Source organism: Brachyistius frenatus, unplaced genomic scaffold (genome assembly GCF_029030835.1).
Source record: "Brachyistius frenatus isolate BFR_SWC_R1_liver_20210118 unplaced genomic scaffold, ASM2903083v1 Contig_126, whole genome shotgun sequence".
Taxonomy (NCBI): domain Eukaryota; kingdom Metazoa; phylum Chordata; class Actinopteri; family Embiotocidae; genus Brachyistius; species Brachyistius frenatus.
Genome location: NW_027210725.1, coordinates 820,001 through 962,500, shown reverse-complemented (window position 1 = coordinate 962,500; position 142,500 = coordinate 820,001). Strand labels below are relative to the sequence as shown.

General features: G+C 42.8%; 8 protein-coding genes and 1 long non-coding RNA gene across 12 annotated transcripts in view; 3 read left to right on the top strand and 6 right to left on the bottom strand.

Annotated features, from left to right (window-relative positions):
- The window catches only part of LOC138630023 (semaphorin-3D), a 54,964-nt gene extending 45,477 nt beyond the window's left edge, over nt 1–9,487 (bottom strand). Inside the window, exon 1 of the mRNA XM_069714107.1 lies at nt 9,357–9,487. The gene's annotated coding sequence lies outside the window, so the exon portion shown is untranslated. The remainder of the gene's footprint in view (nt 1–9,356) is intronic.
- Nucleotides 9,488–10,221: 734 nt separating this feature from the next.
- On the bottom strand, nt 10,222–19,052 carry ssuh2.1 (ssu-2 homolog, tandem duplicate 1). Of its 2 annotated transcripts, XM_069714125.1 has the most exons (12): nt 19,003–19,052; nt 15,552–15,647; nt 15,377–15,461; nt 15,133–15,262; nt 14,722–14,782; nt 14,117–14,241; nt 13,969–14,031; nt 13,671–13,750; nt 13,162–13,254; nt 12,967–13,072; nt 12,420–12,527; nt 10,222–12,136 (listed from the first exon to the last, which is right to left on the bottom strand). In XM_069714125.1, the coding sequence occupies exons 1-12, from the start codon at nt 19,025–19,027 to the stop codon at nt 12,002–12,004; spliced, it is 1,107 nt and encodes a 368-aa protein (XP_069570226.1). In that variant the 5' UTR covers nt 19,028–19,052; the 3' UTR covers nt 10,222–12,001. The 2 variants fall into 2 exon arrangements, with proteins under 2 accessions (XP_069570226.1, XP_069570225.1); XM_069714124.1 differs by lacking the exon at nt 19,003–19,052 and having other exon boundaries at nt 15,552–15,947.
- A 1,033-nt stretch (nt 19,053–20,085) lies between these two features.
- dynlrb1 (dynein, light chain, roadblock-type 1) lies at nt 20,086–21,859 on the top strand. The gene is made up of 4 exons (XM_069714145.1): nt 20,086–20,179; nt 20,528–20,603; nt 21,038–21,205; nt 21,388–21,859. The coding sequence occupies exons 1-4, from the start codon at nt 20,177–20,179 to the stop codon at nt 21,429–21,431; spliced, it is 291 nt and encodes a 96-aa protein (XP_069570246.1). The 5' UTR covers nt 20,086–20,176; the 3' UTR covers nt 21,432–21,859.
- A 963-nt stretch (nt 21,860–22,822) lies between these two features.
- map1lc3a (microtubule-associated protein 1 light chain 3 alpha) lies at nt 22,823–29,482 on the top strand. The gene is made up of 4 exons (XM_069714137.1): nt 22,823–23,000; nt 27,450–27,505; nt 27,965–28,071; nt 29,302–29,482. Exons 1-4 carry the CDS (start codon nt 22,961–22,963, stop codon nt 29,462–29,464), a joined length of 366 nt encoding a protein of 121 aa, XP_069570238.1. The 5' UTR covers nt 22,823–22,960; the 3' UTR covers nt 29,465–29,482.
- A 2,395-nt stretch (nt 29,483–31,877) lies between these two features.
- On the bottom strand, nt 31,878–37,037 carry eif6 (eukaryotic translation initiation factor 6). Its single transcript, XM_069714133.1, has 7 exons — nt 36,943–37,037; nt 36,280–36,421; nt 35,547–35,632; nt 34,410–34,585; nt 34,156–34,332; nt 33,891–34,075; nt 31,878–32,371 (listed from the first exon to the last, which is right to left on the bottom strand). The coding sequence occupies exons 2-7, from the start codon at nt 36,384–36,386 to the stop codon at nt 32,362–32,364; spliced, it is 741 nt and encodes a 246-aa protein (XP_069570234.1). The 5' UTR covers nt 36,387–36,421; nt 36,943–37,037; the 3' UTR covers nt 31,878–32,361.
- A 1,950-nt stretch (nt 37,038–38,987) lies between these two features.
- On the top strand, nt 38,988–42,487 carry LOC138630037 (uncharacterized). 2 transcript variants are annotated; one of them, XR_011311607.1, is made up of 5 exons: nt 38,988–39,124; nt 39,885–39,966; nt 41,379–41,526; nt 41,962–42,081; nt 42,255–42,487. It is a non-coding gene; the product is annotated as an uncharacterized lncRNA (long non-coding RNA). The 2 variants fall into 2 exon arrangements; XR_011311606.1 differs by lacking the exon at nt 41,379–41,526.
- A 7,553-nt stretch (nt 42,488–50,040) lies between these two features.
- Nucleotides 50,041–91,220, bottom strand: mmp24 (matrix metallopeptidase 24). The gene is made up of 10 exons (XM_069714117.1): nt 90,910–91,220; nt 72,852–73,000; nt 72,604–72,720; nt 68,462–68,561; nt 68,129–68,333; nt 62,820–62,981; nt 60,822–61,027; nt 57,382–57,520; nt 52,788–53,054; nt 50,041–50,908 (listed from the first exon to the last, which is right to left on the bottom strand). Exons 1-10 carry the CDS (start codon nt 91,057–91,059, stop codon nt 50,544–50,546), a joined length of 1,860 nt encoding a protein of 619 aa, XP_069570218.1. The 5' UTR covers nt 91,060–91,220; the 3' UTR covers nt 50,041–50,543.
- Nucleotides 91,221–99,460: 8,240 nt separating this feature from the next.
- On the bottom strand, nt 99,461–112,657 carry fam83c (family with sequence similarity 83 member C). 2 transcript variants are annotated; one of them, XM_069714143.1, is made up of 5 exons: nt 111,538–112,657; nt 107,857–108,024; nt 107,068–107,192; nt 103,051–103,281; nt 99,461–102,474 (listed from the first exon to the last, which is right to left on the bottom strand). In XM_069714143.1, exons 1-5 carry the CDS (start codon nt 112,051–112,053, stop codon nt 101,667–101,669), a joined length of 1,848 nt encoding a protein of 615 aa, XP_069570244.1. In that variant the 5' UTR covers nt 112,054–112,657; the 3' UTR covers nt 99,461–101,666. The 2 variants fall into 2 exon arrangements, with proteins under 2 accessions (XP_069570244.1, XP_069570245.1); XM_069714144.1 differs by having other exon boundaries at nt 99,461–102,471.
- Nucleotides 112,658–124,311: 11,654 nt separating this feature from the next.
- Nucleotides 124,312–134,233, bottom strand: uqcc1 (ubiquinol-cytochrome c reductase complex assembly factor 1). The gene is made up of 9 exons (XM_069714130.1): nt 134,046–134,233; nt 131,309–131,413; nt 130,257–130,364; nt 128,140–128,212; nt 127,644–127,701; nt 127,331–127,439; nt 125,645–125,722; nt 125,080–125,193; nt 124,312–124,929 (listed from the first exon to the last, which is right to left on the bottom strand). Exons 1-9 carry the CDS (start codon nt 134,100–134,102, stop codon nt 124,795–124,797), a joined length of 837 nt encoding a protein of 278 aa, XP_069570231.1. The 5' UTR covers nt 134,103–134,233; the 3' UTR covers nt 124,312–124,794.
- Nucleotides 134,234–142,500: the final 8,267 nt, after the last annotated feature.

The following is a 142,500-nucleotide window of genomic DNA, read 5'->3' as shown; positions in this document are numbered from 1 at the left end:
ACTGATAAAATACTATTAAAATACTGATAAAATACTATTAAAATACTGATAAAATACTATTAAAAATTGATAAAATACTGATAAAATACTATTAAAATACTGATAAAATACTATTAAAAATTGATAAAATACTGATAAAATACTATTAAAATACTGACAAAATACTATTAAAATACTGATAAAATACAGATAAAATACTATTAAAATACTGATAAAATACTATTAAAATACTGATAAAATAATGATAAAATACTATTAAAATACTGATAAAATACTATTAAAATACTGATAAAATACTATTAAAATACTGATAAAATACTATTAAAAATTGATAAAATACTGATAAAATACTGATAAAATACTGATAAAATACTATTAAAATACTGATAAAATACTATTAAAATACTGATAAAATACTATTAAAATACTGATAAAATACTATTAAAAATTGATAAAATACTGATAAAATACTGATAAAATACTATTAAAATAATGATAAAATACTATTAAAATACTGATAAAATAATGATAAAATACTATTAAAATACTGATAAAATACTATTAAAATACTGATAAAATACTGATAAAATACTATTCAAAATTGATAAAATACTGATAAAATACTATTAAAATACTGATAAAATACTATTAAAAATTGATAAAATACTGATAAAATACTATTAAAATACTGACAAAATACTGACAAAATACTATTAAAATACTGATAAAATACAGATAAAATACTATTAAAATACTGATAAAATACTATTAAAATACTGATAAAATAATGATAAAATACTATTAAAATACTGATAAAATACTATTAAAATACTGATAAAATACTATTAAAATACTGATAAAATACTATTAAAAATTGATAAAATACTGATAAAATATTGATAAAATATTGATAAAATACTATTAAAATACTGATAAAATACTATTAAAATATTGATAAAATACTATTAAAATACTGATGAGATACTGATAAAATATTGATAAAATACTATTAAAATACTGATAAAATACAGATAAAATACTATTAAAATACTGATAAAATACAGATAAAATACTATTAAAATATTGATAAAATACTGATAAAATACTATTAAAATACTGATAAGATACTGATAAAATATTGATAAAATACTATTAAAATACTGATAAAATACTATTAAAATACTGATAAAATACTATTAAAATATTGATAAAATACCGATAAAATACTATTAAAATACTGATAAAATACTATTAAAATATTGATAAAATACTATTAAAATACTGATAAAATACTATTAAAATACTGATAAAATACTATTAAAATATTGATAAAATACCGATAAAATACTGATAAAATACTATTAAAATATTGATAAAATACTGATAAAATACTGATAAGTAATCAGTCGGACTTTTAAATCCTCCACTTGTGATCGTCTTCACTTTAAACTCCTTCAACCAACTTTCTGATTGACGTGGTCCGGCTGCGGCCAGGAAACGATCAGCTGATAAGGAGTGGCGGTGAACTCGACGTCAGATCCGATGAACTGAACGTTCACGTGACGCCGGAACGATTCAATCGAAAGTCTTAAAGTTTTCAACCGAGACGTCACGTTGAAAAGAGAACAGAAAATCAGAAACTACAGATCATAATGATCATCATATCACACGGGTGAAGATCTGACGTTGTATGTAGCGCCATCATGAGGTCGAAAGTTGAATTTGTGCAAAGTTCTTACGACTAAAATAACTTGTTTATTGCTTATTTTTTTTAGATTTTTTTAGATTTTATACACTTTATTAATCCCCGAGGGGAAATTTCTTCATATAAGCAAATGTTAGCGTGCTAACGAGCTACGATGGTGGACATGCTAACTAGCCAGCTGTTATATACAGTATGTATTTCATCTTCTGTCCTTCTCCTTTTCAGCCTGAAGCTCTTTTCTCCTGGAGAACATTTCACAGCTAATCTCCTCCAGTGTTGTCATGCAGGAGCCCCCGTCCCGTCCCGTCCCCCCGTCCCGTCCCCCCGGCTACAACCCGGCCGGTGACCTCTGGTTTGAGGCAGCAGTGACCCGTCGTCCTCTGGTGAGACAGCTGATCCAAAAACCCAGAAACGTTCAGCTGTCACGTCCTCGGAGACGGAAACTCTGGAGAGAGACTGACTGGGTGGTCCGGTCCTTTGTCCTCCTCCTCCTCTTCTTCTCCTCTCCCCCCCTCCTCTCCTCTCTTCTCTTCTCCTCTCCTCTCCTCTCCTCTCCTCTCCTCTCCTCTCCTCTCCTCTCCTCTCCCCTCCCCTCCTCCCCTCCCCTCCTCTCCCCCCTCTCCTCTCCCCCCTCCTCTCCTCTCCTCCTCCCCCCCTCTCCTCCTCTCCTCTCCTCTCCTCTCCTCTTCTCTCCTCTCCTCTCCTCTCCTCTCCTCTCCTCTCCTCTCCTCTCCTCTCCTCTCCTCTCCTCCTCCTCCTCTCCTCTCCCCTCCCCTCCCCTCCTCCCCCTCCCCTCCTCTCCCCCTCTCCTCTCCTCCTCTCCTCTCCTCTCCTCTCCTCTCCCCTCTCCTCTCCCCCCTCCTCTCCTCTCCTCCTCCCCCCTCTCCTCCTCTCCTCTCCTCTCCCCTCCCCTCCTCCCCTCTCCTCTCCTCTCCTCTCCTCTCCTCTCCTCTCCTCTCCTCTCCTCCTCCCCTCCCTCACCAACGTCCTGTCCTCGCCTACGTTCTGCCATCTTATCTTACATCCCATCATGAGCACCTATGTCCTCTCCTGAAGCTCTATGTCCCATCGTCAGCGTCCACGTCCCGATGTCCCAGTCAGAGCTTTTGTCCTCTTGTCTTCAACTACATCCTGTCGTCAGCGTCTATGTCCTGTAGTCGTCAAGAACGTCTCCGCTTACGTCCCGTCTTTATTGCCAACGTCCTGTCGTCGTTGCCTCCGTCCCCCCCCCCCTCCTCCCCTCTGTCCCACCGAAATAAACTTCATCCTGTCATCATCAACAACTTCCTGTCGTCTTCACCTCCACGGGCTGAACGCACGAACAACTAATAACACTAATAACTAATAACACTAATAACTAATAACACTAATAACTAATAACACTAATAACTAATAACACTAATAACTAATAACACTAATAATTAATAACACTAATAACTAATAACACTAATAACTAATAACACTAATAACTAATAACACTAATAACACTAATAATTAATAACACTAATAACTAATAACACTAATAACTAATAACACTAATAACTAATAACACTAATAATTAATAACACTAATAACTAATAACACTAATAATTAATAACACTAATAACTAATAACACTAATAACTAATAACACTAATAACTAATAACACTAATAATTAATAACACTAATAACTAATAACACTAATAACTAATAACACTAATAACTAATAACACTAATAATTAATAACACTAATAACTAATAACACTAATAATTAATAACACTAATAACTAATAACACTAATAACTAATAACACTAATAACTCTGTTTTTACATCCTGTGAGTCTGAGAACTTTGTCAGCCTTCAGTCCGTCAGCCCGACCCTGATGGACTCTCCCTCCGTGTGTGTGTGTGTGTGTGTGTGTGTGTGTGTGTGTGTGTGTGTGTGTGTGTGTGTGTGTGTGTGTGTGTGTGTGTGTGTGTGTGTGTGTGTGTGTGTGTGTGTGTGTGGTGAAGACGATGGTGCACCAGAGAGACAGCAGGATGAAGATGTTTTCCTGCGCTCTTCATCAGTGTGTCTTCATACTTTGTGCGGCTGTAAAGGAAAATGCCGTTTTAATTGCGGCTTTGTGTGTTTTATTTTTATATTTTGTGACGTTGACCCGGAGATCAGTCGGAATCAGGACGATGAAACTTTCAGAAAGCCTGAAAGCATCACCTGCTATCGTTCATGCAGCGACCGGACGGGGGACGGGAGGACGGGAGGACGGGAACGTCCCGCCGATTCAGACGTCTAGTTTATCATCTGTGGAGGCGGAGAGGTGACGGAGGAAAAGTTCTCCTCCTCCATCGGCTGCTTCTGGAGCATCACGGAGCTTCAGTGTAAATCTACCCGGAGGAGCTCCAACAGATCGAAGGACCGCGGAGAGTTCAAGAAGATGGTTGAAAAACAGCATCTGTGAACATTAGTTGAACTTTTATATAATATTAAAGATATTCTCAGCTGCACGGATGATGAAGGACTTTTACATGTGAAGGATATTTTAAAACCTGGTGTCTGGTGAGACGTTCCCGCCCGGGCCGGATGAACCCGGGAGACCCCGGAGAATCCAACTCGCCGAGCCGGACAGAAATCAATCGATCGTTTCGGCTCTTCTGGACTTTTCAGATGTTATCAGACCAGACGGATCAAATTCTGATTTCACGGAGGTTGTGATGCCTTTTGTTTCATTTCTCCACCATGTTGAAGCCCTAACAGTTGTGACAGAGTTGACCTCTGACCTTTGACCTCTGACGTGTCAGCAAGGTTTTTGTAATTACTTTCAGCGGCAGAAAAGTTCCAGCTGCAAATTTAAATAGTAAAAAAAAAAAAGGAGGTAAATTAAAGGATAATTCTGGTTATTTCATTTATGGGACACATTTCCTTTTGAGTTTGATGGAAAATATCTCGCGTGACGCTCTCCGCCTCTAAAGCGCATGGAAACGAACGATTTAGACCGAAAGGTTTTTGTGTAAATGGATTTAATAGAATTGGAGTCGAACAGAAGTCGCGGCCCGTTTAAAGGCTTCTGTGGAAAACAAAGTGAAACCCAGAAGAAATCCACGAGGCCTCGTCAGACCAGTATTTTAAGCATCTCCAACATTGAGGAGCCCCGAGGGGTCGAACCTGCACGGATTCATAATCCCATCTGGTCTGAATGAACCATCCAGGAGAGCTGAACAGAGCCGGGCCCCGGTACCGGCCCGGAAACAGATGGACGGACGGACGGAACATTTCAGAGTTTAATCACAAATTTACAAATCTTCTTTATTATATCCAGAACAACAGCTGCGCCAGATGTGGCCACTCCATCGTTTAACCAGCTGAATGTTTAAGGAGCTGCTGGGATGTCTGTAAATCTAACGTGATTGAAACCCAAGCAAAGCACCTGAGGGAATCATTCTGATTCCTGTTTTGTGATTAATCAAACAATAACGTAATAAAAAGACTGGACTGAAGTGGAACATGTCGATGTTCACTGATGACATGATTACATGTGTAACAGCTGCATGAGACTCCAACTAACAGGATTATACAGATGTTTCAGTTATTAAGTTCAGAATTATAACTGTTGTGATGATTGATGACAATGAAGGGAAATGAGATCAAAACAATGAGTTCAAAAACATGATCAACTCTTGGCACTAATGTCACATATTGATTTGAAGTTTATTATTTCAGAGTTGAATAGTTCAGATTTGGTGAGCAGAAAACTAAAGATTTGTACCGTAATGTTTAATTAAAAAATTTATGAATCAAAAACAATTCTAATTTAATTCAGATGCTGAAAACTAGTTCAGCGACAGACGGCCTGAATTCTTTGTAATATACTGGAAATAAAGGTTTCAGATTAACACAACCTAAAACGATTAAAAATGAATAAAGGGAAATTCAAACCTCAAATTCAGAAAAATTTTAACATTTATATGAAATAAAGTTTGTTTACATTTCAACATCAAGAATTCAGGAGTGTTTTCAGCTGCTGAAATAGTTTGTTTCTATACACAACCTGTCATATGTATGGATACACACACACACACACACACACACACACTCACACACACACACTCACTCACACACACACACACACACACACACACACACACACACACACACACACACACACACACACACACACACACACACACACACACACACACACACACACACACACACACACACACACACACACACACACACACACACACACACACACACACACACACACACTCACACACATTCAGTAGTAGTGATAATAACCTCATAAGCTTCATTTATTGAGTCTTTCAGTTGGTGTAAAACCTCAGAGGCTTCGGGGGAATTTCCAGGAACGTTCATCAGCTCTCCACCGTGTTTTCGTTTCGTTTCCCGACGCTCACGTAAAACTCGCCCGCTGAGGTCATAAAGAAACATCGTGAAAGAGGTCCACGCCCGTCGCTCGGACTCGCCGCACGCCGTCAGCGCCTCTGTTAAAAGTGATGGAAAGTCTCCGACCCGGTTCGGTCTCAGAGGGACCAGAAGTCTTAACTCACGCTAACGGCATCATATCAATGATGAGATGTTTATTCACAGCCAGTCAAAGGGGAAATAAAAGCTTCAGAGATTTGAATCTTGTTAACGTAGAACTCTGGCTGCAAATTAGAAAGTCTGTCTGGGCCAATCACAGCACACATGAACAAACACACACACACACACACACACACACACACACACACACACACACACACACACACACACACACACATGCAATATGTGGTACCGAAACGAGAAGCTTTGATTCACATCCAATCAGCAACCATCAGTGATGTCATCATCCATCAGTGATGTCATCGTTGGTTTGTGAACGTTATGAATCCTCCAGTTCAGATTCTGTCCGTCACCATCTTTGCTAGTTCGGAGCAGTTTGGAGCAGGAAGTGACCATATTTGGACGAGCTGGGGGAGGAGCCAGCGGTGGATCTGACCGATCTGATCGGAAAACTGACGATACTACGTCCCGCCCACCGATAGCTGTAACCTGACACAAGCCTGTCAATCAAACAGACACGCCCCCAAAAACAGGTCTTCTTGAATCTTCTTTTCTAATGAATGAGGGATTATTTTCAGATGGACCTCCAGAAAACTAAGAAGAAGGAGTGACTTTAGCTAACAACACCGAGATAACTGATGGACACATTTTATTCACTTTGGATTTGATGAGAGAAGTTGAATGGGAGTCTATGGAGCCGGAGGCTTTTTGGAGACGACCTCTAGTGGCACTCGCTGGTATTGCAGCTGAAGACACTTCTGGATCAGAACCATTTTACAGACCTGAAACTACGAACTCTTTTAGAAACAGTCTGTGTTGACATCAATCAAGAATGAAAAGCACTTTTCAGAAATACATTCAACATGTTGTGAAGCTCGATCGCAGCATCTCTTCACTTTTACAAGAACAACTTTTTATTTAATTTTCAAATACAGACTGAAGCGTCATTATTTTAGATTTTCTGTCTTTTGATGCAAAAAAAAATTGAATTTAGAAAGAGAACCTTAATAATATTAAGTATACGTTGCTTTAGTTTAGTTTAATGCCCTCTGATTAAATCGTCCATCTTTCTCCATAATTAGATTCCACTGCTGCTCGTTTTAAATGTTCCAGATTGACGCGTCCCCAAAAACAAAAAGCCAATCAGGAGGTGAAAACGAGGCGTCTCTTAAAGCGCTGCGTCTTTGAACTTCACTTCTCTGGCCGGCCGCCATCAGATAAGACTTTTATCGGAGGCCTTTTGTTGTTTCTAGCTTCGAAATGTGACTCAGAGCAGCTTTTAAAAACAAGAGCAGAGTCGGCTGTGTGCTCGACGTTCTCCATCAGCGGACCAGAACCTCCTTTAGTGTTCAGCCTCCTCACCGAGCCGTGATGAAGCCGCTGTAACGCCTCTCTGATCGGACCGACGGGCTCCACTCCGCTCTCAGCAGCTTCACAGGTACATTACGGAGGCTTCGATGGGCTCTTTGATTACTTTGTAGAGACATTTAAATCACTTTCAATCATTACTAGTTTTATTTTTTTCAATTAATTCATGAATTTGTTCGTTTACTTTATTTATTTAGAAATTAATTACAAATTTACTGCATTTTACGTTCGTAAACGGACGTTTTGAGGCCTCCAGTCTGAAATCTTAAGTATTTGCAACCAGAAGTGACCATATTTGGGCGAGCGGGGGAGGAGCGAGAGGAGGATTTAACCAAGAACCTGAGGACTCTAGGCCCCGCCCACCTACACCAGAAAACTGTTTTCTATTGGAGACAGTCTTTGTGGAGCCAGCCCCTAGTGGCCCTCGGTGGTATTACACGTAGAGGCACACACACACACACACACACACACACACACACACACACACACACACACACACACACACACACACACACACACACACACAGCCAAAAGTAACAGTGATGCTCGATTATCACCAACAACAGCAGCAGCATTTTAAGAGGCGACACAATGACACAAAGCAGCCAGGAAAACAACAATCTCAACACACACACACACACACACACACACACACACACACACACACACACACACACACACACACACACACACACACACAGGAAGCAGCGGTCCCACACACTGCTGACCTCCATAACAGGAAAAGCCAAGACAATAGAGGGAGGTTTACACACACACACACACACACAGATCTGTCAGTTTAGTCTTTAATTAACTGGACTGCAGGTATGAAGCTCCGCCTCCCTCTGCTGACCTGAACCAGGTATTTTCTCAATGAAGCAGTTTGAATTAAACTCAATCAATCAGTTACAGATGCAGCGGTACCAAATCATCCGATGGCTTTGGGATGAGTAATAAACGAGAAGATAACGCTCTTCAATGATGATGATGAAAAACTTCAGGACTTTTAAAAACCCTTTAAAACCTCCTGGAAGAAGTCCTGCTACCTGAACCCGACACCAGGAAGGTCCGTACTGACCATCGGAGGAGGTTCTCCTGGAAACTCCCGATGACCACAGAAACCTCGGCAGGAACCGTTGAATCAACTCCTGGAACTTCCTTAATGACCACAGGGACTTTTAAAACTCTCCTAATCACTACAAAAACTCCTCAAACAACCGCTGGAGCTTCTCAGAGACCAAAACCCAGACGTGGACACCCTGAACGCCCCCGACCATCACAGCTCCTCCCAGAACTCCTTCAGGGTCCCCTGAGTGACCAAAACCAGGACAAGGACACATGGAAACCTCTGATGAGTACAGAAACCTCCTCAATGACCAAAACTTTTACAAAAACAGGTTGAAACATCTTCAATGACACTGTGGAACCCGGGAACTTTCAAAACCCTCAAAACACCTTGAAGGACCCCTGAAGCCCCCTCAGAGACCACAACCCAGACCAGGACACCTGAAGTGTCCACACAGACCATCACCATCTAGAACAAGAACTCCTGGAAACGTCTGTCTGACCACCAAAACTCACCAGGACGAGTTTCTTAAACTATCTAGAACAAATTCAATTTAAGGAAACAAGAAGCCACAAACTTTTGATGCAGGAAAATGTAAAATCCCACGTGAACACAACCTGAGCGGCAGGTGGAGCATCCAGACACATTTCACAATAAAAGTCTTCACAACTCACCAAGCAGAATTTTCTATGGGGATGGGGGTCTCTCTGGGTTTGGACTTTATTTAACCTCAGCCGGGGAGAACCTGGAGAACCTGGAGAACCTGGACCAGCAGCTGCGTCGGGTCACCTGCAGCCTTCACACGCTCCACACAGACTGAGCGCGTGCGGGCTGGAGGCTGATGAGCCACTCCTTCACCCTGAACCCCCCCTCCCCCCCCACGCTCCTTCTGCTGCGTGCTGCATTCAAGGACTGTTCGGAAACTCTGACTTCCACATTTCACAGGTCGAACTTTTAGAGTAGTACGTCACTGTTGGAGATACAAAACTATTAGGAATCAATTTCTTCAGTCATTTAAACAACACAACTTTTTATTGTCAGGTCTCTTGGGAAGAAAAAACCTCTGTAGGAAGTTAATATTTATTGTTTGCAAAAGCTCAGTTAAGAATACAAACAAATAAATGCAATTTTTTTTTCCCCCTTTAAAACAAAGAGACGGGAAATGCTTTATTTTTCCCCCTCAACTACATTTTTGGCTCTTAACTTAAAATCATTGCTTTATTTCCCACAAAACACAGTGTCAGTAAACACCCCGTGCAACTTCATGAACCAGAGCGCCCTCTTCTGGAAATGATTAGGACATGCAGACAGACTTTTACCAGTTAGTTGTCAAATGTTGAAATCCTTTTGTGTTTTTTACACATTACAAATTTGGGGATTTGTTTTATAAGGGACTTTATGTTCAGTCCATGACCAGAAAGCTGACCCCACCTGGCAGCACAATCCAACACAACTAAACTTTTAATTAATCCAAATGAAATATATTGGAAAGTTTTAAATATATGATCTTAGTACAAAGACTCAACAGACACCACAGGATGATGATATAAATATATTTATTTGTGACGTTTTTCCTGAATACATCTATCAGTTTTTATGATGTCATATAAACAATAATACACTTTATATTATTACTTTAGCTGCAGGTTTATTAAGACACAGTAAACAGAGTCTATGAACCGGTGTAGAAAGTGTTTTTTCCTCCTTTTTACAAGTAAAAAAACACGAGTATACGAGTTATTTTTCTGTCTCACTTCTTATGTACTGAAATATATACATATTTCTTTTACATATAAAAGTGTTAAAATCACTGAGACACTGTCAGAAAAAACAAAAAGATGTGTAAACTGAGACACCTGCATCTGAATGGATTTATATTGATATAAAAAAACTCAAATTGACCCAAAAATACCAAGAAAATATCATTAAAAAGGAACATTTTACTTAACATTTTTAACTCAACTTTAAGGCTTTTTTTTGGTTATTTTAAATCACCGTTTTTTACATCCTTCAGTTTCTGTTTTTCAGCAGGGTTTCTCTAATGGTCAAATTAAAAGTAATAACAAAAGGAAAGAAGCAGAAGAGACAAACGAGAGACGATAAAACCACAAAAGAGGGAAAAACATCCGGAGTCAGTTCAGAGGAAAATAATTCTTGACTGTCAAACGCACCATAAAAATGTTTTTAAGGAATAAAAAAGTGAGGTAATGCTGAGTTGAGTCGATTTAAAGTCGAACTACAATAAATACCAGCCTCACTGGCACCACAAAGGTTTTCTCAATAAATCCTGAGTATTTTGAATATTTGATTTAAGGACGTCGACTTTGGAAATGACGTAGCTCGGAGCGACGGTGACCAGCTTATCTGTTGACGGCAAAAATGACAGTTGTTCTTAATATGAACCGGACGGTTGATCAAATATAAATGAATAAAGGATGCAGCACTGATGCAACCAGCTTTAACAGGAAATGTTTTGAAGCTGACAGGTGACAATAGATGTTAGTTTAACACATACTGTTGTTTACGTAATTAAATGGAGCCCAACAGACATTAAAGATCAAATAGAATTATTATTTCATATGCTACAATAAGTGCTTGATTTGTAATCACTGATTAAAGTTAAATTCATCATAATATATGTTAATTTAAAATGTATATTAAGGCAATATAGCAAACAAATTCTGGCATTTAATTGCTTAATCACAATTATGCAACAACGAATATTCACCTCAATCAGCTGATAAAGTTGGTTTGTATTTAAAAAAAAAACTAAACAATCAGAGATAAGATCAGAAGCTAGCTCTGTTTCCCCTGAACACATCTAGAAAGGTCCCGCGGTGAATAAGTTCTATCAGCTGATAGATTCATCGGTATTCAGGAATTAATGAGCACAAGAGTCCGAAACGCAATCAGTCATACTTTAGTGCATTAGCATCCTAATATCTGCTAATTAGTGCTAAGCATGGCTAAAAATGTTATCCTGTAAAAAGAAGTGAGTTTCAGTCCAACAACATCTGAAAGAGTGAACGGAGTTATTTTAGGTGTTGATTAAAACTCCCAGGAGGCATTTCACCAAGAAACAGGCGAGCACTTAGCTTCAAGTTCCATCTGGCTAGCTGCTAACGGTGGGCGAGAGCTCAACGTGAACGAGCTTCAGTTACAACAACTCCAGTTTGAGAGAAATATTTTATACAATTTTATGTCAATATTAAACTGTCAGTATTACTGACTTAAATATGGAAATTAACACACTTTTAAAACCGTTTTTCCCTCCTGCTGGGATTAAGATATGCTAATATGTCATTGACGTATGTGCCGCTTACAAAATAGTGCACGCGGAGGGATATTTGGGCGTAAACACTTTGTTCTCCGTCCCGTAGACAAAGAAACTGTAGTCTTTTCCGTTGTAGGAGTAATAAGCGTGAGTGAGGTGCACGAGCTCGATGGTCTGACGCTGTGGAGGGAAAAGGTCGACATGATTAACGTGATGTCGGCGTCATCCGCCAAGTCAAACCGAACTCCGGCAGTTTTTAGAAATACGAGTTGCAGCCAAAAAGTCGTGAACTCACGAAGTCTACGTAGAAAAAACTGGGTTTTGATAAGCTTTGTGTTACCATGGAAACACTGAGAAAGGACAACCGAACCAAGTAGTAAAACATATGGTATGATCTGATTACGTTACACAACGGTGGTTTGTTGTCTGCGTTGAACCGGTGAAGAAGTTCTCGTGTTCGTACCTGCTGCAGGATGCGGCTGGTGGAGGTGAAGCGATGGAGGTGCTCGTTGATCAGTTTTGTAGAAACGTCGCAGATCTCCTGGTCGGGGAAACCCTGGATGGGGTACACCTGGCAGGACGGGGGGGGGGGGGTAAAGGAAGTCAGAGTCCAGTTTCATGTTCACATTGAAGATGCTACAGACTGTTTATAAAGGTGGACGTAGCTTCCGGGTCAGATGCCTTCAGCTGCAATACCAGCGAGTGCCACTAGAGGTCGGCTCCAAAAAGCCTCCGGCTCCATAGACTCCCATTCAACTTCTCTCATCAAATCCAAAGTGAATAAAATGTGTCCATCAGTTATCTCGGTGTTGTTAGCTAAAGTCACTCCTTCTTATTAGTTTTCTGGAGGTCCATCTGAAAATAATCCCTCATTCATTAGAAAAGAAGATTCAAGAACACCTGGTTTTGGGGGCGTGTCTGTTTGATTGACAGGCCTGTGGTGCAGTCAGGTTACAGCTATCGGTGGGCGGGACGTAGTGAGTAAAATAAAAGTAAGTTGTTGATTTTACCAGCAGGTTCTCATCGATGAAGAACGGATCTCCTGACACCTGCTCGAAGTTCTTGTCGGGGAAGTCGGGTTGACGGTCGGGGATGAAATTACTGACGTTGTTCTTCCTAAACGGACACAAACAGACGGAAACAAATCGATGACGAGCAGAAGAAGACATCTGGACAGGAAGAGTGAGCGCGGCTTCGTTTTTTACCACGTGACCGTGAGCTGGATGAAATGCAGCAGGTTCTGGCTGCCGTGACAGACGGAGCAGGTCTTGTGTCCGTGACCCTGACAGTGCAAACACCTGGAGGAGTGACGGACAGGTGAGAGCAGCTCAATCACATCACAACGCAAGAACGAAGGACACAAGAGACAGGAAGTAGTCCGAAAATAAGAGCATGATTAAGGAGACGCTTTCATGGAGGGTACGAAGTGCATCCCTGACACGTCTTATGTCGGTAATTTTAACCAAAGATAGTTGCAGTTATGGATGAGAAGTTGGATGTTTTTAACACGCGAGACATTAAAGGCTTAATTAGGGATTTGTTGAACTAATTTGGGTATTTTTGACGCATCCAAACTGGAATACGATCGATCTGTACGCCGATGATACCGTCTTCTACTTCAGACAGAGAGACAGAGGAGGAGGAGCTTCAGACAGAAGAGGAGGAGCTTCAGAAAGAGAGACAGAGGAGGAGGAGCTTCAGACTGGACTCTCACCTCTTGCGACCTCGGCCGTGACAGGAGGTGCAGCTCTTGTTCCTGGAGCGACCGTGACCGTGACAGAACGGGCAGCGCTTCTGCACAACAAGAGGACGGGTTGAGTGACAGGTCGAGGTGGAAACGGACTTTTTAAAGCTTCTCAGACCTGCAGATTTCCTGTTTTGTCTCATTATTGTACAAATAAGTAAAGAAACAGGGAAGATAACCACACAAAAAAACACACAAATGTTTGATTGACGCTCTGAACTTTGTGTCTTAACCTGCAGAGTTAAAGGTCTCTAGACGGAGGTCTCACCTGTCCTCGGCCGAAGCAGCCGGAGCAGCGAGTTCTTCCACAGCCGTGACACTTGTGACACATCTGAAACACAAACACGCGTCACTGCGACGTGTCGGCGGCAGCGTGAGGAGGACGATGAGAAACGATGAGAAACGCTGAGTCGTACCTTTATGAAGGAGGAGTGCGGCACGCGGACCTTCCCCACCATGTCGGTGTATCTCTGCGGCAGCGGCATGGGGATGTCCCACGGAGGAGGACTCGCTCCGTACTGAGGACCGTCCACGGCCTGACCTGAGGGACACCAGCATGACATCATTAATGAGGAAGAAGGTCGGTGAGGATTAATCCACCTGACGGGGGTACGAGGACCGACCGATACCACCGACTGCTCTTCCTGAAAAAAAAAGCTTTCACCGGCCGTCGTCGGGTAGAATTTGAATTTATTTCTCGTGTTTTTGACGACACTTGCAGCAACCAAAAGGTAAATCTAATCTGTTTTTTGTCCAAATAAAACATCACAGTCTGGTGAACATTCAGCTCAAAGCAGCAAACAAATACACTAAAACTTTCTTTTACTCTACTCTGGTTTTTTTATTCATCAGATTGTAAATAATTTCAACATATTGATCAAATAAATGTAGAATTATCTTTTTAATGTGCACAGTTTTCTACATATTTGACTTGCCTCTTAGTAACAGAGTTCTTTAGTGGTGACAGAAGTGGATCTAACAGCTTGTTTTCATTTTTATTCGTGTAAAGAGCACATTTTACCGTTGTAGGGCTCCAGCTGCCAGGCGCTGGTTCTGGTCTCGGTGAAGGTCTCCAGTCGATACTGCAGCAGGAGGAAGAAGAGGAAGAGGAGGCAGACAGTCAGAAAACTGAACTTTCTACAACGACTATACATTTTCTATTCGTCGGGTAAACGAGGAGTTTGTTTGCTCTTTTTGTCCGCGGACCTCCAGAAAACTAAGAAGAAGGAGTGACTTTAGCTAACAACACCGAGATAACTGATGGACACATTTTATTCACTTTGGATTTGATGAGAGAAGTTGAATGGGAGTCTATGGAGCCGGAGGCTTTTTGGAGCCAGAAACTGCGTCCACTTTTATATACAGTTTATGATTATTAAATAAAAAGACATATCCATCCATCCACCCCTTCATAGTGAAGATGTGCTCCTACCCGGTACACCGTGATGGGTTTGAGCTCTTTGAAGGTGAGGTTCCTCGCAGGTTTGGAGCTGTACTTCCATTTTGATTCCACAAACTTGAGCAGGGCGTCTCTGGCCACGTCCTCAGACACCGAGGGGACCCTGCAGAAGCGAGCGCATGACGTTTTTTACCCCATAACACCCTCGTAAGGTTTGATATTTGTACAGAATCATCTGCAAGGTGCTTCACAGACGAGGTGACTTGTAGAAGATCACCTGACGTCGGGCACCGAGGTGTTCCTGTTGAGTTCAGGCTGAGGGTTGTAGGCCGGCGGAGGAGGGTACAGCGGGTTCTCATCCTCTGCACACGCACATAAACATTAACAAAGGACATGAAGGGAGGGGAAACGTGAAAAGAAAAACTCAGAGCAGAAGCAAGGAGAAAGCTCACCTCCACCTTTGTGACCCTGGTATCCATGTATGACATCCAGCCAGCCAGGAGGGGGCGCTGAGGGTCCCTCCTCTGGGATGTTGGGATCAAAGGCACCTGAAAAGACCAGAAGAAGATGAAGTGCTAACATCAGTTCATCAGATGAGTATGTTTTTAAATTCACCTGTTTTAAAGTCAAATTACTGCAAAAAAAAAGTTTTTAGGCGGAAAAGTTGAGTCATGTTAATTCAATTTTTTAATTGTGTCTTCTTCTGTGGTGGTTTAATACCATTTGATGGGAGAATGAGCTCCACCAGCTGTTTGTCTTGATGCATTTGTTATTCACACAAGAGTCGATGGAAAAACACATTAATTCACTTTTCTTGACCACAAATGAAAGATGAATGTTCTTCCTGTTTCTGCCTCCTTAATATGATGTTAAAACAACAATCTAGATTTCCTTAAATCTGTTTTCAATGTAAAAAAAAAAAAAAAAAAAAAAAAAAAGAGTCGAATCTTTGATAAAGATTTTGGTATTCTTTGTTTTTTTTTTCTTGCCTGTTGAATTGAATGTTAAATTGAACCTAATATCATGCAGACGGTGGGAGACAGATGTTGTGTCGGGAGGATTCACTCTTCAGGAGAAGCTGCCAGAAGTTGGACCAACACTCAGTGTTTGCAAACCTTTGTGATTCCCTCGGCCTCAGCTGAAAGGATCTATGGCCTTTCTGTAAATAAAACACGCCTAAGGAGGATTAACAGATCAACTGATCGCCGTGGTAACGTCAGTTTGTCTTTATTACACAACACGGCTGTAAAAGTACCGACAACCAACATTTAGTCACTTTGTTATTCTGCTGTTTATGTTTTTTATTATCTTTAACTCTTTCCAATGAGGTTTTATTTTGAAAGTTTTACTGTTTTTATCGTTAAGTTTATTAGCAAGTCTTTTACATTTCTCAGTTTTTAAGTTGATTCATAGTTTGCATGAACTTCTGAACACTTTAACTGGATTCTTTTTTGTCGTTAAGGTTTAATGTTTATCTTGATCTTGAGTTGTGGTGAAAGGTTATCTGATCCAGTTTATTAACACGGTGTCGGCCTAATGACTCCTGCATCGTACATTTGTACAATGTTATTATGCAAACTGCTAGTTAATATTAACTTTATGAGTCGGAAATTACTTTCCTACGGGCAAAGTTTTAAATGTAAAGAATATGTCTAATATCATTAAAGTCCAAATTTAAATGAGTTATAACTATTAAAATCAATCTCTTTAAATCTTCAAACAAGATTTGCATATGAGAATTAAAAAAATGCTGATTCATTTATTTGGATTGATTATCTGTATTGGTGATCATGGAGTCAATTGAAACAGTTTCATCTCAGATACTGTTTTTTTTTTAAATTATTTTATTGGTGTATAACTGTGATGTTAATTCATTTAACTCCCAAAATAGCACGAAATACCCTGTTTTTAGGACATAAATGAAGACAATAGTGCTGAACCCCCCGGAGGCTCCGTCCAGCTTCTGGATTTAAATGTGCGTCATGATGTTGCACAATTTTCTTTTTTTTTATTAACCGTGTTTTTTCTCTTTCGAGCTCCTGCTGGCCGGCAGATAAAAATACAAACAGAGTCGGTGACAGGCTGCATACAATACCTCCAACCAAGGGATAAAAATACCAGCGAGAAGGTGTTTCCCCACCGAGATCTGGGCCGAGATGGACGGAGTGGGAGAACCGCCAGAGGGAAGGAAGGAGGGGAGCCAGATAGAGAGTAATTAAGAGAGGCTAAAATAAAAAAGAGAGGCGGGGAGGAGGAACGTGGGAACAAAGCCGGCGTGATTACGAGGCTTTAACTGGACAATGCATCCAAAAAAACTCCTGAACTTCTTGTGCCCTTTTCTGACTCCGCGCCACAAACATCTTGTTTGAGTCGAACTGGACTGTTGACCGGACGGACCAAACTCTACTGCTGTATTCACAGTGAACATCAATTAACCAGCTTTATATTCTGATAAATGATCAATAAAGTCATCTTTCAAGCAAAAAGGTTTTGTTTTTCGGATTTTGGCCAGCGCCATCCAAAAACTAGAAGTGACCATATTTGGACGAGCTGGGGGAGGAGCCAGCGGTGGATCTGACCGATCTGATCGGAAACCTGACGATACTACGTCCCGCCCACCGATAGCTGTAACCTGACTGCACCACAGACCTGTCAATCAAACAGACACGCCCCCAAAAACAGGTCTTCTTGAATCTTCTTTTCTAATGAATGAGGGATTATTTTCAGATGGACCTCCAGAAAACTAAGAAGAAGGAGTGACTTTAGCTAACAACACCGAGATAACTGATGGACACATTTTATTCACTTTGGATTTGATGAGAGAAGTTGAATGGGAGTCTATGGAGCCGGAGGCTTTTTGGAGCCGACCCTAGTGGCACTCACTGGTATTGCATCTTAGGGCACTTCTGCATCGGCCTCATTTTTCAGACCTGTAAACTATAAATAATTTTATATTCAGTGTGTGGTCTGTCAAGTCTCATCATCCTTTGGCTCAGCTTTTAAACAATCCTTAAAACTAAATTCTTCCTCCTCCTTATCATCACCTGCAGAGCCGTTGTCATGGAAACCTTCCAATATCAAAGAAAATGCTGTTCTGCAGGAAAACCTGACGCCCAGGTGCTGCACCGTCATGTTACCGTGACAATAAACCAGTCAGACCGCCATTGGGTCAAAGTGAGGATTACAACATCGCCCTCTATAATTTTCATCAATCATTATTTTGGAAAATCATATCAATATTAATCATATATATCATAACAATCTTGTATAATACGAGGACCAACAACACTATCAACTTTTTGGACAAAAACATGAGAAAAACAATATATTGCCTATTTTTCTTTTTTGACATGTTGCTCAACAGAAAAAGTTTGAGGAATTGTTCAATTAAAAAAAAAGTATTATATACACAGTGAAATATAATCCAGATTTTATGGGCATTTAAGGATTATATTTCTGAGCTGTACCGCTTCTATCTTTAGTATTAATGGGCTACTTTTACTGTACTTACTATCTGTACTTCTACTTAAAATACAACTAAAGGACTGCAGTACTTTTACATTGTTGTACTGGTACTTTTAGTGAAACTTTTCAGTACTTTAAGTCTGTTAAAACCGCAGTCAGGTTCACGGATTGTCTGAACACAACAGAAGTCAATTCAGTTTTTTACAGATTTAACAAACCTTCAAACTTCAGTCTGTTTTCAACTTAACAGCAGTTAATTTAGGGTTAATTTCTTGTATCCCTGTTTGAACGTCTGTCCTGTTCAACTAACCGCACAGTGAAACGTCCCAGAGGTTCTTCAAAACTTCTGCTTCAGTTTAATCAGAAAAAAACACGCAGCACAAAAAGTTTAGCGTCTAAATAAAACTCAGTTGTCCGTTTTCTTTTGAACATACTCACCAAGATCTTCGTCTTTCTGTTCCATTTCTTCACTGCTTTGGTCGCTACACCAATACTGGAAAAACACTCATCTGAGTAGGAGTAATAATATACCATTTCCGGTTAGGATTTTAAAATTAAAAGTCTAAAGAATGGGCACAGTGGTGCTGTACACAAATTTTTTTTAAAAAAGAGGAAATCTGTATGCTATTATCTTATGTCATTATTGTATATATAATACAACCAATTAAGAATTGATTCTGTGTTTATGTATTGTTTTGTTGGGGTTTCTTTATCATTGCATTTGTTGTTTTTGTTCGAGTTTTTTCTTGTAACATGTTTTTAAAAAATCGGATTTCTTTTTTGCTTTTAAGTCTTTTATTTTTGTAGTTTTCTGTTTTTTTATTGCATTTTTTTGTAGTTCTTTCTTTTAGATTTTGTTTTTGAGTTTTTTGATATTTGTTTTGTTTGAGTTTAACTAAGACTGCAGTCAAACAAGAACAGGTAAATATGAAAAATTATTTAATAAAAAAACATTTAAAAAAAATCATTCGGCCTTCTGCGCTTCCTTTTATGTAATTTACAGTTTTTGTATTTGTTTTAAGTTGGAAGGAACATCTGGTCACTTCCGGTTTTACCTTACGTGTGTAAATGTGACTTGGCAGCTGCTGACCGCGCCCACATGGTCCATGAAAACACATGACGTAGCACAGTAATGTACACATACATCCTACACACATTCATACATGCAGACACACTGTCTGCAAACATAAATACATTAATTTTCTGTATATATGTTACTATAATGTTTGTACAAATACATTTATATTTCTATGTTTTGATTTTGTTTTGTTTTGTTTATCTTACAGGCTGTGTAATTTGCTGGAACTGATTTCCCTCGATGTGTATAAATTCAGTATTAAACACACAACTTAATCTTGTAACAGTAGTTATCGTAGTTTTTGTTATTATTATCGTTATTCTTATAATTATAATGGTTAATATCGTTATCATTACCATTTTAACAAGAAATTGTAAAAAAAGAAAAAGCCCGGATGTCCCATGTTTGGCCCTGGATCCTGAACGCACCATCCGCCCCGGAAGTTGTCTTCGTCTGTTTCCTGTCAACAAACCTGAACTGTTGAGTTTTTTGTCGCGTTGAGCTCGAGACCAGATTTCTCCTCACACATCTAAAATGGTAGGAGGAAGATCAGCCTGGCGTGTATTCAGTGGAACTGTTCTTATATCCGTCATTGACAACAGTCACTCTTATAAATGTTTACTTTTATATCGGGTTTATAAAATGCTAACTGTGCTAGCTGTCCTACGCTAGTCGGGCGTTGTCATGTTCGCCCAGAAGAATGACTCCGTTTCCCGCTGCTGCTCCAACAACAGCCCGGTTCACATGATGGCGGGTGTAATCTCGGGTGTAATCTCGGGTGTAATCTCGTGTAATCTCGGGTGTAATCTCGGGTGCTGTCTTCTTGTTGTCATGTTTCGGTGCCTGTAGCAGCTGAAGCTAACGATGCTAAGTGTTTGTTGTCAGGCTGAAGTGGAGGAAACTCTGAAGAGGATTCAGGGCCAGAAAGGAGTCCAGGGGATCTTCGTGGTCAATTCAGAAGGTAGGAAGCAAACACACCTTTAAAAACAGGGGTTTTGTTCCACATCTTCGGAGCAGAGCTGACAGAAAGATGAATCCTCATTTCTCTTTCGGCTGTTTTGTGCTGAACAACCGTCCCAGATGACCTCCTGAAGGTTCTGGTTCTCCAGAAGTTCCTGTCACACAGAACACACCAGGTCGTGAATAAAAGGTGGAAAAAATAACCCAAATAAAAATGTGTGTGTGTAAATTTATAAATGAATGAAGAACTGTGATGATGATTTTCTGCGGGGAGACGGTTCACCTGACAGATCTGCAGGATGCAGCTCATAAAATGTTGAAAACTCCTCTATTCATAAATAAAACACTCCGTTTCCTTTTAATCTGGACTTTAATTAAAATATATAAGCAGCTTCTGTTCTGATTCTGTAAAATGAACCCGTTTCCGTCCCTCAGGAATCCCCATCAAGACGACTCTGGACAACTCGAGCACGGTTCAGTACGCCGGTCTGATCCACCAGCTGGTGATGAAGGCCCGCAGCACCATCCGAGACATGGACCCCCAAAACGACCTCACCTTCCTGCGGGTGCGCTCCAAGAAGAACGAGATCATGATCGCTCCAGGTGCGAATAAAAACAACAACATATATTCACGTGATAATCGCATGAACTTCATGTAAACATGAAGCTGTGTTCAAAATAAAAGCAGCTCAGTGCTCATATTTCCTGAAAGACTTTAGACCGAGTTTGTATCTGCGGTTTCATTTTCTCGATCCCAAATACATCTTTGTCCTTTTTCTCCACAGATAAGGACTACTTCCTGATCGTCATCCAGAACCCGTCGGATTGAAGCCGAAGGAGCTGCAGCTCAACTCTTCACTCTGTGTTCATTTTTCATCATTAAAAACAGCCAAACTTTTTCTTTTTTTTGTCTCCCTGAATTAAAGATTATGTTTACCACAAGCTTTTCACGCTCGCGCTGTACAACGAAGTGAAGGCCGATGAGACGATGTGCGAAGCCGACAACCGTCAGCCACGTTTCTTTTTCCATGTTTTAGCATTGCAGACCGTCTCCTCTCGAGCCGTAAGGAGAGACGCCAGAAGACGTCTGTTCGGTTTAATTCAGCTCCACATGAAAAATTCTGGATGGTTATTTATTGTTTTGTTGGTGTAAAAGATGTTAAAGTTCAGCAGTCAACAACACTACAAACACGTCTCTGCTCGTCAACTCTGTTCAATATGTGTTACAAAATATGAAATTAAAAAAGGAAAAAGGGTTTTGTGTTGTCATTGGTTTACATAAGTTTTTTTGATAAGTAATGTATTTTCATGGAATCATGATCCAGCAGAGACGTAAAGGCTTCAAGGTATCCTCACAAGTCAAGTCCTTAAATATTATTCATTTTGTAAAACCTTTATCTGAAAAGTAAAAACTTTTTGGGTATAAAGTATTATATTTTAAGTAGTATTAAGTAGCATAAAATGGAAATACTCAAGAAATGTAACAGTACCTCAAAATTGTGCTCAAGTGCAGTACTTCAGTAAAAGTACTTCATTACTTTACACCATGCCCAGCTGTGGGTTTAAACCTTCTTTTATTTCCTGTCAGTAATACATATATAAAATAACACCAAGCTCATGTCTCACATTAAATACTGGTGCTCTGTAACAACATGTTTGGTGCAGGAGCTCAGGCTGTAATAACAGGCTGTAATAACAGGCTGTAACAGGCTGTAATAACAAGCTGTAATAACAGGCTGTAACAGGCTGTAATAACAGGCTGTAATAACAGGCTGTAATAACAGGCTGTAATAACAGGCTGTAATAACTGTAATAACAGGCTGTAATAACAGGCTGTAACAACAGGCTGTAATAACAGGCTGTAATAACAGGCTGTAATAACAGGCTGTAATAACAGGCTGTAATAACAGGCTGTAATAACAGGCTGTAACAGGCTGTAATAACAGGCTGTAATAACAGGCTGTAACAGGCTGTAATAACAGGCTGTAATAACAGGCTGTAATAACAGGCTGTAATAACAGGCTGTAATAACAGGCTGTAATAACAGGCTGTAATAACAGGCTGTAATAACAGGCTGTAATAACAGGCTGTAATAACAGGCTGTAACAGGCTGTAATAACAGGCTGTAACAGGCTGTAATAACAGGCTGTAATAACAGGCTGGTCAGAAACGGTGGACGGCCCCTTTAAATCCAGCCGATGACGTCAGCGCCTTGGTTTACTGGCTTTGTTTGTCCGGAGCTGTTTTGGCTTCAGACTGACCGGAGACACCGAGACCCCGCTGCCTTTCCCCCGAGAGACCGAGACTTCCGCACCGCGAGTTTCATCGGGCTAAGACTGTGTAATAACGCCGCCAGAGATGCCGTCCGACAGACCCTTCAAACAAAGGAGGACATTCGGTGAGAAAACCTCCCGGGAGCGAGAGCGGTTTAGCGGGCTTGAAGGAGCCGCCGAGCGGAGCAGCTGTGGCAGTTAGCCGGCCTGTTAGCCACCTAGCTCAGCTCGGTCTGTTGACGAGCAGCCACAGGGCGTCTGTTGCGTTACTGGGGACGTTACAAGACGTCCTTTGCGTTACTGGGGACGTTACAGGGCGTCTGTTGCGTTACTGGGGACGTTACAAGACGTCCTTTGCGTTACTGGGGACGTTACAGGGCGTCTGTTGCGTTACTGGGGACGTTACAAGACGTCCTTTGCGTTACTGGGGACGTTACAAGACGTCCTTTGCGTTACTGGGGACGTTACAGGGATTCCTTTGCTTTACTGGGGACGTTACAAGACGTCCTTTGCGTTACTGGGGACGTTACAAGACGTCCTTTGCGTTACTGGGGACGTTACAGGATGTCTGTTGCATTACTGGGGACGTTACAAGACGTCCTTTGCGTTAGTGGGGACGTTACAAGACGTCCTTTGCGTTACTGGGGATGTTACAAGACGTCCTTTGCGTTACTGGGGACGTTACGGGGCGTCCGTTGCTTTACTGGGGACGTTACAAGGCTTCCTTTGCGTTACTGGGGACGTTACAAGACGTCCTTTGCGTTACTGGGGACGTTACAAGTTACTGGGGACGTCCTCCTTTGCGTTACTGGGGACGTTACAAGACGTCCTTTGCGTTACTGGGGACGTTACAAGACGTCCTTTGCGTTACTGGGGACGTTACAAGACGTCCTTTGCGTTACTGGGGACGTTACAGGGCTTCCTTTGCGTTACTGGGGACGTTACAAGACGTCCTTTGCGTTACTGGGGACGTTACAGGATGTCTGTTGCATTACTGGGGACGTTACAAGACGTCCTTTGCGTTACTGGGGACGTTACAGGACGTCTGTTGCGTTACAGGGCGTCTGTTGTGTTACTGGGGACGTTACAGGGCGTCTGTTGCGTTACTGGGGACGTTACAAGACTTCCTTTGCGTTACTGGGGACGTTACAAGACGTCCTTTGCGTTACTGGGGACGTTACAGGACATCTGTTGCGTTACTGGGGACGTTACAAGACTTCCTTTGCGTTACTGGGGACGTTACAAGACGTCCTTTGCGTTACTGGGGACGTTACAGGACGTCTGTTGCGTTACTGGGGACGTTACAAGACGTCCTTTGCGTTACTGGGGACGTTACAGGACGTCTGTTGCGTTACTGGGGACGTTACAGGGCGTCTGTTGCGTTACTGGGGACGTTACAAGACTTCCTTTGCGTTACTGGGGACGTTACAAGACTTCCTTTGCGTTACTGGGGACGTTACAAGACGTCCTTTGCGTTACTGGGGACGTTACAGGAAGTCTGTTGCGTTACTGGGGACGTTACAAGACGTCCTTTGCGTTACTGGGGACGTTACAGGACGTCTTGTTACTGGGGACGTTACAGGACGTCTTGTTACTGGGGACGTTACAGGGCGTCTTGTTACTGGGGACGTTACAGGACGTCTTGTTACTGGGGACGTTACAGGACGTCTTGTTACTGGGGACGTTACAAGACGTCCTTTGCGTTACTGGGGACGTTACAGGACGTCTTGTTACTGGGGACGTTACAGGACGTCTTGTTACTGGGGACGTTACAGGGCGTCTTGTTACTGGGGACGTTACAGGACGTCTTGTTACTGGGGACGTTACAGGACGTCTTGTTACTGGGGACGTTACAGGGCGTCTTGTTACTGGGGACGTTACAGGGCGTCTTGTTACTGGGGACGTTACAGGACGTCTTGTTACTGGGGACGTTACAGGACGTCTTGTTACTGGGGACGTTACAGGACGTCTTGTTGTGTTATTGTGGTTGTTAAAAGTGTCAAGTTAAAATGTCTTTTTGGTGTAAATCAGTGGTGACTAATGTGCGGTCCCTCATATTAAATGCTGTTACAGGTTGCGTGTCCTCCGTGTCCCGCATGTCCTCCATGTCCTCTGTGTCCTGCAGCTCATCCTGTCTGCCGACGTTAAAAAGACCATCTGGGTCAGCAGCACTTTAGCCTGACAAACCTCGCAGCTATCAGCTAGCAGATAATCTACTGAGGACCAACAGTCTCCTGTTGGCTGAAAGAAAACAACATGTGCTGACATATTATCCCAGAACACGTGTTCAGTGATTTATGTTGTAATTTGATGCTAAAAGACGCCCCTCCACCTCCTCCTCCCTCCCTCCTCCTCCTCCTCCTCCTCCTCTCCCCACCTCCTCCCCCCCACCTCCCCCCATGTTGCATAATGCTGCCATTCGGAGAACCGAAGGGAAAAAACAACACAGCTGAGACGGAACAAATACTGAGTTCTTCTATTTTCATCATCACCTCATACAGTTAAATCAGGAGGACTCGTTCTGTCACATTAATATGCTGTTACATAACAACAACACTTTAAGAGCCGGATTACCTTAATACACCGAACATGTTCAAATACTAATCAAGCTAACCGTTATTAGAGCTGTTACGATCATTAAACTTTAGTGGATGATTAATTGTCTCATATAACTGCGATTAATGATTTAATCCTCTTTGTCTTTTCATTTTATGCCGTTATTACAGTCTAAACCTAATTACAGCTTAATGCCATTTCTGTTTGCCTTTGTAAACAGTGCACAGGGCAGAAATGACAAATAACTTCAACATATAAAGTCTCCTACTAAATAAATAAATGAAAACCGGTGGGAGCGATTAGCATTTGTGTTCGTCTCATCCTGTTTACATGCAAGTTCATGATTATGAAACAAACGTCTGCTCAAATAATCAGTCAAGCAATGATGCAATAATTGGGACATTTCTAACAGTCACACTACACTTGTTTAGTGTGATATATTTTAACTCGTCTAAATTAAAATATGAACTCAGGAAAATAGAGTCAGTTCTTAAAGTAGTTGTTGTTTTAGTTTAAAACAAATATTAAATGTAATACTAACAGCTTTCCAATTTGCAAAGTTGCCAAAAAAATCCAGGATGTGTTAAAGATTGGGGTTGTTATTTCACAGCTGAACACGAGGACTCGTTCTTCTCGGAGCTCTGAACCTCGCAGCGCTTTAAAAAGGCTTTCCCCTGAAATAGGGCAGTAGGTTGTTTATTTGGAGCCGGCAGCAGCGTGCGAGTTGTAAGATTAGACGCAGAGGTGGTAAAAATATTGAGATTAAAAGGCGAAGTTCACAAAGATGACATTCAAAGTTCTAGAATATTTAAATGGAGTCCAGAAACTTCGTATTTGTCTGCAGAGACATTGAAGGATCATAAAAACCGTTCAGCTGTTAGAAGGGAAGCTGGTTTTTATCACGCAGGTTTATTACATGAACTTAGAGGGGAAACTTCATTATCAATTCATCTGACTGTTATTCTTCTAATTAGTTCATTAATCGTTGAGTCTGGGTGCGTTGAGACGTCCTCTCTCGTCCTCTCTCGTCCTCTCTCGTCCTCTCATCCTTCTTCATCCTCCGTTGTCTTTTATCGCTCTGATGTCACACGTTTACCTCGTAAATTAAAAGCCGATGTGGACGAGGAGGAGACGGACGTCCACTCTTTGAATTATGATTTGTCCTCTGCGGCCGGTCCAAACCAAATGAATTTCCTTCAGCAGCAGGTCTTTAAAGAGTCTCTGGATTTCTGGACTCCGACTTCCCGCTGCCGAGGGTTTTTATTTTCCATCTGTATTTATAGTTTTTATATCCTGTGGATTTTCTGACACGAAAACATACCGAGGGCCTGAAATCATTGGGAGTCGCAGGACTTCTCCACCTGCAGGTTTTCATTTACACCCATTATTTAGTTCTCTGTGTTTTAAAGGGAGAAATGGGAAAATATGAGCCAACCCTCCTCTTCATGTTTGGTCTGCATGTGGCTCACATTGGACATCGGTTTGATTTCCTTTCGTTCAGATCGAGAGCTGCTGGATAAAATGAGTTTACATCATCTGTCACCATATTTTTTAGATAATAAAAGTTAATATCACTCGTTTACCTGAAAGGAAACGCAACATAAAACATTAACAGATTCTTTTTAGCTTCATGAATCTGACGCTGAACATTAAAACAACTTTCTCTCGCTGCGTTTATGTTCCTCACGGCTACATCAGGTGGTGTAAACGCTGCGTTCTCATTCGTTGAGGGAGAAACGGCAGCGTTTGATTTAATGCAGAATTATTTACGTTTAAAAACGATATCACGTTTAAAGACCTTCGTTCACACGACAAAAACACTCGTTTGACTTCATCTGAATCAATTCGTTTATAGAAGTTTTATTGAAATAAATAGACTGTAAATAGCAATAAATTAAATGTGAAGCTTTTGTCACATGATAGTAAACTGCACGTTTTTGGACTTTTGATCAAAGAATTATTGATTAATGAATAAAAACAATCTGCAGATGAACTGATTTACTGTCTTTTGTCTACAGCTGACCGGTGCAAAGAGGTCCAGCAGATCCGTGAGCAGCACCCCAACAAGATCCCAGTAAGCTGCAGCTCACACCTGATCACGCGTCCCTGAACGCACCGCAGGGAAGCCTGCGAACCGCCATTTCCACGTTAGCTTAGCATCAAAACAGGAGACGGGGAGCAGCCTCTTTTTTACTGTTGAATACACTCAGATGATCAGAAAAAGTTTATAGGAGTCAATAAAACACCAACGTGTCGTCTCAGCATTTTAGTTTTTGCTTTCATGTTGTAATTTAAAACTTTTAAAGGCAGTTCAGCCACGAAATCACATGAAATTCATCAGATTCAAAAAAATGAGACTTCCACTGCTGCTTATTTACTTGTTTAGTTATTCAGTAGTTTGTCTGTGTCGTTGGCATCTTCCATGTTTGTTCCCATAATATTTTCCTGTGCAGTAAAACAGACGTCAGAAGGTCGGATGCAGGTTTGAACTTTATTTCAACAACGTGTAACTTGTGCGTTTCTCTGTCTGCAGGTGATCATTGAGAGGTACAAGGGAGAGAAACAGCTGCCCGTGTTGGACAAGACCAAGTTCCTGGTACCGGACCACGTCAACATGAGCGAGCTGGTCAAGATCATCAGGTACACAAACAAACAAACAAACAAACAAACAAACAAACAAACACCAGCCGTGTGTGTGTTTGGAGTGTTTTACATCCCAGACCAGTCGGCTGAAGTGTGTGTGTGTTTGGCAGCTCGTTTCCAATCTTCAGAACCAGAGATGAGGAGGAGAAGCTCTCTTTACGTTCAGACTCAGATTAACGGGCCAGTAAATTAAGATTTCACCTTCCAGCACTGCAGGAATATAAAACACGTCATACATCTGCAGGCTGTTGGTTATTAATCTGCTTTAAAAGCTGAGGAGGCAGAAACATTGAATCAGCCGTAAAAGTTCATTTGCCGTTGATCCGTCGGGCCTCGGAGGATTTACAAACGGCTGCGGATCCATTTCAAATTAAATAAAAGAAGAAGCATCGACACTAAAGTGAAGGAGGAGGTAGAAAATGAGGAGAGACGAGATGTTTCTGTACGACGTTTCTCTGATTCAACATCCTCAGTTCAGTCATTCATTTAAACTAAATTAAAATGTGTCGACACATCAAATTAAACTCTTTAAGGTGAAGCAGGTTCAAGTTACGCAACAATGAAAAACAATGTGTTTAAATCATAGATATTTGACGCATTAAATAGAGCTGAAACAGTGATGAGCAACTATTTGCATAATCATTTTAAAAACACTCCGGTTCCAGTTTTAAAATGGTAAATTAAGAATTTTAAAAATGACCATCTTAAACTGAAAGAATACAACAATTTACAATGTAAATAATTTTAAAGAAATGATTAGATTACAATAAGTAACAGATGACGAGGAGCTTCAAAGACACAAACAGTTTAAAGATCAACACGTTAAAGACCTCAAAATAAAGTGTTCAGATATCAGAGCGTTAAATAAATCTAATCTGACATTAAAACACACAAAGGAACCGATTAAAGACGATCAAACACTCACCGGCCGTCATGGAGCTTCACGGCTGTGGTCACTCAGAGGGGGGGGGGGGGAGGGGGTTGATTGATTGACACATGTTGCAGCACCTGCCTGCTGCTCCTCCATTGGTCAGAACCCTCCTCTCTGCTCCCTCATTGGTCCTTTGTTTTTTTGTGGTTTGGGTTGAATTCCTGGTGGAGCTCACTGATTGGCTCCCAGACATGTCACTCACAGCTGAGATATTATTTATGTAAAAATGAGAGCTGTTCTTCCTCCCTGCAGATCCATAACTCCTCCTCTTCCTGCCCCCCCCTCCCCCCCTGCAGGCGCCGGCTGCAGCTGAACCCGACGCAGGCCTTCTTCCTGCTGGTGAACCAGCACAGCATGGTGTCCGTGTCCACGGCCATCTCTGAGATCTACGAGCAGGAGCGGGACGAAGACGGCTTCCTTTACATGGTGTACGCCTCGCAGGAGACCTTCGGCTGCTAGGGAGGGGGGACGGGGGACGGGGGACGGAGGAGGAGGGGGGAAGGGTGGGGGGCGGGACTTCTTCAGGTGCTGGGAGGGCGAGGGAGGGGTGGTGGGTGGGGCGGGGGGTAGATGGGGAACGCTCGAGGTGTCGACCGCGATCCTGTCCACGTAGCAGCACGACCCCCCACCCCGTCGTCATGGAGACTCCTCTTCACTTCAGTCAGTAAACACATCACTGGAGGACGTCCTTCTTCTTTTTTAGTCCCGCACAAGCTGACCGCTCTTATTTTGAAAGGGTGACACAAACCAATCAATGACTCTGTTTTGGAGGATCAATAGATTGATTGATTGGTTTCCATCACTAAACACTACATATGTACACGAGTCAGACAAACTTGAAAACCAGGCAGTCCTTGCCAGCCGGTCAGAGGTCAGAGGTCAGAGGTCAGAGGTCAGGCTGTCGTTTTTAAGCCACTCAAGAGTTTAAACCTCCGTAAACACGACTCGGACGCATTAAAAAAAGTTTTTTTTAATTCCACTCTAGTTTAGTTTTATGTTCGGTAGTTTGTTTGATTCGTACGTTTACCGTCGGCCTGAAGCAACCGGCTAGCCGACAATCAGGCTGGAGGGTACTGTGATCCTGGTCAGTTCGTTAGCATCCGCATTCATTTCACGTGCAATATTAAGCCCCGCCCCCCCGTCACCAGAGGAGTACGCTGTCGGGCGGCGCTCGTCATCACATCAACACCTCCCTTCTGTAAATATCCCGTAACGTACGAAGCGCTCAGACACACGGAAGACATTAGCATTAGCCACACTAGCTGCTTCATTCTGTCACAAGCCCCGCCCCTTTCCCCTCTCCCTCTGTAAGCACAACATTATCACTACGCACACGTGTAAAGTCAACCAATCAGGTGACGCAGATTTAAAGGCCGAGCTCGTAGATTTTAGGCTGTCGTGTTTGAAAGGAAGACGCGAGGAGGGATTTCGCTTCGTTGGCTTCTGACCCCTGCTGGTTGGGAGCGGTAGTGCAGGAGGAGGCGGAGTCACAGACATTTACAGGACGGGTATGTTTTTGATTTCCTTACATGTTTTTTTTCTTTCGCAGTGAAACGATCCGTTATATTAAACCACCATCGTACGTCTCGTCTGTGATTGGCCGCCTCCTCTCGCCTCGCGTCGCAGAGCTTGTACGAACATTTACGGTAGCATCAATAAAAAATTTATTTAATGTAGGAAATGAATGAGCTTCTTTTGCACACAAACTAATACGGATATATAAACGGAGTCGGCGTAGTTATTTTTAGGGATTTCTGTATGTGTATACGATGACGTTGTTTTTGTAAGCCCCCCCCCCCCCCCCAGGTTGTGATGCTACAGACCTGCATGTTCCGACTTTTTTTTTTAATATAAATGTATAATGATTTTATGATGATATTAATGCTCTTGTTTTCATTTAGAAATCTTTTTAGCTGTTTTCCCCAAAAACCAAAAAACTGAAAATAAGTGTGTTTGAAACAAAACAAACAACAACAAAAATAAAGTGTGTGCGTATAAACGATCATATAATCGAGCTGTACTACCAAGTGTGTTTTCTTTAGGCTGTTTGGAGGGATGTACATAGACGCATTGCTACGACCTAATTCAAAGCATTTGCCAATAAATAAAAGGAAAAAAAAGTTGCCTTTAAAATATTTGGTCTTTTCATGACTTCACTTTATGTTGATGTTTCCTGGTTGTTGAATTGACTCACATTGACCAGCAGGTGGCAGTAAAGACCAGCAGGATGAAGGTTTCAGGTCAGTTTATCTGCAGGTTTTTAAGTTAAAAAGAACTGACTTCAGGTTGAAAAAGTCCTTAAAAGATATTAAAGTCTTAATGTATAAACATCTAAACATGTTTTTCAGTCTCCTGTAAACAAAGTTTAAAATGTTTGTGTGAAATTAAGAGCAAAAACTGGCTGAAAGATTCTTGATTTTATATCAAATTCAAATATGCAATAAGACGTTTTCCTGTTTGTCCACGTTTATGATCATTTTTTATGATTAATTATTGATGTTAATAGAAATGATTGGTTGGTCAATGAAGTGTTAGATAACAGTCTCATTTGAGAAAAGTTGATGGATTAATTGAATAACTGTCGCGGCTCAAATCGATACGACCGACATGGAAAACATTAAATTGTTGCAGTGAAAACGCGGCTGGTTTTTATTAATATCTTAGTTTAATTTAATTAATTAGTTTGATTGTGAAACAGGTTTCAAATCAAAGTCTGTGTGGCATTAAAACGATGTTAAAGGGGAACGTACAGAAACCCAGATGACAGTTCTGGTCGTCGAGTAAGAAAAAGTTACGACATCTTTAAAGCTGTCGTACGTCTGATGAATTCACGTTAATCTAAGAAGAAGAAACCGAAGGAGCATCAAGCGGATAAAAAGAAGCCGATTGGTTTTATTTTACAAGACAGATGAGACGTTCAAGAACCCAACAAAAGTCCAGTTTGTCTCCCTTCACGCCGTCGGAGGAGAACTCGCCATCTGCATCGACACAAACAACACAGAAACCGTCTTCTACTTCCTGTCCATCCTCCATCTGATTGGTTATCGGATAAATAAAAAAAACAAAGCTTCCTGGCGACCAATCACACGCTCACTTTAAATTCAGAAAGTGTTGATATGAAGGATGGAGGCGGAGCTTCGATCTTAACACACAAACAAACCTGTTTAAACTTGAATTGCTCATAAATCTTCATCACAGCTGACGGGAGGCGTCACTCCGACCTGAAAACAGGCGTTCGGAAATGTGGAAAAATAAAACCGGAGACTCGGCTGCAGGCGAGAAGATGAGCGAAGGTCCGGCGGGTCGTTGGCTTCGTGCAGCAGAGCTCCTCGACGGGAGGAGGAGGAGGAAGGTTTCTACGCCATGCTGGTGGGAGAAAGAAGAGATGCGACAACATTTAACAAAACAGTCAGAGAAAAACGACTTTTTACTGTCAAGTACAAAATAAAAGTTCAACATCAAATGTACGTTTTTAAAACCTGAAACAAACGTTCGACTCGAGTAACGAAAAACAAAATGAGATGAAAACTTTGAAGACTTTTTGATTCTCAGAACGACGACATTATTTTTACATGTAAAACTTTTCGTGAAACAGGCCTGTTGCATTGTGGGAAATGTGCGTCTTTCAAAATAAAAGCGCAGCATCGGAAATCATTTACAGGTTTAAAACAAAAGGTTGTTTTATTTTATTTTACCCACGAACACATTTAACGCAGCAGCCTGTGTGTGTGTGTGTGTGTGTTTTAATGTGTGTGTGTGTGTGTGTGTGTGTTTTAATGTGTGTGTGTGTGTGTGTTTTAATGTGTGTGTGTGTGTGTGTGTGTGTGTGTGTGTGTGTGTGTTGTGTGTGTGTGTGTGTGTTTTAATGTGTGTGTGTGTGTGCGTGTGTGCGTGTGTGTGTGTGTGTGTGTGTGTGTGTGTGTTTTAATGTGCGTGTGTGTGTGTGTGTGTGTTTTAATGTGCGTGCGTGTGTGTGTGTGTGTGTGTGTGTGTTTTAATGTGCGTGTGTTTTAATGTGCGTGTGTGTGTGTGTTTTAATGTGCGTGCGTGTGTGTGTGTGTGTGTGTGTGTGTGTGTTTTAATGTGCGTGCGTGTGTGTGTGTGTGTGTGTGTGTTTTAATGTGCGTGCGTGTGTGTGTGTTTTAATGTGTGTGTGTGTGCGTGTGTGTGTGTGTGTGTGTGTGTTTTAATGTGTGTGTGTGTGTGTGTGTGTGTGTTTAATGTGCGTGTGTGTGTGTGTGTGTGTTTTAATGTGCGTGCGTGTGTGTGTGTGTGTGTGTGTGTGTGTGTTTTAATGTGCGTGTGTGTGTGTGTGTGTGTTTTAATGTGCGTGTGTGTGTGTGTGTGTGTGTGTGTGTGTGTTTTAATGTGCGTGCGTGTGTGTGTGTTTTAATGTGTGTGTGTGTGCGTGCGTGTGTGTGTGTGTGTGTGTGTGTGTGTGTGTTTGTAATGTGCGTGTGTGTGTGTGTGTGTGTGTTTTAATGTGCGTGCGTGTGTGTGTGTGTGTGTGTGTGTGTGTTTTAATGTGCGTGCGTGTGTGTGTGTTTTAATGTGTGTGTGTGTGTGCGTGTGTGTGTGTGTGTGTGTGTGTGTGTGTGTGTGTGTTTAATGTGCGTGTGTGTGTGTGTGTGTTTTAATGTGCGTGTGTGTGTGTGTGTGTGTGTGTGTTTTAATGTGCGTGCGTGTGTGTGTGTGTGTGTGTGTGTGTGTGTTTTAATGTGTGTGTGTGTGTGTGTGTTTTAATGTGTGTGTGTGTGTGTGTGTGTTTTAATGTGCGTGTGTGTGTGTGTGTGTGTGTGTGTGTGTGTGTGTGTGTGTGTGTGTGTGTGTGTGTGTTTTAATGTGCGTGTGTGTGTGTGTGTGTGTGTGTGTGTGTGTGTGTTACCTGTCAATCAGAGAGTCCCTCATGCTGGTGGCGATGGCGGACGGCTGCGACGTGTCGCTGAGTCTGAACACGCTCTCGATGACGGACAGCTCGGTGCTGGTCGTGTCCAGCCCGCAGAACGCGCACCAGTCGTTGACCACCATCCCCGCCGCGATGACCTCGCTGCCTCGGTTCACCGTGCCGGCCTGAAAACAGGAAGTGAGGTCACAAAACAGAGTCGAGAGCCGCGTCTCCAGCGTACGAACACGGCGCTGCGTTCACTGACCACCAGGGGGACCTGCAGCAGAGAGGACAGCTCGTCCTGGTCCTCGATGGACGTCTTCGGGTGCATCAGGCCGCCCTGGTTACTGAAGGCGCAGTACGAGCCGACGAGGACCTGCTCGGCGATCGTCTGCCGGAAAACCTCCACCTTCAGCGTGTCGGCGAGCACCTCCTCCGTCTCCTGGAGGGCAGAGGTCGGAGGTCAAGGGGAGTGATCGGAGAGGAAGAGGAGGAAGAGGAGGAGGTGTGGGGTCTCACCCGGTCGAGGTCGGGGTGGACCAGCGCCACGTAGTCGTTGCAGGCGATGACGTTGCCGAGCGCCGACAGACGCTCCTCGACTCTCTGGATCCGGACGGCGTCCGGCAGACAGTTCCTGATGTGCTGCAGCTCCTGGTCCGTCGTGTTGCTAGGCAACAGCAGGCCGTGACGGTTACCTGCTCACGGGCGAGACGGCGGTTAGTTCAAACACCGGGCGAGACGGTTAGTTCAAACACCGGGTGAGACGGTTAGTTCAAACACCGGGCGAGACGGCGGTTAGTTCAAACACCGGGCGAGACGGCGGTTAGTTCAAACACCGGGTGAGACGGTTAGTTCAAACACCGGGTGAGACGGCGGTTAGTTCAAACACCGGGTGAGACGGTTAGTTCAAACACCGGGTTAGTTCAAACACCGGGTGAGACGGCGGTTAGTTCAAACACCGGGCGAGACACCGGGCGAGACGGTTAGTTCAAACACCGGGCGAGACGGTTAGTTCAAACACCGGGTGAGACGGCGGTTAGTTCAAACACCGGGTGAGACGGTTAGTTCAAACACCGGGTGAGACGGCGGTTAGTTCAAACACCGGGTGTTCAAACACCGGGTGACGGGGTTTAGTTCAAACACCGGGTGAGACGGTTAGTTCAAACACCGGGCGAGACGGCAAACACCGGTTAAACACCGTTCAAACACCGGGTGAGACGGCGGTTTAAACACCGTTCAAACACCGGGTGAGACGGTTAGTTCAAACACCGGGTGAGACGGTTAGTTCAAACACCGGGTGAGACGGCGGGTCAAACACCGGGCGAGACGGCGGTTAGTTCAAACACCGGGTGAGACGGCGGTTAGTTCAAACACCGGGTGAGACGGTTAGTTCAAACACCGGGTGAGACGGTTAGTTCAAACACCGGGCGAGACGGCGGTTAGTTCAAACACCGGGTGAGACGGTTAGTTCAAACACCGGGTGAGACGGTTAGTTCAAACACCGGGTGAGACGGTTAGTTCAAACACCGGGCGAGACGGCGGTTAGTTCAAACACCGGGCGAGACGGTTAGTTCAAACACCGGGCGAGACGGCGGTTAGTTCAAACACCGGGTGAGACGGTGATGAAGGAAGGAAAGGAGGCGGAGCTTCACTGACCGACGCACATCCTCCCGATGATGCGGCAGCCTGCGATGGAGGCGTGGACCACCGGGATGGTTTCTGACAGCTCGCCCTCGAACACGCTGCACACACACACACACACAGAGAGACACACACACACACACACACACACACACACACACACACACACACACACACACACACACACACACACACACACACACAGAGAGAGACACACACACACACACACACACACACACACACACACACACACACACACACACACACACACACACACAGAGAGAGAGACACACACACACACACACACACACACACACACACACACACACACACAGTTTACAGAGGCTGGAAAAGATGGCCGACTTGTCACAACGTTGTCTGACATCATGAAATATTTAAGAAGCTGTTTTATTTCTGAAATTTCCCACAAAGTAAAACATGGAGTTCATGGTGAGTTCAGGTGCACGACAGTAGAGACGGACATCACAGATGTTTGTTGACAGACAGATGTCCTCATCTCCTGCTCTGAAACCATCCACAGGTGGACACCAGGAGACAGGTGTCCCTCTGACCACACTCATCTCAGTCACACGTCATACACTCTGATGACGTCATCCATCCGGACGGACTCCAGCAGCTCCTGCTAGCAACTGGATGCTAACTGGATGCTAACTCTGCCCCCCCCCCCAAACAACAGACTAAGCTCGCGCATGCTGAACTCCCTTCCACGTGACACGTGCCCGCTCACCTGTAGAAGTTCTCGGAGCCGCCGATCGCCACGAGGCAGTAGGTGTTGGTCAGTTTAGCGAAGCAGCCGATCTCGTTGTTCTTCTCGAAGGAGGCTCTGACGGCCATGACGGCGGAGGGAGGAGGTCCTGGTCCGGGAACAGCTTCAGAGAAACACGGAGGTCATTTTACAAACGAGTTCAGACCGACTGAGACCAAACTAACCAGCTGAGGAGCTCTCAGGTAGACTGAGACTCTAACTGAGACTCTCTGAGACTCTAACTGAGACTCTAACTGAGACTCTCTGAGACTCTCTGAGACTCTCTTAGACTCTCTTAGACTCTCTGAGACTCTCTGAGACTCTCTTAGACTCTCTTAGACTCTCTGAGACTCTAACTGAGACTCTCTGAGACTCTCTTAGACTCTCTTAGACTCTCTTAGACTCTCTGAGACTCTCTGAGACTCTCTTAGACTCTCTGAGACTCTCTGAGACTCTCTTAGACACTAACTGAGACTCTCTTAGACTCTCTGAGACTCTCCGGAGTCTCCGGAAGCTTCTGTTCCGCCTGTTTCCGTAAAAAACACGAACAATGACGCGTTTTTAAATCAACGGAAAACTTTCGGCTGTAAAGTCGAAGACGGACATCTCGTTAAAGTCCAAACGGTCCGTGAGAAGCTGGATTACCTGAAGAAGATTTGTGGCCTCGACGAGCAGCGCGGTGAGTCCTTTACAACCCACGTGTTGTCCTTCCGCTTCAGGCTTGACGTGGTGACGTAGCACGTACACTACGTCACGCAAAACAACATTGAACGTTTAATTCATGTTTTTTACCCCAAAATGTGAAGAATTTCTGTCGGTAGAAACTTTGGGCTTTTATTTCTGGAGATTTACCATCGTTTATAATTTTTGAATGTTATTTTCATAATTTAAACATGAAAAATTTGATAAATGACTTCAAACTAAACATGAATTAAATCCATCACTCCAAAATAAAAAAATAAATACAAACATTTGCATTGTGTGCAATTTTATGACCCCCCTCTTTGTTCTATGTAACTGGTTAAATTTCAATAAATTGTTTTTAAAAATACAAAAAACCGATGTTTGTGTCTCATCATTCACTGGTGGTACTTCAAGTATATTCGAGCTCATATTATTTCTGTATTGATACTTTTTATTTTGTAGTATTTTTACAGTACAGATTTGGTTTTTCTCATTCATGCAAAGTTTCTTCTTAAATCAAAGTATATCAAAGGGAAACTCATGTTTAAAGTTATTTAAAAATTGAATAAATGTATTACTGATCTAATAGCCCTTAAGGTTATAAAAAAAAAATCAATAATAATGCAATGAAAATGTTTGGCATAAGAAAAGATTTACAAAAAAAACCCTGAGCTGCTTAAATGTAAATATCGTATTATTTAATTTCACTTATAAAACCTTGATTATTGGATTAATACTTCTTTTTTTAACGTTTTAATTCTCTTTTATTGCCTTAATTTTTTATTTTTATTTTTATTTTTTTATTCCTGCATTTTCCAGCATAGTAATGATTTTTTATGTCAAAAACTTTTGATCAGTTCTACTGTAAATTGATTGATTGATTATTTGATGTAATTGTTCTTGTTTTTTCCTCCATCATTAATGTTTGTGCTGCCTCACATCCACTCATGATTTTACCTCAAATGCTCAGTGTGTGCGTGTGCGCGTGCACGTCCGCGTGCACGAGCCCTGAAAAAGGAAACCACTTTTTTTTCCTTCTTCCCTCCTCAACGACCTGCATAGCAACCACCGTCCTCCTCCTCTGTCCTCGTGTCGCACCGGGGTCGCAGCTCTCGGCCAATCACGGCGGCCTCCTGCCGTGACGTCTTGTTTGTTGACACTTCCATTAGCTCGCCACCTGTGTGACGTCGCTGCAGCAGGTTGGGGAGGGGGAGGAGAGCAGGGGAGGAGCAGACAGAGAGCAGCCTAGAAAAGCGAGAGGTATCACTCCTACCTTTATTTTTGTGCACTTCACGTTCAACATCTGCTTTTCCTGCAGAAATCCTCCCAGTGAACTTAAATTAGAACATTTTAGAGCAACATGATGTTTCACAAGTGTAGATTTTTGTCTTTTATATTGTGAATAATCAAATTGTTTCAGTGTTATTGCACCTCTAGACACTTATAATAGGCTTCACGTTTCAGGCTGGTACAGGTGATCACATGCTGCGTTCAAGTGTTGTGGTATTCACTGAACACGAGAAGAGTCCGTATGAACGGCGCCCTCTGCTGGTGTTCACGACGTCGGCGCTAAAGATTTTCTATCAGCCTGGAGTTCACGTTGTGACGTTGTTTACTGATGTTTACGGAAAGGTCAGAGGTCATGGAAGTTCATGTTTGGTTGGATGTTCAGCTAATATATTGTAATTTTAGTCACGCACAGTTTGTCTTTGTGCCTTAGATAACAGCCTGCGTCTGAGGAACATGTTGATCTTTTCCTTCTGTGTCTTTGTATTTCCTGCATTACGTTACCCCGCCGTTAGCCTCGGTGGCTTCTAGACGCCGTCCGTGTTGTTGTTGCCTAGCAACGGTAATTTTTACGACTCAACCACTTGAAGGCCAAAGCATGTGGTTCACACGACTTCCCGTGTTGTAACCACGTGCTCCATTTGAACAAAGCAGTCATCCAAATTCAGGGAATCGCGATGTGCTCCGTCTGCTCATTTCACGCGGAGTGATCCCTCCTGTCCGCCGGCAGGATCTCTGCAGCGCTCCGCTCCGCCGACGCGTCGCTCGGGAAACTGCCTGGAAACACCGCAAACTAATGGGAACCGGCGGCGACGGGACACGGACGAGTCTCGCGGGCTGCGAGGGGGTCGATTAGGTGGGATAACATTAATTTGTGTTCCCACAGCGGCTCACAGCTCCGCTCCTGTGTGTGTGTGTGTGTGTGTGTGTGTGTGTGTGTGTGTGTGTGTGTGTGTAGGCGGAGCTCTGAGTGCTGTCAACATGTCAGTCAACATGTCAGTCAACATGTCACAGATCATAAGAAGCTCTGAACACACCTGACAACATTATAACGGCGTAATCATCTTTAATGAGATTAAAATAGATAAAAGATGTGTTTGGAGAAGATTTATCTAAAAAAATATATATATATATACGTATAAAAGACTTTATATTTGTCATTTAGGATTAATCGGTCATTTTTTTGTCAGTAAAATGTAAAACCAAAAATAAAAAAAGCAGATTATAATCTTGAAATGCTTTTCACATGTCTGTGTGAACAGGAACCTTTTGTCTCAACATTCAACAATATTCAGCATATTGACAAATAAAAGTCTAAAATATTCATCTTTAAGAGGCTGAAAACATCATTTCTGTATGATTTGTTTGTATTATATTTTGTTCATGAGGAGGAACTCGCTGTCGCTGGAGTCGAATCAGAAACGCAGATCAACATTAATTAATGTGCTGCTGGGACATTATTTATCTTAATTATTTCCTGGTGGGTGAACGAGTTCATGTCAAAGTGTTTCTCTGCTGGAGGAGAGAAACACTGACTTTCTCACATCTTCCTGTCTTTGTTGTTGTTTTGTTGTTGTTTTGCGTCTTTGTTTTCTTGTGTGTGTTTGTGGTTGAAGTCCTGCAGCCAGCTGTATGTTGAGTTGTGCTCAGCAGGAATCGAACTACCAACCTGACGTAGCATCCGTCCACCAATAAAAGGTGATCATCGCTCGTCGGAGGTTTTGTGACTGGATGAGCAGAATTGTGTTGTTGTTGTTTTTTTAAGTGAAGAGCGCAGCGATGAAGAGGAGGAGTCAAAACAAAACAATATGTGAGGAAGGTCTATATTTAGTGTGTCTGGGATCTGCTGCTCAGACAGCTGGAGGGAGGCGAGGCTTCATGAATGGAACATGTGCATCTGCTGTCTCACATTCAGAACCGGGTCAATACTCTGAAATTAAAGGATTCATCAAATCATGTATCGATTAGTTATAAGTCATAAATAAGGACAACGTTCAGGTGGCCAGATTTGAGAAAAACCTCCTTCAATGAGACACTTTGTTCGTCTTTCAGGTCTTAAATTCATCAGCGTGAATCCTCCGGTGACTTCATCCTCTGAACTAATCAGAAACTACGTTTTTCTGATTCATCATCCATGCAAGCCTTCATTTAGTTTGACTATTTGTCAGGTTATAAATGTTAATATGACACTGAGCTGTTGGTAAACGTCACCAACAGTCAGTGAATTAAAACTACCTGCAGTGATGTACGAAACCTTTCACCGCTGCCTGTAGGGGGCGCTGGTGAGGTGACGGTAGACACCGTTTCTTTAGCAAAGATGAAACAAAAGATTAAAGACGAAAATGTAATGAAGATGCAGAAACAGGCGAAGTTCTCAAAACAATCTGAAATAAATTGAGAATCTTTAGAAACCAAAGAAAAAAGAGTTCAACCTTCAGATTCTCTAAAAACTCAACATGCAGCAGCATTTTCACTGTTTTATCCATAAAATCCCTCCAACTGTTTCTTATTTCATCTCGTCTGCGTCCTCGCTGCTCTCAGCTGTGGTCGTGTTTTGATGCTCGTCCAGCAGAACTTCCCTCTGATGTTATATTTGGGTCGGGACCAGAGCTCGAGCTCATAATCTACTTTTAACGTGAAAATGATCACAATTCACTGCTTCGCACTTCGGCCGGCCGCCGTCACATCTGCTGCCAGGAGGTTCATCCCTTTCTTTCCCTCCAGCAGCCTCGTTTGTAGATTCAGTAAATCAGTCGGGGGCGTGAAAATATTCAGCAGTAGAAATTGTAACAATAAATCAATTAATCAATTAGATGATTGTAGTTTTAATGTTTTTTCCTTTTTGACCTGATGGTGGCGACGTTGTCTTCCAACGTCTAAACCGAGAACACAAACTGTTTATAAAAGAGTTCGTAGCTTCAGGTCTGTAAAATGGTTCCGATCCAGAAGTGTCTTCAGCTGCAATACCAGCGAGTGCCACTAGAGGTCGGCTCCAAAAAGCCTCCGGCTCCATAGACTCCCATTCAACTTCTCTCATCAAATCCAAAGTGAATAAAATGTGTCCATCAGTTATCTCAGTGTTGTTAGCTAAAGTCACTCCTTCTTCTTAGTTTTCTGGAGGTCCATTTGAAAATGAATGAAGACGTTGACGTGAGGAGGTGAAATGAGACGGCGGCTGGACAAAGACGAGGAGACTTCGTTAGAGACGAAGAGGACCGGCGGCATCTCGGCTTCTCCTGATTATCAGCTCAGACATCTGTAATCCGTCCGGGACGCCGATCCAATCAAACGCAACACAATCAGTCGGGCGGACGCAGCTGATGAGATCATCTAAACACGATCGCTGCGAGATGTGAAAGCTTCCTGGCGCTCTGTAATGCATGCTGGGAAATTACACGACCAGGAGGGTTTATTTGTCTGCGTGTCCCGACAAATAAGAGTCCAGCAGCTCCGATTCAGATTATAACATTAAAATGTCACCTGATTAAATTATCTTTAATCAACGCAAATAGATTTAGTTTAAAACCATGTGACGCAAAAACACACAGAAACGCGCTCTTTAACGTATCAGTTATAGATTCAATGAAATCAAATGAATAAATCTGTATTATAAGAGCAACAACGACCTTCAATGACCTTCTGAAGACGCCGACAGATGACGGATGTGTTGGTGTGTACCTGTGTTGTTTCCAGGTGAGACTTCCTGTCGATGACGGATGATGGGAGGAAGTCAGAGCGCCGAGGAGGCCGAGAGACGAGAGGAAACCGAAACGCATCAGGAGTCGGACCACACCGACGTCTGGACGGCTGAAGGTAGACGCTCACGTTAACGTCCAGTAAACGAGTATACTGGACGTCTCATTCAGTTTAAACCTAAAGAAATTCACTTTTATTTGATTCAACACCAAATCACGACTTGATTCATCTTTGACTTTATCAGTCACTGATCTGAAAATGCACGTCAGAAACGTACCTTTCTCCCACAGCAGCAGCCGCAGAGCTGCCCCAGTGCATGATGGGAAACAGGAAGGTGGATGACATGCGTTTCATGATCTCGTGCACCAACTGGTACTGAACTGGTCTCTGAACTGGACTGAAGTCAGAACTCAGACTAAGAAGTGAGTTGTGGGTCGAAGGCTCCAGATTCCTGAAGGTGAAGATGTTTGTGTTCCTTCTTCTGCCAATAAAGTCCAAATGAAAGGAAAGACGTGTTTCTCTTCGTGTTTCGTGGGTTTAAAGTTTAGAGATTTGACTTGAAAAGACTAATAATACTAATTTCTCATTAAAAGCTCCTGTGAAACATTAAGATCTCTGATGAAGGTCGGACGGACTGAAGGTTAAAGAGGGTTTGAATGTTCGGTGTGTCTGACGGTATTCGACGTCACCGAGCAGCTGGCTGAACATCTTGCACATCAGCAGAGGAGGAACTTTCCACCCCTGAAGGAGCCGTTCAGCAAATCACCACGAGGCAGATTTATGATGCACATCTGGTGGATTCATGCAGCTCAGGATGCTGCAGACGCTCTCAAACCTGCAGAAATCCACCCACAACTACAGATAGAGATCAGTTTCAGCAATTTACACTTATTTTACACACGATGCTAAAAAAGCACGCGAACACATCAACTGCTGCAAAGTTTGTTTTTTAGCAGGAAGAACAATCACTTCCTTCCAGGAAATCACCATCTTGCAGTCACAATAATTACAGAAAAAAAAGCACAAATCTTTTTAACCAAATTTTACAGCAAAAAAAAGTTTGTGGTTTTTGAGAAAACCTTTTTATAAAAATCAAACAACTCGGATCAAAAAAAAATTCAGTGAAATCCTGGAATGGGAAAAAAAATATATATTTTTTTTTTAAAAATCCCTTTTTTGTGCAGGAGGTTTTCAGATGTTCAACACCGAGATTAAAAAGTAATAAAACAGCAGAAAGTTCAACAGAAAAACATCCAAGGTTTGATGAAAACACCCTTTATGCAGCGCGAGAAAGAAAAACGAGCAGCTAGCAGAAAAACGTTCTTTTAATAAACGATAGCTTGCTCACATCAGCTTTAATTTAAAATACTGAACTTCCCACCGACCGAAGTGAATCTGGCCGGCGTCCGCATGATGAAGAGGAAAACAAATAATCCACGAACATCTCAGACAATGAAGTTTTCACTTTTATTGACATTTCATCGTTAACAGAACATGTTGGTGTTATTGGTATATAATTGGTGTGGGACAGTAAAACCAAACCAAACATAGAATAATAAAAAAAAGAGATCTGTTTCCAGTCATTTTAAATAATAAAACTTTGTCTCCTTAGAAATAAAACTTCATTATTGATAAATCGTCTCAAGTAATTAACGTAAACATGCCTATCCGACGTAAGCATCGTCATAAAAATGGTCGAACGTTATGTGCAAAAAGATGATTATCTTAAATAAGAGAAATGAAAATAGAAAACTGTTCCAAAGCTTTTGTTGGTTTGTTCTATTTACATGAGCGGATCTCCGGCATGATAAAAACAAGACGGTGCTTCATTCTGCATGTAAAGAAGTGAGCAGATTTTTTTCATTTTGATTTTATAATCAACCCATTTAGTCAAAAAACCCAAAACCAAACAAAGAAAAAATAATAATCATACGGTATTTACAGAAAATTTATTTTTCTTTACAAGTAAAAACTGACAGAATCAAATCTCTCTTAAAGCTATTTCTGATAAAATCTCCCTACAAGAAGTCGTAGTTGTAGCTGTGATAAAATCCAAAGAACTTCAGTATATCTTCAAAAAGTCTGTCAGACTACATTTGATATGTTTTTATTCTCCTACATATTTTTTTTTTTAAGAAAAGAGAACGTTAGAAACTAAAGGCAACAACAGGCAAGTTAAAGGAAGACTCAGCCACGTCAGGCCACTCCCCAAACTTTTGAAGCCACTCCCCAAACTTTTGAAGCCACTCCCCAAACTTTTGAAGCCACTCCCCAAACTTTTGAAGCCACTCCCCAAACTTTTGAAGCCATTCCCCAAACTCGAGTCTTGGAAAGTTTGTTGTTTCGTTACGAAACTGTTTGTGGAGGTAAAAACGAGTTTAGAGACTCTTAAACGTGAAACAGGTGAAATTTCAAGACTTTTATGAAAGAAGTTACTTTTCACGTTGATGACATTCATGGAGGAGGAAGCAGCTCCTGAAACGTTAACGGCAGGTCTTTTATTTTACAGGCCCACAATTCTTTGTTTTTTTATTCAGACTTTTGAGTCAAGATGAAAATGAAAAATGCATCATGTCAGCACAATATAAATAGAAAGAATAGAAGTTTTAATAAAAGTAATTTGATTCATTTTCAAATAATAACATTTCGTATGCTGGACTGTTGACAACTTCCTGTTTCAGGATGTTTCTGATGTCGTCGTCCGTCTCCTCATCAGCTCATTTATTGATTTCCAGAGAAAAGAACAGCAAATGTTTTATAGACGGGAAACACGATTTAAACCAAAATAAATGTTCTTTTATAATTTGTTGCTCAGGGCCGGATTAACTCACTATATATATATATATATTCATTTACTTTTTTTTGTGTTTTTAAATGTCACCTAAAATTGGTGAAACAGTTTCATACATGTAATTCATGTGAAAGATCCTCTGATGACTTTTAAATCAAATTTAACAAAAGTTAAACTTCTCTTTTTTGCTTTTTGTTTTATCTTTCACATAATTCTTTTTAAATTAATTTAATAAACATAATCTGAAAACTGAAATTATCAGGAAACTAAGAGGCCTGTAAAATAGTGTTCCTGCCTCCTGGAGATGTTTGTTACGTATGAAGCTCCAGCTCCTGTTTGGGAGTGGCGATGTCCGATAACCAAGTCAACCTTTGAAGGCAACTCACTGTTGTCCGAAGCCACCAGAACATCATCAGACCGGACTGAGTGACGCCGAGCTCTCTTCCAAACGCCAGCAAACTGGACTCATTTCTTTTTTGTAATATATTTTTTCTGAGGTTGATGGGAACTCGTCTTCCGGTTCCTCGAGTTCCTCGAGTTCCTCCCGTGACGGACGCACAGTTAAAGTGATGAAGAGGAGGAACGTGACGAGACAAATCCAACGACGGCGGCGTGAACGAAGTTCGGCTCGGCGCCAGTTTGTTCCACGTCTGCTCACCATATCCAAGAAAAAGAGGCAAATTTTCCAGAGGACCCTTTTTTCCCTCCGAGACGAGAACAGAACCGGAGAAAGACCTTTTTTTAAAGTGAAGAGCTGCGAACAGCACGAACTGTAAAAATCTCACGTACATATATTTTGTCTTTGTGTGTTCTTATGTGTAAAATGAACAATGCAATCTCCACAGTATGTTTTCTTCAAGTCGCCTTTCGTTCTTTTTCTACAAACAGACATCGGCTGAAACTCTGTAAACTGCTCTTCTGCTGTAAATCTCAGTAAATATAAACAGATTCAGACTTTTCTTCCGGAGAGTTAAAGAGACCAAACGGGATTTAAACTCGTCTGTTCCGATTTCTATTTTCAGATAAAACACGACGTGAAAGTGTTTTAAAATCGAACAAGTCGGCGTCTCTTCGGTGCTTCGACACGATCAACTCGCTGCTTAACTGATAAAAACCTTTTGATCTTTCTGACGAACCCTGATGATGATGATGATGATGATGATGATGTCAGAACGAGGAAGGTTTCACACTTTCGACACAAAATACGAGTCGATACGAAGCCGCCAACAAAATGATCTGATTAAAAATGGTCAAAAAGTAATTAAGACCAGAATAAGACGTCTTTTTAAAGGTTTTACACCAAAAATATCTGGAATATATTTAGAAAATCAAAGCAGGTAAAAGTCTAACGGAGAGATTCCAGCTAGTTAAGATTAGCTAGTGAGTTGGATTTAGCTAAATCTAATTTACCAACTTTTCCCTGTTTAATACAATTTAAAAATACATTTTGAGGCTCATCACAGTTTGTTAAACCTCATAAAGTAAGATGAAGGCGAAATCTTAAATTATACTGCAGAAAGAAAAGTAATAAAACGAATCCTTTTGAAAGCTAACGAGCTGAGCGCTAACTAGCCTAGCTTAGCTTCCGTACGTGGATGTCATCTGATGTGCTCTCGTTAAACTGCCTTTAAATCAGTTTGATGACGAAGACTTCGCCATCAAAACAACATCAGCCTGAAAGAAGCCAAACAAACCAACAAATCAAGCGACCAATCAGCACGAGAAGATTCTCTGAACGTGAACATCCGGCTGCTGCTGAGGTGCCCTGGAGCAAGGCACTTAATCCTGAAGGGCATCAGGGCAGCGACCTGCCAACATGGTGGGGAGGTGAAGGGAGGTGGAATCTACCTGGAACACCTGGAACACCTGCAGCAGGTACCTGAACGCAACGCTGACATTAGTAAGAACTGATTGTTAAATGAGCACCGAGAACAATGAGGGAGGAGATTCTTATTCTTATTATTCTTATTCTTATTATTCTTATTCTTATTATTATTCTTCTTATTCTTATTCTTCTTCTTATTCGTACATGTGGATGTGTTGAAGCCGACTGGAAACTTCTGTCCTCCCATCGTCTGTTTTTTCTATTTCCAAACCTTAAACCTGCCGGCGTCACACCGCGACCCGAAAACCTCCAGCGTTGCTCACAATGGGTTTTTCCAAACACAAAAACTAAATAAAGGACAAACAAGCAAATTCCAATTTCCCGTCAACATCTGCAGAGTTTCTGTAACTCGGATCAATTATTAAGCAGCTTAAAGTGAATCAGCAACAAACGGCTTGATGACAAAGTGATTTAACTCCATTGTGAAATAAATATCTCAAACATTTCGGACTCGATTTTCCGTATCGAGCTTCAAATTAAAAACTCAATACTGTAAATAATGAGCCGGAAATTAATCCTTCGACCGTTTTCTGCAACTTCTTTTGCCTTAAACGACGGGTTTGAAAATATCGCGATCCTCTGATTTATTTTCTAAATAAATGAGCAGCAGATTAATTCATAAACGATGGACGTGACCTTGAAAAACTCCCTTTAAATTGAAGTTGAATCTAAAACACAAAGAGAAAGAGGAGGACGTGATTTCCTTCGGAGGCCTGAAGTTCAGCGTCTTGTTCTTCGTTCTTCAAATATGCGTTTATTTCTCTTCCCACCGCCGACGAGGCAAAACATCACCGCGGGATATCGAACGCCATCGATTCCTCCTGAATGCTGCCGACAGCGACGAGAACACGTTCAATTACTGCAGGACGGAGAACGGGGGGGGGGGGGGGGGGGGGGGGCTCAGGAACAACACACACAGAGATGGTTTCCAGAAGAACCCTCTGAACGTTCCCCGGGAGGATCAACGCTGACTCAGTCGGAGACTCCAGAAACGCTCCGGGAAGCTCGGCGGCCTCCGACTGAACCGCCGTGAGTCACGTCGGGAAGTTCATGAAATGAGCCGCATGCACGCTTCATAAATAATAAACGAAGCTGCTTCAGAGTCTCACGTGACCGCCAATCAAATCTCTCAGAGCCTCTTCGCAAAAAAACATTCGAACGACATCCAGTCGGGAAAACTCGCTCGTATTCACCGAAACGGCTCGTTCTCGTTTCGTTCTCGTTTCGTTTTCGTTTCGTTCTCGTTTCGTTCTCGTTTCGTTCGTTTCGTTCTCGTTTCGTTTCGTTTCGTTCTCGTTTTGTTCTCGTTCCCGGACCGTCGGATAAAACTGCTGTTTGGTCGAAGCCACGGAGACGCATGAGGTGTCGGCGTCGTTATTACCAAATCTGAAACAGGAAGTCAGATGACGGAGCAGAAACAGGAAGTCAGGTGACGGAGCAGAAACAGGAAGTCAGGTGACGGAGCAGAAACAGGAAGTCAGGTGACGGAGCAGAAAGATGGGGTCCAGACTCGCACATAATTCAAATCACGATGAACCAACGTAAGTAACGTTCTTATTTTAAAGCCAAACCGCTTCTCTCAGAAACCTCAGCTGGTGGTTTTGGTGCAGGAATCGACGAGTCGTCAGTATTTGACGCTCTGAGATGAAAATGAGTCGACCACAAAACCTTCAATCTGTCCCAACAAATCTGAATCAAATACAAATCCTCCTCGCTGACATCTCGAAGACCACGAGATGATATAAAACCTCCGCATGTCGTCTCTCGGAAATATAAAACGAGCTCTAAATCAATCCCGCAACGAAGATCGGTCCCTGAACGCATCGCGTGTTCCCGTTGAACAGAGAGACATTTAAAAGCCTTCGAGGATTGAAACGCTGACGGTTCAGAGCCGGAGAGAAACGTCGGCACCGATCGGACGTTCCAACAACAAAACCACTCAGTAAATCACAGCGACGGACGTCGGCCGCTCGATAGACGGACGTCGGCCGCTCGATAGACGGACGTCGGCCGCTCGATAGACGGACGTCGGCCGCTCGATAGACGGACGTCGGCCGCTCGATAGACGGACGTCGGCCGCTCGATAGACGGACGTCGGCCGCTCGATAGACGGACGTCGGCCGCTCGATAGACGGACGTCGGCCGCTCGATAGACGGACGTCGGCCGCTCGATAGACGGACGTCGATCCCGAACACGCGATTGGACGAGAGGCCAGACGGACGTGGAGAATCACAGCGAGGGACGTGGAGGCCGAGCGGCTCTATTAGAGCTCCGGGAACAGAAGCGGCTCATTAAACTCGGTCGATGTCGCCGCGCCGCGGCCGGCATACTAATACGCACCGTCTCCACGGCGATGCCCCTTTTACTTCCTGTTTCCTCCGTTCAGTCACTGAGTGTCCCAGAAACTCCATTTCTATACGGCTGAGGAGAAGCAACAGAAAACACGACGAGGGAAACGGACTCTCGGCTCCTGGCGGAGGAGCAGATTGTGGTTTCACCTCCTCAGCAGCTGTTCAGTATCTCCTCATGAAAACATCCCGGAGCCACGAGGACGCTCAGATTACCCGACTCAGATAAATGACCTCAAATATCTCCATGAACATTTAGGACATGAAAAATATGTTGATTGGTGTATAATCTGGGTGAAACTTGTGTTTTTGTTGATATGACAGTAAATAATTTCAGAGTTTTACAACAATTACAACACAAGAAAAGCACTTTTCTGTAAACTTCTACTTTCAAGTCTGATTTCATTTTTCTTTTTTTTTTAATATTTATTGCTTACAAGAAATTCAGCAGCTGGTAAAAACGTCGCAGGAATGAAACGTGATTCAAAGCAAAATAAATATCAGCACTTTGTTGTGGTTGGTCCCACTGCTACAGGCCAGGAAATAAACAACGTTCAAGTAAAATGCAAATACTCGACTTAATATTTTGTTTTTTCTGATTCAAAACGGTCTCTAAACGACGGTCATCGAGGAAACACGTCGAACTCCAGATTCCTCTTTTTTTAGAAGCAAGAAATTCGAGTAAAAGTAAACGATTTTTACTTTTATTTTGAAGGAGTAAGTCCAAAGTTTGAAGATGGCGGCCCGCGGTGGCTGTCGTTAATCTATTCTGTCACTTTACGCCGACGACTCGCGATTCTACGTCCCAAAAACCCCCGAACCCAGAAACACATCGCTCGCTGTGAATCCACGGATGCGTTTGCGTTTTATGCCGACGGCCGACGTGACGAGCGTGTTTTGTTTTGAACGGTGAGACGAGAGAGAAAAGGTCCTCTGACAGCTTTACATTTCTACACAACTCAAAATAAAGGAACGTCGGTGAAGTCGTTGATCCAGAGATCCGTGTTTTCTCTTTATGGCCTTTCTACCTGTTTTATCTTCAAGTTGGAGATTTTTAAACTTTCTTTTTTTTTTTTTTTCTGTAGATTTCAGAGCTGAAATAGTTCACAAGTTATCGTGAGAACAAACTCGGAGGTCGTGCCTCTTCTTGGTGTTTTACTTCCACTGAGTGCTGTGTTGTCGGAGGTCCAGAAGAAAGAGTCCAAGTTCACTTTCCCTCCTTAGATTTCTTCGTACTTGTGAAAGCAGCCGCGGACGATGAGAGAAAATCTGTTTTTCAGGGTTTTTTTGTGTTTTTTTTTAAGAGTCCTTAAACATTGAAATGTGTCATAAGACACTCACAAACACTCTGAGTCTAAATCTACTCCTGCAGAGTTTCTCCAGCGCTCGTCTTCTACAACTAGCTAGCACAGTTAGCGTCTTTCAGCGTTTGTTTCTGGTTTGTTCCCTGCTAGCGTTTTTGGCCATCAGCCAACATCAGATAGCTAACAAATAACGACAGCTTGAACCCCCGTTCGATCCACGACCTCTGACCTCTACGGAGCGAGTTGCCTGTCATACCCACTCCTGAACCGGGTATTTGTAGTATTGCTGTGTGATGGTGTTCTGCTGCACGCCTTTGTTCTTGAACTGAAAGATGGTGTAGACCAGCACCAGGATGCACAGCGACAGGATGCAGGGGATCACCACGGCGATGGCGTTTACCGTCGTGGGGACGTCGTTGATCGTCACCATGATGTCCACGTCGTCGAGGGGCAGCTGCCGGTCACCGCGGTTACCGTTGCCGTCGGACCGCTCCATGTCGGACTGATCGCAGCCCATCCAGTCACGCAGGATGGATTTGGGATATCCGGACTCCACCGTCAGCTTCTGGTTGTCGAACTTCCAGTAGTCCTTCCCCTTGTAGAAGTAGGTGTAGTCTGAGGAGGGGAGGGGGGGAGAGGGGAGGAAAAAAGTCTTACATTTTGACTTCAGGCGCCCAAAAACAGCCAAACACTTCTCAAGAGTGTTGGGGAAGAACAAACAAAATCCCTCTGCAGCATTTTAACAAGCAGCTTGTATTCAAATTCAGCTCAATCAAACGTCCGGTGTCAGAAACACTTTAACATGACCGACAAACTCAGCTGTTTTCCTCAAAAGCTTCCTCTCAGCAGACGTTAACTTCTCTGTGCAATAAAAAAGAAAAGAAAAAGAAGCTTCCTCTTAAACTGCTCCATCCTCAGTCCCCGCGGTGCAGCATCTCTTTAGAGGCCGCAGCATTTCTATTGTGTTGCGGCGCTTACAGGCCGTTACAGACTCCAGTCCCAGCAGTGGATGTTTTTATTAAAGGGCTGATGTTATGTAATGCCTGAGAGACTGTAGCAGTGAGTTTGTATGTGAGAGAGGTCCAGAGGACGAACCCTCAACCACTGACAGTTACAGATGTGTGCGTGTGCTAATATTGGTTTTTAATTAAATATCGGCTGATTCGTGTGTCTTCCTCGCAGCTGTGGAAGTCGTCACATCAAGCAGTTATATCACTACGCACACGTAAAAAAGCTTTACTGTAAAAATATCAGCAGCTGCTTCATTTTGACTGAATCTCAAACACGTTTTTTTTAAGTTGATTTAAAAAGCCATTTGACGGTAAATATAACCACATATCACCAGCAGGGTGCGCTGAAGCGCCTGTGTAGCTCATTTCAATGTTGTTAAAGCTATAAAGTGTCACTAAGCAGCAGCTTTTGAGAAAAATGAAGCCAATACTTTTGTGGGAAAAACTGCAGTTCATCAAATGACCACTAGAGGCTCCAAAAGCGGGTCGATTCCCACGTTAAAATACCATCCTAGTATTAAAAATGGTCAGTGACCAATCATAGTCTGTGTATGTTCGGCAAAATCACAGCAAAATATGTATGACCAAATAATGTCTGTATCTGACTCCAGAATCTAAACCTGTCTTTATAAAACTCCTCCACTGACGGTGGTGAAATTACACGCTGCAGTAGTTCATCAGAAAAAACAACCAGAAGGTCTCTTGTGTGCAGTTTGTCTGCTCCGTCACCTCCGAACAGCCGAAGGATCAAACAGTCGCACACATTTCATCTGCTGCCTGGAAAACTCCCCGCAGGCCGATTCTCATCAACAACGCCGAGACGCCACGGCCGACCGACCACGTCACCCTGTCACCACATCACCCTGTCACCACGTCACCCTGTCACCACATCACCCTGTCACCACGTCACCGTGTCACCACGTCACCCTGTCACCACGTCACCGTGTCACCACGTCACCCTGTCACCACGTCACCGTGTCACCACGTCACCCTGTCACCACGTCATCATGTCACCACGTCACTCTGTCACAGGACAGGAACTACAGAAACACTGTCCTCTCTAGGCAGAGACAGGAACTACAGAAACACTGTCCTCTACAGGCAGAGACAGGAACTACAGAAACACTGTCCTCTACAGGCAGAGACAGGAACTACAGAAACACTGTCCTCTCTAGGCAGAGACAGGAACTACAGAAACACTGTCCTCTACAGGCAGAGACAGGAACTACAGAAACACTGTCCTCTACAGGCAGAGACAGGAACTACAGAAACACTGTCCTCTACAGGCAGAGACAGGAACTACAGAAACACTGTCCTCTACAGGCAGAGACAGGAACTACAGTCCTCTCTAGGCAGAGACAGGAACTACAGAAACACTGTCCTCTACAGGCAGAGACAGGAACTACAGAAACACTGTCCTCTACAGGCAGAGACAGGAACTGAAACACAGACAGTGAAACCAGTAGAATAATTTGCTGACTCACATCCCTCCCTGCTGATGAAGGCTCCCTGCGGGGCGTCCGGTACCCCCTTCCACACGGTGATGGGTTTGGGGTATCCCGGGTCGGCCGTGCGCTTCTCCTCGTTGTAGCGCCAGTACTGGTCCCCCTTGAAGAAGTAGGTCTTCCCGACGGGCTCCCAGCGGAGCGCCGTGTCGATGCCGTCTTTGGGGAGGCAGCTGCCCAGCTCCACCAGGCTGTGCGGGTAACCCGGCTCGGCCGTGACCTCCTTAAACACCCAGTACTTATCACCTGCAACGAGCGAGGAGAAGTCAGTCGGTGTTTTCATATTTGATCAAATCTAATGTTTTCTTTTGGAAAACACAGGAGAGAAAAAGTGTTGCGTTAGTCGGTCCTGGTTAAACAGCAGTTGCTTTTATTACACAGAGAATGATGATGACTAAACAGCTCCTCTGTAGCTCGGTTAAATATTTAGTTCTTAATGTTCGGGAGAAAGATGTGGGATTACACAAAGAGAGATTAAAAACGTAGAACTACTCCATTAAAGCTCTTCAACTGATAAATTAAACAACCTGATGTGACAGCAGCTGCTTTAAATAGTCTGCAGTCATCATTGAAAGAAACATGTGCTTCAGACGTTGATAGTTCTCCACCAGACATTCAGGGGAGTTTCTTTTAAATGGTGCATATTAATGGAAAGATTTAATCGAAGGCTTAAAGGGGAAATAGGGATGTATGTGTGGTAGTTTAAACCAATCTGGACTTTTAAAACTCAAATACCCTTTCAAGTTTTTAACCACTAATGTTAACTGTTCCTGTGATTGACAGCGCAAAGAACTTTCTAATGTTTATAAATGTTTTTTAATTACAAAACAACAGCAACATCCAGAAACTTCTAATTTCATGTATTTGTTGGAGAATATTTTTAAGACTTGAATATATATAAAAGAGTCCTTAGTTTTGCTTATTCAGCGACTTGTTTCACATATAAACGAACACCACCACCAGAGGGCGCTGATGACGGAGCCAAAGAACGAACGGGTTTTTACCATAGACTTTATGAAGAAATAGATGTAACTTCTGGACCTGAAAAGTAAAGCCAGTGGGGAAGAGCTTTAAAGTGCAATACCTCTGAGGGCCACTAGGGGCTGGTTAAAAAAAACCCTCTGTCTCCAGTAGACTCCTGTTATGGTCACTTCTGGCTCCAAAAAAACAAGATAACAACTAAGAGGCTTCGAAATGGCCGTTCACAACTTCAGCCATTTTTAAGGCCTTAATTTGAGATAAATTACTTAATTAAACTATTTAACTCTTTTTGGACAACCTGCAGTGGGAACAGGGAGAACAAGTGACCAACAGTACTTCCAGGAAACATGTGGGTATGTAAGTATAATTATTAGACGTTTTAAAAAGCAAAACCAAAGATGAAATTTAGATCCACATCTCCAGCAGAAGAAGACTTTAATGTCAGCATGACTTTTGTTTATATGAGAAGTAAAAGCTTCCTTTCAACCAGGAGTTTTTCATTAAACGATGGATTTTTCTCTCCTTGTTCGTCATTTAAACATCAAGTGCATCTTCAGATTTATCTTATTTACGAGTGATGACGTGCTGCTCCCGACCTGAATCACCTTCCTGAATCACTAATGTTTCATAAATTAACACAAAATAAAACATCCACGACCTGGTTGAGGTCTGACGTCCCGTCTGCAGGCCGGTTACTCTTCTGTCAGACATTTGGAGGATGAGTTTTAGGACTTGGTAACCATTTTAAGGACAATTCAGTCTTTAATTCTGCATGAAAGAATGTAACCGGGCTCAGAGAGGACGGGAGGAACGACTCGGTGGATTCTGGGAGGAGAAACGTTCAGAGCACAAACAGTTTAATCTGCACGACTCAGCTGAGGTAAAAGTTCCCTTTCAGCGATCCAAACCGAGGCTGCAGCTCATCGCTTCGGGTTCATGGTTGTGTGTGTGTGTGTGTGTGTGTGTGTGTGTGTGTGTGTGTGTGTGTGTGTGTGTGTGTGTGTGTGTGTGTGTGTGTGTGTGTGTGATTATAGGAAGTGTTCGTCCCCTTCTTCATGATTTATACAGTAAAAACAGACGATCTTACAGAGAAGCTCTGTGAACAGGAAAGGCTTCTGAAGGTGCAGCTGCATGTCACCTGATGATACACACTGACAAACTGTGTGTGTGTGTGTGTGTGTGTGTGTGTGTGTGTGTGTGTGTGTGTGTGTGTGTGTGTGTGTGTGTGTGTGTGTGTGTGTGTGTGTGTGTGTGTGTGTGTGTGTGTGTGTGTGTGTGTGTGTGTGTGTGTGTGTGTGTGAGTCAGCAGCTGAGAGCTCTGAGAGAGCAAAGCTATTAATATCTGCTGCTGGCTATGAGATGGTGCCAGGGTGTGTGTGTGTGTGTGTGTGTGTGTGTGTGTGTGTGTGTGTGTGTGTGTGTGTGTGTGTGTGTGTGTGTGTGTGTGTGTGTGTGTGTATTACTGAGGACACTCAGTGGAGTCCTGAAGTCTGAGAGCTCCATTTTTTTCTACTTTACATTTGTTTTAAATTGAATCAAAAATGTTTTATTGTAAATGCGTGTGATGAGTCGATCGAGTGTCGTCTGAAGGGAAGAAGGAAACGACTTTAATGTGACCTTCGTACGGAGGAGTTACCGCAATCAATGACTCTGATCTGCTGCAGTTTGACTGATCACCTGGAAACACAACCTGAAATATTTATTCTTTTTAACAGATCACGAGTCCTTGAATTTATAATAGTTTCTAAAGGATTAACGAGTGGACGACGTCCCCTCGCTCCCTCCACCCTGTCAGTGCAGCAGAGGTGAGACACAGAGATCAGAGGACAGAGGACAGAAACACAGCAGAGAGTCTCTCACTGAGCTGGAAACAAACGGCTGCTCACAATTGAGGTCAATAACATAAATACAAGATTTTCAGCTGGACCGCATCAGAGGGGGCGGAGCTATAAAGAGTGCCTGAGATCAAAGTTACACCGCAAGTTGGCTGATTGCAGCGACTTTTCAAATTAAAAGCATCCAGAAAAAAAACATGCACATGCTGTTGAGATACAAAATCTGTGATGAGTATCAGTTTGTTATTGTTCACATAAAAGAAGCTGATTCAGCTGGTTTGGGTGGAGCTCAGCTGTGTGAACAAATGTTACTTAACATGAGTGGCTGTATAACAAATGTTGGAGACCGCTGATGTGGAGAATCTGTTTCTACAGACTCGACACAAACCAGCCTCTATAATGAAATGATTAACTTAAGGATGAAGACTTTTAGTCTTCAGGGACTTAATGAAGAGGATGTAACGTCCTCAGAAGGGCTGAAAACACAACGGTGTGTGTGTGTGTGTGTGTGTGTGTGTGTGTGTGTGTGTGTGTGTGTGTGTGTGTGTGTGTGTGTGTGTGTGTGTGTGTGTGTTAAAGAGAGAGAGAGAAAGCTGAGTGAGTCCTCCATCAGCAGATGAGGGAGGCTTCATACAGACACTGAAATTCTATTACTTCAGGCCGGGCAGCCCCCCCGCCGCCTCACCATTCTCTATTTCACACTTTATTAAATATATTTAGGGGGGAGGAGGAGGAGGAGGAGGAGGAGGAGGAAGAGGAGGAGGAGCAGGACAGAGTCTAATAACGCCGGAGCAGATGGCGGCCGCAGATCTGAACGTCAGTGTGTAAAGTTTTGGCTCTGAAGCTGAAGAGTGAAACTGGAACTGGAACCGACATCGGAGGAAGAATTCAGGATGTTTTTATGGGAACTCTTCTTCTATTTAACGCTTCATAACGTCTCATGTAAACATCGCAGCAGCAGAGTTAATGGCTGCAACCAAAGAGATGATCAAATCCACAACCATAACTCACTTCATTTATTTTTATCTCCATGAAAATGTATTATGACCTCTCTGAAATACAACTTATTAAACTTGAAACTCGACATTTCCTGACTTCCTGTCTACACATGAACCAAACTTCAGGCTGATACGTAAAAGTCCTGATGTTTATAGTTGCACTCGACTTAAATACGAATAAAAGCAAAGTTAGGAAGATACTTTGATTAATTGTTAACATTAACAAATACAAAAATCTAATTTTCTATTTGTAGCTTTAAAATTTGAGAATTTCTACGTCATAAAATCTTATTTTCTGTTAATAAGCAGTTTCTTTTCATATAAAACAGTGTAGACATACAGTGTTAAATAAAACTATTAAGTGAAGATACTAAATACTCCCGTAACGACGACCATTACATAAAATGTATTTCATTATTTAAACTTGGCCCAACAATTAGAATAATTAGACTGCTGTTTATGTTTAAAAAACATTTTACTGTTAATTATCAGCTAGTTTCCAGGATTATTTTCATCATGGATTGGGAGTCTATTGGACAGATTTTTTGTTGGAGCCAGCCCCTGGTGGCCCTCAGTGGTATTGCACTTTAAGACACTTCTACATTGGTTTCACGTTCCAGACCCGGATGCTACGTCCACTCTTATATAAGTTTTTACCTGTCTTCATGTCTACAGCCCTGCTTCCCTTCCTGTGATGGTCCCATGCTGATTAGCGGTATATAAAAATGTTTGTGCACATGTTACTCTTTGTCCTCGTACCTTTGAAGAAGACAAATTTTCCGTCGGACCTTTCGTAGGCGGCATCGATGCGAGGCGGCAGGCCTTTCCAGAACTGGTCGATCTGCATGGGGTAGCCCTCCTGAACTTTGTTGTTCCTCAGACGCCAGAACCAGCGGTCCTGAAACACAAAGACAAAAATCACTTTCATAAAAAGATCTGCTGAAGTGTCACAGATGAGCGAGTCTTCGTTTCTGTTGCAGGTTTCTTCCTGTTAAAAGGTAATTATTTCCTCCTAACTTGTGGAGAAATGTTATTGACATCATATTTGATGAGAGAAGTTGAATGGGAGTCTATGGAGCCGGAGGCTTTTTGGAGCCGACCTCTAGTGGCACTCGCTGGTATTGCAGCTGAAGACACTTCTGGATCAGAACCGTTTTACAGACCTGAAGCTACGAACTCTTTTACATCCAGTCTGTATTTTTATATCCAGTCTGTAGTTTTATATCCAGTCTGTAGTTTTATATCCAGTCTGTAGTTTTATATCCAGTCTGTGGTTACTGCATGGTTTTGTTTTCCTAAAGCACGTGACTGTGATCTGTTTCCCTCTAGTGGACGACGTGTGTATTACACGCTTTTCCGTGATACCACGTTGCAAAATTCTATTAATTAATTTTATTTATATGGCACCCAAATTACAACATAACAGGTTATCTCAGAGCATTTAACACAATAAAGTACTGAAGTTTACAACTTTATACAGAAGAAGCCAACAATTCAACAATTTCCAACATGAACGGGATATAACGTGAAAAATGCTCAGTTTTTAGAAGAGTTTACTAACAGAAAACTGGGAATCCAGTAAATGTTCACAGCTGAGAGGCTCGATTCGGATAATTGCTGGAATTTATGCTGAAAAAAAACCAATTAACTCGTTATCAAAATAATTAACTTTCTCTCGAATGACTAATCGATTGGTCAGCTGATTAACTCCGGTTGGAGCGGCGTCGCCTCAGGATGCTAATCCGGGAATAACGCAGGAGAATTCAGGGCAGACGTGACGAAGCTACAGAAAGAATAACATGAATAATAACACACAACAGAGGAGGAGACAGAAAAGTGAAGCTGAAGTTAAGAAAAAGGAAGACGATGCAGGTAAGAGGAGGAAGAGGAGGAAGAGGAGGAAGAGGAGGAAGAGGAGGGAGGGGTGGAGATGTGAAGAGGAGAGGAAGAGCATCAATCTGAGCTCATTATCATCTGGCTCCGGTGAATCTAGGACAGCCAGTCCCCACCGAGCACACACACACACACACACACGCACACACACGCACGCACGCACGCACGCACGCACGCACGCACGCACGCACGCACGCACGCACGCACGCACGCACACACACACACACACACACACACACACACACACACACACACACACACACACACACACACACACACACACACACACACACACTTCTGTCTCTGTGAGGACGTGATCCGTCCTCAGAACCTGGTCCGTCCCCGGACCCTCAGAGACCCACTGTGGAGGTCTGTCCCAGAAGTACCAACGCACGCGTACACACACACTAATGCTTTTTTTGTCTGAATCCAAACACAAGAAAAGAAAATCAATGGTGCACATCCAGCGCGAGTGTCTCAGCGAGGAAACATCCCATAATGAGCGCCCTTCCTGACGCGCCCCGTCCTCCAGCTGCAGGCGGACCAGAACCTGCGTCTGATGATGCATTTAGGGACACGAAGTCCTGCGGTACATGAACACAACACGCAGCTGCAGGGCTCCTTTTATTGTTTTGTGTGTGTGTGTGTGTGTGTGTGTGTGTGTGTGTGTGTGTGTGTGTGTGTGTGTGTGTGTGTGTGTGTGTGTGTGTGTGTGTGTGTGTGTGTGTGTGTGTGTGTGTGTGTGTGTGTGTGTGTGTGTGTGTGTGTGTGTGTGTGTGTGTGTGTGTGTGTGTGTGTGTGTGTGTGTGTGTGTGTGTGTGTGTGTGTGTGTGTGTGTGTGTGTGTGTGTGTGTGTCCGTCCGTCTGATCTGAGGACACACGAGCACAACAACTGCACAAAAGCAGAAAAGAAGAAATAGTATTCTGCTTACGGCCTTTTTTTTTAAACGCAACAATTCAGGCACAAAAACTTTTGAATATGAAGAAAGAGACAGAAACAGCAAAGATTGTTGTTGTTGTTGTTTCTTCTTCTACAACAAAAAATAAGGCCGTTTCCTCCTCCGTCGTGCTCAGGTGACGACGCCAACGCGGGTTCTTCTTTTTCAGATTTACAAACTCTGCAAGTAGATTTAGAAAAGCTGCATTATCTTCCCCGTTAAAAAATATATAAACCATCTTATGTTCCCTGAAGTTTCTGTTCTGAAAAACTCCAAAAAGAGTTTTCCTTCCATCATGTATTAATCATATTTAAAAAGCAGCAGTTAAATCGTAATGTCAGACGGACAGAAGTCGTCCTTAAATGAAGACAGACAGGTGGAGAGACAGATAGGTGGAGACAGACAGGTGGAGACAGACAGAGAGACTCTGACCTTTTCAAACATTCAGTTTAAAGATCAAAGACATCAAAATGGATTTTTCTGCTTCTGTTCTGGACCTTTGTGTTGCTTTATTTTCTGCGACTTTAATGGTTTAAAATCAAACTATGTTACAGATATTTCAGTTATAAAATCATGATTATCATCCTCTTCAAGGCCGTTAATAATAATCATTCAACACTTTTACAGGAAAACACAGCGACTACAAACTTCAAATTTCATTCTTCTTGCAGCTTTTTTTGTTTTTGCTAATTTAAATAGTTTACATACTTTCATAACTTTATCTCTTAATTAAATAAATGTAAATATATAATTTAAAGGTAGCTAAATTAAATAAAATCACATGAATGAGCCTTAGCAGCGGTATTTTACCTGGGTTTGTTTTATTTTATGAAATAATAATTAGATTTAACAGCAGATTTACTTTTGTGATAAAATGAAGTGTGGACGTCCTGCAGCGTGTTAGCGTGGGAGCGCTAACGGAGCGTCTTCAGCGTGTTACTAACGGCTCTGGAACATCTGGCTGGCGCTAATGATCCGAGGCGGCCCGGTGCCAGATGTCTCTTTCATCTCAAGGTGCCATGAGAGCGCTCATTTTTAGCACCAGCAGCTCTCCGCGTTGGGAATCGAGAAGCCGTCGTTGGCGTCGCAGCCTTCGAGCATCTTTTCTGTTCAAACCTCTTTTTAATGCTTAACAACATCTCGTGTCGCGTCTGAGACGCTCACAGGAAGGAGCTGCCGTCCTGCATCCTGCCCTCTTCACGATCAATTCAACTTTATCTGGATCCCCAGAGGGTTTTTTTATAGACTCACCGTCAGCTGGAGATAAGAGCCGTTCGTTACCTTCACCGGTCAGCAACCCGACGCCGACACGCTCGTACAACGATCACACAACCTTTTCATGATTTTTTTCTTTTCGTCTCCGCTCACCTTGAAGACGAACATCTCGCGCCTGAAGAAGGCGACCGTGTTGAAGTTGCCGTCGCAGATGTTGGGTTTGCCGTTTCCGGGCAGCGCCGGCCGGTCGCCGGGCGGGCGAGCCGGACGGGAGTGCTTGCGCTCGGAGGTGGAGTGGATCCGTCGGGACGGTAAGGTGGGTAACGGCCGGGTGGGCTCCAGCATGGCCGTCGGGATGCCTGGAGGAAAAACATTAACAACAACAAATGTTAACAGTCATTTAAAAAGTCCTCTGAGCCTCTGCTCCCTTCGATCGGTCCGATTTCAACAACTAAAATCGAAGAGACTGTCACGACCTGATAGTTACAGCTCATTCTTTCAGGGAAATAATCAATCTCAGAGATGGTGTTTTCTGAAACGTAGAATAGGAACCATATAAATGTCAGCAGCGGCCTCATCGTTCACGAAGCCTTCGAAGCCTTCAGAGAGGCTGGACGTCCTATTCTCAGGTGCCGGAGCGACAAAGCAGCGAATCCAACAGGATGAACTCTCGGAGGATGAAATAACCGGCTTTGTTTTCAACACCGAACACTGAAGCGCAGCGGAAGAGACGCTGTTGACTCAACACGTCGCCCGAGTATCACGACCTTTAACGTGGAGATCGTTTCTTTTTGAAAAAGATAACGTTTCTTTCTTTGATGATTAAAGGAAACCCGAACGCGTCCGGTGAAGGACGGCCTCAGACTCTCGGGGCTGTCGGGGTGTCGGTGGAACGTGATGGATGATGCGGATGGAAATATTCTCCAACACCATCTTATCTCCGACCCAGCAGATGTGTTTGGTGTCTTCTTTGTGTCTTCGCTTCACAAATGAAATGTTACAGCGCGTTACAAGCGAGGCCGTCGGGATGACTCCGGCCGACGGAGAGCTGTCAGGAAGCGTGTCGCTTCTGTTCTTTGTTGACTTAAAAGGAAAAGCAGAGTTTACTGAAATGTGAGGCGTCTTCTCTTCTCTGAAATAGAACAAAGAGTCTCTGGTGGAAACAAAGGAAAAGATACGCGGCTTGTTTTCTTTCTTATTTTTCTCTTTTCAGGCAGACTTGTTCAGCTCTGTGTTGTTCATCAGCCGGATCCTTCCACACGTTCAGATACAGTAAATTCACCCACAGCCAACACTTCTTCATAATTCAGCTGCACTCTGGGCTTCAGGATTAATAATTCATATCCGAGGTGTGCTGTTTTCTGCTGTTGCAAGTTTGAGCTTTTCTCGAGTGAAGTCACGTGTTCAGGTGAAGAGTCTCATGTTCCAGCTTTTCATTAAAGGCTTCTACCTATTTTTTTTTAAACTATTTATGAGCTACAATATTTGTGTCCGAGCTGTGATGGAGAAGAAGCCTCTGAACACCAACTGACGTCTTAAACAGAAATATGTGTTGACATGGAGGAGACATCCTCAATCTGAGCTCCTTCCTCTTTGGACTAAAGTTAAAAACCCCGACAGTGTTTCTGTTTCCAGATAAGATGCGTCATCTCCTTCTTTGAGCGCCGGTTTATCTCGTAACTCTGGAGACTGTTTCCTTCTAAGGTCATAACGGCCCTGGTGTGTGTTTTTTTAGGAGTATTTTGTCCCTTCGTGGCTCCTGTCTTCGTCTAAAGAAACAGAATTCTTTCACACACGTCTGACTCACGAAACGCTCTTAACTGGAAAAACTCGTGCAGCAACACCACAAACTGAATCTAGCTGATAAAGGTCTTTACACACTGGAGGCGTCACGAATAAACAAAACGATTCGTGGGAATAAGATGATCGAACGGAAAGGACGAGGTCACGGCGACCTTTGACCCCCACCATGGAACCAGTTCATCCTCGAGTCCAAGTGAATGTTTGTACCAAATTTGAAGACATTTCCTGGAGCCATCACTGAGCTATGAGGCTCAGGGGAATACGGTGGATGATGTTTGACCTGAATCACTCTGACTAATTATGAACAGATTTCAAACACAAGCCAGAGAAACATGCAGAATAACTGACCGTAGATCTTCTGGATGCCCTGCAGGTCGTCCAGAGGCAGCTTGAAGTTGTGCGTGTCCATGTACTGGTAGAAAGGAGCCATGATGGCGCTGGGATCGTTGGAGTGCTCCAAGCCCAGCGCGTGACCCAACTCGTGGACCGCCACCAGGAACAGGTCGTTACCTGGAGGGAGGAACAGACAGAGAGCGACATCATCACTCCCAACATCACCGGCAGCTTCTGAAAAACACCATCTCAGATATCAGCCGGTAAAACAGGAGGCGCTTTGTGCCGCTGACGGGCCTTTAACTGCTGCTTTTTTGTTTTTCTGAAAAAGCCTGAACACGTCCCTCCGGGCAGAACAGAACCAGAACAAAAGCTCCCCGGTTTAAACACAACAGAGAAGACCAAAGACGGCGTCCAACGCGCCGGCGAAGTGAGCTGAAGTCCGTCTGTGATGCTGTCGACTCGTCAGCGGCGCATGAATCTCACATCAAAAGGAGAATTTGCGGTGAATGGAGGCGACTGTCAGCTCGAGAATCCAAAGCTGCGTTTTTTAAAGTGCACTTCTTCAAACGCTGCTGCTGCTTGACGGGGATTAAACTTCACAGATTTTACATTTATAATCTGTGAATGTAGAAATGCTTCAGGACTTTAAAAAAACGCCAGCAAACACGTTGAATTTAGAGGATAAAGATATCAGATCTGATGTTTGAATGATTCTCCTCATAAATCAGTCCAACAACATCTCATGCAAAGAACAAATTAAACCTTCACGTGTGCACAATTATTGTTGTGTGTAAATCTCATTATGTTGGTGGATGGAAACTGTTTTGTAGTTTTGCATCTATTTGTACTTCATTTGTCTGTTTGTAGTTTATTTGTGTCTTTGCAGTCTATTTGTGTCTTTGCAGTCTATTTGTGTCTCTTCCCATTGTCTTGCTTCTCTTTGTGCTGGTTTTGTGTGTCTGTAATTGGTTTGACTCTGTTTGAACCTCATTACAGCCACAGAATGATCTTTTTTTCTCGCCCTGTTTGAAGATTACAGCCTCGGTGGCCGGCAGCTGACTTTCAGAAGAGTGTAACTGTTCAGATGGAAGAGAACAGAAGCTGCTTTGGTTTCTTTTAACTCTTCCATTAACTCTCAGTTTCTCCTTTAATGTCTTCTCTTCCTCTCGTTCAGGGGGAATAACTTTGAGTGTTGGTTTGTACAGACCTTTGAACTCATCACACGTTTTCATTCTGTTAAGAGTCAAATTAAAGAATGGATCCTGACAATGTTTCAGGACAAAGAATCTCCATCAGCTCTTTACAACCGTAGAAACATGACTGAGGATGTAAATGCTAACATTAGCATGCTAACAGACCAAACCAGATAAAAACAAACTATTCAGACTTGTTAAATATCATGAACTGCACCAGTCAGTAATATTCCACTGTTAAAGGCTTTACACTCAGTTTGTTGGCACCAAATTAAAGATGTTCCAGGTGTCAGAAGTTCCAGGTTTCTGAATAATACCACAGTAACCATCTTAGTTTAGCACGCTAGCATCCTAACATTTGCTTTTTGTAGTTGTTTTGTTTCCTTAAATTAATTTTAAGCCTCTTTTTAATGGTTTTGCGTCTCTTTTTGGTGTTTTTGTGCCTGTATGTCATCATTTTGTATCTTCTGTGGTTGTTTTGTCATTTTAAGCCTATTTTTTGGTCGCTTTGTGTCTTTGTAGTTTTCTTTTAAATAAGAAACGTTAAATCAGCAGGAATCATCCAGAGAACCACGAATGTTTGCACTAAATATCTGAGTCTGTATTAAAGTATTGGAAGTATGTGTGGCTTTAAAATAAACTACTGATAAGAGCATTAAATAAAAAACCCATATTGGTTGACTGTTGGTGAATCGTCTTCGTGTTTTCTGATTCCTTTCGTACACCTTCACTCAGACTCCGACTCTTTCGTCCTTGTGTGCTGCAGCTTTTTCATCCATCTCCTCCTCTGCCTCCTTTTATCTCCCTCTCACCACCCTCCTCCTCCTCCTCCTCCACCAGCCTTATCTCTCCTCCTTTCCTTCCCCGTCTCAGGACAGATAAAGATGATTTCAGAGCACAAGACGTACACTTCACGTACGATAGCGCTCTCCGTGTCCCGTCGCCCCCTTGTGGCCGGTCGGTCGTCTCTCCGATGATGTTTGATAGGTGGTCCCAGTCGTCCACAGAGTCTCGCTCGGTTGCAGTTCAGGTCGAACTGAAATTAAGTTTTTCTCTCGCCTGCCAACAACTAAAATTACCTGCCAGGAATATTTGTTCTCTGCAATCGAAATCATTCATGCGTGGTTCCATTTTTCATGTGATGTCGAGCTTCTCCTCTCTTTCCTGTCGAGAATAATGTTCCGGGTGAAATATTGTTGTAATTATTAGACAAGAGCAGATTTATTCAACACCGATATATAAAGCGTCACGTCAGTAAATCACAAGAAAGAAAGGACGGGCGTGTCTTCGCCTCCAGAAACACAGAGAACTGTTAAAGTCTGAAGATAGAGACTTCTTCTTTAAGTTTAAAACTGTAAAGTTTACCAGAAAAATAGTTCAAATATGGAGATTCTCCGACAGTAAAGTTGATTTGTTGTCTCTCTGGATCCTGATGAATTTCTAGGGATTAAATATCTCCTGTGATGATGTGATCGACGCGCTGCAGCTAAAACTACCCGGGAACATCTGGATCCATCATGCGGGACAGGAGACGCCTCGTTCCCGTCCTGTCCTCCAGGTGTCGGCGGGTTAATAACGCTGACCGTCCCTCGACGTCAGGTTTTAATCGGAGGTGAAGACGACGCCCGTTCGTCCTCGTGACGCCCTTCTGAAGCCGATACGAGAATTAGTTTTAACGGCATCTGAGAACTTCGCCATCTCGCTATCTGGTCTCTGATCTTTCAATTACTCTGTGTGTGTGTGTGTGTGTGTGTGTGTGTGTGTGTGTGTGTGTGTGTGTGTGTGTGTGTGTGTGTGTGTGTGTGTGTGTGTGTGTGTGTGTGTGTGGAGGGATTTTAGAGATAAAGAGGCTGAGAGGGTTCATCATGAGAGCACCTTGGTGACCGATAGACGATCAGCTGATCCGTCAGCTCTTATGATAATAAATGATATGATGATAAATGATATGATGATAAATGATATGATAATAAATGATATGATAATAAATGATATGATGATAAATGATATGATGATAAATGATATGATGATAAATGATATGATAATAAATGATATGATGATAAATGATATGATGATAAATGATATGATGATAAATGATATGATGATAAATGATATGATAATAAATGATATGATGATAAATGATATGATAATAAATGATATGATAATAAATGATATGATAATAAATGATATGATGATAAATGATATGATAATAAATGATATGATAATAAATGATATGATATGATGATAAATGATATGATAATAAATGATATGATAATAAATGATATGATGATAAATGATATGATAATAAATGATATGATAATAAATGATATGATGATAAATGATATGATAATAAATGATATGATGATAAATGATATGATGATAAATGATATGATGATAAATTATGATAAATGATATGATGATAAATGATATGATGATAAATGATATGATGATAAATGATATGATGATAAATGATATGATAATAAATGATATGATGATAGATGATATGATGATAAATGATATGATGATAAATGATATGATGATAAATGATATGATGATAAATTATGATAAATGATATGATAATAAATGATATGATAATAAATGATATGATGATAAATGATATGATAATAAATGATATGATGATAAATGATATGATGATAAATGATATGATAATAAATGATATGATGATAAATGATATGATGATAAATGATATGATAATAAATGATATGATAATAAATGATATGATGATAAATGATATGATAATAAATGATATGATAATAAATGATATGATGATAAATGATATGATAATAAATTATATTTATCAACCGGCAGTTTAAACTGAAGGTTTCAAATACGATCAACTATAAAATCAGATAATCTTACATTTGTTAAAACAGTGTTTTTGGTTACGTTTGAAATTACCCGTCTGCTGGCAGAAGTTACGTTTCAACTAGTTATTATTTAACAATCAAAGCCTATATTTATTCCTTTTAGCTTATTTCAGCTATTTATCACTTTAACATATCTATATTTTTACTTTTTATCCAAACAGTAAAACTATTTCAACTACTTACTTTTAGCAACGTATTTTCCCTGTTTATATGACTTTCGATAACCGTTTTCATTGTTTACTTGAAGAAAACTTTTTCACCTGTTAACTTTTAGCTAACCAAAAACAACTTTGGCTAATTATTAAATCAACTACCCGGTAATGATTTAAATGATTTATGTTGATTTTTGAGACCTATTTGAACTAGTCGGTGACTATTTACACAGCTATGTTACTTTGAACTATTTCAGCTGTTTATGTTGCTTTTTGTTAACTACTTAAACTATTAGCTAAAAAAACCATTCTTTTAGTGATTAAATTATCTATGTTGCTTCTAGCAAACTATTGCAGATGTTTTCCTGCAGATATTTCTACCGTTTATGTTGTTTTTTAACTTCCAAGTTCAACCGTTTGATTTACTTTGAACAAACGGTTTGAACTGTTTCTTCTTCTGTGTGCTTCAACATTTATTCAGCATGTTTAATCCACGCCGTTCAGACTTCCTCCTCGTACCTCCTGTCAACTACAGACGAACCTCCCGCGGTGCCTCTGGGTGGGAAACGCTGGTTTGAAACAGATTTACATGCGAGTGCACAAAGCTTCATGCTACATTCAAATAAAACACACAGTTCATAGCAAGAAAAAAACCTCACAAACGTGGAGCTTCTCTGTCAAAGCTAATTCTCTTTTGTGCTAATCTCTCAAACCAGATTCCTCCGCCGCTCCATCAGCCTCTCGCTCGCTCTCTATCAACACGTTAGTTATTCAAGCAGAGGGAATCTGGCAGAAGTCATTTGTCAAGCTGAGATAGAAGAGGAGGGAAAGAAAAAGTACAAAGTGAAGAGTGTTTTCCCTCCAATTCTTCATCCAAAGAGAAAAGCGCGTGGCGCTCGCAGATAGCCGAGTGACAACTGAGGACACGTTCGAGGAATTAAATCACAAAAGCTATGAAAAAAAAAGAAGAATGAAAATGTAATCAGCTGGTGTTTCGTAGCCGTCGTTCAGTAAGTTTGGATGAGCTGCAGCTTTTTATTTCCCCTGAATAAACGAGTTTCCGTGTGAACAGCGATTGTTCTCAGACTCACCGTCGTGGTTGGCGTTGCCGAGCGTCCACGGCTCGTCGGAGTCAAAGTGAGTGTCTCCTCCGATGCCGGCGCCGGGGAAGTAGGCGTGCGCCAGGAAACCCCCCTCTCCGTCGAAGGGGGAGCTGTCACCATGGAAACCGGAGGCGAAGAAGATCATGATGTCAGCCTCCTTTCCTTCGTTCTTGATCTCCGAGTACGGCACCTCCTGAGACGAGCAAACACAAGATGAAGATACTGAGAACGGGACCAAAGAAATTCACCTGGAAAAGTCTTTGAATCGTATCAGAGGGTTCAAATAAATAAAGTTTGATTGAATGATAAAGTGTTTGTGACCTGGAAGGAGAGCGGCGTGACGGTCTGCCAAACGTTGAACGCCTGTCGGATCGCTCGCTGCGTGTCTTTCTCTCCCACTTTAGGGGTGAAGTTTGATATACTGAGGACACAAAAAACAACAACAGTTCAACACCACAGGTCACTTCAGAAGTACACAATCACACATTCACACAATCACACAATCACACATTCACACATTCACACAATCACACAATCACACAATCACACAATCACACATTCACACAATCACACAATCACACAATCACACAATCACACAATCACACATTCACACAATCACACAATCACACATTCACACAATCACACAATCACACAATCACACAATCACACATTCACACAATCACACATTCACACAATCACACAATCACACATTCACACAATCACACATTCACACAATCACACAATCACACAATCACACAATCACACAATCACACATTCACACAATCACACATTCACACAATCACACATTCACACAATCACACATTCACACAATCACACCAGGTTCATCAGGAGACGAGCGGCGGTTCGGTTCGAACTTCTCATCCTGACGTTCAGAAATAAAATGTAAAAAAAGAGAAAGAATTGATGAGATCTTTAACTTCAAAATGTGACGCAAGGCAGAAAACTAATATTGGATCGTCGTGATCTTTGCTTCTGCTTTAAAAACAGCAATGATTTTGTCGTGGAAATCACTGCTTGGGCTCAGGAACACTTTACTGAAGTTTTTCTGTTTTCCCAAAAACTAAATTCCAATTTACATAATTTTTCAACACAAAAACCTGCAGGTGTGTTTGGTTGGCACAGAGTTGATCCTGCAGGTTCATGTGATGATGCACACCTGTATTTCTTTGAATTAAAATGAAAGGGATGAGCGTTCAGTGTTGGTCGATACGTCCGGTCTGCAGCAGCAGCAGCTCGGTTGATGCATGTTCAGCTGTGGAGATGAACGAGGCAGAAATGTCATTATGGAGTAATTGCAGGAGAGGACGTGCCGTCCATATCTGTCCTGCTGCTTCCTAGAGGAGGAAGCTCCATCGCTGCGTGTTTTATCCCTCGCTTCACCGTCGCCGTGGAAACACTTCCATGTAGCGTCTTTGAAAAAAAAAAAAAAGACCCTTTTAAACCTCTGGTGTCACTTTCTGACCGCGGCGGAGAGACGGAAACGAGGAGGACGGGAACTGACGAGGACAGATGGGAGTAATTGGCAAGGCGGGGTTGGTGGTGGGGGGGGGGGGGGGGGGACAAGAGAGGGAGAAACGGAGGAAAACGGCGGCGGGTAACGACAGTGAATCGAACGTCTGAGTTCATTTCACACAATCTGTCTCTCGACGGGGGAAAAAATACATTATGGAAATACATCTTCACCACATTCACCCAAAACTCAGCGTTGAGACGCAGCGAGAGCAAAGAAATGTTTCTACAGCAGCAGGTTTGTTCTTGTGAAAATAAAAACCTGATCTGAATGATGAAAGAGGACGAAGCAGACCTTCTCTGTCTGGAGGTTGTTGTGTAATAATTACCCGTCTGTCCTTTTATCTTCTCCATCTATCGAAACATCCCAAAACACGATCTATAAACATCTATAAAGTGTAACTCCTCGTTTCAAACCTTCAGACCTGTTGGAAAACATCGAACCTCAAACCTCCTGCGTCTGTTTCAGCTGATCGTTGTTGTCATATTCACTTTGTTTTTGATTGTTTTTCATTATTATTTCTGTGCTTTTCTATAACTATTTTAACTTTTTACAACATCTAGGTGGAGTTTCTCTACACTGTAAAAACTTTGTAAAATTTTGCACATTTTTCTAATTTGTACAAAATATTAAATTAAAATCTAATCAGCAGATTATTTGACAATAAAAGTGATTGTTAGTCGCAGGATTTTATACATATTTCACACACTGATTTAAGGACATGCACGTGTGCGTGTGTGTGTGTGTGTGTGTGTGTGTGTGTGTGTGTGTGTGTGTGTGTGTGTGTGTGTGTGTGTGTGTGTGTGTGTGTGTGTGTGTGTGTGTATGAGGTAGCGGTTGTCTGATCTGTAAATGGTGTGGAACATTACAGCAGTGAAGCCGGCCAAATGACCTGTGGCCAAGACACACAGATGGTGCTCTGTCTCGCACACGCACACGCACACGCACACGCACACGCACACACTAAATATCAAAACATGCTGCAGAGAATAAAGTCAATTTGAAAGATTGAGTGGAATTTATCTGAATTCTTGATAAAGATGTCTTTTAGTTTGTTAAAAAAAAACATAAAAAACCAAAGTGGTCCAGTCGGCCTCCTCCACAACATTAACAGTGTTCTGGTTCTGGTTCTGGTTCTGGTTCTGGAGCGACATGACAGCTGGTCGCAGGAGAAACAGGAGGAGTGCCGAGCCGACTCAGATACAGTAAGAGGTAACCGGATCGGGCCGTGGGTTTTATGTAACGCTGTAAAGTGGAGAGCTGTAATGCAGAAGAGCCGCGGTGCTTTCAGGGTCTCGTGGGAGCGTAGTAATTTACATTAGACCAATAAAGCTCAGAGCGGCACGGTGTGGAGGGAGAAAGGAGGAGAGAAGTGAAGCGAGAGGTGGAGAGGGAGTCAGATCTATAAATCATAGAGGTTTATCATGGCAGGAAAAAATAAACAGTTAAATAACAGAGAAAAATGGAGGCAGAAGGAAGAAAGATAGAAAAAAATTGAAAGTAAATCGGGGGAAGAAGAAGAAATATAAATTAAAAAAACAAAATAAAATGACAGAAATGTGAAGCGAGACCTTTAAAACTGTACCATGCCTGAAACACTAAAGTGACCATATTTGGACGAGCTGGGGGAGGAGCCAGCGGTGGATCTGACCGATCTGATTGGAAACCTGACGATACTACGTCCCGCCCACCGATAGCTGTAACCTGACTGCACCACAGGCCTGTCAATCAAACAGACACGCCCCCCAAAACAGGTCTTCTTGAATCTTCTTTTCTAATGAATGAGGGATTATTTTCAGATGGACCTCCAGAAAACTAAGAAGAAGGAGTGACTTTAGCTAACAACACCGAGATAACTGATGGACACATTTTATTCACTTTGGATTTGATGAGAGAAGTTGAATGGGAGTCTATGGAGCCGGAGGCTTTTTGGAGCCGACCTCTAGTGGCACTCGCTGGTATTGCAGCTGAAGACACTTCTGGATCAGAACCATTTTACAGACCTGAAGATACGAACTCTTTTAGAAACAGTCTACGGGGGGACTGAGTCGCTGCTGGAGCCTCTAGTGGCCATTGGAGGAACTTTATATTTAAGCCCGGGAGGTTTGAACATAGACACAAAATGAAGGAAAAAAAAAACTACAAAGAGACTTAAATAAAAACCACAAGGACACAAAATGATACAAAAAAAAACACAAACCGATAAATATTAAACGTAGAGAAGGAAAACATCAACAAAGAGACACGACTGAAACCAAAAGTAAAACAAAGAGAAGCAGAACGATGTCGACTGAAGAACACAGGGAGTTCTGTTCCTGTTTGATTGGTGGATGTAAAGCTGGTTCTGAATCAGAGACGCAGCGGGACGGACAACAAATAGAGAGAAAGGGGGGAGGAACGAGAGGATAAAACGGGCAGAAGCAGCACTGGGATGCGTTCAGGCTCCCATGGGACATCTCTAATCTGCATTAGACCCGTGTTACACGGCCGAGCTGCCGGCTGGATCGTCACATCACACAGCAGAGTTTTACTGTGTGCAGAGGACAATAGAGGGAGGAGGGAGGACGAGGGAGACGGAGGGAGACGGAGGGACGGGTGGGTGGATGTAATGGACGAATACGAGATACGTTCAGGGACGCTGGGGATTTACAGTAGGCGTAGACAGGTTCAGACGAGGAGAGAGATGTATGAAAAGAAAAATGTGTCTGCAGGAAAGGAAACGAGGATCTGCTCCACAACTCAGAAAAGCTCATTCAAAACCCCATTGACATTTCTGACGATTTTAGAATATAATGTTAGTTGACTGTCAGCAGGACAGTCGAGATATTAGCAACGCACCTAAATGAGCTGGTTCGTCTTTGAACACAGAGAGAGACAGACAGAGAGACAGACAGACAGACAGGCAGGCAGACAGACAGGTAGAAAGTCAGACCTGTAGGAGATCTTCTTGTCTCTCCACTTCTGTCCCGTCAGCGCGTAGCGTTTGTTCCTCTGCCGACGGCTGGTGTGAGGATGATCTGGGACGCCACAGCGAGGCCTCCTCATCCACCTGAACATTTATATTTAACGTCACCGTTTACAGAAACCTTTAACACATCTGTTGTTCTGTAAAAACAGCACAACAGTGCTTCTGTTGTTAAAACCCTGTGCTAACAGTACTTCCCCCACCCAGCGACTCACTCGATGGTCGTCTCGTCCAGTATTCCCGTCACCGGGATGCCGTAGAAGCGCTGCATGGCGGCCACGGCCGACTGCATGGCCTTCTCCTGCCGCAGGTCGGACGTCCGCACGTCGTGAGGAAGCAGGTAGCCGTAGTTCTTCAGCCACGTCTGACAGGAAGCAGAGAGGAGAGTCGGTTATAACGGAGGATTAACCCACTCTGTCTTAAATAACTTTTACTGGATATCTCAGAGTTCACAACCAAATCAAAGACACTGATGAACAGTTTTTATTCTTCAGATAAGAGAATGCATCCAACACCTGAACTTCTAGACGGACGCAATAAAACAAAATAAAGTACAGCCGATGATTCACTTTAGACGTGATGGAAAACACCTCGTTGAAACACGAGGCCTCTCCCTGTGGCTGCTGACTCCACGTTAAACAGGTTTAAAGTTATATTACCCGTGCTTTTAAGAGTCATCTTATTATCATTAATATGCTTTATTGAATATGTATCAGGTTTTAATTCCATGAATAACGACAACAATCCTGTTGCAGTTCATCTTTAAAACGCTGTCGCTGTCCGTGGTGCTGAACCGCCACATGCTAACGGTTTACAGCTGTGTCAGGTCAACTATAACGCCGTCATAAAGTCCATAAATCAACTTTGAAATCATAAAAAAAAAAAAGATGACCTCTGTAGTTTCAGAACTGGTTGAAGAATTATCTTGTTTTTAAGTTTCCTTCTGTATTAAAGTGATTCAGTGAAAGTTGTCTGCACTTCAGTCGGTAAAGTGCAAACAGGAACTGCTAACAGCTAATTGTGCATACTTTTAATAACTTTAAATATGTCAAAAAGTAAACAAATATACCTTTAGAGAAGCTGACTGAAAGAAACATTCTACTTCCTGTTTATAGTCACACCAAAACCTCTGAATTATGGGAACTGTAGTTCTGTAGAACTGCAGGAGATCAAAGAAGAGAAAGAAGAGAACAAAGACACAAACTGACAAACTACAGATTCAGGAAAAGAGAAAAGATCCAAAAAGATTTATTGAAAATGTCAAGAGAGAAACTGAGGAAGAGATAAAAGCAGGAGAATAAAAATCACAGAAAATGGGATTCACACGGAAACAAAAATCGATGCCGACACCTCAGTTTCCTCGGACGATTCTTATTATGTCGTATTTTTCACTCGGCAGCCGCCTGCCTCTTTAATGTGACATAACACGATCTCACAACCATCCGGAGAGAGCGAGGACGAGGAGAGGAAGGAGAGGGAGACCGAAAACTAAAAGGAGAGATGAGAGGAAGCTGAGGTAACGAGGCTGAGCTCTTCTCCACAGTCGCTCATGAATAATTCAGAGAGAAGCCGCTTCTCTCAGCCGGTCCACAACCAGAACAACACAACCTCTCCGCTCCGAGCCCAGCGGCTGCCACGGCAACGGTCGCCCTCCGACGCCAAGCGATGCTCACGGAGGCTCGTTTACACCAGCGAGGACAAAGAAAAGACAAAAAGTTTGTCATAACTGAAAAACATACACATGTAAAGTTAAAATAATGAGACAAGTCAAAACTGGGAGTAAGAACTCCAAATATTGACAGATTTATGGGATAAAGATCCTAAACTGAGGCATAAAGTCACTATTTTGATTCAAAGTTGAAAATGAGATCAAAAATAAATAAATTGTGAGATGATAGCTTAAAGATGAGCTAATAAGTCAAGATATTGGCATTTTTAGTCACGCTGAAGAGATAAAAAGTCCAAATCATTAAGAAAAGTAAAATAATTTGTCAATATTTTAACTATTAAAATCCTCCTAATAAAGAAGTCAGAACCTTGAAAAATGAAGTAAAAAAACTGAAAAATTAAGGTAAATCTGAGATAAAGATAAAAAATTTAGGATTTGGAAAATGAAAAAAATTTATATTAAATCTACATTTTGACTTAAGTCACATTAATGAGGTAAAAAGTAAAAACTGTGAAATAAAACTCAAAATAATGAAAAATTAAGAAAATGTATGAGATAAAGATCCTACATTGAGATAAAAAGCTAATGATTTGATTCATTAAGTTAAAAATTAGATACAAATTTAATAGAGATAATGTGTCAATATTTTGAGTTATTAAATCATACTTATGAGATAAAAATTCAAAACCTTGACATAAAAACTCTAAATATTGACAAACGTTGGTGTGTGGTTGGTGCCTGCTGAGTATTTAAACGACTCTTCAGCTGCAGCTGATTGTTGTTGATGCTCACTTGTGTTTCGCTTTGTGATTCAGTTTATTTGAGATCTGCTCTGTAACTCTGCTGTTTGGTTAATTTTATTTAGACTGCAACTCTAATCTGCTCTTAATTCAAAGTGTAAATGTAGGCAGAAGGCGCCACACGGTCGTCGTGCCGACAGGAAACTGGCTGATGACGCTCCAATTAAAAACTCTGAAACATCAAAATCTGATCGTTCTGTTTAACTTCATATTTAGTTTTATTGCTGTTGGACTCAAAGAAAAGAAGCTGCATGACTCTGACACGTCCTTCTATCTTTATGAGGACCTTCAGTCACGTAATGTGTTTCCAGACTGCCTCATTAAAACCTGAACCCGAGTCTAACCTGAACCCTAAAACCAGGCCTAACCTGAACCTGAGTCTAACCTGAACCCTAAAACCAGGCCTAACCTGAACCTGAGTCTAACCTGAACCCTAAAACCAGGCCTAACCTGAACCTGAGTCTAACCTGAACCCTAAAACCAGGTCTAACCTGAACCTGAGTCTAACCTGAACCCTAAAACCAGGTCTAACCTGAATCCTCACAGTGGACAAACATTCACTACGATGGTTTCAAACTAAAATGTTTCCACACAAACTCTGCAATGAAGCCTCTGAGGACTCAATACTGCATCAGTCAGGATATTTGTGTGTGTGTGTGTGTGTGTGTGTGTGTGTGTGTGCGTGTGTGTGTACCAAGCTGCTGCTGGTGGCTCAGAGGAAGCAGTTTGAAGTAAATAATTCATCAGTTGCTATTATACAACAATTACTACAGCAGCAGCAGCAGCAGCAGCAGCAGCACACACACACACACACACACACACACACACACACACACACACACACACACACACACACACACACACACACACACACACACTGAGGCCGGTGGACATCAGAATCAAAGCAGGTTGTAAACAGCTGCAGCTGATGAAGCTCCAAAACCAACCTGAGCGCTTCGGTGTGAACGAGTCCACAGGTCTGAAAGTTCTTCAGAACCGGGACGGACAGGTCCAAACACACTCATCAGGTCTGAAAGACCTTCAGAACCGGGACGGACGGGTCCAAACACACTCATCAGGTCTGAAAGACCTTCAGAACGGCCGGAGACGTGTTTCCAAACATGATACTGAACATTCGGGTTTCTCAGACTTTCTGACTCATTTATGTGTTAACTTCCATCTCTTCATATAAAATGACAGAAATCCTCTTTTCCACCTCAGACTGTAAAACTGCACGTCGTTTTTCATCCGTTCGTCTGCTGCTCAGGCCGATCTGAGCCGGATCGATGCGGCGAGAACGTGAAGCGATCAGACTGAGGGAGCGTTTGTTTTATATGTCAGAAGAAACGGGGTCAATAAGAAGGATTCTCTCTGCAGCAAACCGCTCGCTTCTCCACCGGCTGCAGAGCTGCAGGCTGTTTTTAGAGGAAGCTGAACTACAACAACAATTTATCATGAAGTAAAATCATCGAGGGACTTCCTGCTTAAACCAAAATTAACAACATTTATTTAAATCAAACATAATTCTGGCCTCCGAACCTGAATGTTAAATCTCACTTATGAAGAAATCAAAGATTTTCGGTTGCACGGTTGAGAGCAGGAGTTCTTCCTCCGACCTTTAAATGTGCCTTCGTATTAACAGAGTGCAACAAAACCTACAAATAGTCTCGACTTCTACATCGAACTGTCGTTTTACATCTCAAACTGAAAAACCAAAACACTCGTCTGTGATTGGACGGTTTTATGATGCTGTGATTTGTGTCGACACAGAAAAACATCAGTGTCTGCTGCTGCTCTTAAAACAGATTTATGATTTCATGTATTTGTGTGCAGATTATTACGCAACATGTCAGAAAAGTTGCAGGTTCAGGCTGCAGTTCACTTTCAATGTTTAATGTAAAGAATAAAACTGCACCACAAGATGACGAAGCCATAAATATCAGAGCGAATAAAACAAACCCAGAAGGATGTGACACACGAACAGCAGCCAGAGTGCTTTAATTTAAATATATTTAATGGTGCTTTAAATCTTGAAAGCTGAAGTGAATCCTGATGATTCACCGAAGCAGCCGGTTTGAACGGCGACGGCGAGTCTGAACCGGAGCTTCAGAAACAGAAACAGGAACTGATGACGACATCCGCTGAAAAATGGTCGTGAGAAAAGTGATGAAGACGAGAGATGAAGGCAGCAGGAAGATTAAACTTCATGAAGTATTCAGAGCGTCGTCTCTCGATCAACATCATCACGTTAACGTGACCGCCGGTACGACTTCACCAGAACATCTTCAACGCCCGCTTACAGCCGAGTGTTCCTGAGCCCATGCAGTGATTTCCACAGCTGTTTTAAAAGCAGTGCCGCCCGACGACCTCAAAGATCGACGTGAACATTTGCGATTTCACCGTGGACCTAAAAACTTGAGCAGGAAAAAAAATCAAGAGACGCAACCTGGAATTCTTCCTGATGGAGTTTGTAGCTTCTTGGTGAACGTCATCATTTTTCTCTCGACAGCAGCGACCTCGAAACGTTTCGATTCAACCTCGTAGACACGCGAGACCGCTTCCTATTTCCTGTTTTAAACTGTCAACTACGGCGGCAACAACTTGTTTTTTTCATTGTTAATGAATCCTCCCATTTTAAACAAATAAACGTGTGAATTTCTGTCTTTGAAATTTCAGACAGGAAAAAACACAAAGACGCGTTTTAGAGGCAAGTCGGCTTCTTAAAAATAGATTCTGCTTGAAAATTGAACCGATTGTTTCATCTTTTAATCACGGCTTATTCATAACTTTAAAAACGTGTTTGTTATTGTAACCATGATGATGAACATCCTCTGCTTAAACCCAAACCCCTGAACTTTCCCAGAAACGAATCAAGTTGTTTTGAATCTCAACTGAAGCCAACGCAGGTGTTTGAACTCAATCATGTATTTCATTGAAGTGTTTCAGTGGTTTTTTTTTTGTATCATATTCAAACCTCCGTCTTCCTGTAAACCTTCTGCCTCCAAACTTTATCTCTCTGGTTTCAGACGACTCATCGCTTCGGTTACATAAATTACATAAAACATCTTGGATAACAAAAGCGCCGCCTCCACCAGGACAAACTGTGTTTCATAAACCAGAACACATTCAGAACCTGAACATTAAAACCTTCACAGAAGCAGCTTTAACTCCAGACTCCTCTTTTTCTGAAGGTGTTTAACAAAACATGTTTTCCCGTTTCCCAAACGCACCTCGATCAGCTCGGTCGCTGCAGCGAGTCATCGCGTCTCCGGATTACAAAGAAATCCATTAGAGACACACGCTGAGTTCGGGATTGAAAGCGAGATGTTGTGCCGACTCGTATTCAGGGATGAGCGGCCGAAGGTGGAAGGTGAAGACGGACGGAGATGATGTAATGCAGAGAAACACATTAATGCTGTTATGATAATGAAAATAAACCCGGCGTCCAGTCTGGAGTTTATAATGAGACACTTTGTGTTGGAACAGGAAGTCAGTTTTGTTTTGAAAGGAGACTTTACAAAGTAAAACTCTCAGCAGAAATTCTGTTGACGAGTTTTTGTGGGAAAATTGCGTGAATTCTGCAAAATTACAAACTCACGCAAATATTCCAGAGATTGATTGAAATTGCGTTAATTACTGCGACATTTCAACCGTCAGATGTGATGAAGAAAAACTGCATTTTAGAAGCTGGAACAAGCAAATGTTTGACATCTCCGCTTGAAAACGGTCTCAAATCTATTTCTTTGAATCAACTAACTGATTATTGGCCTAATTGTTGAAACACCGAAGTCTCGACTTGTAACATCGTGAGCGTTGGAGAAACACGAAGCCTGGACTGAATGAAGTGTGCTGATATTTCCTTGCAGCAGCCTGTCTGTCTGTGTGCATCTGTGTCCACCTGTCCGTCCGTCCGCCCGATTGGCTGCGTGTCCGACCGTCTCCGAGCCTGATTGGCCGTCTCTCCCCGAAGCCTCAACCTGTGCGTCAGCTGCCAGTGAGTCTCCTCGTCTGTCTGCTGCCATAAAAATAGACCTCGTCTCCTCCTGCTAAACTATTTACCGTCTAAGCTGGAGTTCAACGGGTGCAACCCCCCCCCCTCTCCCCTCCACCTCTCCTCCACCTCTCCCCTCCCCTCCACCTCTCCTCCACCTCTCCCCTCCCCTCCATCTCTCCTCCACCTCTCCCCTCTCCTCCACCTCTCCTCTCCCCTCCACCTCTCCTCCACCTCTCCCCTCCACCTCTCCTCCACCTCTCCGCTCCACCTCTCCCGGTCCAAACAGATAAATGGGACATTTAGAAGACGGAATATTTCCTCTGATGTTTGTTTGTAAAACCAAAAGTATGTTAAAATAAAACACTAATACAGCAAGAGAGGAGAAATGGGAATGAAATGATCAATTATTTGGTGATTAATCAATGTCTTTAAATGTCTTAATAAACAGTTGTTTTGTCTGGAAAACGGTCCAAAACCCACAAATATTCAGTTTACTGTCATACGAGACAAAGAAAAGTGAGAAATCGTCACATTTCAGAGGCTGAAAGACGCATTTTGTTTTGTCAAAAGTTAACGTTAGCCTGTGAAGGTTGAGTGTTGCTACGCTAACATTAGCCTGTTAACAGTTTGAATTTCATGTTCAAGATTCCCTGAAGCTACAATGAGAAAAAGATGAGGAAGAGATGCACGATGACGGCAAAGAAATTCAGAAGAGACCGCGAATCAACATCTGCGGTACGAAGAATCTCTTCATGGTCTTCGGTTCCCAACGAGGAAACTCAAACTGGACCAAAGAAATCTACTTATGTGTATAAATGTGGGAACCTCCTGTTCTAGTATTTGGTTCATCAATCCAACACACACACACACACACACACACACACACACACACACACACACACACACACACACACACACACACACACACACACACACACACACACACACACACATCACCAGGGATGCATTTGTCACAAATGTTGAAGAAAGCTTCCTCTCACTCGTTCTCACGCTGCCTGCTGCGATTGTTTCTCGTCTGTCAGTCGGCTGCAGCTCGGGGGCATCTGAAGACGTCCTAAAAGCCTGAATGGTGCCTTTTATTTTTGGCATCTCGCTCGCAGCAGCGGGTGGTGGTGGTGGTGGTGGTGGTGGTGGTGGGAGGGGGGGAGTGGGGAGGAGGGGGGGTCGCTCTGATTTGATTTGATCTGAGGAAACCAAAAATACACAGAAGGTTTTTACAGTTCGAAAAAAAAAAAAAAAACCACTGCCCGCATCTTCTTTGACTCACAGCATCAATCAAATTAAATTTAGATTTACATTTCTTCTATTCATTCATTCTTTAATACTTTCTATCTCGTGCAGGATTCCAGACAACAGAAAGTTCTGAGTTCTGCACAGACATTAGAATAAAGTGGAGAGCACCGATCAATCCACAAATCAATAATCAATAATCAATGGTCAGACAATGTTGGATGTTGCAGCACTGACAATAACCATCATTAACCAGTCCACAACCAGTCCACAACCAGTCTACAACCAGTCCACAACCAGTCTACAACCAGTCCACAACCAGTCCACAACCAGTCTACAACCAGTCCACAACCAGTCCACAACCAGTCTACAACCAGTCTACAACCAGTCTACAACCAGTCCACAACCAGTCTACAACCAGTCCACAACCAGTCCACAACTAGTCTACAACCAGTCCACAACCAGTCTACAACCAGTCCACAACCAGTCCACAACTAGTCCACAACTAGTCTACAACCAGTCCACAACCAGTCCCAAAGGTTGGAAACCATTCCTAAATCTTTCAAAAAGGAAGTCCAAAACCAGTTTAAAAATTATCAGTAACCAAGTCCAAATACAGCCTAAAACCCAAGACCAGAATCAGTGCTAAACCAAGACCAAACTCAGTCCACAAGTAGCCCAAAACCGGGATCGAAAGCAGTCCAAAACCAAGGCTGAAACCAGTCTGGTCCCACTAAGTCCAAAACTAACCTCTGAACTGGTCAAAAAAAAGTTGAAAATTAGTCCCTAACTGGGCAAAAAAAGTCCATTTAATGGTGCTGAATAACAGAAAAAGGTTTGTGCAGAACATTATACGGTTAAACTGAGGTTGACCTTTGACCTTTGGGGTCCTAAAAATGTTTGTGCCGAGTTTGAAGCAATTCCGTCGCGGCGTTCTGAATAAAACAGTTTTTAGATCTCTTCTGATCGATCGTCGTCACATTATTTATTTCTGGGTAGAAACGTGTCATTAGAGATCAGCGAGTTGTGAGCGGAGGATGTTTCCACGTCTGAGGTAACGGCCTGAAAGCACGGCGGCAGGAACGCTGACTGAACCGATAGACGTTCGAGGTTACAAGTTCAACTCCCACCGGGGCAATCCGAGCTTCATACGCACGCAGTCGTGTTGCCGCGAGGCACTTTGGATAAAAGCATCCGCCGAGTGGCACGTTGTCGCTGCCGGCTGAAAATCCTCCATCTCTAAAATGTCAAACTTCTCACAAATACAAAATAAAAACCTCGTTTGGAGCTCGACAACAATTCAGTCACTTGGTTTTCTGCTGCAGAGTTTCATGAACGAGACGTTCTTTAAGTTTCATAAACCAGATGTTCTTTAAGTTTAATAAACCAGACGTTCTTTAAGTTTCATAAACCAGACGTTCTTTAAGTTTCATAAACCAGACGTTCTTTAAGTTTCATAAACCAGACGTTCTTTAAGTTTAATAAACCAGACGTTCTTTAAGTTTTATAAACCAGACGTTCTTTAAGTTTAATAAACCAGACGTTCTTTAAGTTTAATAAACCAGACGTTCTTTAAGTTTCATAAACCAGACGTTCTTTAAGTTTCATAAACCAGACGTTCTTTAAGTTTAATAAACCAGACGTTCTTTAAGTTTTATAAACCAGACGTTCTTTAAGTTTCATAAACCAGACGTTCTTTAAGTTTAATAAACCAGACGTTCTTTAAGTTTTATAAACCAGAGACGTTCTTTATGTTTAATAAACCAGACTTTAAGTTTTATGTTCTTTAATAAACCAGACGTTCTTTATGTTCTTTATGTTTAATAAACCAGACGTTCTTTAAGTTTAATAAACCAGACGTTCTTTATGTTTAATAAACCAGACGTTCTTTAAGTTTAATAAACCAGACGTTCTTTATGTTTAATAAACCAGACGTTCTTTAAGTTTAATAAACCAGACGTTCTTTAAGTTTAATAAACCAGACGTTCTTTAAGTTTTATAAACCAGAGGTTCTTTATGTTTAATAAACCAGACGTTCTTTAAGTTTTATAAACCAGACGTTCTTTGTTTAATAAACCAGACGTTCTTTATGTTTAATAAACCAGACGTTCTTTAAGTTTAATAAACCAGACGTTCTTTAAGTTTTATAAACCAGACGTTCTTTATGTTTAATAAACCAGACGTTCTTTAAGTTTAATAAACCAGTTCTTTAAGTTTTATAAACCAGACGTTCTTTATGTTTAATAAACCAGACGTTCTTTAAGTTTTATAAACCAGACGTTCTTTAAGTTTTATAAACCAGAGGTTCTTTAAGTTTAATAAACCAGACGTTCTTTAAGTTTTATAAACCAGACGTTCTTTATGTTTAATAAACCAGACGTTCTTTAAGTTTTATAAACCAGAGGTTCTTTATGTTTAATAAACCAGACGTTCTTTAAGTTTTATAAACCAGACGTTCTTTAAGTTTAATAAACCAGACGTTCTTTAAGTTTCATAAACCAGACGTTCTTTAAGTTTCATAAACCAGACGTTCTTTATGTTTCATAAACCACATCTAAAAAACGTCTGCAGAGATTTAAGTAAAATAAAATCAGACCTCTTTGTCAATTACAGTTTTAATTTCATGTAAAGAGGCCACAAAATGTCAGACTTTAAAAACCACCGCAGCTTTTGAGTGAAAACGTTTAGTCTGGATTTCTGGACTCGTTTAAGGCTCCGTTTCACTCCTACTTTAAACTGCAGTTAACGTTCAACCGGAGCAGTGACCTCATGTCTGAGGTGTCGTGTGACACTCGTACATCATCTGCACACGCACACGCACACACGCGCACGCGCACACGCACACACACACACACACACACACACACACACACGCGCACGTGCACACACACAGAGTCAAACACAGGCCGGTCGATGACGGCTGCGATGGAGAAGATGGTCTGTTAGAAATGGAGCAAAAATAAAAGAGAGTGAAGCAAAAATCCAAAACATCATCTGGAGAAACCCTGATTTAAAATAGTTTTCTGCGATATAAAACGAAACTCTTTGTCCTGGAGCAGCTGACAGACCGACAGACAGAAGAACGGCTTGTTTTGATGGATCATTTCAAGGTAAAACTTCTCGATTGCAGCGGCGGCTGAGACGGACGGACAGATTCATCAACAGATCGATCCAGATTTGACGGACGGATGGACGGAGCAGAAGGGAAGAGGAGGTCTGACTGACAGCTTCTGCTGGGTTCAGACCGCGGTCATCAGAGCTGGGATTATTGGTCATATCAATTAAAAAATAAAATTAATCTGCAACCGTTTTGATAATCAATTAACCACCGGAGTCGCTTTTGCAAAAAAACAAACGGGGTCGAAATAGTTTCTGAATCCACCGTACCGCAAATGAGCAAACAAAGCAGCAGCAGAATCCACGAACCTTCAGGAAGGAAAAGAGTGAATCAGTAATAAAATAAATCGAGTTGTAAAGAAAAATGAAGTTTAAAAACAAAAGTAAACAAGACAACCGTAATATTATTGACATTGAACAGATATATTGTCCGTTTATTCACATCCAGACCTCCTGAAACTCTGAACACTCACTGCTGGTTTACTCCTCAGTTATCCTGTACACAGAATCTCCCAGCATGCTTTGGGAATCACGTTTTCGTTCTCATAGCCTACAGACACGTCAGAGGATCCAGTTCACCTGAGCTGCATGTTTCTGTTTCTGTTTCCAAACTCAAAGCTCTTCTGTACATTTTCATGTTTTAATTATTTTATGCTCTGGTGTAAAAAAAAAAGAAAGAAAAGAAAAATCCTATAAAATCCTGACGAACAATTTAATTAGTGTACGATGAGCGTGGAACATTACGGCGCTGCAGCAGGATGATCAGAACAGGCTGCAGGCGCGCCGAATAATTCAATTTACATTTGGCTGTGAAATGGTTTCCTGTTCCTGCGCTGCTGATCAAACATAATCCTCCCGCGCTGCAGCCGCAGAGCGACACGCTCCTTCTCACGGCCGACCGGCAACCTGCCCGACAACCTGACCGACAACCTGCCCGACAACCTGCCCGACAACCTGCCCGACAACCTGCCCGACAACCTGCCCGACAACCTGACCGACATTCAGTCCAGCTTCCGTCTCCGCTGCACGATGAGCTGCAGACTGCTGCCGCAAGAAAACTCCGTGTCGAGTCCCTGAAAGCGTCCCGACGGCTGCATGTTAAAGTCACGTCCTGATGTATCTCGGAAGTTTCTACAAAGTTGGTTAAATATTCATTTTTCAGTCTGACGTGCTGTAGGAAGCACTTCGTCTCATTTAGTCTGTTCTCTCTTCTTCATCACAGCATTTAATCACCTGCTGTACATTTAATCTGACTCCAGTTCTGCTCACTCTCACATCTGTTTTCATTTAAGACTTTCTCGTTAATCCGACAGTTGCTTTCCTCCCATCATCAACGGGAAAGAACCAAAGTATACACGTACTCATGGAACTGGAGTTACGTCCAGTAACTGCTCTTTACTCACCTGTGCTCCCCAGCAGGTGTTTTCAGACCACAGGAACTATTTCACAGTTCGAAGAACTTCTGTGTAAATTCTTGTAAAGTCCTATTATCTCAGTTTTGTGGAGCTTTTCAGCTCCCGAGGTGCGAAGCCTTTGTTTCAATGGGAACCGGAGTTTTTGGACTGCAGCAACTATTGAAGATGTTCTGTGTTCAGTTCTGTGTTCCAGTCTGACGGCAAAGTGAAGCAATGAAAATATCCAGAAAACAGTGTCAACATTAAACTGGTGTTAGTTTTATTGTGTTGGTCTTTTTTTTAGCAGCTAAAACACAAAACATCGAGCTGCTTTCTCCAAACTGGAAACGCTCCCACCTCCATCTACTGCAGGTAAACACAGCGACGATTCAAGATGGAAGCAGGAAGTTCAGCGCTGCATGAGGCCGTGCAGCAGCAGGAGTGGACGCATGTTATGAATTTATATCAGAGGTTGAAGAGCTCGTCCATTATTTATCAGAGCAGGTTGATTGAGTTCAGCAGAGCGAAGCCTCCACCACCACATCTCCTCCACCTCCACCACATCTCCTCCACCACCACCACATCTCCTCCTCCACCACATCTCCTTCTCCTCCACCACATCTCCTCCTCCACCACCACATCTCCTCCACCACCACCACATCTCCTCCTCCACCACCACATCTCCTCCACCACCACCACATCTCCTCCTCCACCACATCTCCTTCTCCTCCACCACATATCCTCCTCCTCCACCACATCTCCTCCTCCACCACCACATCTCCTCCTCCACCACATCTCCTCCACCACCACCACATCTCCTCCACCACCACATCTCCTCCTCCACCACCACATCTCCTCCTCCTCCACCACATCTCCTCCTCCTCCACCACATCACCTCCTCCACCACATCTCCTCCTCCTCCACCACATCTCCTCCTCCTCCACCACATCACCTCCTCCACCACATCTCCTCCTCCTCCACCACATCTCCTCCTCCTCCACCACATCTCCTCCTCCTCCTCCAAACACGTCCTCGCACAACAATCCGCTCATCAGACGCACAATGACGGCTCTTAACTACAGCTGCAGCCTGCCGAGTGTGCGTGTGTGTGTGTGTGTGTGTGTGTGTGTGTGTGTGTGTGTGTGTGTGTGTGTGTGTGTGTGTGTGTGTGTGTGTGTGTGTGTGTGTGTGTGTGTGTGTGTTTGTTTGTTTGTGTGTGACTGTGTGTGTATGTTTGTGTGTGTGTGGGCGAGGAAGACAATGGCTGTAGGGGGAGAGTGGGGGGGGGGGGTGAATACGGAGGGAGGACAGCGAGGCGACGCCGCTGTCAATCACAGAGCTCAGATGTCCGCAGACGAGCGTTTCACTCCAGGACGAAGAGGAGAGGCGAGAATTCACACCGCCTCCGTGGCGAGCTCGCCGGGCGCCGCCGGCCCATTTCTCAGGAGTAATGTGATGTTTAGGAGCCTCCAGGGAGCAGCCTCCTCTCCTCCTCTCCTCCCCCTTCACTCCCCCCTCCCTGGGGCTCCTCTCCTCCAGGGAGGCAGCAGGAAAACAGACGGAGAGGTTCGAACACACTTTCATCTCAAAGTCCGTCAGCAACACCGTAACAATGTTTTCTCATCATCATCATCATCATCATCATCATCATCATCAACCACAGCAGGACGAAGGTTTCAGGTTCTTTGTGATGGACGGAAAGAATCCGCAAGTTTAAGGACCAAAATCAAAACTGGATACAGACTGGATGTCAAAGAGTTCGTAGCTTCAGGTCTGTAAAATGGTCCTGATCCAGAAGAGTCTTCAGCTGCAATACCAGCGAGTGCCACTAGAAGTCGGCTCCAAAAAGCCTCCGGCTCCATAGACTCCCATTCAACTTCTCTCATCAAATCCAAAGTGAATCAAATGTGTCCATCAGTTATCTCGGTGTTGTTAGCTAAAGTCACTCCTTCTTATTAGTTTTCTGGAGGTCCATCTGAAAATAATCCCTCATTCATTAGAAAAGAAGATTCAAGAAGCCTGAAATCAAATCATTACTTTTGATAAATAAGGTTGTAATAAGATAATAATGACCTGATACTAATGCTGTCTTTGCTGGTGTTAACGTGGAGCAATTTCCTATTTTCTCTTTTTTTGGTTTTGTATATCAAATAATATTCACAAGATTATATTTACAGACATGAAGTCTGCAGAAATTAATTTTAGATATTTATCTGCTGTTAGAAATTGAGCAATCAAATTAAAATTTTCTGATTATCCTCGTTTTTACGTCGCAGAAATAGTTTTTGGTCGTACGTTAGCAGCATAACTTTATTATGAGCTAAATTAAAAGATAAAGGAATTATTTTCCAGATTTTGACGCCTGTTCTCCCGTCAGGATGAAACGCTGTCAGCTCCGAGACGTCTCCTGTCCTGTCTCACCTCCAGGTTGTCGCGGCGACACAAACCTGCAGCTGCAGGGAAGATGCAGCTGGTTTTATGAGCAGACGAGCTGAGGAAGAAGAGGAGGAAGAGGAAGAGGAGGCGCGGACTTCTTTGTTCGTCTGTGCTCCTTTTGTCTGTTTACACAACAGGTCAGATTTCTACGGTGGAAAACAGCGACAGAGCGTTTTGGAGGAATATTTTTGGCGGGCGTTTCAGACAACTGTTGTTTGTGCTGCTGAACCTCCTGTTCATCAAACAGATCATTGAACGGCAGATTAACCCGACGGTACTGACGGTCCTGAAGAGGTCGACCGAGTCACTGACGGGTGTTAAAATGAAGGAGGACGGTTAATAAACTGAAGGATGGAAACGTGACGACGATCTCGTTAAGAAGTTCAATTTTCATCAGTGATGTCATCAACCATCAGTGATGTCATCAACCATCAGTGATGTCATCATTGGTTTGTGAACATTATGAATCCTCCAGTTCAGATTCTGTCCGTCACCATCTTTGCTAGTTCGGAGCGGTTTGGAGCAGGAAGTGACCATATTTGGACGAGCTGGGGGAGGAGCCAGAGGTGGATCTGACCAATCTGATCGGAAACCTGACGATACTACGTCCCGCCCACCGATAGCTGTAACCTGACTGCACCACAGGCCTGTCAATCAAACAGACACGCCCCCAAAAACAGGTCTTCTTGAATCTTCTTTTCTAATGAATGAGGGATTATTTTCAGATGGACCTCCAGAAAACTAAGAAGAAGGAGTGACTTTAGCTAACAACACCGAGATAACTGATGGACACATTTTATTCACTTTGGATTTGATGAGAGAAGTTGAATGGGAGTCTATGGAGCCGGAGGCTTTTTGGAGCCGACCTCTAGTGGCACTCGCTGGTATTGCAGCTGAAGACACTTCTGGATCAGAACCGTTTTACAGACCTGAAGCTACGAACTCTTTTATAAACAGTCTGTGGAAACAGCTGAGATTTATCAATAATAATAATAATAATAATCTCTCCATGTTAGCTGCACCAGCTATTTGTAAAGTTTTTAGTAACTATTGCTGGTTTTGAAGTCGTTACTGATCCGTCCCAGCAGGGTTAAAAGATTGAGGCCATTTAAGATATAAATTAAATAATGGTGGAAGTTTCAGGTTTTTTCTCCTAAAACTACACAAAATACTGAGCTGTGCAGCACATCACACCTCGTATCAATCGACTGCGTGACTCAGAGCACAAGTTTCCTCCCACAACTCCACAGAAAACGTCTCCGAGGCCGCGAACCTCGTTACGTCCCGGCGAGAACGACGACTTCAAACTTTCACACGACGTGAAGCAGCGACGCGAAGAAACGACGGCGGAGACGCGATCACAACGAGTTCATTTCATGCATCATCACAAGGAAACATGAAGGCAGGCGGAGACATGACCTCCACACACACACACACACACACACACACACACACACACACACACACACACACACACACACACACACACACACACACACACACACACACACACACACACACACACATACACAGCCGTCAGCCGTTACACACTCGCAGCAGAGAAAAACACAACTTGTATCCGACAGCAGCTGTTTGTTCCTCTTGCTGCTGATTTCATGGTTCTTGGAACAAATCCTGCAACTTGTGAAGAAAATAACCTGCAAAATTTTCTGTTTCTTATGTCTGAAATATGCAGATTTTCTGTTTCTGTGTCAAACACGACAGCAAACTGAATATCTTTGGACAGGACATCGTTATTCTGGCTTTTTGATGACAAATCGGTTCGATGGAAAAAGATTCATCATAATTTTTGACTTTCAGCCTCTGAACCGTCAGTCTGCTGGTTTTCTGCATCTTCTTTGATAATAAACATAATATTCTGGGTTGTTTTGGACAAAGATAAACAACATTTTAAAATATTCTTTTGGACCTTTTGCAGTTTCTGAAATCAATGAAGTGAATTACTGTTAGTTGCCGGCTTGATTCTTAATTTGCTGCTTTCTTTGTCAAATTTAATCTGTAAACTGAACATTTGAGTATTTTCAGACTTTTATTGAAAACAAAACATCTGAAGACGTCATCTTCAGTTCTGCAACATTAGTTTGGCTTTTGAACATCTGATCAACCAAACAGTTGATTAATCAGTTGAAATAGAGGTTAACTGATAATAAACATCTCTTAGTTGCAGCCCTACATGCAACCAGAGCATATTGTAGATTGATCAACGACACCTTTCATGACTTTTCAGTCATTTATCAAGCAAAAAAAAAAAAAAAAGAGTCTATTTTCAGATTTCAGCGTCTGGAGAATCTTTGCTGCTCATCTTAGTCGTGTTGATGTGAACATGTGGGGAGTTCTGTGACTGTTGGTCGAACAATAGAAAATATCTGAGGACGTCATCGTCAGCGCAGCAACATTATCGAGACATTTTTTGATCAATAATACAAATAATTGCAAGTTGCAGCCTGTTTTTATCTTTTTTTTAACATTTGGCAGCGAGATGTTGCAGAAACTGAAGCTCAGCACGTCGTGCAGCAGCAGCAGGTCGTGCTGTCAGCAGTGAAAACATCTCCTCCTTTGTACGCCGCCGTGACTCCTTTGTCTGAATCAAAGAGTCACCGGCGACACAAACACATCAACGAATAAACAAACACAACACCGCTGATTACACCGGCCTGCCCTCCGTTTCATAATGCAACGACACACATTCCCAACGAAGGTGTCCGGCACATTCAGCAAACAAAGCGGCGCACATGTCTGCAGAGACGCACACCAGAGAGGCTCGGAGGCACCACAGGAAGCTGCTTTTCACAATAAAACTTCACGCTTCAGCAGCAGAGAAGTTTCTCTTTGTGCGGCTGAAACAAAGACCTTCATCACTCTGAAATATCCGTGCACCTCTTCTACTTCTTCTTGGCTCCAACTCCCTGCCGCTTCCATAAATTATGGAGGGGAGTCTATATTTGGACTGAAGGCGGAGAGAGAGGAGGCTCGCTCTTTGTTCAGCACACATGAAAGCAGCAGCAGCTTCACTGTGAAGCCGGCTGGATGCTGATGGATGTTTATTGACAACACGAGTCTCAGCTTCACCTCGACCCTCCTCGTCCACCGCAGCGCAGCAGCACATTATAACCAGCGTGTGCGCTCTTATGAGGGCCGACAGTTTGTCACCCGGTTTTCGGGCACCTCGCCGTCTTAGAGCGACTCTCTCCTCCGCAGGAGGCACAACCAGCAGAGGAGCTCCTCACAGGAGGCGGGAAAACCAGCGGAGACAATTAAAGCCTGATGAGCAATTAAGCCACCTTTGTTTAGTAATTAGTAATAAATACGCTGAAAGGAAGCTGAGCGGCGCTCCAGCACCCGAACACAAAAGAAGTGTGGGTCCGGCGGGAGCAGAGCGACGCTGCTCTTCTTCATCTGCTGTTAATTCTTTCAGTTCACCGACTCGTGAATCTTTTATCTGGCTGCTTGCAGACGGAGGCTATCAGGTTAAAGGATGGAAAACACGCCGAGGAGCGCGCTGGGTCGAAGTGAGGAAGCAGAGGATGTGGAGGATAAATAAAACACAGAAAACACAGCAGATCTCCTCTCGCTCCACCTGAGGACTCTCACCTCCACGATGAACGTCTTCTCCTCGCCGCACACCGACACCACCCAGAACAAGATGGGGAAGTAGCAGGTTTTCCAGCACAATCCCGGGAGCCCCGTTTTCCTCCTCCGCCTCGCTCCTCCACCTCCTCCTCCTCCTCCTCCCGTCGCCATGGCCGTGTCCCCGAAATCCCCCCCTCCTCCTCCTCCGCTGCTTCCCGCCGGTTTCCAGGCTCCTTGCTCCTCTCTTTACCGGAGGAGACGGCGCCGTTGCTCCTGCTTCATCCCGTCTCTCTCTCTCTCTCTGGTCTCCGTCAGCGGTGGAGCGCCGACTGAGGAACACAGCTGGGGAAGCCTGGCTGCACTGAAGCACGGCTGCAGGTTGGTCTGTCCGGGTATCAGGGAGGAGGAGAAGGGGGAGGGACCGGGAGGAGAGAGAGGAGAGAGGAGAGAAAGGAGAGGGAGGGAGGTGATGGATGTTGTTGCAGTGGCGCATTTCCACCACTAGGAGTGCTACAGATGCAGGAGTCTCATCTCTGGTTCTTTTCTAATGTTAAATTAAGGAAGATTTCACCCAGAATTAAATGGAAAGGGAAACAATGGAGTAGAGGATAGCAGAAAATTAAATAATTAAACATTTAATCAAAGGTTAAAATTAAAAAAGCAAATATCGGCATGAATATTATTATGAAACCATCAAAATCATCCTTTTTATGTCATCATCAAGTCTTTCCTGATTGAAATGCTCCATGTAAACAGGCTGAAAGTGTCATTAATAAAGTCTTCACACACATCGGGAACGTGACCACAGACTGTTTATAAAAGAGTTCGTAGCTTCAGGTCTGTAAAATGGTTCTGATCCAGAAGTGTCTTCAGCTGCAATACCAGCGAGTGCCACTAGAGGTCGGCTCCAAAAAGCCTCCGGCTCCATAGACTCCCATTCAACTTCTCTCATCAAATCCAAAGTGAATAAAATGTGTCCATCAGTTATCTCGGTGTTGTTAGCTAAAGTCACTCCTTCTTATTAGTTTTCTGGAGGTCCATCTGAAAATAATCCCTCATTCATTAGAAAAGAAGATTCAAGAAGACCTGTTTTTGGGGGCGTGTCTGTTTGATTGACAGGCCTGTGGTGCAGTCAGGTTACAGCTATCGGTGGGCGGGACGTAGTATCGTCAGGTTTCCGATCAGATCGGTCAGATCCACCGCTGGCTCCTCCCCCAGCTCATCCAAATATGGTCGCTTCCTGCTTTAAAATTAGAAACGGCTGAAACGTTGAACTTCAGAACAGCAGCTCACAAACCAACGGGTGACATCACGGCCGGTTGGCGTGTCGATAACGGACGGGTGGACGGATGTATTGTTGCACCAGGTAATGACCGTCAGAGCCGATCGAAGCCGCGTAACCTTAAATGTGACCGATCGTCTCCCGAAACGCTCGATTGTCTTTATTCTTAATTCTCCTCGCAGGTTTAACAGCAACACAACTTCTCCACCTTCACATGTCGGTGCTTCTCTCCATCCGACAGATGTACGGACACAGATTCAACCCTCAGACGTGGCAGAGCACCACTCGTTCGGGAATGGCCTTTTACCTCGAACTCTCTGCAGCTGCAGAAGCAGGAAATCAATATAACGACAGACGTGTCGACGGCACTCTGCCGGTCGCAACCGTATAATCAAATCTGCCGAGTTTCAGACGAGGATAATGGCAGCGGCCGATGCTGACGTCACCGCCGGGCCATTTTCTTCCACCCGCCTCCACAGCAGCTTAAATTATGAATGAACGGGTACCAATTCATAATGCATCTGTCCTCCGGTGGCCTCACAGGTTTATGATATACCTGGAAGTGGGAAAAAACCAACAGCACACATTTCACTTCGATACAGAGTGATGGTCTTCATACGTCAGTTTTCACAGCTGCTTCACTGAGCTTTTATTTTTCTTCTTCTTTAACTTTTTAATGTTATTTTTCTGTTTTATCGCAGTCTTACTTCTTTAATTTATTGTTTTGAGGCAAAAAATACCACAAAAAAAAAAAAAGGACCACAAAGAGATGCAACACTAAAGACATGAAATAATCACAAAACAGACAAAACATCTCGCCAAGCTCCGCCCATTTATTGTCGACAGCGTTAGTCGACAAGAGACGTCTTCAGGTCTTAACACACCGGAGATGTGACGAATAAACCAAAGAACGATTCATACCGGCAGCGATGTGAATTTTTTGACAGTTTTTCAAAATAAAAGTTAAAATCGATTTGCTGCAGCTCATTCTTCAGCAAAAACAATAATTAAAAATGTAAAAAAATATATCTTTTTACAATCGGCCCAGCTGGTTTTAAAGTAGTTAAATATCCTACTGTAGGAGGAAAACTTCAAAACGTCTTCTTTAACGTGATGTAAAGTGAGACAGGTGAGTCTCATCTTCTCCTTCTTGTGTCCTGACTCCACCCACTTCAGCCCACGGTTTTCTGTTTTTTTTTACCTGGTTAAATAAATAAATAGTTTCATAATACATCCCAACATTGGACCATACTTCTTACCCACAATCCTCTCTGCTCGCTGGCACACAGCGTGTGACTCAACACCATCTGAGAGGAGCAAGGAGCCAACAGCTCCACATAATATTACTATCTACTATCACTGTTTCTGCGCTGTCATCTTCCTCCTCTTCCTCACCTCCTCTTCCTCACCTCCGTCATCACGTCACTTTCATAAATCAGTCGCCACAAGCTTCCTCACACTTCTTCACATCTGTCTCTTCTCGTCTTCGTCACCTCTGCAGCTTTTTTTTTTTCTCACCGTCGTTAAACCTTCTTCCCTTCACGCTTCTCTTCATCCTCTCGCTCAGCATTCCCCCTCCTTCCTCGCTGCCTCCTGATTTCCTCCCCGCCTCCTCCCACCTCCTGTTCAGCTACAACACATTTTCATTTCTGGGTTGTGACCCATTTTTCGGGGATCACATGTTCTGTTCTGGTCCAAGGACCGGGTCTCCTTCATTTCACGATGCCTTCGGTGTCAGATGCTCACCGACACTCTGAATGTGAGGAAACTAACGTTTCCAGAAAAACACACTCTGTTCCAGTTATCAGGCCGGAAGGATTTTAACCAAGTTTGTACCTGCTGCACTTCTCAAATCTCCTCTTAAATAACTACAAAACCACAGAGAATCCAAAGAAATTATCGAACGCATCTTCGGCCCTCAGGCAGCACTGCATTAAAAACACACTATTCTGGAGTGGAAATCACTGCATGGGCTCAGGAACACTTGTGAAAACCATCGTCTGTGAACACAGTTCATCGCTGCGTCCACAAATGATGTTAAAACTCTCCAAAGAAGAAATCAGATAGAAACATGATCCAGAAACACCGCAGAGGAGAGGGACCATCCAGCTTTTTATCAGCTCAGTTCTAAAGCCAGCATCTGTGATGGTACAGGATGCATTAGTGCACATGGCATGGGTAGCTTGAACATCTGGAAGGAAGTATTAATGCTGAATGATATATTCAGGTTTTGGAGCAACATATGCTGCCATCCAGACAACGTCTCTTTCAGGGAAGGTCTTGTTTATTTCAGCAGAACAACATCCAACCACATTCTGCACGTATTCCAACAGCATGGTTCTCTAGTAGAAGAGTCTGCTGATAAACTGGCCTCCTGCAGTCCAGACCTGTCAATCATTGAAAACATCTGGAGCATCAGGACATGAACAATACAACAAAGGAGACCTTGAACTGTTGAGCAGCTGAAATCCTCTATCAGGCAAGAATGGGACCACATTTCACTTTCAAAACTCCAGAAACTGGTCTCCTCAGTTCCCCAACGTTTACAGTGTGTGAGCATATCTCTCTCTCATTAAACAAGTCATTATAGAGCGTTCATTCTGTCGTTTTAGAAGTCTGACAGGAACAGGAGAGACAATCCAGCAGATTTTCAAAATAAAACTCAGAGCTGGTTTTAATTCACCGTCACTTTTAGCTGTGTAAAGCTGTTTTCGTTCGGGCAGATTGTGGCCGAACACGTGTCGTCATGCCGTGTGGAAGTAACACGCCTGTCAGACTGACTGAAAACACTCTTCATCTCTTCTAATGCTTCAGAGTCTAAAGTTAGCGCAGCAGACTCCAGCTGAGAGTTGGCCCACTGAACCAAATCTGCTGTTTGTAGGAAAATAGAAGATCAAAGATTTGGATGTCAGGACGTCTGAGAGACGGGAAGCTTCAGAGGATCGAGAGGAACTGAAGGAAACAGACAGAACATCTGCACACTGTGCTGATGTAGCGTCAACAAACACTGCATCTGCTAAATTAGGACGGTTTAACTGGACCAATCAGAGCAGAGCTGACACTCACATGACTTTCTACAGGAAGGCCCAAAACAGAAAGGAAACTAATATTTTTATAACCATGAATCAAATGAACATTTCTGCAGCTTTGAAGTTTCTTATTTTTGGCTTTTACACTATAAATCAAACTAAACTTAATTAGTTTCCTCACAATCCCTTAGATGTTTCCGATGACCCTTTGCAGGGGCTTGACCCACAGATTGGGAACCACTGGACTGTTAAAACCAGCTCCACTTGGATCAATAAAATACTGCTGACTCATCACAATCAATGATGTAATGATCAACACTTCAGTGCATTATTCTGATACTTTAAGAACATTTTGCCGAGAACACTTCTGTACTTTTACTTATGATCTTGAATACAGAACTTTTACATGCAATGAAGTATTTTAAAGGGTGAAAGTGGTACTTTTACTTCAGTAAAGTATCTGATTACTTCTTCCACCACAATATATTATCTACCCAAAAAGGTTTAAACGGTAAGAACAAGTACAAACAACCACTTTCAGCCTCTCTGTAGATTTTATTTACCAGTAATTTGTCTGAAATATTAAATAATTATGAATTTTCTTGTTAACTTGTCCTTTCAACCACAAATGTCAACTAAAATGTACCAGTCAGAAGTTGCAGATGTCACCGTGTCATGTACACGCATGTTTAAACCACAAGATGGCAGCACTGTGATGCCACAGACTGCCTGTGAGATCAGCTGACAGAAGCAGCAGCAGTCGGAGGGCTGCTGTGGTTCACCGCTCTGAGTCATGAAAGTTAAACACTCAGCAGCTTTATCATCACTCAGCCTGCTTATTTTGAACCTGCTGCTTTGATCCTTTACAATTAATTCCATCTTATTTCTCAACAACAAAAGCTGAGCGGCCGCGCCCACGAGGAACTTTACCTACGACGCTGAGCTCTGCTGCGTTTGTATTTGCGTCCCAACCTGAGGCAACAAGTTTGTTGCGTTTGACGTCAGAGCCTCCGATCGAGTTAAAAACAACGCTGATGTTGTTGCACTTTGAAATGTCGTGACCACAAACACACATTAGAAACGCGTTATTTAACGAGCTGCTCCTGAAACTCTTTGAACTACCGCGGCCTTCAAAATGCATATTGCTTTATTTTATATTTGAACTCTAATTGTTGAATTTTATGCATTTTTATTTCTTGTCTATATTCTTAAATGTTCCTTTATATCCGTCTTTATGGAAAACACTGCATGTAATTTTCTTGAGCTGCATTTCTTGTATGAAAGGTGCAGCGCAAATAAAGTTTATTACTATTATTTTTATCATATTACAGTAAGCGGACATTATTGTTGTCTTGTTTTCTAAGATTAGCCGTCAGACAGAGCATCTGGATCAGAGTTTACAACAGAGGACAATACACAAGACCCAACATAGAAAACATGCGTGTTCAAGGACTCCAGGGAGGAATAGTTCAACACACACACACACACACACACACACACACACACACACACACACACACACACACACACACACACACACACACACACACAGTCTGAAGGTCTGAGATTGAAGCAAACAGCAGCTGTAGAAGCAGGAAGTGCTGCTGCATCCTGAAGATAAAAATCACAACAGGCTGCTTCTGCTGCAGGAAAAGCTGCTGGTGCATCTGAACACGGTGCTGCAGCGTGTGTGTGTGTGTGTGTGTGTGTGTGTGTGTGTGTGTGTGTGTGTGTGTGTGTGTGTGTGTGTGTGTGTGTGTGTGTGTAGAGTCCCATCAGGGAATGACTCACAGTGGATGTTAAAGACGTTCACAGTTATTGATCAGCCTCTTTTACTTCAAATACACACAAATACTCTCGTAAACACGAGTTTTACTGAAGTAAGAATACACAAGTATTCACACCTAATTCCACTTATTTTAATTCAGTGGTTCTCAACCTGTGGATCAGGTCCTTTGAAAGGGTCACCATATAAACATGAGATAATTAACGGAAGAAAAAAAAACCATTATTTAGTTTTAATGTTTTGGATTCTGTATTCTTCTATTATTTGTTAAATATAATTTTCCAATCATCTTGGATTCTGGTTGTTTTGTGTCTAATTTTGTCTGTTTTGGGTCATTTTGTGGTTCTTTGTAGGATATTTTGCAGATAAAAACGTGGGTGCTGCGGATCCTTTGGGCCCAGTAGTGACATTCAGTGAATTAAAGGTAAATATCAAGTATTTGGGAAAATGCAGGACCAGATTTCTCTGGATTATCTTGGAAATGACATTTATATGATCTCAATTATGTATCGGCAGATAATTATTATTAAAAGGACTCTGATTGCGATTGGGACATGTCTTTACAACAGAACAGTAAATTTAACTCGGCCAACATTATTGGCAGCTGCGATGCTATAAAGTCGACATCCTAAACTTTGAGCCGAGTTAAACCCGCTGACCGTCACAAAGTCCGAGGAACACAGTAAAAACCTTACGAACAACCAGGAGGCCACCTGTAAACCTGTAACCACGACAACCCAACAAAAACAGCACGGCGTCCAGGACGCTGGGACGACACGTCAAACAACAGTCAAAGACAAAAAATGTGCTTCAGGGAGAACAAACGTGAGCGTCCACGTTTCCCACAAACTTCAGGAGAACAGTCAGTTGTCTGAAGTGGAAACGAAATGGAACATCAGAGTTCATCTGGAGAAAGTTGATCTAATTAATGAGGCCGGTTTATTTCAGTAACACGAGATCCTGCTGAGGTTGTGACTTTAGAAAACAAACCGGAGCTCAAAGTGACTGAAAAATCTTCCAATGGTGATAAAGAGATATTTCTGTCCCGGCTGGATGACGGATTTCTGACGGCTTCATTGTCCCGTCCGGTTCTGGGAGTTTGTGGAAAACGTTTCTTGGATTCTTCATTGTTGTGTATTTCTGTCAGTTCAGTTTTTATTCGCTCACATTGTTCGAGCGGCGACCCTGCGACTTCCTGGCAGGAAGAACCTAAAGTACTGGGGGGAGGGGGGGGGGCACTACAACTATAAATATACATAAATACACACAAATATTAAATCGAGCCGTATTCAGCTTCTGTGCTGCTTTGAGTGAATGCAAACAATGCAATAATTTACATAAACACAAACTTAAAGAAGACAGGACATTAAGTGTAATGAGACAAACTGCCGTCATAAACACAAACTTAGTGTTTTAAAACCAATTAAAGTCAATGACAAACGGATTTTAAATGAAACAAATATGCTGGTAGGGAGAATAAATTCACACATCTGGTCAGTTACACTCTGAATCAACTATTACTGGCCATCGAATAAGACTTCAAAAGTACTCCTTAAAAATCCCATTTAAAATAAAATAATAAGAACTGAACCTTTCAGTATAACTTTTACAGAAACAAACACAATCAAGGTTCAACTCAAACATCAATAAAGTCCAACATGAGCAATTTAACTTCCGAGTTTCATTTCAATTAGTTCATCTGGGAGTGAACGAACTCAAAAGGACCAACCTGCTGCAGCAGCACCGCAAACGGTCCGTCAGCTGATCCCGGTGCCGGACGGGATACCTGGCTTCCTTCGCGCATGCGCCGTCTACCACGGCTACACACGTGTGAAGACTCCCACGATGTTCTGGACAAGTACGAAATAAAAATAAAAAATATCATGTCAACAAATGTATTTCAAGAAAAATATTACTTTTACTTCTCTTAATTTTATCATGACGGAAAAACAGAGTCAGCTGACACCATCTGAAACAAAACGTCATTTAAACGCGACAAACCCAAAGTAAAACTCCCCAACAGCGTCCCGGTTATTTTCTCCACCGCGTCAACAAACACCGGCTCCGGTTCTGCTGGAATAAACTGTTTACCTGCCGAGTCAGAGACGGAAACCTCCCGCCCCCTGCTCCTCTGAGCTCAGGTGTTCCGGAAGCTGAACCGGAAGTGGATGGGGCAAATTCAAGTTTAATTAAAGGGGCAATGTAGAATTTTTATTTTATATTTATATTGAAAACATTCAAATGAAACATAATAAATTGCCTGTTGACGTGTTGTCAATTATTTTATTTTATTTGAGGCTTTGACTGACGTTAGCATGCTAACCCACTAGCCTAATTTTCCTGATTAGTCGTAAAATCCAGATAATAATTTCATATTTTGTCGAAGTTCTCGTTTGAAATGTTACTTTTAATCTAACATTATTTACATTTTGGTTGTTTTCGCAGACAAAGTGGACACTGGTCAGTTTTCCTTAACCTTTTTTTTTGTTTTTATTAAATCTCATCCATTTTACAAATTAAACACAGAAATTAAACTTTAAAGTTCACATTCTCCAGTGAATAACAAATTGTACAAATAAAATAAATCAGTTGAAGAGTTGTTTCTTTAACAACAACAAAGAAAGAAAAAACAAATCCCAAATTATTTACAATAAAATGCACATTACTGACCAAAACAAAGCCGCATAAAACGCCCATTAACATGAGCAGTAAACAAAAACACAAACACATATCAAAATAATTGATCATTATTAATCGTTATTGCTATGGTAACAACATCAGAGCACCTCATCTCTAAATATAACATGTAAATACAAACAATCACAACTCATGTTTCAACTATTTATGTACAAATGTACAATTCTGAAAAAGATCCTGTTTGCTGTGAAAATGTTCAGCGTGAAGAAACAATCGTGTGACGACGTTCAGAAGAAACCAATGATATAAACACGGCTTGTTATAAACCGACGTAACAAACATGAGAACGACTGTGAACACTTTGAGCTCCAGTTCCTCCGTTTACACCCAAAAACCCAGAAATACAACGAGTCGCAGCAGCAGGAGGAAATATCCTCTCACAGCTTGTTGATGTTTACAAGCCGGATTAGTTCCTGCGGTGAACGAGTCGGCGTGTTTGTACCTTAAACGATCAACCTGTCGGTGTTTGGCCTGAAATGATTGTAACTCTTAAGGCAGGACGATGAAGGCACGAGTTGTTGGACGCATCAGGAAAGAAAACCGGGAAGAAGTTTGTTCTTTTCAACATCAAAACAATCCCAATTATAGAATTAGTGTCTGAATGGGATTTATCTCCTCAGATTGTATTCAGACTTGTTTACCTACAGAACTGAAAAATGGAGTTCATTAATTAATCCACAGAAAATTAATGAGCAATTATTTTGCTATTCGATTGATCATTTTATTAATTTTTCACAAAAAATAAAGAGTAAACAATCCTCGTCTGTCCATCCAGACCGTCATGTGTCTTCATACATAACGTAAACATTTCTGGGTTTTTAAGGACTTTTTGGTTGAAAAACAAACAGCGATTACAGAAGTTCTTATTTTCTGCTCCGCGAAAGTTTGAGTGTCATTTTTTTTTTACATTTCATAGATTAAATCAATTACACAAAAAAAAAAACACTTGGCAGTTTAATCGTTAATTAAATAAATTGTTGAGCGTCTTTCTGTTACTGACGCGACCTCAACGTTTACATCCTGAAACATTACTGGCTAACGTTAGCTTCTTAGGCTAATGCATCGATAGCTCGTAACGCTAGCAGCTAGGCTCACGACCGTCTGTCTACGTATAATGTTTTCAGGTTAGCACGCTGTGTGCAAAAAAATTGTAATAATAAATTCTTTTGATTCTTTTTCTTTTTTTTATCAAATTCGTTCTGGAGAATTGAGGCGTTTCAGTGGCATCGACCAAATTCACCACATCAGGACCGTTGATCGATTACAAGAACGTTGAAACACTTTCAGGGAAAATTGCTGCAAACGTAAGTTAGTGGCCGTTTTGTTTACAGGTCTCCATACAATGAAAACTCAAAAAAGCAAATTATTTCCATCCACGAATCAAAAAGAAGACTTCAGCACTGTTTCTACAAATATGTACAAAAATGATTTTATCATTGCTAGAAAAATGTGCACAATAACTGCAGCATCATAACTTTATATTTCTCTACATAAAAGTTGAGACGTAAAATTTTAGCTTGAGATTGTCCAAATGTATAAAAGTGAGTAGAAAATCAAACCCTCGTGGAAGTCCCTGCAGTGTTGAGGCCAAAGAATTCACGTTCTCATCTGGTTTTTAATGCATCAATATTCGGTTGATGAATTTCACAGATGAGTTTTAAGTTTTGTTGACGTCATGTTTTTGGTAAACGACAAACCAACAAGAAGCCACGACCTTCTGTACTTGTAATTGGTCCTGGAAATAAAAATTAAAAAAAGAGGCTTAATGGTTTCAAGAGTAGAAAGACGAAACGAGCCAACGTGGCGGCGGTGGCTGGACCTCCTGGAGGAGTTGTCAACCGTGGAAGAAGAGGAAGGGCTTGTGATTTATGTCCGAGATGCGACGAAGACTTAACTTAAGAAAAACAACCTCTAAGTTTGTTCGGAGTCTTTTCCCCGTGAGTTGGAGCGACACCGGAGGAATGTCGAAAAGGAAGATCCGGGTCTAGTTGCTGCTCTTGAGCTCGAAGCGGCTGTACACCTGCTTGGACTTCATCTTGTTGTTGTAATGATTGACGAGGTCCAGCTTGCTGTGGCCCAGCGTCATCCTCTTCTGGTCCTGCCGGTTTATGAAGACGCCCGGAGACGGCGGCGGCGGGCTCTGCTGGCTCTCCGGCTCGGGCTGGGAGAGGTCCGGTCCGCCCCACGGCGAGGAGCCGAGAGGGGACGGAGACCCCCGGTAGTTGTAGGCGTCTTTGTCTTTGGAGGGCGGCAGGAAGAGGTCCGACAGCTTGTTGAGGAACTGGCTGGGGGGAGTCCTCTGCTTGGGGGCGGGTTTGCCGTCGCTGAGCGGGGAGCCGGTCTGGGTCTTGGGGTTCAGGTTCGGGTTGGTGGTGCCGGCCTCGCGCCCGGCGCCGTGGAACAGACTGGGTTTGTGGTCGTATATTCCCAGCCCCTGGAACTTGGAGGAGACGGCGCCCATGTTCGGCCGCATCGCGTCCGCGGAGTTGGGCTTGTTCCACTCGATGCCCATCGTCTGGCCGTAGGGCAGCGACGGACCCGAACCGTGATTGCTTCCTCCGTTAGCCGGGCCTCGAACCCCCGACGTCGGCGTTTGTCCTCCCGACCGGTCGCCGCCTCCTCCTCTCCTCTCGGGGCTCAGGTGAGAGTTGCCGACCGACTCCTTCTTGTCGTGACCTTGGGTGACCTTGTAGACGGTGTTCGAGGTCATTCCCGGTGCTGCCTTCACGCTGGAGACGCTGCTACTCGATTGGCTGCTGGAGTTTTCGGAGCACACTCGGTCCCGCTGCCTGCTGGAGAAGATCAGCACACGGAAATACGATCAGAGTTGAAATACATCCATAAATCATATCGTTCACCAGCTGCATGACAGTTTTTATGGCTTCTTTTATACAAGATGTGCCTGTATGGCCAAAATTTACCGATCTGGGAAACAAGGAGTCAAACATCTGGTTTCTACAGAAATTTGTTTAAATGTTTGTTTCCAGTCTGACTGAACGGAAAACCAAGAAATAAACCGCCTAAACCAGATATTTCACTTTATTAAGGATCTCCTTCTGGGGATAACTTCCTGACTGACCTGATCGTCTGTGGGAAACACTCCAGCTTGAAATAAACCAAAGTTATAAACAAAGTGTTGGTCATGAAATCAGATCAATGAATCAATTTCAAGTTTTCGGCTCGTTTTTGTCCCCAAAAAATAATTGTTTAAATATCTTTTGTTATTTTACAGCTGGTGACCGTTAGAAAAGAAAACGTACAACATTTTAGTAAATAGAATTAGAAGTATGTTTCTTGAAAGGATTTTTCCTCCATTGTTCCTCCGTATTTGATGTCTTACTGTACTTTACACTGAATAACGTTTGTACCTCTCCGACAGTAGATCCAGACCCGGGCCGAGCCCCATGCCCGGGCCGGGGGCCATCATGGCCGGGTACGGCGGGTAGTAGGGCATCCCCTCCTCCTCCGGGTTGAAGAAGCAGTCGATGATCTGCGAGTCGGCGTACAGGCAGCGAAACTCCCGGTCGAAGCTGTCGGCGATGCGACCGGAGAAATGCATCACCATGTTGCTGTGCACCTGAGCGGAGAGCCAGGTGAAGCTGGAGAGGAGACACAGACACCCAACTCCTCTGTCATCATCTGCTTTCCCATTTCAAAGAGAGATGAAGCATTTATTACGGTAATATTTAAATATAGACGGCAGCGTTTGATTAATGAGGAGTTGATGCAGATCGGAGAGTCAGATGAGATTCAGGATAAGAAGATGACTGTGTTCTTCCTGAGGGAGCGTTAACTACTTCCTGAATGATGATGATGATGATGATGAGTCATGGTGGTGACTCATCAGTTTATCTGCCCGCAGCAGACGACAGGTGCACGAACAGCGAGGACGTCTGGCTCAGCAGCAGAAATAATCCTCTCAGACGAGTTCAGAGATACGGAGGTCAGAGGTCGGAGGTCGGAGGTCGGGAGAACGCAACACGTGACAGACCGCTTTCTGAAAGTTCATGTTTATATCTATTACTGTCATGACTGCAGAAAATCTTCATGGTTTCCTAAATGCAAAGCAACAATTCCTCATGATATTATTGAATGAACCGATGTGACCTGCAGAAGAACTCCGAGATGTTTTCACCATTTTATCTGTCGGTTATCGGACGCTCACGACTGAACGTTAAAGACCACGTTAATGACAGAAGATGAGGATTTTCGGATTCTCCACTAAATGGAAAATAAAGGTTTCGGTTTCTCCGCCGTCGTCAAGCATCAGAGATGTAATCCAACACCAAAGAGGTCACGCACCTTCAAATGTACAAATATTCAAACCTGGCTTGAAGAACCGTTGCAGATAGTTTTGTTGGCAGCGTTCGTACAAACGAGTCCTCTGGCAGGTGTTCAGATTTATTACAGTTTAATTGATCCATCAAAACAAAGAACTTTTTGAACAACCTCATGACGACTAAATACGAATTTTCAGTGACCAATAAAAGAATAAAATCTTGTCTGTCAATAACTGAAAAGCCATTTAAGACTTGAGACAGCGAGAGTTTTTACAGCAGCTAGAAACCTGCAGGACGTCTTCCGACCGTAAATCACTCGGCACTAAGGAACTTTCACGGCTCTGAAGTTAAATACCTGCGATGTCCTGACGAGAAACAGCTCGGACAACAAACCGTCAATCATAAAGTTCAAATACAGGCGACAACTTTGTGCTTTGGCACCAAAGAAGTCATAAAATTACAAACATGAGTCATAGTTTCCACTGAAGTTCAATCATAAACATAAAACTATCAATCAGGTTTCCTGTTCAAATCTACTGGAGGACTTTAAATGACTTGAAGAACTCATTTTAAAAGGTGCTCCGCTCATAAAGGTTGGTAGCTTATTGATTGTTTTTGTGGTTGATATTGATTAGTTGTTTGGTTTTTGTTGACTGGTTGGTGATTATTGGTGAATTGTTGGTTGGTTGGTTATTGATTTGTTGTTGGTTGGTTGTTTTTTGGTTGTTGATTGGGAGAGGGAGGAGGGGGGGGGATTTGCTGAGGAGATAATACTGACTGAGCTGCCTGGCATCTGTTCCCGCCTCGGCCTTCATTCCAGTCAGCAACCGCACAGTTTGAAGGCTGTCAGTTTGCCCAACCTTGTTACTACCACACACCTGGAACAGGTAATCCTCCAACAACAACAGCACCATGTTCTGGATGGATAAAGGAGGTGAACGGGGCGACTGCTGAGGCAGAGCAGGGAGACGGTGAGATTTAAACTACGAGCTGCTGGTTGGCTGTTTAATAAGACTCATTAAAATCACATCATGAAAACTTTTACATTTTGTGTGCATGACCCATCATCTCTGACAGGTTTTATATGAATCTAAAGACAAAGAATAAATAAAATTGGATGATAAAATGTATATCTTGGCCCTTGACATGAGTCATTTTCATACTTGTCTTTTTGAGGCAGTTCCCGTGTGAAAATGAATGTGTACAAACCATAACTAATCTTTCTATAGTCAACAACCAGGAGAGCTGCCAATTAATCCCCGAGTTTGTCCTCCAGGCACCTCGGAGGACGCGCTGTCTTCGACACAAATATGTGGGAATAAACGGTCACGACGTATCAAAACTTGCTCTGCTTGATGTGTGCAGGCAGATATCTAGTTCAACAGAAATTTACATCTTCGTACTTCTGGAAAACATCTCATCTTCAAACAGTCGGTGGAAAAACTCCAAACGTCTTTGTAATTTTGACCCTCAGTTGTTTAAACATAAAATTTTCTCTGTGAATTTACATCTTTTAGAGAACAAAGTGAGTGAGCAGCCGACCCTAAAATGTCACACAGTAAACGTGATTTCACAAAGCTGAGGAATGTAATATTCTGCTGTTAGCGAGGACGGCCCCTCAGGTTGGATCAGCCCGGTTATAATTACCCCGTGAAGTACACAGTAATTATCAACAGCGCCTCTGTGACACTAAGTTGTTAAAATCCCCAGAGTTTTAGGGAACGATTTGTCCGCCAGCTTCACCGCTACGACGCACTCACACTCCTTTCTACCACTTCAGGGGACATCACGCCAACTTCCTCTCGCTTCCTGCAGAGACTCAGACCAACCGTCAACTCGGTCTTCACCCAAAACTTTGAATTCATTGAGGACTCGCATTTCTTTTTGGACTATTTTCCAACACAATAGTTTCAGATTGAACACGAGGTCGACGGCCATCAGGATGCAACGACAACCCTCGATGCAGCGAGCTCTGATCTGACAGCTGTTCGATGGGAACAGTAGAAATAAGGATGTTTGACCACCGATGACGTCAACCAGAGGAAGAATCACCTGAAAACAGCTGAACAGAAAGCAGCTACAGTCCTTTTATATTTCTGTGGTCATTTTGCGCTTGTTTTTGATCTTTGTAAACGTTTTAAGTCTCTTTAAAGTCAGTGTAGTCGTTTTATGTCACTTTGTGTGTATTTCATGTGTCTGCAGTCATTTTGCCTCTATTTGTTTTCATTTAAGTCTTGTTGTGGTCATTTTTCGTCTCTTAAGTTGCTTAATGTAATTTTGTGGTTGTTTTATGTTTTTTGGAATCATTTTGCATCTATTTGTATTTGTTTTGTCTCTGTTGTCATTTTAAATGTCTTTGTTGTAGTTTTGCGTCTTTCCCTAATTATTTTGTGTATTTTTAAACATTTTTTGAGTGTCTTTTGTCTGTTTGTAGCCGTTTGGAGCACATTTGTGTGATTTTAATTGAGTTTTCAAGAGCAAATGCTGAAACAGATGATTGTAGACGTACGAAGGAATCCATCATCCTGTGAGGACTTCAAGAAACTCGAACAGGACAAAAGGAAGGTCTAAAATACACACGAAAAGCTCATAAAATAAGAGCAGCGTCGGCAGTAACAGGAGTCGAACTCGGACCGTCTCTTCCCTGCTGAGCTGCAGCTGTAATTACAGGTGTCACGCACATTCCTGAAACAGTTTCGCACAACAACAGCAGCTTTGTTACGCTGCTTTTCCACACTGACAATTGCAAACCTGCGAGCTCCGCCGGCTTCCTGCTGTAAACTGACGTCCGTCCTGTTTATCGGAGGAGAGTGAACGTCAGACGTCTGACTCCTGTTTTAACGTTCATACGTGGTGAGCTGACACATCGGTCCTCTTTAAACACCGTGATCGTTGCTTTTAAAGGGGAATTCCAGAAGTTTGGTAATCAAATCCGAGATTGAAATCGATGCAGCAGAAGTCAGGACGTCCAAGCTTCTGTCTTAAACTGAAAACCACTTTAAGCTTGTAGTCTGCCGTGTGACTCCAGAACATCCTGGTGACTCCTGCAGGAAGCTTGGAAAGGTTTGTTCCTGTGCACGAGCTTCTGAATGAGGAGTTTCTCACCTGTAGGAGCCGGCGATCACCTCCTCGCAGTCGATGATCATGAACTTCTCCAGGACCTGACCCGTGAACTTCTTGCCGTTCTTGGTGCAGTAGGTGTCGCCGGCGACGCTGCGGACACGCATGTTCTGCACACAAACGCACACGGTTAGACACAAACGGTACACACAACCATAGAAGAAGCTAACGGACGATAAGCACTTACATTCAAAACTCTTTTAATACCAGAGAGAACATATTTAACGATATCTGACCGACAATAGTTCATTATTAATCAAACCTTTTCTAGCAGTAAATAATGAACTGTAGTTTTTAACTGTATAATATTTTTTGGGACTCAGAGAAGTGTCAGAAAATAGAGTTCAACCCACTTTAAATTTTATTTGAAAATTTTCCATGTGAGATCTGAAAAGGTGAATTAGTGAGTAAATTACAGCCTGATGACTCCGACTCGAAAATATCCACCAAATCTGAAGCAACAGAAATGAAACACAGCAAATACTTTCCTCTTAAAAATTGGATGGAAAAAAAAAGCAACTAACAGTTTTTAATTTTCAAAATAATGAGCACGAAACTGAGTTATTCGCTATTTTTTGTAAGATATGAGGAAAGTTTCCAGGAAATGATCTGAAAAATAAAACGTGACAAAGTCTTCTTCTGTTGTGACACTAAAGTGAGACTTCTGGAAGTCGAGTGCAGCAAAATACGGTTCACGGGAACACGCACACACACGCGCACACACACACACACACACACACACACACACACACACACGTTACGTGCTGCACTCACGCTCAGGTGTGAGTTCTGGATGTCCAGCGCCGAGCACATGTCCGTGAAGTAGCCGAGGTTCTTCTCGTCCAGCAGGATGTAGACGGGGACGCGGCGCTTGTTGGACGCCTCCATGAGGTCGCAGAGCAGGTCAACGTCCGTGAACACGTCCATCACCACGGCGATCACCTGCAGAGAGACGACACGGAGAGGAAAGAACAGCGAAAGTTAGAGCACAGTGTAAGAAAATGTATTTAATAAAAAGGCAAACAGAGAACAAACAGAGACAGCCCCTAGTGGTCATCGGTGGTATCACACTTTAAGGCACTTCTGCAGGAGCTTCACTTTTCAGAACCTGAAGCTACGAACACTTTTATATCCAATATAATCACAACACTGAGATTCAGAAATACTAAGACTGAAATCCTGCTGTGTTCTTTTAAGGCTGTTATTTATTCTCTAGTTCACAGTTTTTATTAGAAAGATGTTTAATTTTGTCACTTTTCCGCTGCAGGTTTTCAGACGTGACTCAGAAACTTGTTGTCGTACAGTTTGTGCAGTCGTTACTGACTGAATCTGTTTTAATGGGTCATTGTGTTAGAAACTGGAGCACATCGCTGGAGGAAGATTTTCAGCTGCTGAGAGAAATTATCACAGAATAATTAACTGGTTTCTTTGCAGCTCAAAGAGCTCCATCGATCAAGTTCAAAGCTGAAACATTACCAGGTCTGTCAGTGATTTTAATCCAGAGAGACATTTTTCAGCCGTTCGCCACAGAAATAATTACAGCTTTAATTTAAATTTAGGATTTCTACATTCATCTCTGGTGTATTCTGCGACTCAGCTGCAGATGAAGCTGTTTGTGGATCTATATGATAATAAAATGAGTTTATGACCCAATAAATTACAAATTTAAGATAATTACAGCTTTTGAGACTCGCAGCTTCACAGAGTCTGCAGGGCTGGATCAACCTGTTCTGGGGCCCCGGGGTCAAAACACCCCGTCATTCTGCTCTGAACATAAACAACCAGTAAACATCCAGTAAACAACCAGTGAACAACAAGTAAACAACCAGTGAACAACCAGTAAACAACCAGTGAACAACCAGTGAACAACCAGTAAACAACCAGTGAACAACCAGTGAACAACCAGCAAAACAACCAGCAGAACAACCAGTGAACAACCAGTGAACAACTAGTGAACAACCAGTAAACAACCAGTGAACAACCAGTGAACAACCAGTGAACAACCAGTAAACAACCAGTAAACAACCAGTGAACAACCAGTAAACAACCAGTGAACAACCAGTGAACAACCAGCAAAACAACCAGTGAACAACCAGTGAACAACCAATAAACAACCAGTGAACAACCAGTAAACAACCAGTGAACAACCAGTGAACAACCAGTGAACAACCAGTGAACAACCAGCAAAACAACCAGTGAACAACGAGTCCTCCCACACTGAACCCTCAGAGAGTTCCCAGTCAATCATCTCTGCTGCTTCACAAAGATCAATTCTACACATCAGATAAAGAACCGATCAGATCGCAGCCACTTGAGGAACATTTTAAAATCAGACGATCGATCTAAAGTCAACATTGATCTGTTTTTCTCTGTTCTGTTTTGCAAACTGAATATTTGTGTGATGGAAACAGTTTATAGATCGAACACCTGATCGATCGGCCGAGAAAGTCATCGTCAGATTAATCGATAAAGAAGATAATGGTGAGTTGCAGAGACTGTTTTTAAATATCACTGTTCAGGTTTATTACCGACAAACTCAGAGACCCTGAAGAGAGTCTGTCTGCACAGAAGGAGGAAGTGACTCAGGCAGCGAGCCGGACTGTCTGTTAGCAGACCGACTGTTACGAGATCAACACCAGCGAAGGACCAACCATCCCATCCCTGGAGACTGACAGGGGCTCAGGGAGTCTGACAGGGGCCCCGGGAGTCTGACAGGGGCCCCGGCAGTCTGACAGGGGCCCCGGGAGTCTGACAGGGGCCCCGGGAGTCTGACAGGGGCCCCGGCAGTCTGACAGGGGCCCCGGCAGTCTGACAGGGGCCCCGGGAGTCTGACAGGGGCCCCGGCAGTCTGACAGGGGCCCCGGCAGTCTGACAGGGGCCCCGGCAGTCTGACAGGGGCCCCGGCAGTCTGACAGGGGCCCCGGGAGTCTGACAGGGGCCCCGGGAGTCTGACAGGGGCCCCGGCAGTCTGACAGGGGCCCGATGGGGCACAGTCCCAGTTTACAGAGAGACTCAACTTCTCTGTTGGGAAAGTCAAATAAACAACTAAAAATAGACACAATGTCAGAGCACAACACAAAACAACCTCAAAGACACAAAACAAACACAAAGAGAAACAAAACAACCTCAAAGATGCGGTTGTGTTTTGAGTCTCCTGTATACGAAGGTTTTCTTTGCGTCTGTAGTTTAAAATCCTTCCATGTTTTATTTCTACCAAACAGCCGGTGAGTTCAGAGCCACATTTCTCTGATCAGGGATCAAGGATCAGAATCAAGAAGTGACGTGTGACCAGCTGATCTCCAGCTGATAAGAGCTGATCAAACACGGCAGCAGGCGGACGGACCGACTCTGTTTGTCAGCAGGAACCTCTCGGGGTGAAATAACGCAGTCAGGTGGACGGAAAAACAAAAAACGGGCGTCAGCCTGCCGTTTGTCACTTTCAGGAGGTTGTTTTGGTTGTTCACACGCCACTTTAACTCTTTTATCACCGAGGAAATCCAATAGGATATGAACGTACGACACTTTTCAAAATAAAAGCTTCAGTTAGAGGTGAGTTTGGGGTCTTTGGGGTTTATATTATTGTGCACGTACTGTGTGTGCAGTAAAAATAAAGTGGAATCTAATTTACTCATTAAAAGTGATTTAAGTCTGAGTTTTTTATTTATTTCACGGTTTTTATGTTGCAAAAATGATATTTTTTCCTTTTTAAAATCCATTCTATTGTTTTTATTTCGCTTGCAGTGTTTCTATTTCTCTTAACCATGAGTTTCTACTTTATTGGATTCATTTCCATCCGCCTTTATTAAATCACCTGAAGCTGCTGTGATCAACCTGAAAGGTGCAACACAAAGCAGGTTTGATTGATTTGATAAACTCCAAACTGGCCACAAAATCATGTTTATACCAGTTAAATAATAGAAGAAATCCATTCTGGTTTTAATGAGTGAGGGGGCGGGGCTTTAACTTTGCTGGTTCTTTGACATGGATGATTAATGACAGAAAAGTTTGGCTTCTTAAACAGCCTGAAGGGAAAAAAGTGTCATCATGTTTACAGTCCATTTCATTTACGCAGATGTTAATAAACTGGTTAAACATGAAGTAAAAAGTGTGTTAGTTTTTAAGATATGTCACAGCTGACTGTCAATTATTATTTGACTCCTTTCTGTTGCTCTAATGAGAAGATTTGATACTTTAATTCGTTATAAATGATAATAAACTGAATAGTTTCCAGCTGGTGAGACAAAACGTGACATCTGAAGACTTCACGTCGGTTTGAAGGGAAATAAAACAACAATTTTGTACTGTTTTCTTTCATTTTACACAAAAAAATGATCAATATAATATTAATTGATTAACGGACTGATCAGCCAATTAGAAACCTGCTGGCAACGTGAAATATTTCCCCAATAAAACGTGCCCCTGGAGGCCCCGTCGTGGCCCCCGGACCCTCCTCACCTTTTTGGCTTTGTTGATCAGGGACCTGATGAGGTCCTTGATGTTGTGCGACTTGTCCCTCTGGAAGTAGATCTGGGTCTCCGACGGTCCGTACCTCCCCCCGGAGTCCGGCCAGCCGAGCTCCAGCATCGGCGGCTCCTCGTCGGACATCATGGGGAAGTAAGTCCCGGAGGTGAGCTCGGACACGGCGTCTCCATCCCCGAAGTCCGGTTCGTGGGGTCCGGGCCCGTTGCTCTCGGTGGCGCTCGCCTTGCTGCTGGCCGCGTGCTGCGCGATGAAGCGGACCTCCAGCGGGGAGAGGAAGTTGAGCTCGCGCTCCTCGGCCAGGACCCGCCGGTACTCCACCTCCCCGTGCTCCAGCAGCGCGTCCGTGGCCAGCCGGGCCGCCTCGTTGTGGCTCAGCTCCAGCGTGGAGATCTGCCGCCACGGGTTCTTCACCTCCTCCAGCCGGGAGGCGAGCTTCCCCAGCGGCTTCCTGCCGTTGGTGGCCGGCCTCAGGCCCTCGGAGCTGATCATGGTGTCGGCGGGATGAACCCCCCTCCTCCCCCTCCTCCCCCTCCGGTGATGGACCAACCAACAAACAAACAAACAAATCAATCCCAAAAAAAGCAGCTGGACGAAGTCCGGAAACTACCTGCTGCTGTCTGGAGACATGTCGTCTTCTTTCAGAGAATTAATATCAAAACAAGCTGCAGATTATCACCGGTCGATAATCCGCCCGGAGGTCAGCACCCACCGGAGACACCGACCACACTCCGCCGGTCCCGAGAGCCCGAAACAAAACGACCGGAGAGTCCAGAACTCACCGCGAGGCGCACGGAGTCCTTATTAAAGGAATAGTTCACACTTTCAAGGCGGGAATAATCCAAACCGGGCGGAGCAGCGTCCCTCCGAGGCGGTGAAATGGTCCTCGCTTCTCCGGTTCCCGGTTCCCGTCGGTAGGATGTGGAGTCCCAGGAGCCTCTTCAGCGACGCGGCCGCCTCCTCTGCTTCAGTCCGGCTCGGCGTGCAACGGTGTGCGCGTGTCAGGTGTGTGTTCTGCGCTCACCTGTTGCGATACCTGTCGTGTCATTGGTCTCCGGCGTGGACAGGCTCCTCCCCCTCGCTCCGTTGTCAAGCCAACCAGCTCACAACAGGTAGCCTTCGTATCATTAGGAATTTCAAAATAAAGCTCCGAGAAAAACTGTTGTTGACAAAAAGTAATAAACGTTTAAAAAACAGAAAATTATGGATATAGCATTTGAACAACAGATAAAACTAAAAAATACAACATAAATGTATAACAGTTTAAATTGAGCTACAAATAACAGAAAAGTACAAAATAAAAGACTAGAAAATCTAAAAGATATTGGCAAATCAGTCAAAGTGTAGCTAAAAGTAATTGATAAATGCTGAGAAAACTCAAAATTATGGATATAACATTGTAAAACTAGATAAAAGATAAAGACAGATATATAAAAGAAATTATATATATATATATAACAATTGAAATTGAGCTACAAATAACAAACTAGTGAAAAAGCTAGAACATATAAGCACATCAGTAATATTTAAAAAACTGAAAATCTAAACAATATTGACATAACAGTCAATATATAACTAAAAGTAATTTATAAATGCTTAAAAAGCTCAAAGTTTGCAACCCATTCATATATGGCAAAAAGGCCAAAAGTCCGTGAGTTAACAGTTGCAATTTGTTGAAAACTTAATAGTGGATATAACAGTGACAATCCATGTTTAATTTTATTTTAAATGCTTTACTTCCTGTTTTTTTTTCAAGTGCCAGTAAACCAATGCTCTTATTTTGAAGGCAGATCTTCCCTGTTGTGTCTGGCTGTTTGTCTCATTCTAGTTTAGTTTTTCTAGTTTTCAGTTTTTTTGTTATCTTATTTTAACTCTCCTTCTGATGTCAGTTTATTGAAGATGAAGATGATGCTGTGTTCTTCATATTACTGCAAATTTAAATGTTTTTGTGTTTTAATTTAATCCAATTCAACATTTAACGACTTCAAAACATAATTTTTTGGGGGAAACAAAAAAAGTTCTGACCACGAAATGTGTTTTATTCGTCAGTCTTTCTGCTCATCTGATGTGTGAAATGGAAACCCCTCCTCCTCTTCCTCCTCCTCTTCCTCCTCCTCCTGCTCCTCCCCTGAGACTCTCCGTCGCCGTGGTAGCGTGTTACATGTCGGCTGCAACCCAATTCACCTGAAAGCTGGCGGTCCTCTGGGGGGACTTTTCCTCCGACCTCGTGCATAAATAAACATCGCACATGACCGTGTAGACGGAGGTCAAAGGTCAGCTGTGTGGATTACATACAATTTATAGCAGGATATATTTTACCTGCAGTAATTTATGTACACACACACACACACACACACACACACACACACACACACACACACACACACACACACACACCTCCACGTGCCCCCCGGGGATCCAATAATGATCAGGCACTGCCCCCACACTTTATTATGGTTGTTGTTGTTGTTGTTGCTCATTATTTCATATCATGACATTATGAAGGCGTTCAGCTCCTGAAAACGACCTCCGACAGACGTGTGCTGCTTTTTAAAAACTTTGCAGAGGAAGAATATTAAAGTCCTGAATGGAAAAATGGAAAAAGGCTTCTTCTTACTTTAGACTCATTAAAGTCCCTTTGTGGTGATTTTTCCATATTTTTCTGTTGTTCTGCATCAGTTTCTGGTTGTTTAATGTCACTTTGTGTCTTAGTTTGTCATTTTGAGTTTTTGTGGTGATTTTGCGTCTCCTGGTTATTAGTTTGTCATTTTTCTGGTTTTGTGTCGTGTATCTTTTGATTGTTGGCTAATGTCGGATGTCTTCGGTTGTTCCAGTTGGTGCTCCGACCCCCGCATTATGTTCTATTAACATTCTGTATCTTATCTTGTCAACGGTTTCCTTTGTGTTGATAAGGATATTCAAGGTCAAACAGTCGCTGTTACATCGCGCGTCACTTCAGTTCACAGTTTTACAACACGTAATAAAGTAAAGATGTGAACAGGAACGACTCCATGTCCGTAATCTGTCGTAAACATCCGCAAGCAGTTTGTGTAAATGTGTGACTTCATGTTTACCCAGCAGGGAGGTGCAGGGAGGTGCAGGCGCTCAAACCAAACACCTCCACGCGGTCTGACATCATCTCTGTGCGCCGACTCACAGATATGAAGTCTGTCCAGGTCATGAGGTGGAAAAAAAACAAACTGGACCAACAAGTTAACAGGACAATAAGGCTGAGTGGACGTTTTGTTGGCGTTCTGCCGGCACGCTGTGAAAGTAGGTCACCGCACATTTGAATATCGCAGAGGGAAGTTACCTGAGTAACTCTCCGCTCAGATTTACATCTAATTAAACTTCCTCATCTTCCTTTAACTCTAATGTTAGTTGGAGTTTTTGATATTTTCTTCACATCTTCGATGCCAACACGAGGCTGAACACTAAAGTTAACACGTCAGTCAAAGACTCACGGAGGCTCAGATTCACCTCCTGATGAGCTGCAGAGCAAATATTTGTTTTTAGGCTCCCAGAATACACGACTGATTGGTTTTGTCCAACAGACACCCGAACAACTGCAGCTCTGCACCAGAAATTAATCACCTAGTTGATTAACAGACAACAAAATTCAGACAATGTTGTTGTTTAATGAATTGTTTGTCCAATTTTTCAGCATAATAACAAAAATGTCTGGCAACAGCTCCTTAAATATTATAGTTGGTCAGACATTATTAGCTAAAATTATTGACAAATATATGCAGACAGAGCAGGAGGAAGCATGCAAAACAGCCATGTTTCTGTAGTGGAAATCAATGCATGGGCTCAGGAACACTTCGCTGTAAGCGGCCGTGTTGAAGATTTTCTGTTCTGCAAATATTTGACCCAAAATCTGATGTTTCTCTGATGGTGAAATCACAAATGTTCACGTACCTGAAAATAACAAAAGCTCATTTCTTGTTTATTGGAGTTTTAGGTTGAACTACATTATTGTCAGATGGTTGCAAATAAGCAAAACATGAGTGTCCTTATTAGGCATAGCTTCCTGTTTCCAGGTCACACATTCACAGTCACATTTTTTGAGGCGAGTCAGCCGTTGTGTCGTGGGGAAGTCACCTCGCCTGAGTCACGACTCAGCAGGCAAACAACTCAATGGACTTAAATGCATTAGTGTTTGGTTGAAACCAGTGAGTAACAGCTGCAGCACTGATGTTACAAAGAGATGAAGGCGCCTCCCCACAACTATGAGGACAGGGAAATACTTTGAAAAATATAAAACTCCTGAGGCTAGAAGGAGAGTAAGATGCTTGTGAAGGCAGGTTTCTGCTGAAGGCAGTGTTAACGGCAGCACAAGTGGAAGGACTGGTTCAGGAACAGGAACACTGACTTCATGTTCATTAGAGACAAACTGCAGCTCTGGAGTTCAAAGTGAAAGTCATGTTCAGAGTTATAAGACACATTCGTGTGAAATTTTGTCACAATTAGAGAATTAATTCCAGAGTTACGGTCACAGTTACAGTGACCTTTGACCTCCAAAATCTCAGTTGATCTTTGTGTCCAAGAGAATAATTCATATTATTAAGGCATTACTGAGACATCGCATTACACCAACTTGCCCAGCGAGCCAAGCGTTAAAACCTTTTTTTGTATATTATGATCATTTTTAATTGGAGCCTGCCACTAGTGGCCCTCAGTGGTATTGCACTTTAAGGCACTTCTGCATTGCTTCATTTACAATTCAAAAGTATTCAAACTAAAAAGAGAAGCTCAATGAACACAATGAATATTTTGGACCAGTTGAGTAACTTGATGATTCATTTCCTGAATAAATTCCATTCATGTTGTTGGTTTGGATGAAGATCAAAATAAACAAAACAAAGGACTGTTAACCAATCAGATCATGTGAGCCGATAATCAGCTGATGAAACAACAGAGAGCTGCCTTCATTTGTCACCGCATGACGGCCACAGGAGCAGTTTAGCTAATCGCCACGGCGGCTATAAATAAAGAAAATCTCCTTTGTGGCGCGGCGTTACTGCAGTTCGGCAGCTGACGAGCGTTTCTGCTTTGTTCTCTTATCGTTTCAGCTCACGAGCGTCGTTCCACTCGTTCACCTGTGAGCACAAGCGTTACGTAAACAGTCACGCAGGTGCAGATCGGTCGAGATTAACTCGGCGACGGACGCTTCGCCTTCCTCTCATTTTTAAATGGCTGATGTTTGTTGTTGGAAGTTTTTTAGCTGTCTCATGAAAACATCATCAGATAAACTCGTTTTACCTCGAAGAGTAAAACAAAACCGCTGCAGCAGGTTCATCCAGCTCCAGAGGGTTTATTTCATTTCAGTCATTTCAAATAAACATTGATTGGTAAAACTTTTTCAGATTAAATAAAAAAAACAAAAAACATATCCAACTTGGTTTAAATCCTTAATTAACAAACACATTCTCCCAAACTCTCAATAGGATTATAGATATGTGCTGCTTTAGAAGGAGGTGTTGCAATATTTAAAGGATTATTCCGTGTTATTTTAGCCTGCTGTATTTCATTTGACCTCTCCACCTGCCGAGTGGACATTAAGGAGTCGCACTGAACAGACAATAGAAGCAAAAAGCTGTTCTGAAGCCTCGTTGGTTCCAACATGCAAAAGAAAGAAGAATGAAAAAGAAGTGTAACATTAAGTGTGGCACTCGTTCCTAATTGCATCCTTGTATTTCAAATGTGGCGCTACAGATGGCGGCGGATACGACCAAGAGGGCCAAAGTTCAAGGCACTTTTTTCTGACACAGTGTTGACATACTACATGCAACAGCTGCCGTACGTACTGGAAGTAAGAGGGGAAAGTTTGCCTGACCGTGGAGGACCATTCTTCTTCTTCTCTGCCTGACAGATCAAGTTCAACCTGCCCCCACTGACCCACACACACAGTCCGGTTTACAGCACTTCAGAGGACATCACACAGACGCTCACTTCCTGGACACCATAACCACCATTAACCCCGACTCTAACCTGAAACCTCACAGGGACTTCATTTTGTCCCTGTAAGGATGTGGAGTCCCCACAATGTGGCTATGTAACCAGATGTATGTCCTCATAATACCAGTATACAAACACACACACACACACACACACTTGCAGCCTGCAGCTCGAGGCCTGTAACTCGACTCTGCTGTAAATGGGCACATTGTGTGTTCTTGAAAAGGAAACGAGCACTTTGGAGAAGTGTTGCTGTTGCTGTTGCCGGCGAGGAGGTATGTGCGAACCTGCGCACACCTCAACACGACGACGACGACTCACCGACGTCACCGCGGAGTCAACGTTACATAACGAACACCGAGGCAGCGACTGGCGTTGGACCGGAGACCGTGTGAACATGAGACGCCGGCGGAGCTGCTTTCCATAAAGGAAACTCTGACTGAGGAACAGGGAGCCATTGAGGACTGTGGAGGCAGCGCAGCCACGACTAACATGTCTTTGTTGGAAACCAACGGCAGCGTTTCAGCAGGAGGATCAGAGATTGTATAATTATCACGTCACTTAACTCCTTCATGGACACGTCAGGATTATTTAACAACCTGTAATTCATCATTTTATTCAGTTGAACAACACAAATATTACACAAAACTTGATGTTTGCCTGAAAAGATAAAAAGCTTGTTTCTCTACCGGACGAATGTTTCCACAGGATGTTTGATGCATGTCGTAGGTTGGCGCCGGCCTCTTGTTGGCGCTGTTGTCTCACTCCTGCTATGAATTCACACAGACCACAAACTGGATATAAAAGTCGCTTCTGGGTCTGAAAAATTTGCCGTAAAGAGCGATACCACCGAGGGCCACTAGAGGGTGGGTTCGAAAAGGCTCTGGCTCCATTGACTCCCATTCAACGTCTCCCATGAAGTCAATAGCTAAAAGCACAACCAAAATATATGGAAAAGTAGCTAATGTGTAGCTAGCTAGCGAGACAGCTAGCTGTTGCGTATCATTTTTTAATCAATAAAATGATCAGTTCAGATTCAGCGTCTCCGAGACGAAGACGGTAAAGATGGTGGAGGTTTCTGCCATAGTTTGAGGACGAGGACATACAAGATAAATGGTGTTCAAAATATTTTGTTTTTCTCTTTTAAATAAGACACGCCCCCTTATGACATCATCACACTTCACGCTTCAGGTGGTGGTATGTTGTGGATGTTTGAGGGACCTCTGCAGCGCTCTTACATGAAACAGCATTTTTAAATCGAAATAAAACTGATCAACAGGTTTAATTACTATGTTTGTTTTTTCAAGTCGTTTTACTTTGATCTTTCACTGCAGTATGATTATAATTATTAAATGCTAAAGGTCAGAGTTCACAGATCTCAGAGGATAATAAGCGTGACAGATTTAACTTCCTGCTGCTCACCTCCTGAGGTTTTCCGTGGGCGGTAATGAATGTTATTTATTCCTTATTAGTTCAGGGAAGTCGTATGAGGAAACCTTTTGATGACAGTAATTGGCCGGCGGAGCTGCAGCGGAGGAAGGGGGGGGGGGGCTGCAACGCTCACGCATTCACACTCTCGCTCGGGAACAGCCATCAACGCCCACCGTGTGCGTTCACACCGAGAGCTTCGTGAGCCGCTTTATTCCACGACCAGATCCAAGTCCATGTTCAGGCAGCGACTCGGCTCTGTGCACGATGCTGAATTGTTGATGATTGTTACATAACAGAGTTTCACCGTTTCGCTCAGGAAGTGATGTACATCATTTGCATAAAGTTGGAACGACAGTATTTACCGATGAAAGCTCTGTGATATCTAACAAATACGTAACTTTACATCTGGACCTGCAAAGTCGAACCTTTTCCTTTATTTTAAAAGCAATTCACTATGTTGGTCTCATGTCTGAATCAATCATCAACCATCAGTGATGTCATCATCCATCAGTGATGTCATCATCCATCAGTGATGTCATCGTTGGTTTGTGAACGTTATGAATCCTCCAGTTCAGATTCTGTCCGTCACCATCTTTGCTAGTTCGGAGCGGTTTGGAGCAGGAAGTGACCATATTTGGACGAGCTGGGGGAGGAGCCAGAGGTGGATCTGACCGATCTGATTGGAAACCTGACGATACTACGTCCCGCCCACCGATAGCTGTAACCTGACTGCACCACAGGCCTGTCAATCAAACAGACACGCCCCCAAAACCAGGTCTTCTTGAATCTTCTTTTCTAATGAATGAGGGATTATTTTCAGATGGACCTTGTTGACGAATGAACTGATTTGATCTTCTCCCGTTCAACCGTTGGTCAACAGTTTAATCACTGAGCAAAGCTTACGTTAACATTATACATATTTTTCTGTAGCTACTGTTTAGCATTTTTGTGCTTTAGATACCAAATATAAATACAAGTCACCGTAATGACTCGATGAAGCAGCGATGTTACGTGTTTCCTGTCTGGACAGGAAGCCAAAGAGAAGTGACTTGTCTCCAGATGGACACGTTGGTTTCCATTGGTTGTGACTGAGGGAGAACGAACAGCTGCAGCTTCATATTTACTGAACAGAATCCAACTCGGCGAGAAAGTCGTGTATTTCTGTAACTCGCCGTAGTTTTCGTGGTGCGTTTAAAGACCGAACGTCCCCAGCCGGTCGTAGCGAACGTCTCCGGCTCGGAGCAGCAGACAGCTCGTCCTCCCACAGCGTCGACACTCTGACAGAACGGCGCCGACGAAGCGAAGTTCGCTGGCAAAGCGAAAGGTCCGAGCTCAGAGTGAGAGACTGGAGCGCCGTCACAAGACACGTTGTTCTCTCAGACAAAAGGAAAGGTTGAAATTCAAATGAAAGCACACAATAGACCCCCTGTGGAGACGTCCAGACGTGGAGCTCACATTTATGTGAATAACTCCTACGGCGAAGCTTCGAGGCACACGAGGCCGACCGGCCGGATGAAAGTGAATTCATGAGTAATAAATGTCAGACGGCTTTTTGTTCACTTTTATGATCTCACACAGAAAGTACGTAAACACACAAAGACGTCGGGACAAGAACTCAAAGTTCTTCCAGACGAGCTGCGGTCGCTCCATCAAAACCCGACATCGTCCGAATGTCTTGAAACGAACAAACTATCGTAACCTCGTTGTTATTTTAGTGTTGATTGAGAAAAAGTCGATATTATAATTGTTTCGATCGTAGAAAGTTCGTACTGTTTCCGTTTTGACGCAGAATCATTTTACTTTTACAGCCGTGTTTCCGTCAGCTATTCAATCACTATTTATTTATCAATATTGACCATTTATGAAATATTTAACGATTTCAACCATTTAACTGTGATTTAGCTCAACTGTAAATCTGTTACTTTTAGCTAGCATTAAGAATTCACTGAACTATTGACCAATATATTGATTTGTTTTAGCTCACCGTTTTACCGATTACTCTTAGTTATATTTAGCTAAATGTTAGATCTGTTATAGATTTTTTAATCCACAAAAATAATAAACTGAGACAGAACAAGGAAACAAGCAGGTGTTTATGATGCGTTGACAGACTGAGTCATGAGCTGCTTCATGAACACACTTTGTGCTAAAAAATGTCCCCGCAGTGTGAATATGATCAGAATATTAAAAAGCCCGCCAGCTGTTGCGCCGCATAAAAACCTGCACAGGACGATTGTTGCAGCACAGATGCAGAACTCACCTCACTGATCCTTTAATAGTGCTTTAAAATAATTGATATCTTTGCTGATAAGTTTGTCGATGAAAAAGTTGGAACGGACTCTCGGTGAGACCGGATCAGGTCCGACAAACAAACGCACTTCTTTCATTTCATTGAAAATACTCCGAATGAAGAGCTGAACTTTCAGCAGCGTGACGCCGCAGCGAGCAGGTGAAGTTTATAACCCGTCAACACGCTGGAGGTCAGATGGAGTTGGCAGGTGAGCAGCTGAGGAGGTGAAGGCCTGCAGGGAAGGCAGGTACAGGACAACAGCCGCTGAATAAATGTCAGCGCTAACGAGTCGTAAAAACTCCTCAGACGTCGGCTGTTGTTTAAGTTACGAAGAAAAACTCTACGTGACTAAAACTACAACATATCAGCTGAACCTCCGTGACCTCTGACCTTTCTGGAAACATCAGCAAACAACGTCACAACTGGTGAACTGGAGGCTGATAGAAAAGTTTGAGTTTAGAGTTTTACCACAAGAGGGCGCCGTTGATACGGACTCCTCTCGTGTACGCGGTGAATACGAACACATTTGGACAGGGTTAACATCACAGATGTTCATTGGTGATTTTTAAACCGGATGTGATTTTTAACAGACTAAAACAAATAAACGTTGATAATCTCTCAGAAATAATACGGAAAAAGAGAGCTCAGAAGTTTCCGGAGAATTTTCAAGTTTTTAAGTTTTTTTAAATATCACAGTGATCCGGTGATATTTTTCTGTACATTCATGAAACATAAGAATCAGGAACTGCTGATCAAAATTTCAGCTGCTTTAATTGGCGCCAATTTCGCAAAATGAAAATAAAACAGAAAGAACAGCGCCACCTACCTGGAGCTGACATAAAACAGCCCATTAAAGGACCATTTACATGGCAGGATGTTTAAAACCCACAGGTCTTCATCAGGGCTGTTATCTGCAGGTGGTCGCTCACCTGGAGTTATTTGGGAGGAGGGTTCTCTATCAACGTTCAACCTATTGGTCAAAGAAAAGTGAAGCATCGTCGATAATGACTTCAAAAATGATGGATTTAAAAAAATGTCTCAGTTCCATTAACAGATGAAATCTTTTACAGTATTTTGTTCCAATAGACACGTGATCAAATTATAGAATGTTTTATATTTGTTTATATTTTGTCAAATTAAAGAAAAGAAAAAGTCACATTTCAAAAAGTATTGTGACAACAGATCAGAACATATTTTTTGCCTCATAATTTTGACTTTTTATTGACTTATTTTGACTTTTATTTTAACGTGACAATTTTTTTCCAGTCAGGTAATTTCTTTTCCATGTTTTTTACGTTTACGGGCACAATACTGGTCTCGACTTCTTGGTGACCCAGATGTCAGGAAGTGTCTTTGTCTCCTGAGATTCTGGTAATCAGACCCGGTCGTGACACAGTTTAGGTCCTGACGTCCTGCTGGGACAAACGTTTTTAGATCTGGATGCAAACGAGGGACTTTTTATAATGGGCACAAATATCAGATGGATTTTTAATCCGCAGCTTTGATTCAAACTAAAACATTTCATCAGTAACTGGATGGTTTGACTTTAAAATATGTGCATTTTAAAGTAACTTTCAGGCTGTAAATAATATTAAACTGCTGCAGCAAACATAGTTTTAACAGGACTAGATTCTAACAATTAACATATTTGTTGTGTTGCAAAAACATTATGTTGAAACTTTTGACTTGATAAGACAAAATTAAATCGGATAAATCAGATAAAGAGATCAATTGAATTTTAGAATTTTCATAAATGTGAAGATTACGTCGCAAAAGTTCTCCATGAAGTTTGGTGAACGATATTCAGCGTGTTCTCGTTCAGTTTCTCTGACCTGTTATTTCTCCCTCTTTGTGTTTAAGATGATGTAAACGTGTTTTAATCTGATGACCTCTCGGCTCCTCCTGCACAGATCCCATTAAATCCCACCAGGACTCTCCTGCAGATTCACATGTGCTCAGGAACATACGTGTGCAGCAGGACGCGGTGCGACGTCCTAATAATAAATCAGGGCTGCAGAGCGCCTCGGACCCGAGTGATGTTTGAAAGTTATGAACGACTGCGGTGCCACGATGCAGCCGTCTTACGTCGGAGCAGGAAACGCAGCGAGGCCTCTCCAGACCTGAACAGGTGTTCCTGCAAGCGTCACCGTGTTCAGGTACGCAGAGATCTCCTGTTCTGTTGGGACGTCTGGAGAAAACGAAGAACAATCTGAAAACCATGGAAACCGTCTCATTAAAGACTTGAAGACGTTTCACCTGTTCTGGTTTCATATCTGGGTGAATGTGAGTCCGTCTGAAGAACCTGGTGAAGTCGGAGCTGCAGAGTTTCACTGGGATTCATAATTCACACAATGACAAGCAGCAGCAAAACAAAACAGGCACCAGATTAAAGATGAAAAAAGATTATTGCTCAGGTTTCACGCTGAAACTGAACCGTTGCCATGTTGGAGCAGGAAGTGACCATATTTGGGGCCTAATATCTAATCAATGCTGGAAAGATGGAGGAAATGTTTGTTATATCTCCGAGATGAGATGAAGGTCGGATGTTAAGAGTTTCATGAGTCGCATGATTGATCGACCGGACTTGTTTTAAATGTAAAGATACTTCCAGCTTTGTTGTAGTTTTTTTTTTATATCAAAGTTCCAAATAAAGATTTTCATCATTACAGCTGTACGAGATCAGCTGTGTGCATTCAAAGACTTCTTTAAATGTGGATTTAAATAAAAGTCACATTAAATCTTTAATTTAATATAAAACTGATCAGCTGAAACTTTGCTGTCAGCAGTTGGTTCAGAGTTTTGAGGGATTTTCCTCCTTCAGCAGGTGAATGCATCGTCATGGAAACCTCGATCAGCTGGCTGCTGTCAGGCGCATTAAACGGTGGGAGTGTGGCGCCCTCTGCAGGCCGAACAGAAAAACTGCAGTCGCAGTTCACATACAAAGCTGCTCAAGTCTCAGAGTCCAGCTTCAAAACAATCAATCAATATCTCAAATACATTTTCAGCTGCAGGTTGTTGCAGAATTTTGTGTTTTTAAGGGTCAAAAATAAAACAGGAACAGAACAACGTTTTATATTCAGAGAAAACTTTATTCACTGACGTTTTTAAAAACAGAGGACGTGCGAGTGTTCGAGGGCTCGGCGTCCTGCTCGGGTCGCAGAGCGTCGCGACCTCTCTGAGGGAGGGGGGGGGGGTTAGTGGGTTTAAACACGGAGGAGTAAAAAACATGCTATAAATACAGAGCGGCGTCCGCGGAGACCGAAAGTATAAATACAGAGAGGAGGCGCGACGCTCCGACCCGACGGGAACGCCTGCTGCAGTTTCATCGGCTGGTTGGTTTGGTGGTTGACGGGAAAAAAGAAAATCAGAGTCAATGACTGTCTGTCCTGATTAAAGTGAGGCATCACTGGGAGGAGAAGAAGAGGAGGAGGAGGAGGAGGTGCTTTGGAAACAAGAGAGAAGCTACATCATCAGAGCGCAAATTTCAAATCTTAAATGTCGAGGAGACATTACAGAGACAGAGACGGAGGATGAGGAGGACAGTCTCCGTCTCACAGCCCTGTGTCGTTGTACGTGGGTCGGACCACCTTCAGGATGCTCTGTGCGTTCTCCTCCACCAGAGGGCGCCACTTCACCTCTCCGGTCAGCAGCAGGTCGTCTCCTTCCAGAGCGTCAATGAACTGCATCTGGAGACAGGAGGACGTCCACAGTTACAGTCAGAGACACTATTTTAATATATGTAGGTATAAATAATTTGTTGTTTTTTTACTTTTCTGCTGCACGCTGTGAGACGTCCACAACAAACACACACAAGCTGCACGTGGAAGCGAACACACCTGTTTGCGTACGTACTCCACCATCAGCTCCAGCTGTCGGGGGTCTTCACACTGACGGTTGAACAGGTTCCTCCACAGAGCTGCAGCCAGCACGCAGTCATCTGACAGGATGCCCTACACACACACACACACACACACACACACACACACACACACACACACACACACACACACACACACACACACACACACACACACACACACACACACACACACACACACACACACACACACGTTTATTTCTGCTGTAAAACGTGGAGGTTTGTGGGGACCGACTCTGCTGGAGCCTCTAGTGGACACTGGAGGAACAGCAGGTTTTTGTTGCTCGAATTTAACACTTTTAAGCAGAAAATTAAATGTTTAACATTAATTTTATACAAATAACATCCAGGTTCTTTATATGATGTTTACAGTTCAATTCAACACTTCATTTACTTCTGTAGATATTTAAAGCAAATCTTCAGTTTTCAGAAAGATAGAAATGATTTTCTTGTGGATCTAAACATTTTAAATGTTCTAATTCTCCAGAGTACATCATCTTTTTCATCATCTTTTCGTGTCTCACCTCGTCGTATCCGAATATGGCTGCGTAGAACGTCTCCGTCATCATTTTCAGGGCCTCCTTCCTGTGGGTGGCGTCGATCTGCAGCGAACACAGAAAACCAACGTGAAGAACAGCAGAGACACGCCGGGAAAAGTCACAATATTTACACGTTTTACAACATTTAACGGACCGAACAGATGAAGATTTACGTAAAGACATTTTAATTTCAATATTTTGTAGTTACAAATAAAATTGAGGAGATTTGGAGTTTATCTAAAAGCTCTGATGAGGCTGAAGACAGTTGTTGTTCAGACAGATCGGCTAAACTAAATGTGGGTGAATAAAATGAACAGAAATAACAAGACATCAAAGTAAACGTCCGTCTGTCGTGAAGCTCGTCAGTAACGCTCACAACAGATTTATTCGTGTTGGCGGAGAAACTTCAGCACATAAATGCTTTTCATGCTGCGTTGTGACCTTTTTACTTTTCTTTCATTAAGTGACTGTAAAACATGCCGCCTCACCACATTTACATTCTTTGTCACAATCCTTTAAAAATCAAACTTTGTAAGAAAAGCAAACACACGCAACTGCAGTTTGTTTTCCCCTCCGCGAGCTCGCAGAGTTAAATCCAGTACGATCTCCATTACGGCGGGACGGAGTCTCTCTGAAGGCTCCGTGCGAGCCGAGCCCAGATTTAAGTGTGTGATGTCAATGAGCGACACTTCCTGGAGCTGCTCCACTGACCGAGAATAGAGGGCCGGCTCTGTAGCCACGGCGACCGCAGCCAGCCGCGCTCTCCCGGGGATTCGCCTGCACTTCCTGCTGGTTCGCACAATTATGCTGATGTAAAACTTTAAATAAACAAAAAAACCTGCGTCCTACGTCGCAGCGCAGTGACGCGGTAAAACTTAACGCACTGTTGCATCAGCTCAAAGCGGAAATGTTGCTTAAAATAATGAATATTTATTTAACAGAATGACATTTACTTTGGAAGCTGGTGGTTTTATTTTTGCGGGGTCACAGAACCACTTATGAGGAAACTGAGCTGCTGTGGAAAATACTGCTGCTGTCAAACAGCACGTTAAAAAAAAACACGGCGTAATCGGACTCTAACGGCTCTGAATTAATGATATTAAACAATCTGTTGGTCTCCACGTTGTTCTTATTTTCTGCATTTTATACTCAAACGTCCGACCGGTTTTTACTTTTCATTCTTGGTTCTCGAACCCAAATGATGTCGCTGTTGCAGTTTGATAAGTTTTGCAAACATTTTCTGTTTCCAGCCATTAAATTAAAATGATTTTCTACTTTTCTCTTCTTTTTTAAAAACCCTGTAACTGAATATCTTTTACAGTTAGTCAGAAAAAACAAGACGTGATCTGAGAATATATGAAGGGTGCTTTTCAGAAAGTCTGCAGCAAATCTGATGTTTCTTTGGGCCCACTGCTTCAAAAACAGCCATGATGACGTCATGGAAATCACTGCATGGGCTCAGGAACGCTCGGCTGTAAGCAGACTGTGTTCCCCCAAAAAATCAGACGTTTCTCAGCCCTCAGACGGCACTGCTTTAAAGACACCGTGTTTCTGATGTGGAAATCACTGCATGGGCTCAGGAACAATCGGCTGATGACACACACACACACACACACACACACACACACACACACACACACACACACACACACACACACACACACGACCCACCCCCATGATTTTGCTCCTCTGCTCGACGTCCTCCCACATCGAGTGGACGATGTAGCGGCACATGTACTTCCCTTCTCTGCCCTCCTGACGCATCCGGACCAAACACATCCTGACAGGCCGACCACAAAGAACGATTAGAGACGGTCGCCATGGCAACACGTGCACTTACAGTACCGCCAGTTTGTCATCGAGAATGCTATCGGATGTTTTAAAAACCACCAGTTTGACCACATTAAAGTGAATATTTATGCAGCAACGTGCTATAAAGCAGGTGTTCCTAATAAAGTGCTCGCTGAGTGTTTCTGTAACTCACCACACGTGAAGCTGAGCGACCAGGAACCAGGAGTTGAGGGTGTCGGGGAGGGAGCACTCTGAAACAAACAGATGTTAGTCCTGCTGTCACTCAAACGACTCATCGATTTTACAAGCAAATATTCTGATGATTGAGTCTGTTTTTTCATTCATTCCTCAAAAATATGAATTCATTTCTACTATTTACTGACATTCAAAAGAAAACACTTCCTCTTATATTTCTCACTTCTTTAACAATCTGAACAGAAGCTGAGTGACAAATCAATATTATACCGATATCGTGATATGATTTTGAATATATTAATATCCTGATATGGTGTTTGTGTTTTAAAAAGCTGCATGCCAGTAAAGTGAGTTCATTTTATCAACTGTTCAATTACTGGTCTTTACCCACGCAGTCATTATATCCACTTTAATGATGATTATTCATATTTGGAAACTCAACGATCCAATCAGACGCAGGACACTTGAGGCGGCCATCTTTGTAGTTTACTTACTCTCAAAGAACTCGTCGTAGTTGACTCTCTCTACACAACACGTGTACATACGCAACGCAGCAATCTTGATTTTCTGTCAAGACAAAACACAAAAAGGGAAAAAATCAGTAACATATTTAATACATCCTGCAGCTAATAAACCATATTTTATTCTGAAGGTTTGGAGCCGAGCGGCCTAATTTATATTTCTCTCGTCTCCTTATTCTTAAATTCTGTTAAATCCAAACCGTAACGACAAAAAGATCATAATGTGTTTTATGTACAAAACAGTGATGTTAAAGTCTCATCTATGAAGAACGTCTCCTCTAACAAAATTATAATACGACACAGTCGTGTTTAAATGACATTTCATTTCACATTTTGAAGTGTGAATTTTCTGTTTCTGTTTTCACTTCAGCGACCGCTGAAAGAAAACAAGCAAACAGAAGACGACAGAAACATCTGCGGGCGGCGGACATGAGGTCAGCGAAGCTTCGCCGATCCGACGCTCCGCCGACATTCCTCGGCACTCACGGCACCTCTCGGCCTCTCGGCCAAAACCTCCCACATCACCAAACCTCTGCCACGGCTGTAAATGTTTACGCCTTTAACGATGTGCACATTCCTGGAAAACAGACCGACTGCAAGAGGCTGAAACACTGGATGGAACCAAGAACACCAAAAACATCACCAGATCCAATAAAGTGATATCTACTTTTCTTCATCAATCATTTTAATTCAATTCATTTATAGAGCTCTAAATCAAATTCATCTCAGGGAACTTAAAAACCAACCGTTCCCTCATGAGAAGCATTTAGAGACGAAAAACTGTCTTCACGGGAAGAAACCGTCAACAGAACCAGACTCGGGTGTCAAACATACCGTTACCATGGAGACACTCAATGGTGTCAAAAACAGCTCTGAGTTCTAGCAGGACAACTGGAGGTAACAGTCGGACCGGGCAGGACGGGTCTGAACCAATCAGCAGCCAGCAGTGACGTTATGAATCCTCCAGTTCAGATTCTGTCCGTCACCATCTTTGCTAGTTCGGAGCAGGAAGTGACCATATTTGGACGAGCTGGGGGAGGAGCCAGCGGTGGATCTGACCGATCTGATCGGAAACCTGACGATACTACGTCCCGCCCACCGATAGCTGTAACCTGACTGCACCACAGACCTGTCACTCAAACAGACACGCCCCCAGCTGGGAGTCAAATGGTGAATGTGACAGTATGTGATAAGTGGTGTGTGTGTTTGTGTGTATGTGTGTATATGTGTGTGTGTGTGTGTGTGTGTGTGTTTCCGTGCTGTGGGGAATATTCCTGGCTGACAAACCATAATTTAAACCCCCTGCTGGGAGGACGCGGCTCTTCTGTCCCGCTCTGACTCTGGAGTCGTGTTAACTATCCGTCACACACACACACACACACACACACACACACACACACACACACACACACACACACACACACACACACACACACACACACACACACACACACAGTCTCCTGTCACTCACCCAGCAGGTTAAATAGAGGATCAGCTGTTGTGTTGTTTACTGCAAACAGCAGCGTGTTTACTTCACTGCACCGAGAGCAGCTTTAACTATTAAACGTTCATCATGACCACCATCGAATGTTGCGTAATCACTGATCATAAAAACAATCAGCGTTAGTTTCTTCTCGTCCCTCATTGAAGATTTTGAAAGTATGTTTGTGATCGTTGTCTTTTTGTTTGTCTGTTGTGGCTCCGCATCATGTGGTGTAAACGCTGCGTCGTCATTGGCTGAGGAAGAGTGGAAGCGCTTGTTTCGATCAGACTTGGTTTTAGAGCTTAAACGAGAATCAGATTCAGGTTTAGTTTAGAAGCTAAAGGACGTAATATGTCAACGAGTGTCCTCACAAAGATAGAAAGTACGAGAAAGTGAGTCAGTTGAACATTTTTTAGGTGCTTTTTAAAAAAAATATTAAATCAGGTGATTTCTGTGGTTTTTTTAAAAAACATTTACATCAATTTTTTTTTTTATCAAAAACAACACAATAATATTAATAAATCATGATTTCATACTGTTGCACCTCTACTGTCGACTTCATCAGGGACTAAACTCCCTTTTTTCTGTATTTTACTCCGTCACTCACCCATTTGTTGTATTTGAGCGGCCCCGTGAAGCCCATGGCCTCGATGAGCTTGGTGAAGGCCCCGACCTCCTCCTCCGAGTGCTGAGGCGTCTCCTTCACATTACAGAACTGGAAGAAGAAGAAGCAGCGAGAAGGTGAGGAAGGTGAGGAAGGAAGGAAGGAAGGAAGGAAGAAAAAGAAAACAGAAACTGTTCCTTTTTCCCACCTGTTTTCTCCTCATTAAACGAACCGGTGAGTTTCAGTGACGACACACACCTGCCCGTCGTGGCCTTTCCAGACCGAGCAGCTGCTCGCTAAATTAATGAGCTGCTCGTCGTCTTCGTGCTTTGACAGTTTTATTAGTACCACGGCGACCCGGTTACCCTTCATCAGGACCGGCAGATGTTTGGCTTTAAATCACCGCAGCATCACGCGTGAAGTTAAATAAGTGAACCGGCTGAGTGACTCAACAGAGCGGCAGAGTGGCACGAATACAATTTTATTAGTCAAATTAAATCCACTGATTATTATCACACTAAATGTTGTTGAAAATTTTAATTGACTAAAAATATAAGAGCCGATAACACGGTGTGAAGGTCGGACATCGTTCTGTAGATCTGCTGCAGTACCTGGCTGCGCCACCAGGTGGAGCCTCGTGTTTACTGGCCTTCTGAACTGTAAACTGTGATTAAAAAAAACCTTGTAACAAATTTATCTTGTAATTTTTACTCACTTTTCCAAACACCGCTAAATATTCGCTCTGATTGTAATTTGCCCGTCGCCATTTTTTTTTTCTTTCTGAAGTTAGAAGTGACCATATTTGGACAATCTGGGGAGGAGCTAGGGGGAAGATCTGACTGACAGCCTGAGGACATTATGCCTATAGAGAAAAACGGATTACACCACAGGCCTGTCAATCAAACCAGACACACCTCCAAACATGTCAGTGTTTGAGGCAGAATATCTGATTAATGCTTACAGCCCCTAGTGGCCCTAAGTGGTACTGCACTCTAAAGGACTGGACTCACTTTTCAGACCCGGAGACTACAAACATTTCTGTGATGTCATGTTACCTGTGACGTGACGTGCAGTGTCCGACATGGCGTTAATAAGGGGGCGGAGACTCTGGCCTGTCTGCAGACAGCGAAAGCTTTGAAACCGACTTCTTGATCCAAAGTCTATGATGAAGGAAGACAAAAAGAGAGTTTAGTCAAATATAATGAATTATAAATAATGAGCTTCATACTTTATGTGGCAGGTATCACTTCTGAAAGGCAGAGAATTAAAACAGAAGTGTGTATTATTGTCAGCTGAGTTTCCATCCGACCAACAGGAGGACCATCAGGTGCCAGAGGACCAATTAAAAGTTCACTAATAATTATTTATATGAAAATAAATCAAGTCAACATCATCTCCCACTGAACCTGAAGGGAACAAACATCAGTCAGTTTTTATTCTTGTTTATGAAACTAAACCGAACAATTTTTTTTAGTTTTGGGTTGTTCAGACAAAAAAACAAACATTTTGGGACATTTTCTGGGAGAATTATTCACCAATTATCAGATAAAAATAACCAAAGATAAATAAAGATTGAACCTCCGGTGAAGTGAGAGAAACTGTTTGGTCAAGTTCACCTCCAGCAACTAACCAACCAACCAACCAACCAACTACTCAACCAACCAACCAACCAACTCACTACTCAACTAACCAACCAACCAACTTCTCCAGTGCATTCAACACCATCCAACCACTGCTGCTGAGTGAGAAGCTGCGGGTGGAGGGGGTGTGGACACGTCCACCGTCTCCTGGATCAATGACTACCTGACAGGCAGACCACAGTTTGTCCGTCTGGGCAGTGTGCTGTCTGATACGGTGGTCAGTGGTACTGGAGCTCCTCAGGGAACTGTTCTGTCTCCTTCCTGTTCACCTTATACACCACTGACTTCCAGAACAACTCAGAGTCAAGACATCTGCAGAAGTTCTCTGATGATTCTGCAGTGGTCGGTGTATAAGGGATGGACGGGAGGAGGAGTACAGGGCAGTAGTGGAGGACTTTGTGGAGTGGGCGGGAAGGAATCACCTCCTCCTGAACGTGGCCAAGACCAGAGAGATGGTGGTCGACTTCAGGAGGAAGACGACGGCTCCACAACCGCTGAGAGTTCTGGGAGAGGAGGTGGACATGGTGGAGGAGTACAAGTACCTGGTGTCTCCATGACAACAGACTGAACTGGAAGACCAACATCAACGCTGTCTACAAGAAGGTGATGAGTCGACTCTTTTTCTTGAGGAAACTTCGATCCTTCAATGTGTGCAGCGAGATGTTGGAGATGTTCTACCATCTGTTGTGGCCAGTGAACTGTACTTCTAGTAGTCTGCTGGGGGAGCAGCATTGGAGCCGGAGACACCAACAGACTTAACAAACTGGTTAAGAAGCCCGGCTCCATCATCGGCTACAAACTGGACAGTCTGGAAAAGGAGGTGGAGAGGAGGACGCTGAACAAACTATTATCCATATTGGATAATCCTGACCACCCTCTCCACCACCTGCTGCAGGGACAGAGGAGGACGTTCTCCAAAAGATTCCTCCAGCTGCTGTCACAAGGACAGATACAGGAGATCATTCCAGATACAGGAGATCATTCCAGATACAGGAGATCATTCCAGATACAGGAGATCATTCCTGATACAGGAGATCATTCCTGATACAGGAGATCATTCCAGATACAGGAGATCATTCCAGATACAGGAGATCATTCCAGATACAAGAGATCATTCCAGATACAGGAGATCATTCCTGATACAGGAGATCATTCCTGATACAGGAGATCATTCCAGATACAGGAGATCATTCCTGCCGACCGCAATAAGACTGTACAATAACTCACCTCTGGCTAAATCCATCACATAACAATAACACTGTTGACTGTGTTTCTTGGTTGTTTGTATATAATATATATAGATATATACTGTACTGTATATACTGTAATTTTATATTTTTTACTGCTATTTTATTTGATTGCTTTTCTATTGTTCTATTATTATCTTATTGCTTCTGTATGCTGCTGTAGCGAAAAAAAAATTCCCCTCGGGATTAATAAAGTAACTACCTACCTACCTAATCAACCAACCACTCAACTAACCAACCAACCAACTAACTACTCAACCAACCAACTACTCAACCAACCAACTAACTACTCAACCAACCAACTACTCAACCAACCAACTACTAAACCAACTAACTACTCAACCAACCAACTACTAAACCAACTAACTACTCAACCAACCAACTACTCAACCAACTAACTAACTACTCAACCAACCACTCAACCAACTACTAAACCAACTAACTACTCAACCACTCAACTAACCAACCAACTACTCAACCAACCAACTACCTACTCAACCAACTAACTACTCAACCAACTAACTACTCAACCAACCAACTAACTACTCAACCAACCACTCAACCAACTACTAAACCAACTAACTACTCAACCACTCAACTAACCAACCAACTACTCAACCAACCAACTACTCAACCAACCAACTAACTACTCAACCAACTAACTACTCAACCAACCAACTACTCAACCAACCAACTAACTACTCAACCAACCAGGTAACTAATCCTGTTAACCAGGTAACTCGGTGACTAAACACAGAACTAACCCCTCGTGGGCTCCGTGTTTCCACGTCGCTCCGTTTCTGCGTCATCGGTCTGATTTCACACTTTAATGCTGCTCAGACCTGTTAGCCTGCTGAGCTAAGCTAAGCTAAGCTAAGCTAAGCTAAGCTAAGCGACGTTGTCACCTTCCCGGCCGCATTCACGAGGCTCCTGGCGGCGAACTGCAGCGGCCGCCGATACATGACGAAGTCCCGGTGGTTCAGGACCGAGGAGCAGGCTGCCACTGCACTGCGGCTCCCGACGACGAAACCTTCAGGTTCGGTAACACCAGTCCACCTCCTCCTCCTCAGCAATGTCAACGGAATCTGTCCGGCATCGAATCCTGTCCGGGCACAACACGGCGGACTGAAGAAAAGGTTCCGCTGGGACACCGCGTCTTTTACTTTGACTTGACTACTACGTTTCTTTTTACTTTACAAAGCTGTTAAAAACATTTTAACCAACTGACAAAGTCTTAAAATAAAAGTTCCCTGAAATTAAATAATTTATTAAATAATTTAATTCAAGCTGCTTGCTTAAAATGAGAAACACAAAATCTAAGTTTACAGGTAAAATTTGATCATTTTAAGCTGTTTTTAAAAAAAAAAAATCTCACAATGAGATGAGAAAAACTAACTCATGCTACTTTTAAATGTATTAAAATTAGCATATAAATCCTAATCAATGGAGATTTGAGATGCAGTCCACAAAATGGTTGTTCCAGGTGGTACATTTCTGAAAACAAACATCTTAAATGATTTATGTAAAATCTGTTGCCAGGAGTTTTTTACATGAATCCTTTTTAACTATTAATTTTAGTCTGACTGAAAAAACCCAGAAATTGGCTGCATGAAATGGAAATTTTACTGACTGCATTAAAGAATTCCATCAGATGATGCAACACATCCCTAAATCTGTAAAAGCAGCTTCATATAAACAATCAACTTTCTGAAGTTCAAGTTAAAGATGATTAAAACTTGAATATCACTCATTCAAACAGATTGAAAACCTCAGTCAGATCTAAAGTCTAAAATCAGTCATCGTATCGGCATCACGACACGCTCAGAGAAGGAAGTTCAGAAGAAAGACAAACAGGAATCCTCAGAAGAGACGACGGAGGTCAACGGAGAAGCAAAAGGAAAGTGGAAAAGGGAAAACTGGGAGGTCGAGTGGAGTTTTGTGGGCCCGCCGCCGTCGGAGCGTTCGCGTCACAGGAAATGAAATCAGCAGCGTCAGATCGATGCCGAACGTGAACTCTTACAATAACACGGTGGCGGTGAATTATGGGACGCGACTGAGCGGCTAACGTCTGGTCGCTGCTGTTTCCTCACACATCACACACATGTGTGACCTTGATCTGGCGGTGAACAACCCTCCCAGGAAGTCACCAGAAACCTCCCCAGTCTGCCGGGTTCAGACGTTAAATGTGCCAACTGGATCAAATTACATCTGCTGAAGAGTTTATTTCTTCACGAAGCTCCTTCGCTTGGTCACGTGGCGGGAAAACACATGTATGTGGAAATCTGTGCTGACAGATTAATAAAACAGTTAATGGACTGATACCCGCGTCCACAGATCAAAACAGATTAATAAACCAAGAGAACAGATTAATAAACTGAGAGAACAGATTAATAAATTGAGAGAACAGATTAATAAACCGAGAGAACAGATTAATAAACTGAGAGAACAGATTAATAAACTGAGAGAACAGATTAATAAACTGAGAGAACAGATTAATAAACTGAGAGAACAGATTCATAAATTGAGAGAACAGATTAATAAACTGAGAGAACAGATTCATAAATTGAGAGAACAGATTAATAAACTGAGAGAACAGATTCATAAATTGAGAGAACAGATTAATAAATTGAGAGAACAGATTAATAAACTGAGAGAACAGATTAATAAATTGAGGGAACAGATGAATAAATTGAGAGAACAGATTAATAAACTGAGAGAACAGATTAATAAACTGAGAGAACAGATTAATAAATTGAGAGAACAGATTAATAAACTGAGAGAACAGATTAATAAACTGAGAGAACAGATTAATAAACTGAGAGAACAGATTCATAAATTGAGAGAACAGATTAATAAACTGAGAGAACAGATTAATAAACTGAGGGAACAGATTAATAAACTGAGGGAACAGATTAATAAATTGAGGGAACAGATTAATAAACTGAGAGAACAGATTAATAAACTGAGAGAACAGATTCATAAATTGAGAGAACAGATTAATAAACTGAGAGAACAGATTAATAAATTGAGAGAACAGATTCATAAATTGAGAGAACAGATTAATAAACTGAGAGAACAGATTAATAAACTGAGAGAACAGATTAATAAATTGAGAGAACAGATTAATAAACTGAGAGAACAGATTAATAAACTGAGAGAACAGATTAATAAACTGAGAGAACAGATTAATAAATTGAGAGAACAGATTAATAAACTGAGAGAACAGATTAATAAACTGAGAGAACAGATTAATAAATTGAGAACAGATTAATAAACTGAGAGAACAGATTCATAAATTGAGAGAACAGATTCATAAACTGAGAGAACAGATTAATAAACTGAGAGAACAGATTAATAAACTGAGAGAACAGATTAATAAATTGAGAGAACAGATTAATAAACTGAGAGAACAGATTAATAAACTGAGAGAACAGATTCATAAATTGAGAGAACAGATTCATAAATTGAGAGAACAGATTAATAAACTGAGAGAACAGATTAATAAATTGAGAGAACAGATTCATAAATTGAGAGAACAGATTCATAAATTGAGAGAACAGATTAATAAACTGAGAGAACAGATTCATAAATTGAGAGAACAGATTCATAAATTGAGAGAACAGATTAATAAACTGAGAGAACAGATTAATAAATTGAGAGAACAGATTCATAAATTGAGAGAACAGATTCATAAATTGAGAGAACAGATTAATAAACTGCATTCATCATTGTCTTTCTTTTTAAATATGTCTGTGTTTTGTGCGTGTGCATATCTAATTGTCTGTGTGTGTGTGTGTGTGTGTGTGTGTGTGTGTGTGTGTGTGTGTGTGTGTGTGTGTGTGTGTGTGTGTGTGTGTGTGTGTGTGTGTGGCGTGTGCGTTTATGCATGTGTATGTTTTTGTATTAATAAAGAGTGATAAATGGCGGCTCAGAGGAAGCGTTGGATTCCTGCTTGGCTCCTGTTCCTGTGAGAAACCTCGCAAAAGAAAGCACACATAAATAATGGCTGCCAGCGCGCCATCCTGCCCGCAATAATACACTCTGTGTGTGTGTGTGTGTGTGTGTGTGTGTGTGTGTGTGTGTGTGTGTGTGTGTGTGTGTGTGTGTGTGTGTGTGTGTGTGTGTGTGTGTGTGTGTGTGTGTGTGTGTGTGTGTGTGTGTTGGTCCACTGTATCCCACAAGAGGAAAAAGTCCAAAAAAAGGTCAGCATGTATTTTTACTCACACTCAGTCCTGTTTCCAGGCCTTCAGAGGACATTTCATTGATTTACATTCATTTCCTGATGAAAACTTGGCTAATAAAACTAACTTTACCTTCACCTCAACCTAAACTTAAACATAAACATAAACATAAACATAAACATAAACTTTAGCTAACCTTAATGAAAATCAACCTAAACTAAGATTAAATTAATCTGACCCTACTTTAATTTAACCCAACCTCAACCAATGGGTGAGTAGCTGCCTGGCATGAACCTGGTCTGGTCTTTTCTTTTATCTTCTCTCCCAAACATCAACCATCAGTGATGTCATCAACCATCAGTGATGTCATCAACCATCAGTGATGTCGTCATCCATCAGTGATGTCATCGTTGGTTTGTGAACGTTATGAATCCTCCAGTTCAGATTCTGTTCGTCACCATCTTTGTTAGTTCGGAGCGGTTTGGAGCAGGAAGTGACCATATTTGGACGAGCTGGGGGAGGAGCCAGAGGTGGATCTGACCAATCTGATTGGAAACCTGACGATACTACGTCCCGCCCACCAACAGCTGTAACCTGACTGCACCACAGACCTGTCAATCAAACAGACACGCCCCCAAAAACAGGTGTTCTTGAATCTTCTTTTCTAATGAATGAGGGATTATTTTCAGATGGACCTCCAGAAAACTAAGAAGAAGGAGTGACTTTAGCTAACAACACCGAGATAACTGATGGACACATTTTATTCACTTTGGATTTGATGAGAGAAGTTGAATGGGAGTCTATGGAGCCGGAGGCTTTTTGGAGCCGACCTCTAGTGGCACTCGCTGGTATTGCAGCTGAAGACTCTTCTGGATCAGAACCATTTTACAGACCTGAAGCTACGAACTCTTTTAGAAACATCAGAAGTGAGTTTAACTTCCTCACCTCTTGTGATTTCTGCCACCTCGGCACTTATTGCTTCGTACAGGTGGGAAATGCAGAACTTCGTCAACTTCTTGGCGAGATTGGCGACTTTGAGGCTGCTGGTTGTTTCATGTGACCTGACCTCACATGTTTAAACTCACAACTACTGCGCTGAAAAGATGCAACTTAACATGTCAGTGTGGAGGCGAGGAGAGTGTGTGTGTGTGTGTGTGTCAGTATGTGTGTGTGTGTGTGTGTGTGTGTGTGTGTGTGTGTGTGTGTGTGTGTGTGTGTGTGTGTGTGTGTGTGTGTGTGTGTGTGTGTGTGTGTGTGTGTGACGGCCAAGCAGCTCTCCTGCTGAGACAGCCCGACTTCCTGAGCTTTTTAAATGGTGGGGCTAAAACAACAACACAAATGACACGTTTAAGCTTTGGGTTATGCTAACACTCCACCCCACTCTCTCTTTCTGTTTCTCTTATACCCCCCCCCCTCCTACCCCTATCCTTGGTCGCTGGCTCTTCCTTCCTCCAGCCCCCCTGGCTAATGTTACCGCTAACACCTCCTGACGCAGGACCGGGTACCAGCCTGCTGTACAAACTGATGATCTAACCACCACAGCTGCTGCAGCGGCGTGTTGCAGTCCAACTCGCCATGTTTGTGTGCGAGTGTGAGTGTGTTGTACGTGTGAGAGTTTGTGTCCGTGAAACATAATACAGCCTCCTGCCGGGGAGCGAGGCGGTGACGTAACGACATGCAGGCCACAACAAACTTGATTGACAGCGATCTCACAAGCTGCCGTCAGAGTCTGATTGAAATCCTGACTGGACCAAAGAGACACAAGAAATTACTTTTTACAATTATTCTATTATGAAATATGTTTTCAGGCATTTTAAGAGACAAAAGAAACGACAATAACTTCACTTTTTGACTGTCTTCAGACTGAAAGATTTATCTCTGAGATCAGATCTTCAGGACCGACTGTCGACGCTGGTATTTGCAAGTGAGCGTACCGGATTCGGTGCGTGCAAACTATCCGCCCTGGTTGCTGTGGTAACGACATCGCTACGCCGGCTTTCCAAAGTGGAAGCAAAGTGCCCAAAATGTATTGAAGGGCGTCTGTCCACTGATGTCTGAACCTCCGCTCTCCGATAGCTCTGCTAGCCGTAGCGTAGATTCTGAAAACTCTGGTCAGTCTGAAAATGACATCCAACTGAACGTTTGTACCAAATTTGAAGGAATTCCCACACAGCGTTCTTCGGATATCACATCGAAAACGTGACTGGCGTCCCTTCATCTAGCATCGAGGGGGCGGGGCTTATGTCCCTTAGTGCAACCTGCCGCCGGACATTTTAGCTTCTTACCAGAGGAGCTGTCATGTCGTCCGTCGGTACGATCTGTCGTTCGGCTCTCAGCTCGACACGTCTCGTCATAAAAAAAAATCAAACGAAGGCGAACGGCACCGTTTTCTCTCAGACGCCCGACGAGCTCGGCGGTCTGCCATCGCGGCCGGATCAGGAGGTATAATCAGCTCTTTATATCACGTATTTCATAACCCCCTCCGACCCCCGGCTGCAGCTGCTCTGATATTTCATCCTTTGTGAGCACTTACTTAGGAAAACAGCAGCCAGAGGAAACACGAGACGGGTTGGAGCGGCCGACAGGTAGAGACGGTAATGTGCTGACAGTCGGGCTTGGAAACGCTTCCATCTGTTTAATGAGAGAGAGCGATGTGGCCTTGAGGTGAAGGAGTGACCCAGAGGAGCGAAAAGGCAACGAAGTTAAGTTCTAAGTTTCACTAAAGTGTTTCCTGGCAGTGCGCAGCGTGTGTCAAACCTCCCTCAAACATGCGGACTACAGTATTTCTACTGTATTCCTCGGAGTATGTGTGTTTTTCAGCTTCCACGCACAAGAAGATGATCTGTTTGTACTTCAAACAGTGGATGAAGAAGTTGGTGTAAAAATATTCCATTACAGGTAAAAATCCTGCGTTCGAAATCCCACTCAAGTATTCTCACCAAAAATGAACTCATCAGAAGTAAACGTACTCAACTCTCGTATTAACGGCAGATTGTTCAGTGTTTCACTGCGACAGCTGATGCAGCTTGTTTTAACTACTTCATGTACAGTTTAGTCCGACAGTTCTCAACATGGAAACAGCCACAAGAACTGGACTCGATAGTGTTTGAAATGAACCAAAATATTCTTTTGCTTCTTAGTTTCATGGCTGTTTTACCAGATTACAAGATGGCGCTTCATTCATTGGAAGGAAACGTGCTCCAATCTTTCTCCATGAGGTCATTTAAGTCTGTTGCCCAAAAAATTTGACCCAAAATCAGATGTTGTTTGTGATCTTTGGGCCTTCAAGCAGCACTGCGTTAAAAACACTCATGGAAATCACTGCATGGGCTCAGGAACACACAGCTGGAAGTGGTGAAGATGTCCTCTTCCTCCAAAATTTGACCCAAAATCTGATGTTGGAACTCGTGATGATGTTGATGAAGAGACGACGCTCTGAATACTTCCTGCTGCTCCGTGTGCAGGTAAAGAGTAAAGTAGAAGTACCATAAAGTCATACTCAAGTACTTTCTTTCACTGATTCCTTCCAGATGCCATTAAAATTTTCTGGTCCTCACATGTTTAAAAGGCTGTTGGGGTTCAGATTTTAAGACCAGAAGAAGTTTAAGGTTGAAGTTGTGTTGAATATAAACGGACATGGACTCGTACCTCGTGGCATCGGATGCCTCTCGGTCTCTGGACATACCTGAGTTCAGGCCAACATACACTTTCATTTTTATTTTTTTCAACCAGAAATGAAGTCTGGCTTGATTTGATATTCACAACTTAATTCACAACACAAGACCTCTCACATGTCAAACAGGTCAGTCGTGCAGGAATGGAGAGAACCGGCAGCAGATTTTATCGTCCAATGGACATTTTTTTTACATCACAATTCATGTTCGGCGGTTTGTCTTGGCCGCGGGTCCGTTGCAGTGCTTTATATGTATGAGAAACGTCGCCAGCAGTTGATTACAGTGGAATAACAGAAATGGTAAAAGCAGAGCAGGGAACCAGGACTTCCTGCTGGACGGAGGTGAAAGTCATGAACAGAACTCAGCTTGTCATCACTCGAGACTGCAAAACGCTGAATGTCATTTGGGCCTGAAGCACTGAAAAGGCACGACTTCTGACTCTCATGATGTTACAGCTCATTTCCAGCTCCTCCAACCGCAAGTACTCAGTGCTACTTTCTACACTGTAAAACATTTTGAAGACGAGCTAACGAACCTTTATTCTCAGCGCTGTGATTGGATATTAGGCCTCAAGCAGACATAGGTTTGGGGGTGTGGCTGGTTTGATTGACAGTCCTGCTTCCACTGTAGGTGGGCGGGGCTTAGTGTCCACAGGTGACCCATCAGATCGAACCCTGTCCACCGCTCGCATATTGATTTGATGTTTTTCCTTTCCCTTCGTATGAAGTTTACAAAACTAGTCAGATTTATTTTTGAAGCATCCTCACTTTATTTTCATTCCCTTAACCTTTTGCAAAACTCTGTCCATGTACTTAAACACACAAACTGTTATTAGACACCTTCCACTAAAAACAGTTTCTTTCCCTCTCTCTGACACACACACACACACACACACACACACACACACACACACACACACACACACACACACACACACACACACACACACACACACACACACACACACACACACACACACACACACACACACGCACGCACGAGCTCTGGCACAGTTGGTTTGTTCAGTGTTTCCTGGCTGAGGGCAGGTCATGCTTAGGTGGGGAAACTGTGACATGTCAAAGACGCCCCTGATTATAGGCACTACAGGAACACAGCCAAAACCAACACACACACACACACAGTATAGTATAAGAGTTGTGTGTGTGTGTGTGTGTGTGTGTGTGTGTGTGTGTGTGTGTGTGTGTGTGTGTGTGTGTGTGTGTGTGTGTGTGTGTGTGCCAGTGGTGGAGGCTCATGGGAACTAAAAGCCTCTGTAGTTTGGGGCTCAGCAACAAAGGGATCGGAGGCCCCGACTCGAGCCAACACACTTCCAACGAGAAGGAAAACAAAATCTGTGATGACCTTCGTAAACCAAACAAATGGAAAACCTCAGTTACACTCGATCAACAAGCGAACGTGTGTTTTGTCACGGTCGCCCCGACAACCCAGATGCTGATGAAGGTCACCGTGATGAACGTGTGTGCTGGTCTCCAGATTAACGCTGA

Excerpts from the sequence above, each read along its gene's own strand:
- mmp24 (XM_069714117.1), bottom strand. The coding sequence starts at position 91,059 with ATGGCGACGGGAGGAGGAGGAGGAGGAGGTGGAGGAGCGAGGCGGAGG. Across the intron at positions 72,721-72,851 it reads CTGGACGAGACGACCATCGA|GTGGATGAGGAGGCCTCGCT; the intron begins GTGAGTCGCTGG and ends ATAAATGTTCAG. Across the intron at positions 68,334-68,461 it reads TCACGCCGCTCTCCTTCCAG|GAGGTGCCGTACTCGGAGAT; the intron begins GTCACAAACACT and ends TGCTCGTCTCAG.
- fam83c (XM_069714143.1), bottom strand. The coding sequence starts at position 112,053 with ATGATCAGCTCCGAGGGCCTGAGGCCGGCCACCAACGGCAGGAAGCCG. Across the intron at positions 103,282-107,067 it reads GTGATCGCCGGCTCCTACAG|CTTCACCTGGCTCTCCGCTC; the intron begins GTGAGAAACTCC and ends TCTCCTCTCCAG. Across the intron at positions 102,475-103,050 it reads CTGGATCTACTGTCGGAGAG|CAGGCAGCGGGACCGAGTGT; the intron begins GTACAAACGTTA and ends GATCTTCTCCAG.
- eif6 (XM_069714133.1), bottom strand. The coding sequence starts at position 36,386 with ATGGCCGTCAGAGCCTCCTTCGAGAAGAACAACGAGATCGGCTGCTTC. Across the intron at positions 35,633-36,279 it reads GGCTCCGAGAACTTCTACAG|CGTGTTCGAGGGCGAGCTGT; the intron begins GTGAGCGGGCAC and ends GTGTGTGTGCAG. Across the intron at positions 34,586-35,546 it reads CATCGGGAGGATGTGCGTCG|GTAACCGTCACGGCCTGCTG; the intron begins GTCAGTGAAGCT and ends GCCCGTGAGCAG.
- uqcc1 (XM_069714130.1), bottom strand. The coding sequence starts at position 134,102 with ATGTATCGGCGGCCGCTGCAGTTCGCCGCCAGGAGCCTCGTGAATGCG. Across the intron at positions 128,213-130,256 it reads CGCTCAAATACAACAAATGG|AAAATCAAGATTGCTGCGTT; the intron begins GTGAGTGACGGA and ends TTGTCTTGACAG. Across the intron at positions 127,702-128,139 it reads CTACGACGAGTTCTTTGAGA|AGTGCTCCCTCCCCGACACC; the intron begins GTAAGTAAACTA and ends TGTTTGTTTCAG.
- ssuh2.1 (XM_069714124.1), bottom strand. The coding sequence starts at position 15,681 with ATGTTAGCACTTCATCTTCTTCTGGTCTTTTCAGGTGCCTTTGATCCC. Across the intron at positions 13,751-13,968 it reads GCTGCTTCGGCCGAGGACAG|AAGCGCTGCCCGTTCTGTCA; the intron begins GTGAGACCTCCG and ends CTTGTTGTGCAG. Across the intron at positions 12,528-12,966 it reads TCATCGATGAGAACCTGCTG|GTGTACCCCATCCAGGGTTT; the intron begins GTAAAATCAACA and ends CCGTCCTGCCAG.
- map1lc3a (XM_069714137.1), top strand. The coding sequence starts at position 22,961 with ATGCCGTCCGACAGACCCTTCAAACAAAGGAGGACATTCG. Across the intron at positions 23,001-27,449 it reads CAAACAAAGGAGGACATTCG|CTGACCGGTGCAAAGAGGTC; the intron begins GTGAGAAAACCT and ends TTTTGTCTACAG. Across the intron at positions 27,506-27,964 it reads AGCACCCCAACAAGATCCCA|GTGATCATTGAGAGGTACAA; the intron begins GTAAGCTGCAGC and ends CTCTGTCTGCAG.
- dynlrb1 (XM_069714145.1), top strand. Across the intron at positions 20,604-21,037 it reads CTTCGTGGTCAATTCAGAAG|GAATCCCCATCAAGACGACT; the intron begins GTAGGAAGCAAA and ends TCCGTCCCTCAG. Across the intron at positions 21,206-21,387 it reads CGAGATCATGATCGCTCCAG|ATAAGGACTACTTCCTGATC; the intron begins GTGCGAATAAAA and ends TTTTCTCCACAG.